This window comes from Pholis gunnellus (assembly GCF_910591455.1).
Source record: "Pholis gunnellus genome assembly, chromosome: 16".
Lineage (NCBI taxonomy): Eukaryota > Metazoa > Chordata > Actinopteri > Perciformes > Pholidae > Pholis > Pholis gunnellus.
In genome coordinates this window covers 546,472-678,915 of record NC_136543.1, presented here as the reverse complement: position 1 = coordinate 678,915, position 132,444 = coordinate 546,472, and the positions used below count along the sequence as shown (strand labels likewise).

General features: G+C 41.7%; 6 protein-coding genes across 8 annotated transcripts in view; 5 read left to right on the top strand and 1 right to left on the bottom strand.

Moving 5' to 3' along the window:
• Nucleotides 1–3,090: 3,090 nt before the first annotated feature.
• cUnh6orf136 (chromosome Un C6orf136 homolog) lies at nucleotides 3,091–13,884 on the bottom strand. Of its 2 annotated transcripts, none has more exons than XM_079175766.1 (7): nucleotides 13,854–13,884; nucleotides 11,760–11,967; nucleotides 9,027–9,671; nucleotides 6,017–6,105; nucleotides 5,716–5,916; nucleotides 5,523–5,592; nucleotides 3,091–4,898 (listed from the first exon to the last, which is right to left on the bottom strand). In XM_079175766.1, the coding sequence occupies exons 2-7, from the start codon at nucleotides 11,856–11,858 to the stop codon at nucleotides 4,755–4,757; spliced, it is 1,248 nt and encodes a 415-aa protein (XP_079031892.1). In that variant the 5' UTR covers nucleotides 11,859–11,967; nucleotides 13,854–13,884; the 3' UTR covers nucleotides 3,091–4,754. The 2 variants fall into 2 exon arrangements, with proteins under 2 accessions (XP_079031892.1, XP_079031891.1); XM_079175765.1 differs by having other exon boundaries at nucleotides 13,735–13,878.
• An 8,269-nt stretch (nucleotides 13,885–22,153) lies between these two features.
• On the top strand, nucleotides 22,154–46,153 carry meox2b (mesenchyme homeobox 2b; the record flags this gene model as incomplete). The annotated part of the gene is given in 5 exon segments (XM_079176201.1): nucleotides 22,154–22,289; nucleotides 22,292–22,606; nucleotides 36,100–36,149; nucleotides 36,153–36,272; nucleotides 45,926–46,153. Coding segments are annotated over 5 exon segments (849 nt in total).
• A 10,761-nt stretch (nucleotides 46,154–56,914) lies between these two features.
• Nucleotides 56,915–57,520, top strand: arl4ab (ADP-ribosylation factor-like 4ab; the record flags this gene model as incomplete). Its single annotated transcript, XM_079175871.1, has 1 exon — nucleotides 56,915–57,520. The coding sequence occupies one exon, from the start codon at nucleotides 56,915–56,917 to the stop codon at nucleotides 57,518–57,520; it is 606 nt and encodes a 201-aa protein (XP_079031997.1).
• Nucleotides 57,521–73,557: 16,037 nt separating this feature from the next.
• tmem106bb (transmembrane protein 106Bb) lies at nucleotides 73,558–82,149 on the top strand. The gene is made up of 8 exons (XM_079175498.1): nucleotides 73,558–73,581; nucleotides 74,864–75,067; nucleotides 75,276–75,339; nucleotides 76,278–76,437; nucleotides 77,366–77,506; nucleotides 77,582–77,631; nucleotides 79,727–79,780; nucleotides 79,874–82,149. The coding sequence occupies exons 2-8, from the start codon at nucleotides 74,872–74,874 to the stop codon at nucleotides 80,010–80,012; spliced, it is 804 nt and encodes a 267-aa protein (XP_079031624.1). The 5' UTR covers nucleotides 73,558–73,581; nucleotides 74,864–74,871; the 3' UTR covers nucleotides 80,013–82,149.
• Nucleotides 82,150–85,379: 3,230 nt separating this feature from the next.
• On the top strand, nucleotides 85,380–111,440 carry scin (scinderin). 2 transcript variants are annotated; one of them, XM_079175588.1, is made up of 16 exons: nucleotides 85,380–85,652; nucleotides 93,386–93,540; nucleotides 94,742–94,903; nucleotides 95,022–95,171; nucleotides 99,076–99,168; nucleotides 100,694–100,826; nucleotides 100,925–101,013; nucleotides 103,842–104,057; nucleotides 105,481–105,602; nucleotides 105,904–105,994; nucleotides 106,590–106,760; nucleotides 106,853–107,030; nucleotides 107,667–107,788; nucleotides 109,234–109,311; nucleotides 109,387–109,447; nucleotides 110,450–111,440. In XM_079175588.1, the coding sequence occupies exons 1-16, from the start codon at nucleotides 85,460–85,462 to the stop codon at nucleotides 110,611–110,613; spliced, it is 2,178 nt and encodes a 725-aa protein (XP_079031714.1). In that variant the 5' UTR covers nucleotides 85,380–85,459; the 3' UTR covers nucleotides 110,614–111,440. The 2 variants fall into 2 exon arrangements, with proteins under 2 accessions (XP_079031714.1, XP_079031715.1); XM_079175589.1 differs by lacking the exon at nucleotides 99,076–99,168.
• A 15,738-nt stretch (nucleotides 111,441–127,178) lies between these two features.
• Nucleotides 127,179–132,444, top strand: part of LOC306708797 (immunoglobulin superfamily DCC subclass member 3) — a gene marked incomplete at its 3' end in the record, with an annotated part of 19,391 nt that continues 14,125 nt past the window's right edge. Inside the window, exons 1-5 of the mRNA XM_079176736.1 lie at nucleotides 127,179–127,473; nucleotides 130,006–130,150; nucleotides 131,360–131,490; nucleotides 131,778–131,915; nucleotides 132,045–132,203. Coding sequence (XP_079032862.1) covers nucleotides 127,197–127,473; nucleotides 130,006–130,150; nucleotides 131,360–131,490; nucleotides 131,778–131,915; nucleotides 132,045–132,203 — 850 coding nt within the window. The 5' untranslated portion in view covers nucleotides 127,179–127,196. The remainder of the gene's footprint in view (nucleotides 127,474–130,005; nucleotides 130,151–131,359; nucleotides 131,491–131,777; nucleotides 131,916–132,044; nucleotides 132,204–132,444) is intronic.

Sequence of the window (132,444 nt, the reverse complement as noted above, 5' to 3'; positions counted from 1 at the left end):
TTTCTGAAAAGTGCATTCTATGACACTCTCTTTGCTAAACTGTCTCGCTGGAACCCCAATTGGGCCTTGCTCGTTTGTCTAATGTTAAGTAGAGCTTTTATCCAATCAGATTTCACCTCTGTGTTTCTAGGTAAGAAGAGAGGAAAAAAAGAACTGTACTGTTGTGTAATAACTCCAGAATTTGATTACAAAGTATCTAACAAATGGAAAATAAAGAAATCAGTGCGACATTGTTTCAGCACACGACTAGCTGTGTTGTTTAGCCGAGGCCTGCAGACTCACAAGTGAATCCCTTTGCAATTTAAGTGAATTGGGACGATATTGGTGATTGTCATAGTGTTCAACCAATCAGATCTTTAGTTTGACATGTTGGGCGTATTCTTTGACGTGCCAGAGCCTGCTAGCTGGCCTACAGCTACGTCAGCATTACGTGCAGCTCAGTTTCCAGGTGCAGCTCTGCAGTGAGGTGCAGCGTGTCCTGTGATTGGTCAATGGGCGAGCATGTGACTATTGGAAAACGAAACCTAAGCAGAGGCTTAGTCGGAGTAGTAAGAGTTCAAATTGAAAGAAATGGAAGAAATGATGACATCTTTTGCATTTTGCTTGGTGTAGATTTTTTTTTTTTTTTTACCTAGCTTTGTTTTTTTAACACTCAATGGCTGAAGGTGGAGGAGAAACGGATTTGTGAGTTGGGATTTAACTGGGATTAAACTCTTTGTCAACAAAGAAATGAGGAACAGCATTTGGTAAGTCAACTGTGTTTGTTTTTTTACATCTAATATCTGAATGGCCCTCGAGTGTGTAGCAGAATGCATTTTACTGCTGTTGTTTTCCCATTAAGCTAGTTAGCGTAGCCCACCAGAACACTTGCGGAGCCCTAGCTGTTTTTTTTTTGTTTTTTTGTTCCGGTTCAGAGGTCACACAGACCGTTGTCTCCTAGTGAGCGCAGAAAACATTATATTTCTTACAATTTAAGCTTCTGCATTTTCCAAATACACTCGTATTATTCAAACGTATTGTTCATTTTGTAAGCCTCGTACGAACAGTTTAATACAAATATGTATATTGTTATAGCCCTAGAAACGAATAATAATAACCATAGCTGTGGCGCCATCATGAGGTTATAAGATGGTATTTCAGTTGCAGGACAGCAGTGATGGCCCAGGTATAAAATGCACGGCCCGCAACTGACTTCTGAAAATGAAAGATTAATCTCTATAAACAGAAACAGGATCTTAATTCAACAATAAAAAGATTTGGTATTGGAAGCATTCTGGTTTCCATTTTTTAGTCATAGTAGTATTGACCAATCACGTTTAAGCAGGCTTTGGTTGAATGCAGGTCCGTGTTGACAGCAATGCCCAAAATGCAAACTGGGAACCCACTGTCTGACGATGATTGAGCTATTTATTGGTTTAAAATGAGCTTGTACACAATCCAGTCATACCTCTCGTCTCTCAACTCAAACTCTAGTCTCAAAATGCTGACCTGACTGTAAACAATGAGCATCGCAGAAATGGAAGTGTTGGTCTGAATATCCGCTGGCTACACCAGAACCCCAGAAATACAGCAGACGCTTAGCTTTGTAAGCAAGCCATTCAAAGTCGCTCCCTCTTCAGTGGTGGTTCAGTGAGCTAGGTTCTGTTTGTTGTTGGTGTTGGTAACCAAAAATCAGTAAATAAAACTTATATATATAAAAATAAAACTGTCATTTATATATAATATTGTTAATAAATATCTATTTATATATCAAGCGTTATTTTCTGATTGTTTCACAGCGGTTATGTTTTAAAGCACCAATAAATGCAGCCCAAACCTCTTCTGCCTGTGTGTGTGTGTGTGTGTGTGTGTGTGTGTGTGTGTGTGTGTGTGTGTGTGTGTGTGTGTGTGTGGCCCAGCACACACAGAGCTGCAGCTCCTCATGCATCAGACACAGAGAGAACAGAGGTGGTAGACGGACACGGAGAATGAACCTGGTAGCTACGTCCCAACCTTCCCTGTGCACTGCTTTTGGCCGGGGGTTAAACACCTATGCAGCACAAAGGCTCTTTGCTGATGCCAAGAAATGTCCCAAACAGAGCAAAATATGAAGACAAGGGAAAGTACAGGCCGAGGGCAGGGTCTCTGCAGATACATGTGGGTGTGGGTTATAAGAGAGGGATTATTTCTGTGCGAGTCTAAAAGTAAATTCAGGAAGAGGCTGCATGGTATACCTTTAAGCTGAAGCATGACAGTATTAAACTTGTTATAATGGAATGTGGATACATCAGAAAGCTATGTAGTATTATTATTAGTTTGAAAGTGTCTTAGCTAACAACACTAGCATGCTAACACATATCTAACATTAGCTTGCTAACAGCTAACTTGTCCCATTATCACTTTAACTATCAGTTGCACCACTATTAGACATATGGGGCTGCAATAATCCTTTGGCATGCTGAAATCTGATGTTTTTAGCTGCTAATGGCATTTTGTTAGCGTGTCAGCCCTTCCTTCCTTATTATGGTGCAGATTGTTTTTCCCCATTCGGTGGGCGTGGTTTTCAGAGAATGATGCGTGAAGGATCTATGAAGGATGTTTTGATGGTCGACAACATCTGCAATGTTGAGTGTTGTATCCAGGTTAAATATAGAAACTGTTTAGGTTTACATCCTCAATTGTCAAATTGTTGCCTCTGACAAAAATGTTCTGTAGGTTTTAAAAAGTCCAGGGGTCTCATTTATAAAACAGTGCGTAGAATCCACACTAGATGTTTGCGTACATGCAAAAACTATTCAGATCTATAAAACCATGCGTACGCCTGCCTCTGTGCAATTTCTTTTTATAAATCCCCAATCAACCCGTAAATGTGTGCCGCTGGTTCAGCCTTTCAAGCCCACATTCAACCATAAATGGTCGATGCAAAGCACCTTATGAATGTTGATGCATAAACATGAGCTGCTGATCAGTGGGTCTTTATGGTGAATCACGGAGACTACCGAGAGGAAGAACACTCGTTCACTTCCAATTCTTCCATTCAGCCCTCACAGTACCAGAGTATCTATCGTGCAGCGTAACATTTATCTTTACAGACTGATTGCTTCCAAAATGATCACAACAATCAGTGGTATCCACCACTCATTTTAAAAATAAAAAAGTTTGATAGGTGAACACAATTATTTTATTTACTTTTGTTTTATTATAGAATTATGATTAGGACTGATAATGTTGATATGGAGTGATCGTACGAGAGATGTCTCTGGCTTTATTTCCACACAATCCTTATGTGCAGGTGGTGAAGATGAAGATGAAGGTGTGTGACATCACCATTGTGACTCCTCTGCTCCAGAGAGCTCTGATACATCAGAGAGCTGTTTACAGTATGCTGAATGTGTCACTATGGGATAAACCATGAATCAATAAATAAAGTGTTCACTGCAGCTATTTTAATAACAGACAGCTCTGATGAAATATTAGGCAAACTTTGATTTGAGGTTTGAGTTTGTTTACATCTTTAACAATGGAACGTGCTTACAGTCATCTACACTAGTACAAGCACAAACAACTGCCGGCTTGACTGTTTATGATAAAGAGAATACATATATAAGTAACGTGTGATATGAAGTGAAATGAATGTGCGAGGCATCATTATACGTGTAATGATGCCTCGCACATTCATTTCTACAGTCTGGCTTCAGGTCACCACCTCACCTTCTGTGTCTCTAAACCAGGGGTCTCAAACTCAAGGCCCGAATCCGGCCCGCCACGTCTTTATGTGGCCCGCGAATCCGCCAGCAAAAAAAAAAAAATAAATAAAAATATCCCCATAGTCGAAATTATGAGATAAAAAGTCGAAGTTATGTGAAACTTAAACGGTGATAGAAGCAGCTCTTTGGCTGGTTACTCTACATTTAACATATAAATGTATTGTGAGTACATTGAAGACGACTTTAAACGTGGCTTTACAACACATGAAATACTTCACATGGATTGTGCAAACGCACCCTTGAAAGGATTTTAAGCTTTGAACAAAGTTATTGTAATAACTTGTGTTTGATATTTGTCTTTGCTATTTTCTTTAAAAGTTTGATCTTTGATAGAGTAATGTGGGTTTCTTAACCCTAAATTAAAAGGATTTAAGTTATAACAGAAATGTGCTTAAATATATGTTTACATTTATATAACTGCATGTACAATATTTTTACACTTGAATAAACAATAATCAAATGCAGAGACAGTTATTTACCAATATGTTAGGAGTAGTTACATTTACACAGTCTTACATTTACAACCGGCCCTTTGAGGACGACCGTGATGCTGATGTGGCCCAGAGTGAAGATGAGTTTGAGACCCCTGCTATAAACGCTTGCATGCATGGGTCCGTACAGGTGATCATGTTCTCTCGTCAAGTTGGTTTTGATAGATCACAACGTCGTACGGTTATAAATGAGAACCCTGGTTGTCAGTTTTAAACTTGTGCGTGTTTTCACAGCTGGCTGACTGGCAGAGATGACTGCGATGTACCTCCTAGATCCCAAAACCCAGTTCTATCTTCAGGTTAACCACATTCATCATTTCAAATACAAGTTCAATTAAAATGTGAAAAAGGCAAAGCAGTGCTAACTCTTGACTTTGTATTTAAATCAGGGGCAACACTGAGGTTTTAGGATAGAGAGCCTAACCCTCCACTTTAATGTGTTCCTATGTTGAGAATGTTGGGAGTCACATGGACCTTAAACACACTGGCCATTGTTCCTCTAATGGTGATCCTGGGGTCAGTTTCTGCTCTGTCGCAGAGAGGACAGGAGGAGGGGCAGCAGGTTGAGAGCAGGGCGAGGCTCCTGCACCCCCAGGGCCACCAGAGCCCCCGCCAGCAGAGAGGTCACTGTAGGCAGGACAGGGGGCTGATCCGGCATCACCTGCAACACAGAGCTCAGTCAAACCGGAAGCTCAGCTGTCCAGCGCATCTTCTGTTTGACCTCATCAAAATGAATAGCTTCATCGATAAAAGTGCTCTTCCCATGGACATTTGGAATATTATACGGTCATAAAAACAGAAGATGTTAACAGTTCAATGTAACTTTCTTTATCAAGAAAAATGTTATGAAGTATTCACTGATACGAGGGTCCCTTCATTTCATGACTAAAATGTAACACAACATAAAAGAAAAAAATATTGACAAGAAAAATGATGAAATCTGTTCATTATGCTGTGATGAGCAAAGACGAGACGTTGGCGGCTTCACTGTGCTCCAAAAAACGCTTTGCTCTCCGCTTGCTGTAGGACACACATGTAAGATAATGATGGTGCAGGCCAAGATACTTCTTATTGGATTGCAGGGGTCGTCTTTGCCTGCTAAAAGTGATGTCAGGCAGACTCTACTCTAGATCTCTACGAGGATCGTAGTTGTGTGCTGCTATAATAATGCTCTGAATCCCATATATTGAACCATTTAAAGACGCTTCATCCAACAATTGTTGAAACCTTCTGAAACAGTCAATATGTTGGGAGTCGCTGCTCAAAACATTACACACCTGCTTACCTTTTCAACTTTATGACAGTGAATGAGTCCATCCTGTCCAATGTAAAAAGTAGAGAATGCATCATATGACCTATAAAAGATGACATTTGGATCAAATTAGATTCTAAACCAATGTAACAAATAAAAGGTTAGATTTAACCTAGTAGCAGCTGCGTAACAACACCAGCTCCAGGCTGGATGCACTGTGTGTTACCTGTACAGGTGAGACTTGTCTTTGCGATAGAAGCGCAGCAGCAGAGAGGAGATAGGAAGGCCCCGGATCCTCCAGCGAGCCTTAATGGTCCCGTCCTCCATGTGCTTAGTGAGCTTCAGCACCTCCAGCCGAGCCTTGGCGTAGTAACACAGACACAGGAGGCGCCACAGGGAGAGGGTGAGCTGGTACACCGTACGGCCTCTGACCAACACACACAGCACAACACACACTGTTTGATCAGAGCATACCAGTGTCTGTAATCGGGTATCACCAGTTGCCAAAGCTGAATGAGCAGCAGTACCTGGTCTTGGTATTGATGAGCCCGTTGATGAATTCCATATCATTGGAGTACATGGTGTAATCATGGTTCTTCATAAAGAAACTTGGAAGCTGCAAAACAACATTGAGGTATAGATTTACAACGAGTTCCCACTTTGGTACTGCAAGTACAACTACAGTCTGAAGTAATCCCAAGAGCTGGATAATAAATTGTAACTGGCTAACTATAATGTGTTTTTTACAGAGAGGTATTCATTCGTCTCTTCTTATACTTTATCACGATCTGAAGTTATCCTGTGACTCAAACAGCATCGTCACAGCTGAGAAGCAGAAGCTTTTTACCCTCCGACACATAAAGAAGATAACTTTGGACTTTTCCCTTCTGTAGCTGTCCTAAGGATATACAGTGTAGTGCATCAACTAATGCAAAGTGGGCACACCGACTGCCTGGGCATCTCCAAAATAACTATTTTTTGTTCCATGCGACACACTAAAGGGCTGGGTATACGAGAATATAGATCCATGGGTGCAACGACAACTGAGCCAATCACAGTGGAGCATGACAACATAAGAACATCTCAAGAAGAAAAATGTAAATGCTTGCTGAAAAAGAAAGTTGAAAAGGAGCCAGTGATAGAACACTAAATACAGAACCCAGACCAAGACATAACCCGCCAACAGCTTGTGATTGAACATTTACAAATCATGTTTACACATTTATGATATTAAATAATAATCATTATAATATGTCACAGATAGGGATGCCCGTTACCCGGTTCTTAATGGAACCGACAAGACGGTAGTAAGACCCGGAGTATTGATAAGGTCCGGACTCAACGGTTCTGCCATCGGTACTTTAGAAGATACGGAGTGAGATGTCCTATCTGTGTCTTTACATGAGGGGCGGAGTCATGCGTTTCACTCACTCACACACACACACACACACACACACACACACACACACACACACACACACACACACACACACACACACACACACACACACAACATTTGAGAACTCTCAAATAACAATAAAACCCCCACAGTCAGCCGTCAGGGAATGGTAGTGATGTCATACGTGAGTGATGTCATACGGAGTCTGATCACAAGAACAGGATCATCACTGAGATCATTGTTTAGCTGTGAATGTGTTTGAAGGATTTGGAACCTTTAGTGGATGCTGTTTTTTTGTTTTTAAATATGAATAATAAAGCAATGTTGATTCTTTTTTAATGAATTGTCTTTTATTTTCTCACCAAATAATCAAAAAGAATCAAGAGTTTCGCTAAGAAACCGAACCGATAAACACTAGTATTGATAAAAGGGTATTGGTACCCATCCCTAGTCACAGGTTTATACTGCAGGGATTTAATGACACTATAAAGATACTGTAAATATCACCCATATCTATTCAGTTACGACCAACAATGCTGTTTTGATAACATTTAATATATTTTATGCCGATTCATGATGGTTGTAAGATGCTTAATTGAATGACTTTATTATATAACATTTTCAGCATTATTCCCTTAATGCTTCACACTATTTATTTTGTTCTTGTTGAAATCAACAGATTGGCTGAGGGGTGACTTCATTTCACAAGAGATGTGAACAGACTGATGCCTGTTCTCAGCGCAGCATCTAAGACAGTGATTCTCAACTGGTGGGGACCCGTTTTCAGCGGGCCTTCGCCTGAAAAAAAAATAACGAAATCCTGTGCTTTTATTTTGAAGGGGATTTTTTATGCAGCGGAGTTATTCACACTCCTTAACAGTATTTGGCGTTAATACCTTGTAATGCTAATAGACACAGACTACATGAGATATGGATTTTCTTACATTGACAGCATGAAGCCTTCAAAACTGGAGCAGCATTTGGAAACAAAACACCCTTCTCTCAAAGATAAACCTGTTGAGTACTTTTGAAGACGACTTCAAGACCTGAGGACATCACACAAGTGTCTCACTTACCTGCAGCCGTGGACGTGTTGGATCAATCCGCAGAGGATAAACTGAAAACTATACCTCTGTCAAATGACACTATATTCGAAATATAAGGGGCAGCGAAACGCAATGGATCCCCCCTCATATTTTGTGAACTTGGGACTTTACTGCGCGTTTGTTTGCAATCTATTCGAGCATCACAAACATCATTTATTCAATTCAAAGCTTCACACACCAAAGCTCTGCCTGTTTTACATTTATTGTCCACTTGGTGACGCAGTAGAGCAAATAAAGCACCATGAAGCTTCGGCCCATGAGTGAACCAATTGGATGGAAAGCTTCAATGCTTCATGAAGCTTCATCTCGCCATCACTAGCACCATCTTTTCATTAAATACATTTGAGAAGTTGAAAAGTTGGGTCGCGGCTTGTCATTAAGGGGTGATGGTGGGCCCCGCAGCCAGACCAGTTGAGAACCACTGGTCTAAGACACATTTCCACCAAAATATCAACAACAGGCTTTGCACCACCTCATTTTAATGTCTGCACCCCTTACAGCCATGTCATGTGCTCTGATCCCTGTCGGTACGGACTGGACCGGTCCACTATTCAGTGTACAGGAAGCGTTTAGAGTGACAGCATGTGGAGAAACATGAGCTTAAGCTCAGCTGTAGCTCCACATCACATTTTACAAAGTGCTCCGTTTATGGAGGAACTCCACTTTCTCCAAACTATGATGAAACGAAGTAAAGACTGCAACGACTTTCACATTAAAGTGATTCATTCAATCCTACAACAGTATTACGGACACTCTTAGTGAAAAAGAAATACTTGTAGAATGAAAAACACGAATTAATCTTTTATCCATATAATCTCAGACAACATTCATGCAATGCACTGCTCCCAACAGAAAAATATATATAAAAAGACAGAAAAAAGATTGTTATTGACGTTATTGAATTGATAAAACCCTTTAAATGACGACACCCGTTACGTTACAATAGAATACCATGGCTTTGTTAAGTGTACTTCATTGACTTCATGGTACAGGGTACTTTCATTGACTTCCAGACACAGTGTGCATTCTTACCTCTATCCTCAGTCTTTCATACATCACGGCCAGTCTCTCCTCTTCCTCACTACCTCCCTCAGTATGGTCCCCCTCTGCTCTCTCTGCATGGCTACACAGAGAGGTAGATGGCAGCAGAGGCAGCTTCACAGGCCCGTAGTCTAGTTCAATATCCTGCCTGGATTTCAGCCCGCTGCCCTCTGTGGCTGGGCAATGAAAACAATAAAACTGGGAGCCATACATGAAGGGTGCAGGACACCTCTCTGCTTCAAACAGGCTTCTGAAACAGCCATGTTCTCTCTTGAAGCTGTCAATGCTGATGTCATCCTCTCTGCTGCCTTCCACCGTGGTCAACAGGAAGGAGAACCCGTGGGGCTTGCGAGGCCCCAGCGTGAGGAGCTCTCCTAGTTTATTGTGAGCCGACAGAGGGATCTCCAGCAGCGTGTGGAGGCCGTCTGACTCGCCCTGACGCACAAGCACACACATGCTGAGAGACTCCCAGTCTTCCTCATAGAAACCTCCAGTTTGAGGCTGGCTAGCATGGTGGAACGGATGGGACAGGACCGACTGCTTCATGCTCTGATATCTCAGGCCGTTGGGGGGCACCAGGGCCCATGATGCACTGCTCAGGGGGCGGGTCTGATGGGTCCACTGCCAGTCGACTGCCTGAAGGAGCAATAAGTACATGGTAACATTGTACTTAACAGAACAACACTTGCTCACATAGTGTGTTGATACCTTTTATTACAATAATCTCACATTTGAAGAAATCAGAATCACATTTATTGGCCAAGTATGTGAACACGATGTACACAAAAATGTAGGTGTATATATAAATATATATAGAAAGCACCAATGACCGACAATAACAATACAATTAGGTCAAAACATCATATATCAATATATATATATATACACACACATATAGGTCAATGGTTCTGTAAATTGTAAACTATACAAATAGAGTAAATATTACAGTTGGCTATTAAATAGTCAGATTCAATATAGATAGATAGATAGATATACTTCAGTTCTCTCTGCATCCAGTACAGAGATTGTCCTGGACCTGGCTAAGCTATCTTAGCACAAAGACTGAAACTGGTCTACAAGTTACAAGGTTCCACAGTTCATTTATTGGCTTTGTATAATGTAGGCTCAAGAACCTGCTAAGTCAGACTAGCCAGTGGAGATTTCACCCTTAAATTCTGAAGGGAATTAGATTTGCCATTTGATGAAGCAGGTACAAACTTAGCCGATCTAACAAAGAAAAATGAGGATTCCCAAACTATGTCTTCTACTTTAGATTGTCACGGTAGACAGTCATTTGATACTGCTACAATTAATGTCACATTTACAAGCTTCTATGAAAATGTGTATACAGAGCTAAAAGCTGACTGCCCAGAGTTAATGGACACATTCTGCTCTTCTCTCTATTCACCCAGCCTGTCAGAAGATCTACTCTCAGTGTTCCTATACTAAAGGAAGAGATATGGCCTGCTACTAAAAGGGATGCTGTCTGGAAAATCTAGTAATTAAATGTGAATCTGACGCTCCTCACTGGTTTAACAAAGGTCAGAACTCATGTTACAATATGTGAGGGATTTTTAAAACAATTCAGCTTTCAGTCAATAGATGGGTCTGGGTGTTTCACTGAAGAACACATCTGACCGGGTTGAATGACCTTGGCTTACAGTTCATTTGATGGGTAAGTTACCATGTACCAATCCTCTTACTAATGTTTCCTGATCTTCCATTTTCTACACCTACGACGTAGGTACGACGTAGGGTTGTCCTCTTCCACCTCTCCATTTGCTCTCGCCATAGAAAACATTAACATACACTAACCATAGCAGACTAACTCTTCTACCCTTATTGAGATCACCAGCAAGTTCAGTCTCATCCGGGTAAAGAAATGCCTCTGGGCAGTATCAGGTCCCCAACAGGCTTTGTGTATGGGAATATATCAAACACCTGCTTTAGAGCACATGTACAAACCCATTACAGTAGAGCATGGCAGGCTGGAAGAAGATTACAGGGCAGATCTTGAATCCATTATGTGATGATAATAATCATTGCTTGCCAGGTTAAACAGGCTCTGGTGTCTGGATTTCGGCAACTGAACGCATTTCTAATTTGTGTGGTTTATTTGACGAACTCTTTTAGTCAATTAATCTAAAGACACAATCTTTAAAATCAGGATATTTTCTTACAGATATGAGATTATCTCGCAAGAAAGTTCTTCATACACAGAGAGGCAGCTTATCTTATTACAGGAGGGCAATTGTAGAAGCTTTTCCACAGTATGTTACTACAGGGACCCTTAAAGGAAACATGTGAAAAGAACTTACAAATGTAGATATCACAAATGACTAACAGGAGACTGCAAGAACCTCCCCTAACAATCTGTAAGAGAATAAAAGCTTTTCAATCCAAAATGTTAAACCAAGCTCATATATGCTCTTCTTCATTTGTTAGATACTGACTTTTCTCCTTTATGTCTCAAGTGTAAAATAGAGACGGACAGTCTCCCCCATAGCCTGTGGCAAATTAGCCATTAATCTAGAAGTAATCCAAAATGCATTCTGGCATGGTGCTATAAGCATAAGAGAAAGTTGTATAACATGATAACATTCCAAGCAAGAAAGTGCTTCTGAACTAGATAACAGACAACGTCCCAACTAAAACCCAGTGGCACATGATCATACCTAATCAAGTATGCAAATAAAGAGAGGATCTTAGAATGAAGCAGATTACCTGACTGAGACTCCAGCTCTGTTTTCCGATGGCTTGCCTTCTGCCATGGCTGCGGATACAACCCAACCAGAAGGCGACGCCCCCTCTGCTTACAGCCATTCACCACAGGGGCAGAGGCAACCCCAATTACCAGCTGACCATCACCCACAGCACTGAAGATAGCAAAGACACTCCCAACTACAGCAGCAGGCTCGCTACCTTTTCAAACCTGAGACCACAGAGGGAAGAGGGAAGAGCTTGTGAGTGCTTCAAAGTCTCCTCCCGACACGGTTAGCAGAGTGTTGAAACCAAGGGCTTCTGTTCAAATGCTACCAAACAAAGTATTTTTTATGTGCTGAAAATATTCACCAACAATCAAATTCATGGGTCTATTGACATAAATTGTGATGCTGGAATGATAATTCTAATCCTTTTCAGTCATTAATCAAGCAAAAACATCAAACAGCTGCTGGTCCAAACATCTCAGATGAGAGGATCTGTTTACCGGGCAGTCATTACATGTAGAGCTGCAAAGGTTAATCAATAGCTGATCACTTTGACATATGGTAAATTGTGACGGTCTTTTTTCACAAATTAATTATATATACACTAGCGTTCAAAAGTTTGGGGTCACTTAGAAATGTCCTTATTTCTCAAAGAAAAGCACTGTTTCTTTCAATGAAGATAACATTAAATTAATCAGAAATACACTCTATACATTGTTAATGTGGTTAATGACTATTCTAGGTGGAAACGTCTGGTTTTTAATGAAATATCTACATAGGTGTATAGAGGCCCATTTCCAGCAACTATCACTCCAGTGTTCTAATCGCCTTAGAAGACTAACTGATGATTAGAAAACCCTTGAAAACAGTTATGCTGGTGAGAGAAGCTATAAAACTGGCCTTCCTTTGAGCTAGTTGAGTATCTGGAGCATCACATTTGTGGGTTCGATTATACTCTCAACATGGACAGAAAAAGAGAACTTTCATGTGAAACTCGCCAGTCTATTCTTGTTCTTAGAAATGAAGCTATTCCATGCGAGAAATTGCGAAGAAACTGAAAATGTACACAAAATTGTCTGGGTGACCCCAAACTTTTGAACGGTTGTGTGTGTATGTATATGTGTATATATATATATATATATATATATATATATATATATATATATATATATATATAAATACGATTTTGACCTGGTTCTTCTAAGGTTTCCAGAGACTGTGCCAAGAGCACATGACCTGCAGCAGACCACACGTTTCTAATCAGAGACTCCATAGCACAGCCTGACTGAGCTGACATGAACAGACTGCAAAGGAAGTGTCTCCTTGTAATGTGCACAAGTGAAAATGAGTACACATAAGTAAATCTTCTTTGGGTCGATAACAGCTAAGTTACTTATGCAGACTGATTTGGTAAGTTGTGAAGGGCATGTCGTGTGGCAGACATTTGACAAAATAAACAATCTAAAATACCCATATAGTGAGCAATAACGAAAAGATACACTAAGGTTGCAGCACTACTATGTGTGACATGCAACAGATGACATTTCTAAATGTTCCCATTTCAACTGGTGCTGCTATTGTCTAGTCATGGTAACACTCGGAATGAATCAAGAATGACTTTTCGGTGACAGAAGAGGAGAAAACGTCAACGTTATTGGAACTTCTGTTTGATTCAATTGCACTAATAGGTGATAATGATTAGGCTGCGATTCATCATATTAGCTTGATCATTTTTGAAATGCCAATCAACATTTATGTGAAATTGGAAACAGCTGTATTTTAAATTGCTACTGATAACTATTTAGACAAATAGCTGGGACATGGGACTCAAGATATCTTCCCTTAAACGTTGACATTACCTTCAGTGCTGTTAGCTAGCGCTGGCTGCCTCACTTGACAGGTAATGATAGCTGCTAGCTTACAAGGCTAACTAGCTACCAGCTAGTAGCAAGCTATAACCACCGGCTTAACAAACGTCCCTTTAATGTTACCTTATAGATCCTAAATCCCGCTTGAGTCGGCCTAGATGCAATGGTTCTCCAGGTCACGGTTTGTACTGTAGATTAAGGCGAGTAACAAGCTGTTCTGCGTTTAACGCAAGCTCACTTACACAAATGTCATTCCAGCCCTGTGTGTCCTTGCCCGGCCAAACACGCCTCACGCAGCGCGTCGTAATGCTGCCTTCACTGCTATTGGAAATACGGGTACTATCCCAGTAAAGGATATGTCAATGATTTGCAACAACATTGAATTGGATGAATTCTTATTTTTGTGCAGTGTCATATTTAAGGATCGTAAAGCACAACAATTTCGCCCACTCAAACTGCTATTGAACAAATAAATAATAATAATACACTTTATTTACATACATAAAGCATCTTTCAAAACACTGTTACAAGGTGCCTTACAATAATAACACATAACATTTGCAACCCAAAGAGGATGAAATGAACAAGGAAAATACATAGGTACATAATCAATAATAGAGAGGCAAAGTCTGGTGTCCCCCATGGGACCATATTTTGGAAAAAATATTTACAGTACCTAGTCAACAGTGAGAGACAAATATATTTTTTTCACACGTTTGAAATGTGCTATGAATAACACTTATGTTATTTGTCAATTTAGAAGAGAATTTTGAAAGGTGCAGTTTTGTATAGATTTGTCGTAGTATCATTTAGCCAAATCCATGCACAAATGTAACGTTATCTTACCTGATGTGTTTCATCCAGCAACTCTTTTTATCAACCGCGAAGCAAAAGAACTTTCTTGACATGCAAAATTATCTTTTAAATTGACAAACATCATATGTATAATTCAAAAGAGATTAAATCATCTTTTTAATTGGCTAACATCATATATGTAAATACATGTCACAATTCAAACAGTGTCAAAAAGTTATTTGTGTCTTGCCATAGGCAAAACATTTTTACAAACTAAGGCTACATCCATACTAATACGTTTCTGTTTAAACCCGAGGTTTTAAAACGAAAACGATCTCTGTCCACACGGGCGTTTTAGAAATGATTTCCCTCCATACTAACACGTCTGAAAATGAATACCACATAATCATTCACGTACACTGCTCATGCTGGTGCAAACAGGAAGTTGATTGGTTGCTTAGTTACCTAACCCTAATACAACAGTATTATAGTACTCATAATAATAGGTCGGGCTTGATACTTAAGATCTTCCTCTATGATCTTCCTCTATATACTCAAACAGACACATTTTGTGGAGAAAAAGTTTTATTTTCCAAACTTAGTTTCAAGGCTGCAGATATTGCTCTATCTCACTCACATAAATCTCACACACATAAAATTAAAATTAAAATGAACACTTACAAATCAAAGTTTTACTAGATTATGGTTAAATACATTTAGTCAGCACACGTTTCTCACTCGTTTCCTCTGTTTCATTGTTGTCTGTTCTCACTCGTAGCTCTGCTGGTGGCTAAAGTCTCTGTAGCACTGGAGAGCCTTTATGCTTTCGTTCGTTTACAGTTTTTAGTGAACTTCACAATAATTGTGCTCAACAAAATAAGCAATAGTGAGAAAAGGAAAGTCCTACATTCTGTATCCATTGTCCTCCTCAAAGCCACAAACAATGACTTCAAACGTCCGCTCCGTAGGGCTGATAACGCTGCTGGACACACCGCTCAGATAACAGCTGCTTCCTCTGCATGTCGGCAGTAGTCGAAATATAAAACTCAGAATTTAACTGCACAACAGCTGCTAGTATAGACAACAAGGTCAGCAACGCTTGTAATCAGTTATCCATGTTGAATTAACCCGGTAGTCGATAGGTAATCAAGGCTGATGTTTGTTTTCTTCAGCAGTGTGACGAATCAGGGAAGGGCACACCGTGACTGCTAAGACCCAATCAAGTAGCCATTTGTGTACATCTGCAACATCGTTTTTAAAGGTCCCCGTTTCTGCCCCTCCACACTACAACGGAACCTCAGACTTCAAACTAACAAGGCATCAGTAGTGTTTTCAAACGCCTTCGTTTTTTAGGTTAGTAGTGTGGACGCTAGGCCTGAACGTAGCAAAACATATGCTTTTAAAACATGAATGTAGTAGTGTGGATGTAGCCTTAAGTCCCATGGTGGTCCATCAGTAAGGGCGGGACGTTGCCTCTCTATATCCCTAAATACTACATTAATATTATTTTCCACTTTCACTGGCTTTTGATGCATTTTTATTTTTGTGCAATATTATTAAAGAATCTCACCTGTTTTTTTATGTCTTCTAATAGCCTATTACCTTTGCTCTATAGAAATAAAGATCACATGATCACTTTGAGCAACAACCCACTTGAGGCCCACTTGCTCTGAGCTCATATGGTCATGCAACACTGGCTTGTGAGCACAGAAGTACACTTCTACAAAGATGCACACAAACGCACCCAAACACACCGCACATCTTCAAAACCCAAATTTCCTCGCTGTGGGACTAATAAAGGATTATCTTATTTTAATAGCCTTTATTGTAACTCATACAGAAATGTACTGCACCTAAGAGGTATATTCTGTTCTATAGATGTGCATGCATGTGTGTGTGAGTGGGTATGAAGGCAAATCACTGTCAACATCCGAGAGCGCAAGTGAGATTAAACAGCCACGCACGTATTTTACTTTGACGAGCGCTTTTACATCACTCCGCGCAGAATATCTCTGCTTGCGCAAGCAAAATTGCAGCCTGCGAGGAGAAAACCATGCTTTAAGTACGACTACTATCACTGTAGTAGTCGCACCTTTTAACTCTTTTACATACTGTTGGTTAGTTTAATCAGCAATGCATCATATTCTATAAGATCATCGTATGTTTTAGTGTCAGTACAATACAATATTTACCTCTGAGATGTAGTGCAATCTGAAAAACACCTCTATACCGCCACCTAGCGTCTGTGTCAGAGTGATATCCGGCCAATCTAAAGACGAGGATTGTAACCAATTCAATTTAGTTATACAATGGTGACTGGGTCCGTCCACTTAGTGTCAAAAAGAAAATCTACTCGCGAGTGAGCAGGTGAAAGACTCTCGTGAGCAGGTGAAAGTTTATTGAGCAGAAGAGCAGTGATAGTAGCTATGGGACGCCCCTCGCACTCAAAGCATGGCTTTCTCCTCGCAGGCTGCAATTTTGCTCGCGCTAGCAGAGATATTCTGCGCGGAGTAATGTAAAAGCGCTTGTCAAAGTAAAATACTTCACACGTGCTGAACACGCTCTAGGATTTTGACAGTGATTTGCCTTCATAGGTGTGTGAGTGAGTGTGTGTTAGAGAGAGATCAAGAGGAAGGGGGGAATTATTAGGGCCCGAGCACCGACAACGTCGGGTCCGCGAGGTCCCTATTGTATCTGTAGGAATTATTATTATACCCTATGATGAAAAACCGTTTAAGGGTATCTGACATGTCCCCAACCTCCCCATATTTGGCGAGCATATCAGGACTGCGGGAAATTTTGATATTTTATGGGTCCAATGCTTGAGCATACAAAATTACTCGCTAGCGCCACCTAGATAATGGAAAGGCAAGCCCCGACAGCCCGTATGTCCAAATTACTTAAGATTTTACAGACATGAGCAACTGAATGAGTTCTACAAAAAATCCTCTTGGGACCCTAAGCTCCGCCTACCAAAATTTTCCACCATTTTGAATTTTGTAAAAAGAAAAAACACTTCTCCTAGACCCTGGGTCTGATTGGTACCAAACTTGCTGTGAATCATTATTGGATATATATCATCAACATTTATGAAAAGTTTGTTGATATCTTATTGCATTACGAATATATGGACCAATGAATTTCATGAGGAATTGGCCTTCTACAGCAATATAACTTCAAAACCATGTGGCTTATCATCACAAAATCTTTAGCATATGTTCACATTGTGTCCTGTAACATACCCTCAAATTTGTATTCCATACAACCTCTAGGGGGCGATGCAGTAATACTCCCATTTCTTTGCATTTTGAGGCATTTTTCATTGTTTTCAGGCATTGTACTTTAACGAACTCCTCCCACAGAATTTATACAATCAACTTCAAATTTGGTCAAGATGATCTAAAGACATTAATGATGAAAAGTTACTGAAATGGTGTACTGACATTGAACGACCTTCGTTTTATGTGGCGCCCAGGTCAGGCACATTTCGTGCCGTTCGCCATGAAAGAGGAAGTTGTTGTAACTACAAGGTACTTTATTCAATCTGCCCCAAACTTGTTTTGCATGATGCTGGTCCAGGCCTGAACACATTTCCATGCCAACATTTTCACAAAGTCATAGCGCCACCTACTGGCACAAGGAAATGACAAGTTTTATACTTTGATGTACTTCGACTAGGAAGTTGCCCAGATCACTCTCAAATATGGGAAGGTAATTTGTAAGACAATGATGATGCTTCATCATGAATATTGTGAGTTGTCGTTAATCGCTGTTGCCGTGGCAACACGTCATTCGCCATGAAAAATGAAGCTTATTTTTCTGTGGCTTAGGATGCTCAACAAGCCTTGGAACTTTGCACAGGTGTCATAGGTGATGGAAATAAATATTTCATATGGCTTTTTGGCTTGACACTTTCAAATTGCCTCGATAGCGCCCCCTACAAATATTCAAAAACGCAGCCCCAGCGCTACGTTTGACCTACATGTATGCAATTTGGTAGGCACGTGTATCATATGAAGACTTAAAAAAAAATGTCCTGCGACCATGCTCTAAAATTAACGGAAAGTAGGCCATTTTGATTGTGTGAATTTTCCCATGCTTTCTAGTCGCTATACTTTAACAAACTCCTCCTAGGGACTTTGTCAGATCCACTTCAAATTTGGTCAGTATAATCTAAAGACTGTTGCAATTAAAAGTTACTAAAAGTTTTACGTTTGCTGGAATAGCGTAGCCGTGGCATGGCGGCCATTTTAAGTGATTCGCCGTTAAACAAGCTGATGTAACTCCACTGGACTTGCTCAAATCTGTCCCAAACTTGCCATACTTGATAATAGTCATGGCCTGAGGATGTCTATGAGCCAATTTCCACTTAAAGTCATAGTGCCACCTACTGGCAACAGGAAGACAGCGTTATGTGACACACTGAATTGGATTTACACGATGTGGTCTATACTTGATATAGAGCAACATGATGCATGTTTGCGCGTGTTCTCTAGCGCCACATAGTAGATACAGGAACTGGTGAAATATTTGCACGACATCATTTCCAGTGTCACACAGTCCAAGCATTAAAAATGCATCTACTGTAAGTCGTGGGCTTGCTGTCTGATGGTCGCAGATATTTATCTATATATCCCGCCAGTACCCCCGACGTGCGGGAGGATGCGAGGGCCCGTACATCGCTGCTTGCAGCTTTAATTATCATTATTTTTTGTTTAAAACCTATTAAACCCTAGCCCTATTTTTAGGCCTCTGCTCAAAAATGTCATACCCATACCAAAAAGACTGTAGTTCTGTAACTACAACGTCTATTTTAATAATTTTGATGTTCTAATAACAGAAACACTTGTGAGATTTGATCAGATGTGTAAATATCAGTGTATATGTTACTGGTTAATACTAAATGAAGATGGCACACATCTTCATTACAACATTTTCAAGTTCGCCTGAAAAAACTTTTATTAGTTAGTTATTTTGTTCTTGAAATGAGGCCATGGTTAGCCTAAAAACTCACCCAAATCATAGCAGTAGTCATGTCAGTAGTCTCAAAAATGTGGCTTTGATAAAGTGAAGCAGGCCAAAGTTATAGAGGTTTCAGTACGAAGGGTCACGCGAGGTCAAGCCAAATTCTCATTTTGGAACCAGCTGTTGCAGCTGTTCCATTGTACTTTTATATACTATATAACTATATATTTCACTTGTTTTATTACTAATAGTGTTCAATTTATCCTAATACAGCAGTTTGGTATCATTTTGAGAGCCAGAATCCTCTCTAAGGCTGTAAAACATGGATGATTCTCGTCTGAGCTCCAGTCTTCATGTGTGTGTTGGGAGCTCAGGAAGCCTATGATTGGTCAATTTTAGAAAATGACACCATTTTAGATGCGTCAGAGTCTTAGGAATGCGGTAGTGAAAGCCTGGTGTTGATTGACAGAGTCCTTAGCCAGTAAAAATCGAAAAAACGCCCCGCACCCCCTAAAATTCCATTCGCCAAAAGTCTGACCCCCTCCCTCCGGGTCCCACAAGTTAGGTTGACCCCCCCTTTCACCAGGAAACAGAGGAGAGAGACACAGGACATACTTAGGAGCAGTGTTTAGCCGGCAAATGGGGAATTATGCCGGTCTTTTTGTGATTCAACATAAAGGTAAGGTCCTGCTTGGAATTTTTTTTCGGTGAAGCAGTTTGTTGTTCTGTCGTTTGTTTGCTCACAGCTCTGTACTGGTTTCACGGAGAGAAATTCTGAAGATATCTCTGGATTCTGTGTCGAATTCTCATGCTCTGCGATGTATTGGTGGTCGGTGTTAGCTGTTAGCTTTTTTTAGAATATCGAAGCGGAGTGCATAGCTCGCCGACTCGTGGCGACAAATACGTGATATTGTGGTACATCTTCTAGTTGCTTATATTAGTTGCGTATAATTGTGTTTGGAGTGTGTAAAAAATGACTTACATGGTAGTATTGCCCAGATGTTGCTGTTTAATCTGGTATATAGCATGTGTGTAGCATTCTTTATATTCGTTTCTGAAAAGTGCATTCTATGACACTCTCTTTGCTAAACTGTCTTGCACTGAACCCCAAATGGGGCTCGCTCGGGTTTGAAAGGTTTAAAGCAAGACAAAAGGCAATACATTAACACAAGTGAGGAGTGAATACAGGCCGGACATTTAGTCAGTGAATGAGAGAACAGGATGATGTGGATATGTGTGTTTGTTTATGTGTACATGTTTGTATCTGAGCAACGGGAAAGCGAAAGGAAATAAATAAGTTTATAAAATAAATAAAATAAAACATCTATCATAATTTACATAACCATAACAACATCACTAATCATGTACACTTTATTTTTAAATACCACTAGCAACACCCAGCCATCCTGGGGGGGGGGGGGATTATGAGGTTACCTCGCACATACATATACAATGCCTCTCACATTCACTACTGAACCTCTTACACACACCCAAAAAGCTCTTACATATGCTCACATGCACAAACAAAAATCCCTCACCCACACACACAAAATGCTCAAAATAATTTCTACATGCGTTTCAGTAGTGTGTGTGAGATCCTTTTAGCCGTGTGGGTGAGAGGTTAAATCTTTTTTGATAAACGGAATCTCCTTTAGACAGAACAATTATCATTAGCAACCTGGTATCTGCTCTGTGGCATCGGTTGGCCTAAATCCAGCCTAAGGTGCTAATACAAAAGTTATGGATTTGATGTCATGCATTTGAACCTCTGTGGATTACCTCCTTTTCTTTTCTAAGACATTGAACCTTTTTAAATGTAAGAGACTGCAGCCTATGTCCTCGGCCCTGCCGATTGGAAAAGCTTTTCATTAATGGGGCTAGAAGGGGTGTTCAAGAAAGCACAACACCACGCCTCACAACCTCACCTGTCTACCACTGGAGCACTCAATCGGAGAACAGTGGATGTAGAAAAAAACAAAACATGAAATGATCTAAAAACATTGGCGTTGAACTTCAAAAAGCCAACTAATAGTATTTAATCACTGTCACTGTGCTTGCAATCATTTCACCAAAAACAAATATTTCAGAGAAAATCTTATTTAACTTTTGACTTACATCCAATCATCAACAGAAGAACAGACCATGAAAATATAGTTCCTAAGTTCAGACGCTCCACATCAAAAAAAAAAGAACAGCTGATGCAACTCGGTTCCTAGAAAAGTTTCACCAGGGTCAAATCCCAGCTCAGCTCCAAAATAAATTACCAACTTTTCCTGAGCCAGTGCTGTAGGAATGGTTCAGATTCATTGTGCATTGCATTTTGGAGGATGATCACATGCATGTGGTCAGCAGCAGAGAGCCAATGACCCAGCCTACTTCTCAGGTTACACCCCATATATAACACCCCCCCTCCCTCCTCCCTCTCCAGCACAACTTCCCTGGAAGCTCGCTCTCCTTCCACACTGGTCCTGGCGCTCTCCGCTGTAATCTAAGATCCCCCTCCGCCTTTCAATGTTTACCCACCATCTGCCTGTCAAACGTCTGCATGCTCAGGATTACCCGAGACCTTTTTATTCAAAGCTACCATCTCTGCCTTCCTTCAACTGTCTTTCTTTTGGAATCAGGGGGGTCTGGAGGTCTGACCTAAGAGGGGCAGGAGGGGAGAGCTGAGACTCAAGCTGCCCACATCTCTGCCTTCCTTCTCCTTTCTTCTAGCTTGTTGCTTTGGGAGTTTTGGTTCAATCTGACAGGTAGGAGTTGGGCTTTGAAGGACTACCACACCATGGATCACGCTTTAATTGGTTGTCTACGCAGCCCTCATGCCCCGGCCCAAGGCCTTCACCCCGCAGTCACCCACTCGCCAATAACCCTGCTCGGCCAGAGTGACCACATCTCCTACCTGGATCTACCCAGCTCCTCGACCCCTGCAGCTACTCTGGAGGAGAGGACAATGGAGTGTTCAGCAACACAGGCCACCTGCCTCAGCAGCAGCACCCACCTGGCTGGCCCCCCCCCCCCCAGATGCTCTCACCTAACAGTGTCTCCCTGCCACCACTCGAGGCCGCGGCAGCCCCGGAACAGTGCTCTGGGGGCCAGAACCTGTGTGGCTCCAACCCCAGTTTGGACAGCTGTGAACCCAAGGGTGCGTCGTGTGTAACTGGGGAATATGGCCGGCAAAGTCTGTCTTCAGAGGACCCAGACAGAGGGAGCAGTAAAGGCAAGAATGATAACTCAGGTAAGTTTCTCAAGAAACTGGACTTTTGTATAAAGCTCACAGTTTAATTTTCTCTGCCCTGCAAACACATTTATCTTTTCATAGAACCTGCTCCCATTAATGAAAGAAGTTTTCCAATTTTACAACCTTTGTATACGAAGCTCCAGACAGATTTTCTTTTAAATGTATTTTGCTTGTCTTATGATGGTTTTCTGTTGTTTACACTGCCAAAAATAATCCATCTTAAAAAGCTTTCTAGTGAGTCCTAAATCCTTATTTTGTTACCAAAAAAGAAAGAAACTGTTTAAAATCCAAATTAACTTTTATAGAACTTTTGGTTATATTTCTCAATTCATTTGAGTATATAAATGCAACCAACAGCATTAATCCTAAATCATGTTCCATCATAAACATCAGCTAAACTAAATATGCTTAATTATTTTACATTAATAAACATTAATAAACAAAAAGATCCAATGTTTAACATGAGCATATGCCTTAGGTAATACAATCATGAAGTATTTTCTTCATGTTTGAGTGAAAAATACAAATATTTATTCATTAAGAGCGTAAAATGTAGGGGAATTAATTTTGCGCATATGTCTTACCTGTTCAAAATGGATCTAATTTTTAGGCCTCTGCTCAAAAATTGCATACCCATACTAAAAAGAGTATATCTGTGCAACCACAAGGTCTATTTGAATAACTTGAGTGTTATAATAAAGGGAACACTTGTGAGATTTGTTCAGATGTGTAAATATCAGTATATATGTTACTGGTTAAGAGTAAATGAAGATGGGACACAGCACAATTAAAAAAATATGCTTGTAATGACAGAAAATATGATTTCACCCATAGAGCAAGAACAATCTGGGAAAAGCTCAGTGTTTATATTCAATAACTTGTCTAGTATAGAACTAAAAGGTGTCTCTAAGAGTTCATATTGACTTTTCCCTTTATTCTGAAACATCCAGATAACTATGACAATATACTACATACTGTCACAGACAAAATATTCCATTTATTACAACTTGGCGCTTACTTTTAGCATTTATTCTCTTAATAATAATAATAATAATAATAATAATAATAATAATAATAATAATAATAATAATAATAATAGGATTGTACTCATCAAGTTAATTGCTAAGATTTCACAACCAGAAAAATAAATAAACATAAATAGTATTGAAGGATTCAGCAAAACCTGAATTACATCCACTGACAATGTTTTTTTTCTCTTTCTAATATATCTGCACCCTCTGACTACAGATATAGTTAAATAATGATTTGGGTTATGGCAAATACAAATGTTTAAGGAGTGGTCAGGTTTTGGCAGCAAAAACATTCTGGTTTGTGAAAGATTATGACTACAGTTAAAAGAGAGAAAAACATTTATGGTACCTGGTAGAATGTTGATTTCTAGTAGTAGAGTTATAGAGTAATGTTTTGATGATTTTATCCCTGTTTTGTTTGTAGTTTGCGCATGTGCACAAGGAAACATGCAGATTCCTGCCAATGGTTTCCACTAATTGGTAGGTGGTGGTAACACACCAAGAAAATTAGCAATGTGTCAGAAAAAGGCACGACGATAGCCAAGTAGAAAACATGGATCTGAACAATGCAGGTTTCAATAAAAATAGCTTTGTAAATGTTTTCTGCAGTAAATTCTTTTACAACAGATTTTTTTGAGCTCAAGGATATAAATATTCCTTTTTTGTTAGATATGCTGAATGTTAAAAGACCTTTGTTTAGTATAGGAGTGAAGGAGTAAAAGTCCACCGGATACCTTTTAACTATCAGATTGTGACAGGACCTTTTTGCTTCCCTTAACAATCCAACATCACCACAAAGAAGTTTTTTATGAACATGCATTAATTTATTGATTCTTAGATTTGTTAAACTGGACAGTTCACAAAGATGAATTACAACAAAAGATAAAACAATTACACTAATGTCGCGTAATAATAATAAATCAGTCATTTTCTTCTCTTTGCCATAACCTTTGTGAGGAATTTAAGTTTTAGAGCATTCCTAGTGCTGGATATTATATGATACAGTGTGTTTACTTGTAAGAGTTTAGACCAAGAAGTAATCTCATCATAAGAGGTCATTTCATACTGTAAGAGGAAGGTGTGAGGAGTGTATTGGAAGTGGGGGTTTGGCGAATCAAACAAGGGAACTGGCCCCAAGAATGTCAGGAGGTGTCTGCCAGCGGGGGTTGGAACAAAGCTGGCTGACCTAGGTGAGAAGGACAGAACAATGGGTCATCGGCCCAGGAGGGGCTTATTGGAATCCAGCCAATCACTGAGCTGATCGATTGGCTGAGAAATGTGAAACTTGATACTTTTGAGAGACTCAGCAGGGACAAAGGATCTTCGAATTGCAGAAGATCCTCAGACCTCCTCCGCATCATGGGACAGACACACCATTCTGTCCTGTGGTGTGGACGGGGCCTCATATTTCATGGAATATTATGTTTGTTTTACTGTCGATAGTGTAATTCAGTTTGCATTTGTTTTGGCTTCTGTTAAGAATATTAAATACTTTTGATTTTAACCTGAACCATTTGATTCTGGCCCTGCTTGCTGATGGAACAAAGAGAGCAAGGGGGGGGGGGCTGCTTCTTCTCCTCTGTGCTCTTCTTCTCCTCTGTTTGAGAAACTTCAGCCTCAACAATTTGGTGATCCCGACGTGATAGTTAAGACTCTGAGAAGGCTGGGGAGGCGTGGATCGGTGGACACTTTCGAAGTGCGCACGACCTAAAGGTCAGCAGAGCCGTTTTAATAGAAATCTGCATAGGTAGACTAGGAAACTTAGGCGAAAGTGTCCCACGATTGATGTCTTCTGAATGCTGGACATGAGGAGGAACGCAAGCCGGTAAGGTGAATTTATTTGAAATTTGTGGTGACTGGAATACTGTATGAAGCACAGTTGCAAACTGAATACAAGTATTTGTGTGTGATATTTGACTACGCAGTGGTTTGTTTGTTGTCTTATTTTGTTTATTTTAAAACCAACCGGGTTTCGTACCTTCAAGAAGGGCTGCGTTCACGGCGCGTTAAACAGTGTTTTGATTTTCTTTAAAATCCGACCGGGTCGGTTTGTTCCGGGAACAAAGTGTTGGGTGACTCGAGTGGACCAGTAGCGGTGGCGGCCGTTATATTGTGATACCGTCCTCAGCTTGGAGAAACAACACTCTAAAAGTTGTTGAGAGGGGATAATTTTTCTTTAAAACCAACCGGGTTTGGTGCGTTCAAGGGGGACGTTGCGTTAAAAAAGTGTTTTGCAGTATGTATTTTGTGATAAATGTTGTAGTGTTGTTGAAAGTTGTGTTGTAAGAAAGGGTAACGTACGGTGTGAATGAATTGTTTGAAGCCGGGAGCTAAAGGCCTGCTCCGGTGCTTACTATAGATAGTTGGATAAACGAGGAGATTATAAAATAACCGGTGCATGTGGAGAAGTCAAAGCACGGTCTAGCAGAAATATAGTGTGTGAATTCGGCACGTTATTGAGTTCAAACTATGGTGCTTTGTGTAACGTTTTCGCCAGTTAGCCTAGCCTGTTTCGTTAGAAGACGAAGCGAGGTAGCTGCTAGCATTAGCTACAAGCTGTTTCCGGTCACATCCGGTTGAAAAACCATAGAAGAAGAAGAGAACTCTGCACAACTAGCGGTTTGGATGAGTAATTGCATGATGATTACAGAAAACTCCATTACCCAGAAAACCTAGAGATGAAATCTGTTTAGAACTGCAAAATAGTTAACTACAATACGCCACCCAGTAGATTGGTAGATCAATTACAAAAGTAAGTTTTTGATGACAAACTTATAATATTCATTGTTTTTGACTCTATAATCTTTTAACTTGCATAGTGACTTCAATTGTTGCTTAGTATCAATATAGCATTTTAGACTACCGTAGATAATTTTACATGTACTTGTTCGATTGGAAATTAGTTTCAATTCAATAATTTAACTTCAGATGGTACGTTTAGCTTTAATCCAATATTTTGACTTTCAGTTTTAATTCAATTTTATTCTACAATTGTTAACTTTGATTCATATTTTAACTTGCATAGTTGATTTAGACTTTGATTCCAGCAGTTGTAATTTTTTATTTTTTATTTTAATTCAGAATTTTAATTTTCATAATTTTTAATTTTACAATTTTTAATTGTAATGAAAAATAGAAAGATACTTAATTTTTCACTCAGTCAGGGCTACAGTCGGAATAGAGATTCGAGGGTAGACGGAGTAGAGAGTTTATTGAACGCTCCTAGCCTGCATAATGTTTACATCAACTTCGGCGAGAGGCTCATTTTATAGCCAAGTTTACCAAGATGACTGAGGAGTACCAAGGGGGGTGCTTAATTAATTTAAAGCCAGAAATCAGATTTCTTTGAGATACTGAAATTTGGAAAATTGACTCTGAAAAAATTGGTTTGTTTGTTTTGGGTTTTGTTCATTTTGGGGTTTTGTTTTGTTTTGGGTTTTGTTTTATTTTGTTTGTTTGTTTTTTTTGAGTCAAATTGGGATTTGAAAGTGCACAGAATTGGGACATAGAATATTTTTGGTAATATTCATAATAATGTTTTGATAATCAGACAAATTATTGGAAGGGAAGCAAATTGGGGTTCCTTGAAAAGGCAGTTTTTGCCTAGGAAATTGTGATCAACTTGGAGTGTGCTTGGAGCAGAGAAAAAGGTGAAGCAGATAGAAGTAAATTGATGTCCAAGAGGGAAAGAAAGAAATGTAAACCGTTAAAGCAGACTGGAAAGCAGAGGTGGAGAGAGACGAATGCAGTGGTGAGACAAACACACACACACAGAGAGAGAGACACCATGCTCGAAGCAGAACAAGCAGAAAGGGGGGGTCACACACACACAAAGGGTGAGTTAATTGGATTGTCATTTTTAATTTTAGCGCAACATTGTAGCCAACTACAGATAAGCGAAGATGTATTCTAACATTTACTGCTGAACTTTGGGTAGTTTTTGTTTTGTTTGTTTTTAGTCGAGGTACATGGTCGAGTGAATCCTGATCTGGGACTCCACTTCGCTGCCGTATGCTCCTCACCCACAAGCAACATGAAAGACACCACTCAACATGCCGAGGATGAAGAAGATGAACGAGACTCATTCAAGATCTACAGTGTCAGCCCTGACCGAAGACTTTCCGCCATCCATGAGCCTGGAAAACATCACACAGGAGAATTGTGTGACATGGACAGAGAAGTTTCAGCAGCACAGATGCAAGGATGCTCAGCTGATAAGGTATCAGGCCATGAGAGGAAGCTGAAAGGGGGGGCAGAGACTTGGAGACTTTGACACACACCAACTGAAGCCTTTGGGTGCCATAAAAGTGGCAGCTTGAACATCAAAGAAGAGGCTGCTCATCCTCCATGAACAAGGAGTGGGTGAAGGGATCGACAATCAGCAATCAGACTGGGGGGGTGCAGCAGGCAAGCGGAGTGGACCCCTAGTGATGGTGATGCACGAAATACAACACTGGGTGAGTTAACTTTAGATTCTTAGATGACAAACTTGTACATTTAATACACTCATTAGAAACTAGACAGACACCACTCATATCAGATGTATTCAAATGAAATTGAAGGATTTGGAAAGTTAAAACAAGTCACGTTAACTATTAAGGTATAGATGTTTAGAATGTCACATGCAGGCTGATTCACTTCACTGCACAGCACATATGTTACGTGAACTAGAGGAAGTATGACTTAGAGAAGTGGAAAGGTTATGTTATAATGAGTTTATTGGACAAAAGTACTGTTGCTGTCTCTGTTTCTCTGTCTCCCACACAATCTGAGTTGTAAAAGGGGAGATTCAACAAGTGTTCTTTTACGAGGCCCAGGAATGCTGTGATGTCTGACCGTCAGCAAGTCAGACTCAATACACTGACTTCAGATGCACAAAGGATCCTGATAAACAGTAATAAAGATGGAGAGATGCATAACAGTTTTGTTTCTTTGAACAGGAATTTCTGCAGCTGATGCCTGTAGAATTGTGCCTTAAGTATGCCTGCAGAAAATGTCCTTACTTGTGATATTCAATTATTATAAAATTGTGAATGAATAAGCCTAGACAATTGCCACATGATCGCTTCCATTGTTACGCTAAATTAGTTTACAGCAGAGATAGCGTGGCAAAGGGGGGGGTATGTAATGTCATTTTGGAATTTTGTCTGTAATTTTTGATTTTGTTGGTAAAGATAGATCCACATTTTGTATTTGGTAACGTCATGAAAAATCGCAACCATTGAATTAAATTAGGGCTAAAATCCAAGTCTTTTAACTCAGTCATAGGACTTTAGGAATATAGAAGATAGGACATGGAAGGAGATTGAATCTTATACTTTTATTTTGGTAACTGTACAGTGCAGGTTATAATCTTGATGTATCACTAAATTGACACGAGTGAAAAGCAAATTCACCACCGTTGGACGACGATGAAACACCTGGAACTATGTGGCCTTAGAGGCACAATGTGTTGTCTACTGTTTTTACCATGTAAATTGTAACACCTATTCTGCTTACACATCATGATGACAACTGTGTAAAGAATGATCCTTTTCCCTACACAGCTTGTACTTATTTTAGAAATGCTACACGAGAACTGTTAGAAATGCTTTTGAATGTATTAGCCTCAAGAATTGTTAATACAGATGTTCAAGCCGATTCCTGCAGAGATCAATCGACAATTAGTGAAGCAGATATACAGGGCAACCAGTTATGAGTAGATGATGCATTGATGGATACAACTGTTTAATATTCTCACTGTGAACAGTGAGAAAGGGGGGAATTGTGAGGAATTTAAGTTTTAGAGCATTCCTAGTGCTGGATATTATATGATACAGTGTGTTTACTTGTAAGAGTTTAGACCAAGAAGTAATCTCATCATAAGAGGTCATTTCATTGTCACGGGGCATGGTGGAGGACTCAAGCGCAGACCAGGCAGAGTAGTGTGAAAAGAGTAATTTTAATGAACAAAATAATCCAAAAACAGACCATACAGGAATCGGCAGGGGATCCACAGAGCAGACAAGAGACGAGGGAGGAAACTCCAGCAGGACAGGGAAGACAGACGGGAAAACCGGGAACAGGACAAGCCGAACGGGCGGATAGACAATACAAGAACCTGGCAACGAGTGACTGAGGGGCAGGAGCTTATGAAGAGGGAAGAACAGGTGAGAAGAGTTGTGCTGATGAGGGGGAAGTGCTTGATTACTGATCAGCGGCAGGTGAAGGGAATTAGGCTGAGGGAGTGACTGACAGGTAGAGTGAGGAGGGTAGACAAACACAGAACACAGAGGCAAAGCCTAATCGTGACAGTACCCCCCCCCAAGGGACGGATTCCAGACGTCCAAAAAAAAAAAACACACAAAAAAACAAACGCCTCCCAAGGGAGGGCGGTGGGGGCCCAGAGGAGGGTTAGCACTCCGCCGAGGCCGAGAGTCAGAGTCCAAAACCGGGTGGGTGGAGGGGGCCCGGAGGAGGGACAGGGCTCTAGAGGCCGGAAATCAGATGGGGGATAGGGCTCTGCAGGCTGGAAATCAGACGGGGAACAGGGCTCTAGGGGCCGGAAATCAGACGGGGGACAGGGCTCTAGAGGCCGGAAATCAGACGGGGGACAGGGCTCTAGAGGCCGGAAATCAGACAGGGGACAGGACTCTAGAGGCTGGATCTCGGGCGGTCGACCAGACTGCAGGACTTGCTTCCGAAGCGGGGGCTCCGGCGGACGGCCGGACTGCAGGACATGCTTCCGAAGCGGGGGCTCCGGCGGACGGCCGGACTGCAGGACTTGCTTCCGAAGCGGGGGCTCCGGCGGACGGCCGGGCTGGACAGGCTCGGACTGCAGGACTTTTTGCCGAAGCGGGGGCTCCGGCAGACGGCCGGGCAGGACAGGCTCGGGGAAGCCGGACTGGACGGGCTGAGGCTCGGGGGAGCCGGACTGGACGGGCTGAGGCTCGGGAGAGCCGGACTGGACGGGCTGAGGCTCGGGGGAGCCGGACTGGACGGGCTGAGGCTCGGGGGAGCCGGACTGGACGGGCAGAGGCTCGGGGGAGCCGGACTGGACGGGCAGAGGCTCGGGGGAGCCGGACTGGACGGGCAGAGGCTCGGGGGAGCCGGACTGGACGGGCAGAGGCTCGGGGGAGCCGGACTGGACGGGCAGAGGCTCCGACTGGAGCTCGGAAGAGCCGGACTGGAAACAGTGGGGCTCAGGGGAACCAGACTGGGAAGACTGGGGCTCAGGAGAGCCGGACTGGGAAGACTGGAGCTCAGGAGAGCCGGACTGGGAAGACTGGAGCTCAGGAGAGCCGGACTGGGAAGACTGGAGCTCAGGAGAGCCGGACTGGGAAGACTGGGGCTCAGGAGAGCCGGACTGGGAAGACTGGGGCTCCGGCTGGAGCTCGGGGGCTGGTGATCGTTGCTCCTCGGAGACGGCGGCGGCAGGGGCTGGTGATCGCTGCTCCTCGGAGACGGCGGCGGCAGGGGCTGGTGATCGCTGCTCCTCGGAGACGGCGGCGGCAGGGGCTGGTGATCGCTGCTCCTCGGAGACGGCGGCAGCTGAAGGTCGCTGCTCCTCGGCGGCGGCGGGAGCTGAAGGTCGCTGCTGCACGGAGGCGGCAGCGGCAGGCACAGGAGGTCGCTGCTGCACGGAGGCGGCAGGCACAGGAGGTCGCTGCTGCACGGAGGCAGCAGGCACAGGAGGTCGCTGCTGCACGGAGGTGGCAGCGGCAGGCACAGGAGGTCGCTGCGGCACGGAGGCGGCAGGCATCGCAGGTCGCTGCTGCACGGAGGCGGCAACGGCGGGCACAGGAGGTCGCTGCGGCACGGAGGCGGCAGCGGCAGGCACAGGAGGTCGCTGCTGCACGGAGGCGGCAGGTACAGGAGGTCGCTGCGGCACGGAGGCGGCAGGCACAGGAGGTCGCTGCTGCACGGAGGCGGCAGCGGCAGGCACAGGAGGTCGCTGCTGCACGGAGGCGGCAGCGGCAGGCACAGGAGGTCGCTGCGGCTCTGAGGCGGCGAGGCTCAACCAAATGGCAAAGCCTGCTAGGAATAGGCTCACCTCATCGGCGGCGACCGCGTGCGGGAGCGACTGCGTCGCTGAGGCGCCTGCGGCCGGGTTCGGGATAGGCTGCGGTGCCGAGGCGGCGGCGGTCAGGTCCAGGAGAGGCTGCGGCGCTGAGGCGGTGGCGGCGGCCGGGAACCGCTGCGGCGACGAGACGTCGGCGGCTGGGTCCGGGAGAGGCTGCGCTGCCGAGGCGACAGCAGGAGTCGGTCGGACCGTCGACAGGACAAGGGGAGCTGGAGTTGGTCGGACCGTAGACAGGACACGGGGAGCTGGAGTCGGTCGGACCGTAGACAGGACACGGGGAGCTGGAGTTAGCTGTGGCCTAGCGGGATCAGGGGATCGCTGCAGCCCAGCGGGAACGGGGGATCGCTGTGGCCTAGCGGGATCAGGGGATCGCTGCAGCCCAGCGGGAATGGGGGATTGCTGCGGCTTAGCGGGAACGGGGGATCGCTGCGGCTCAGCGGGAACGGGGGATCGCTGCGGCCCAGCGGGAACGGGGGATCGCTGCGGCCCAGCGGGAATGGAAGACTGACCCCTTCGCTGCCTCTGCCTCTTCTTTGGGGTAACAGAGCGGCTTAATTCCAGCTCGAGGCTAGCCTGCTGGGGGTTCAGCGGCCCTGCAGGTCCTCCTCTGGCCCAGCACATCTCCCGAAGTGGGTCCAACGGCAGCGGCCCCAAGGGAACGGGGAATTGCTGACCCTTCCTCTGCTTCCCTCGAGGGTTCACAGGGCAGTTCACCAGGTAACGGTTAGCCCCTTGAAGACTCGGAGGCCCTCCCAAGACCAGGCGGGTTCCCGCAAACTGTTCATGCCAATCAGGGGAAAAAAAGGGCTGAGGGAGTGACTGACAGGTAGAGTGAGGAGGGTAGACAAACACAGAACACAGAGGCAAAGCCTAATCGTGACATTCATACTGTAAGAGGAAGGTGTGAGGAGTGTATTGGAAGTGGGGGTTTGGCGAATCAAACAAGGGAACTGGCCCCAAGAATGTCAGGAGGTGTCTGCCAGCGGGGGTTGGAACAAAGCTGGCTGACCTAGGTGAGAAGGACAGAACAATGGGTCATCGGCCCAGGAGGGGCTTATTGGAATCCAGCCAATCACTGAGCTGATCGATTGGCTGAGAAATGTGAAACTTGATACTTTTGAGAGACTCAGCAGGGACAAAGGATCTTCGAATTGCAGAAGATCCTCAGACCTCCTCCGCATCATGGGACAGACACACCATTCTGTCCTGTGGTGTGGACGGGGCCTCATATTTCATGGAATATTATGTTTGTTTTACTGTCGATAGTGTAATTCAGTTTGCATTTGTTTTGGCTTCTGTTAAGAATATTAAATACTTTTGATTTTAACCTGAACCATTTGATTCTGGCCCTGCTTGCTGATGGAACAAAGAGAGCAAGGGGGGGGGGCTGCTTCTTCTCCTCTGTGCTCTTCTTCTCCTCTGTTTGAGAAACTTCAGCCTCAACACCTTCATTCCGCTGGGTACAAAGACAAGATTAGGGCAATCAGGGACTGAATTTAAGGTATTTTTAGAAATACATTTTATAACTTCAGTTCTTTTATACTCAGATTCTTTTTTGCCAGGAGGGAAGCTATCATTCCCCATATTGGTGAAGAACATGAAAGTAAAGTAGATTCACCCAAAAAACGACTGTACTTTGTGCCAGACACTAATTGTGTTTCTCACTGTGAGAAGTGAGCTTCTTTAGTTTCTTGACAGGGACAGTGTATAAATAAGTATCAAGCTGCAAGCCCTTGGTATAGATACTTTCAATTTGTACCCATGGTAAGTAAGGCTCAGGAGAGGCTTAGTACCTTAGGGTCGAGGCTTAGCCCTAAACTGAGCAGTCCAAAGGTTCCACTGTAAATTAGGTTCTTGTAACCCTCCTCTTTGATATGGCAAATAAAAGAGCAGCTTTGACACTCAGTTATTTCAAATACATTTGGTAAATAGCGGTGGTGGGCCATCGGGGCCAGCAAAGCCTTCTCTGCTGGCCTAAACAGAATCACAAAATTATAGCTATTTTATAATTCAATCATTTTCACAAATACACTACATGTATTCTAATTTTGTTTCCCATTAGCTTATTTTCTCATTGCACAGCTACTGTCTTCCTCAGTTGCTCTGCTTCCAGCGCTGCAGCGCTGCTTCCCGTGCAGCTTGTTTTAGAGCTTTTATCCAATCAGATTTCACCCATATGTCTCTAAGAAGAGAGGCCCGAGGCCCTCTGGTAGCCTTTGCAGTTTAAGTAAATGGGGACGATATTGTTGATTTTCATAGTCTTCAACCAATCAGATCTTTAGTTTGACATGTTGGGCGTATTCTTTGACGTGCCAGAGCTACCGAGGTAGTCTACAAGTACGTGCAGCTCAGCATTAACGTGCGGCGTGATTGGTCAGTGGACTAGCATCACTGTTGTCAAACTGAAGCAGCTAGCAGAAGTTAGTAGTAGTAAGAGTTCAAGTTGAAAAATATGTAAGAAGTTATGACATTGACATGACATTTTTAGCGTTTTGCTTGGTGTAGGTCTCATTTTTTTAACACTCAGTGGCTTTAGAAGGAGGAGAAACAGATTTCTCAAGACGGACATTTCGAGAAAAACTGGACATCGTAAGAAAGGGTCAGCCAACCCCACAGCTAGCAGCCCTGACCCAGCCAGGAAAAGGATTTGTACGAACGGTATTCCTGCTAACAGCATCAGAGAAGCGTTGCACATTTTGTGGCTAAGAATGCGTTTTATTTGCAACTGAGCGTCTTGGTGTTTGGAGCTACGCTAACCTGAGTTGGCTAACCAAGGCAGCAACACAACACCATAGCACGACAGAACACTTACAAGCTACAGTGCTTTTGAAAACCTTTGCTGAGACCTGAGTGGGTCTACAACTCAACGAACACGTTCGCAGGAGGACCTCTGGCTGGAACTGAACCGTACCGATGTTCTGTACAAGCGCATCATTTAACTCTTCATTAACAGAGAAAGGAGGATGGACTTTGTCTTTAAGTGAACAGCAGCTTTGGTAAGTGAAGTGCTTTTGTGTTTTTACATCTGCAGTAGCATTACTATTGTGTTCATTTGTCTATCGTGTTGTTTTTATGATATGGTTAATATTGTTCCCTCTGATGTGAATAATATTTGAATGGTGGTCTTTAGTGTGCGGTGGAATACGTTTTGTAGCTTCGCAGTGTTGCTGGATTGATTTGTCATGCTTTGTTGTCATATAAATATATGTGACTGGTTCTTGTGAGTTTGTTCTTGTCGTGTTAATTACATTGATTTTGACGATATCCATTGTCTGTTAATGACGAAGCATCTCGTCATGTATCTGTTTTATTTTACAAAGCAAGAATTATGGTCTGGAGAAATGGGGATTGTGTAGTGATTGCTTTAGCCCTGTCTGAATCAGTAGAGAACAGCTAAACGCTGCAGGGAGAGTTTGTAGCATGTGTACTGCTGTTGGGTTTACTGCTAAGCTAGTTTAGCATAGCCTCCGAGAACAAACGCGCCACACCAGGGTACAATGTTTTGTTTCCGGGGTCAGAGTGTCTCTTACGTGGTGGGTTGCCATGTTGAGCAAAGTCCACCGAAAACATTATATTTCCCACAATTTAAGCTTCTGCATTTTCCAAATGCACTAGTATTGTTCGGTTCGTAAGCCTCGTACCGAACGGTTTAATAGGAATACGTGTATTGTTACACCCCTAGAAACAAATAATAACTGTGGCATCATAATGAGGTTATTAGGAGGTGGTTCAACTGTAGTAGGACAGCACTGAAGGCCCAGGTATAAAATGCACGGCCCGCCACTGGTAAATAGTTGCTTCATTCTTCATCACAAAAAAGTAAGACAGGGTAAGAAATTAGCAGTCAGGCCAGGTTTGTTCAGGTGGTGAACAAAATGCCAGGTTAAAAACGTAAACTTATAAAGGTCAACAGTAAAATGATTTTAAAAAAACTGTCCATCGGAAATCCCAATCACAGTTTACAGACCCACTTCCTGCATCGTTTTTTACCAGCTATACTTGGCTGGGCACTCACAGTTGTAATAAACTGAAATGATCCTTTCACAATTATTTCCTCTAAAAAAATATTTAGAATGTTTTAATTTGTATTGTAGTTGTTAGAAATGAGAACATTAATCCCAAACAAAGAGTTTTACTTTTCACTCTTGATATAATTCAGCTGTCTGGTAGCGAACCCGCTGCTTGGGTTGAATACCACAGATCACAACACCAAGTTCTCAGCAGGAAAAGGTGATTGGCACTCTTAATCGTCTTGCTTTCATTGTATTTTTGTTTCAGATGGGCCCCTGCAGTTTGACAACCCCCTCCTCATTTTTTTCAATCCAGTTTTTGTTCTTCCTCTCCCTCTCTTTTGGAGACTAAGCTGTGGTTGGAAAATGTTCTGTTTTTCATTTCAGAGTCCCAAGACAGGAGCTTTAAGTCAGACATGACCAGCAAGCCCAGAAAGTAGCGCACAGCCTTCACCAAAGAACAGATCCGGGAACTGGAGTCCGAGTTTGCACACCACAACTATTTGACCAGACTGAGACGCTACGAAATAGCTGTCAACCTCGACCTCACGGAACGACAAGTACGGTACCTACTGAAACACTGTGAATCATTGTATGGGCAGAGAAGGAGAAAACAGGAGCAGCAATATTGTAGCCATCAAAACCTTACTAGCTAATGTACTCTATGTAAAAAAATATAATTAAAGAGGGACACAATACGCCATGATTTTTATTTATTGTCACTCGACAGGTATCACTTGAGTGATCTCAAGTCATAACATTGGAAAGTTATAAGATAGCTTTTTGAGATCCGACTGAAATGTCCAGGGAGGTCATAAATCACCACTGTCTCTTTGTCTTGAGAGCAAGGGTTTTGGTCTTCATAGATGACATATGTTATGTTGTTTAGTGGTGGAAACGGGAAAAGAAGTACTTTGATGGGTCAAATTAAATGATAAATATCAGTTTCATCTGTGTGTTCAGTAATACACAATTAACTTTGCCAAATCTGAAAGCTGTGCTTTGTACAAGTACTTTTGGTCTTTGCTTGCAGAAATAGAAAATATCCAGTATTTCTGTTTCAAGGTGTTTCTTAACCAACAATTTCTTTGCAAGGTGTGAACACTATCATCAGTCTACTACTGAAGAGCCTCGTGGATGTAATGTGATTACTTTCTTGCAAACAAGATGCAAGATACAGCCAGCTAGCAGTTTTTATCCAGACTTTGTGTCAAGCTAGGCTAAACATATCCTGGACATATCTCTGTACTGGACACGCAGGTATGGAGCTGATACCAATCTTCTCATCTGACTTTGGGTAAGACAACTGTTGACACTGTTGGACAGTTTGTTTAAATGCTCTGCACACCCACACAGGCGCTTGATGAAGATGGGGGTAGTTATACTGGGAATTATTTGTGGCATGAACTAATAAAAAGCATTAGGTGTAAGCTGTCCCGCCCTTAAACGTAATGGGAGAAGTCAATGAAGGGCACGTCCACACAGTCCTGTGGCTGGGCAGTTGTCAATGTTCTCTCGAGAAATGACTTCACATCGCATTTGTCAATTTATGCAATTATTATTTGAATACTGATTAATCCCATTTAAACATTTTGTAAAAGCCAAATTGGTGCATACAGACATTTCCTGATTAAGGTCCAAAATGAACAATCTTTATCATCCTTTAAGGAGCATTTCAAGCTGTGATTGAGGGTAGACGGCTAACGAAATAAGAAAGAATTCCTTCTAAAATAGCAAATGGTTCATTTATTTTTCTTTTTTTCCACTTAAACAAATGATAAAAAACATGTTTATTGCTGAGCTTTCAATGTCTTATTATGTGTAGTTTGGATAGGGCCAGGCAAGTTGTTTCCTCATGCTTCTAGTCTCTATGCTAAGCTATGCTAATTATGATCTTACTTAATCATTTATCAGTGTGGATTTCTAGCCATTTAAAAAAATGATAACAAATAAAAAAAGTATCTTGATCAATAATATGACACTAGTGTTATTGTAGGGCTCATATGTATTATCTTTAGATTACAGGACTGTCCTTATATTTCTGATACATTCAAAAAAGTCAAACATTTAATAATAATTGCTTTAATTTCCCACATTTTCAAATAAAACTTTGACATCCATCACTGTGGATGAAGACATTATCGATATAGCTTGCATTAAAAATCTGTACCCAACTCCACAGGAGAAAAAACCTCAATGTTTTGACATTAGCAAACGGTTGACATGTCATACTAATTCAGATATTAAATCTGACAGTTAAAATCTCACCTCCAGTTCTCGCTGAAGAATAGACCGTGTTCATCGCTTCTCCCCAGCCCTTTTCTCATTCAGACTTGTTTAGCTTTCTGTTTTTTTTTCTCACAGCAAAGCTTTTCTACAGCAAGTTGTAGCACCACGTCAGCCTCTGTTTAGTTTACATCTGCGCCCCCATGAGATCATGTGAGAGAGATCACGTGAGGTACGTTGCTCTCTCAGGCACGATAATCTTAATAACATTCTATAGTGTGTGATGTGCCATTCCTGTCAAATCTTGTAGTTTATGCATGTTTGAGGTTAGACACAATAATATCTGTGAAGATTCTTCTTATGTGTGTGATGCGAAAATTGGCAAAATCTGAAGTCTAATAGTGGCATAAAACAGACCAGTGAACAGTCCAATAAAGTAGTCCAGCATGCTCCAGATAAAAGCATGTACAAAATATCAGCAGATGAAGTTTTCCTATTTTGTGCAGCGTTCCAGATGACCAGTGGTGGGCGCTCTCCAGCGGGGCGAGGATGCCCGTCAGAAGGCAATGTTTGCCGGGCAGAGGGACTAAAGCATAAAAGTCTCATCCAAACCGTGAGGGGAGTCTCTTAGGAGGTTTATTCAAAACTCACCTGCAGTGATGAAAGGCTCATTCAGTGACACAGGAATGTCTCTGAAGCACTAACCAATATGGTTGTTAGTTATTCAGGTGTTGAACAAGCAGGGGTTTCCTCGGCCTTGTTACCTCTCTCCCACTCGGTCTGATGGAAGCTGTCAAGGGAGCTTCGAACTGTTGAGGTGAGGACTGTAATAAGCAGAGAAGAACAGGTAGCATGACAGCTTTCTATGATCAGAGTTGGTGTAGAAAAACCTGGTAGAGGCTGACTTAATACCTCTTACTTCCTCTTAGCGATAACATTTGTTATCGACATTTTTTATTGGTGGTTAAACAAACGGGGTCCACATCTGACGAAGCATGAATGTGGTTAAAGAAAGAAAACTCAATACTACTAAGATTAATACTAATAATCAGGTCCTGTTCTACTTCAGTTAACTCATCTTGAGTATTTCACTAATCGTACAGACATTCTAAGATGGTGGGAATCCTACCTTACCTTGGCTAGGTTGTCAACTGAAGATAGTCACAGAGCATATCAGACATGAGTAACGTCACCCACTGTGTGTGTGGGCATAGTCAACTGCAAAGTCTGATAAAAACGTATCCACTGCGTTTATAGTTTTGCGGGATAACCCCCACTTGTAGTCAAGTTGTATTGAGATTCCAATAGCAAATGTATGTGACAGTGAATATTGTGGACCCTGGGCATGATTGGAGACAAGGCACCTGACTCTTGAATGATTTTTCTCTGGAATTTTGTTTCTTATAGTTTTATGACATGACTGGGACGCGGTTGTCCCTGACAAATCCAATAGGGTTTTTGTGTGGTTTAATCTGGTTACGATGTACAAGTCTGCAGGTTTGCTCTTTCTGGCCTTTACTAGCCCTAATTCGGTACACAACCGGGGAGAGTTTGTCCGTGCTCACATGGGTACCTGACCAGCACGTGAGGAACTTGCAAGCAAGCCTCCCCATGGTTGGGCTGAGGTGTAGTACAACACTTTCATCATGGGAAGCATTTTAGTTGTAGTAGGATTTATGGCCTTCTGCACTCTTGTCCAGATGTTTGTAAGCGAAGGCGAAGAAACATTTGGTGTGTCATATATGCTTTTGCAATGCTTGGCAGGTAGAGCCAGCCGGGTGTAGTGGAAGGATCATTTGTCTGCCTTGTGTGACAAGTTGATTGCCACCCCCACAAAGTCACCTCACTAGTTGGCAGGCGCTGTCTTGTTGAATGTTACCTGAACGGTCACCAGCCCCAAGCTTTATGGGACACAGGCTCTCAGATATCGATCATTGATGAAAGATGGAAAACTGAATACTTACCAGATGTAAGACTGAGAGATGTTTCAGAAATTCTTGACACACCTGATGGATTAACATTGACTGCTGCAAATGGAATTGAAATGCCTTACCTGGGATGGGTTGAGACCACTTTCCGGCTAGCCTCTGAAACCGACCAAACAAAAGAACTGATCGTTCCCGTGCTTGTGATGAAAGGCTGTCACCTGTCCCATCCTATCATAGGTTTCAATGTTGTTGAACACATACTGGCAAAGACTGAGAAGACCAAACAGTACAGCGCTGTGAGGAAAGCTTTCCCAAGTCTCAAAAGAAATAAGGTGAGAGCTTTTATACAGGCTGTGAGTGTCGAGCAGATAGACGAGTATACAGTGAAAACAAAGAAAGAGATGGTTACAGTGCCAAAACACAGCAGTATTCAGATTGAGTGTCGTGTAGCTGTCCAGCCTTTCAAGCAAGACATGACCATGCTATTTCAGCCAGACCTGAACCCTGGGTGGCCAGATGGTCTTGAGTTCTACGACACACTAGTCAGAATCAGGAAAGGAGTGGTACCAGTCATCGTAATTGATGTCTCTAACCCAACTGACCACGACATTGTTTTGCTAGGGCGCACAGTAATTGGAACAGTACAAACCATTCTGACTGTGATGCCTGCCCAGACCTTTGAGAAAGTTACAACACCAGCTACAGTGAATCACACTAGCACCCAAACCTCCTGTAAAGCTAGTGAACAGTGGGATCCACCTGTAGATTTAGGTCATTTGGATGAAGGTCAGAGACAGGTAGTGAGACAGATGCTTAGAGAAGAGTGTCATTCCTTTTCAAGATCAGACAATGATATCGGCTGCATTGAAGGGTTGCAAATGACCATCTCTCTCAAAGACCCCGAACCAGTCAAACGCACGTACATATCAGTGCCAAAACCCCTGTACCAGGAGATGAAGGGTTACCTCCATGACCTAATAGCACAGGGTTGGGTGAGAAAGTCTCATTCTTCATACTCCTCACCTGTTGTGTGTGTTAGAAAAAAGGATGGCACCCTCCAGTTGTGTATAGACTATAGAGATCTGAACAGGAAGACACATCCCGACCGCCAGCCTATCCCTCGGGTCCAAGACATCATGGGCAGTTTAGGTGGTAATTCCTGGTTCTCCCTTTTAGACCAGGGAAAAGCTTATCACCAGGGATTTATCTCCGAAGAGAGCAGACCAGTGACAGCTTTTGTTACACCGTGGGGACTTTATGAGTGGATACGCATTCCTTTTGGCCTCATGAACGCCCCTGCTGCCTTCCAACGTTGTATGGAGGAATATTTGGAAGGGCTCCGGGATAACATCTGCATCCCTTATCTGGACGACACACTGGTTTTCAGTAAGACCTTTGAAAGCCATGTGGATGATGTGCGAAAAGTGCTGAAACGCCTCAGGGAGTATGGCATCAAACTCAAACCAAGTAAGTGTGATCTCTTAAAACCGGAGGTCCGTTATTTGGGAAGAATAGTGTCTGCAGAGGGCAGCAAAGTTGATCCAGCTGATTTTGAAGCAGTCAGGGCATTGAAAGACATCAGGCCGCAGAATGTGGGTCAGCTCAGAAAAATGCTTGGTCTACTCACCTACTACAGACAATACATCAAAGACTTCTCCAGGAAAGCAAGCTGTCTGTATGACCTCCTGAAAAAAAGACCCAGACGAGGTCCCTGACAAAACAACAAAATCAAAAACAAAGAACGTGAGTCATGTCGTGCCCTCTAAAAAGCCAATCACATGGACTGATCAGCACCAACTGGCACTTGAACAATTAATTGACTGTTTGCTCCACCCACCAGTGTTGGGCTTCCCTGATTTCACTCAGCCATTCGTTGTACACACAGATGCGTCACACCAAGGCTTGGGAGCAGTCCTGTATCAAAAACAAGATGGCAAGCTGAGAGTCATTGCCTATGGCTCCCGCTCATTAACAGCAGCTGAAAAGAACTATCACTACCATGCAGGAAAGTTAGAATTTCTAGCTTTAAAATGGGCAATCACTGACAAATTCCGTGATTATTTGTATTATGCTCCAACCTTCACTGTGTATAGTGATAACAACCCGCTCACATACGTCCTGTCCACTGCAAAACTGAACGCGACCACTTCCAGGTGGGTTGCAGAGTTGGCTGATTTCCACTTTACAATAAAGTACAGGCCAGGGAAAGAGAACAGTGACGCAGATGCTTTGTCAAGGATGCCACTGGATGCAGAGTCATTGATGAGAGAATGTTCTAAGGAGCTGCCACCCGACACCATCGCTGCCACGATCCAAGCAGTTGAGGTACAAGCAAAGTCTCCTGAAATGTTGTCATTTTCCGTTGCATCCATGTCGGTCTCAGTTGCAGATGAGTCCGCCACAGCACCAATCAGCCCCATTCCAAAAGAGCAGTTAAGAGATGCACAAAAATCAGATCCGTACATCAGTCCACTGCTAGACTACAAACTGTCAGGCTCCAGACCGCCAGTTAAACAGCTAAAGACATTCAGTCCAAAAACAAAATGTCTGTTCAGAGAATGGGACAAATTGACAATTGACAGTGAGGGTGTTTTGTACAGGACTACCACAGGTCGTAGGCAGTTGGTCCTACCAGACCAGTACAAAGGAAAGGTGCTAGAAGAGTTGCACAATAACATGGGACACCAAGGTGCAGATCGCACAGTATCTCTAGTACGAGACCGCTTCTTCTGGCCATATATGCAATCTGACATTGAACACTATGTGACTAAAGCTTGCACCTGTCTCAAGCAGAAAAAGCCATGCCATGAAATGAGAGCTCCCCTGACAAATATTGTGACAACACAGCCCTTTGAACTGGTATGTATTGATTTCCTACATCTCGACCGATGCAAAGGTGGATATGAGTACATCCTTGTGATTGTGGACCATTTCACACGTTTTGTTCAAGCATATGCCACCACGTCAAAGTCAGGAAAAACTGCTGCAAATCTCATCTTCAATGACTTTTCTCTGAAGTTTGGGTTCGCCTCTCGCATCCACCATGACCAAGGGAGAGAATTTGAAAATCAGTTGTTCACTCAGTTAAAACAACTCAGTGGCATGGCCGGGTCTAGGACAACACCCTATCACCCGATGGGAAATGGTAAAGTGGAGCGTATGAACAGGACTTTGTTGCAGATGCTTAAGACACTGACTGAAACACAGAAATTAAACTGGAAGGAGTCTCTTAACAAACTGCTGTATGCCTACAACTGTACCCGATGTGATGTGACAGGTTATTCACCATTCTACCTTCTGTTTGGGAGATCACCTAGGCTTCCAGTTGACTTGCTGTTTGGACTGTACACAGAGTCAGGTTCCAGTGACCAGCGTGACTATGTGGAGAGGTGGAAAAGAGGTATGGAGGAAGCATATGCCATTGCAAATGAGAATGCTCAAAAAGCTGCTGAAAGGAGTAAAAAGCATTATGACATAAAAGTTAGGAGTTCAGTGCTACAGCCTGGTGAGCGAGTTCTGATCAAAAACCTGACACCAAGAGGAGGACCAGGAAAACTCCGTGACTATTGGGAGGACACAGTTCACACGGTAGTGAGGCAAATGGGGTCTGACCTGCCGATTTATGAAGTAAGACCAGAAAGGGGTAAGGGACGCTCCAGGGTACATGCACAGAAATTTGCTCATGTCCTGTGACCACCTACCTTTTGAGACACAACCAGAAGTGACCAAAAATGACAAAAGCAACCAGAAAAGAAGACACCAGCCTGCATTACAGCTTCAAGAGGTTTCCACGTTGCCTGCCGAACCAGAGATGGAGCCTGAACATGGGCCCCCGTCAGTGGAACAGAGAGTTGGAGTGACAGTCCCTGTTGCCATGCCAGCACAGCCTCCTGATGGAGATCAGCTGGATGAGGCCAGCACGCCTGTTGACAACTTGCCTGATGAGGAGATAAACTTACCCGCTGGAAATCTGCCTGATAATCACTCTCCAGATACCTCTCCATCATCAAGTGCTGCTGCTGAACCTGTAGAGCCGGCCTACCAGCTGCCACAAAGAGAGAGACATCCGCCAAGACGCATCACCTATGATCAGCTTGGTACCCCTTCATGCTACAACATCCAGTCAACACCACAGCTGTTACCTTTCTACCCCGCACTAGGACGGGTCCCATGGTTGCCACCCTTACAGCCATACTACCTTCAGTCACCCTGTATGTATGTACTCTAGAAAAAGTGAGCCTACAGAAGAAACATTAGTTAGAACCATGGACTTCTAGTTGATTGTTCTTACAGACTGTTTTTGAGGACAATGTATGTACTGGTTATAATGGACAGTCAAAAGAAAAAAGAAAACTGTGAATATGGACTGTATTTGAGCTGTGACCCTTGACCTTTGTTCAAGCACCAGCTTACAGAAAAAGATCTTCAGTGTCAAGTTCATAAGAGACTGTTTAATGGAAAATGTTTGAGTTAATGTCGGGACGACATTTATTTTGTAGGAGAGAGTGTGACAAGTTGAAAAACATGCACTTTTATAAATTAAGGGAAATAGTAATTTCATGGTGTATTGTATTGAATGTGATTGATAGGACTCATGACACATGAATACGTGGTTGAAATAACATTGTGTTTTCTTGCATCGGTTGCTTTGTTCTGAATTGTACGAGTTGAGATACGTAGTGTTAAACTGTGATCTACAGTGTGGTCTTGATCTCGAGTCGGGAATCGATTGCTTTGGTCTCCGCCGAGTGGCGTTAGAAAAATACCAGCGATCTTTTTTTGCTCTGTGTTTTTGTTGTCGATGAACATTAAAAACTTTCTGCTGAGAAGCAAACTATATATCACTCTCGTGATTATTCATCCACCCCTTTTTCTGGGGGTGTAACACTTGCACCCGAGAGCCCCCCAATTGGGGGGGCCAAACCTTCAGTAGTAGTAGTTTTCAATTAATTTGGTGGGAGTAATTACAGATTCCCAAGAAGCCTTCTCTGGTGCCTTGATGTTTTAGATACCCTGAGGCTCCACAGTATCTGATCCCAAGTGGAGGCCCACAGAGTTGACCTTGGTCTTACACCATTGGCATGCTGTGTGGAGGCGACAGATTGACTGCCTAAAGGATGATTTCGGTGTTGTTATTGAGCTTAACGCGACCAACAGAGTCATCTTCAAGGCTTGAAAGATGGCATTGGTTTTTGTTGGTTTGTTAAATGCCACCTGTGCATCAGGGTGGTCAGAGAGCAATGGAGGGGGAATGTGCCTGAACTCTCTACTGACAAGCCAGGCCAATAATGTAGACAAGATTGGCTTGTGATACAGCTTACTTGTGGTACAGCAAATGGCAAAGGGCCAGTTCTACATCTCAAACGTCAGTGCCCTTGAAGTTGATACCATTTACTATCTGTGGGCAGTATTTATCTGTAGGGATGGGGGCATTCAACAAGCACAAAAACATCTCTCCTTGGTCCACAAGTTTATTTTGGAGGCCATGAGAGTGCTGGTGTGCCGGTGTTTGACTCTGGGACGTCAACAATTGTGGTTGTCCCTGGTTGGTTAGGTGGAACACATTGAACCAGGGTTTTGGTCTCAACAGTGTCAAGAACTTTAAGGAAAAAGTTTGCAGCTTGTTGAAAAGGAGTGCTTTGTGAACAAGCACATCTTTAAGCGCCCTCGATATAAACGTTTTTATTTATTTTTTTACCATTCCTCTGTTCAGGAGTGGGTGTATGGGTAGTATCAGTGAAAGAAACTGTTATTTCAGCTGAGAGTTGTCAAACTTTGTTTTTTTATATTTTTTTGGATGTTAAAAATGAAATGCACATGGAAGAAAGAGCCGGTTTATGTTTGTGAAAGCATGTTTTACAGGTTCTGTAAACCGGATTCCGAGCATTCTTAAAACAGCAAGCAACTATTTGTTTAGTACAAAAGGGATCTGACTGCTAGTTGTCCATTGAGTAAGTTGTGGAGTTCAGGAGAGACTTTGTCCTCTTCCTCCTGGGTTGCACTGTAGAGTATGAAGAAACCACCATTTGCATGTCTTATTGTTTTGTGTTTCCTCTCAGGTGAAGGTATGGTTCCAGAACAGAAGGATGAAGTGGAAGCGTGTGAAGGGAGGCCAGCAGGGGGCAGCAGCACGAGAGAAACAGCTGGTGAATGTAAAGAAAGGGATGTTACTGCCATCTGAGATTTCAGAGATCATTGGACTGAAGCACTCTGCCAGCTCGCAGAGGCTGGTGACCGAGGCTGACAGCGACGACAGCAACCAGAGCTCAGAGAATTCTAACTTATGATGTTCCATGGTGTTATTGGACTGGACTGAAATTAAGTAAACATTGGTGAGACATAAAAACTACATGCAAACAGCTTGCTGTGAGCAACGCCTCCTAACAAACTATAAAATGAGACTTAGAGAACATTCCAGAGATGCTTATCCTTGATGAAGGGCTTTTATTTTACAATGTCCAGAATTTGTTTCGGTCAAACTCTATTGTACTTCTAGTAGCAATCAACACAAACATGTTTATGTTGCATGTACAATAAACTGAAGATCAAAGAGTTTAACCACCATATACCCAAACTTCTCGAAAAATTGAAAAATAAGTAGCTGGTTAACATGTGTTAATCTTCTTGTTTTCCAATGGAGATTTCCAATGCAAATAAATGAGGAAAATCCAAATGTCTTGGTGGCGATTTCTTAACATGTATACATACCATTAGGTACAAACAACTGCCTGGAGCCCCAATCAGCTATAGATGTATCATGATGTACCCATCAATAACTTGGAACATAGTAATCTGTTCCAAATTATTACTCTGTTGGAACAGAGTAATCTGTTGCAAGATGTGCATCCCGGTTGTAGGATAATCACATGTTGTTCCATTTTCCAAAACTGCTCTTAAAACTCATATTTGAATCTGCTTTTAACCTGGAAAGTCAGTTATGTATGTTTCTTCTTTTCATGTTGTTCCTTTCTGTTATGTCATCCATTTTGTTATTATAATTGTTTTTATTGTTTCTGTTTTTGCCATGTAAAGTGTGTAGCAGAAGAGAAACATACAGAATAGCCCTTTTCCAACCTGACAGGAAAAGAAGATGGGGAAAGAGGCTATAAATTAGATGCACCTGTCACCTGGGGTAAGGGAAAACACCAATCAACTCACCAAAGCTGCATGGAGGAGAATAACAATGAGAGGAGTGAGAGTGGCTAATGAAGCTAGTGAAGTTATTATTCAGTTTCTGGACCTATTAAGCTCAAAATAAGAAAATATTGATGAAGACTAAACTGAATCGGAGCAGCAGGGATCCATGAACCGGCTGAAAACACGGAGCTTTCGTGGAGGACAAGGCCTTACTGGAGGGGTGGTGATCCCGGGAGCAGTTGGTGAACAAAGAATCGTGTGCCGCTACAGCTTGGACCAGTTTGAGGCTTCCTTAACTTCGGGGATTCATCAAGCTAAGTCCCTTTTAACTGAAACTCTCCAGGTTGCCAACCAACAAATCTGAGCTCATTTATTGCATGTGATGTGTACAGACAACAGAAATGTAACATTGACCATTTGTGATAGAATTATTTGTTGACAAACTATTTGGGTGTGGTGACTATGAGCAGCTTCCTGAAACCTTGTAGGCACAGTGAAGTTGACAGTTTTAGTCCTTTTGTGCCTTTTCAACAACCAAAACTTTGGTTTGTATCTCGCAAGCCGAACTATATAGCCGGCCACACAAAAGTATTAGGTGGATGAAATCCTCAGGATATAGTTTTAGCATATAACTAAAACCACACATTATTAATGTGTACAGAATAAACACTGTGTTGGTTTGTGAACTTTACAGGTGTATTGGTAAGTGTAACTTTGGGCAAAACAAGGCTAGCTGTTTACCCCTGCGTTCAGTCTAAGTTGACTACATCCAGACTTCAGCTCTATATTTAAACCAGACAAGGAAGAAAGCAAATAACAATTTCTTTAACTTATATTTCAGCCCTTGGCTGTGAAATTTGGTCATGAAGTTGCACCTTTCATTCATTTAAAGCAAAGGTGTAGAGATTCTATGGAGAATTGGTAATTACTGGAAAATTGTGTGACATACAGGGTATTTGTGTATGCAACTCACTTGTAGCTATGTAGTTATTTTAAATACATTATGCACTTTATTTTGTATCCTTACAGATATCCCCCTTCAATTGGTTTCTAAATGAAATAAATATAAGCTTTGGGCCTGCTGTGTTCTTCAGTTGGCCGCTGATAAAAAAATAAAAACAAAAATTGCTAAAATGGGTCACCAAATAAACATGGTGAGCTGTTATTATGACTGGGTGGCTCAACCAAATAAAGCATATGTTGGGGAAACACTGCTAATGTTACATTTATATTTAATAAATTGTTAAATGTGTCTTATAAAACAAACATTTTTGTTGGGCTATGTACTGAAACATTCTTCTCATTGAGTTAGTAGTTGTAGAGCAGCTAACAGGGCTTTAGTAGCTGTAAATGATTTTCTTCAAAGAATCTTTTTCTTGTGAACATTTTTTATATTAATAGTTATTTCAAATGATTTTTAACAGCTCAGTTATTTTTTACATGAAGATGTCTTTGTTTTCCTGGCACATAGTAACAACAACAAAATATCAGCTATTGGCCAAAAAGTTGTTTGAGACATGCATTTCTATCGGCCCAGAACTTCAGAATTGGTGCATCCCTCAAATTTTTATATAAGCTTATCTGGAGCCAGGTGACGTATGGAACCAGCTTTCGCCGTTTATTTGACACTTACGGTTAGTAGTACATTTTTACATAAAAAAAAAAAATGTACTGTATGTAGGAGCCATTTAGCTTGTCAATTTATATTTTTCTCTAAAGTGTGTAAATAGCTGTGTATATTTTTAGACCACAGCATTTAGACTATTAGATGGTAGTATGTACTAGTCTATGAGGTAACTGATCAGATGTTAGTCGGGTGTTAACAGGTTTACAGGTGAACAGAAAGATAGGTGACAGGAACACACGGCTCTTACGGTATGCAGACAATGGAATATTAAATAAAGTCTTATCAACAGCAAATCTGTTTAACAGCAAATAATCTGGATACGTTCATGTTCACTTCATCATGATGTTCTACTTCAGCTTGTTTTAAGTAGAGCTTTTATCCAAACAGATTTAGCCCCTATGGTTTCTCCAAGTAAAAAAATCTGCCTGGAGGCCTTCAGAATTACAAGTGAATCCCTTTGCAGTTTAAGTAATTGAGGACCAATCCGATTTTTAGTTTGACATGTTGGGCGTATTCTTCGAAATGTCAGCGCTTCTAGCTGTATGACATCATTAACTTGCGGCTTGATTGGTCAGTGGGCTAGCGTGACTGTTGTGAAGCAAGCAAGCAGAACTTTGTAGTAGTAAGAGTTAAAGTTTAAAGATATGTAAGACATTACATTTTTAGCGTTTTGGCATGTTTGGCGGTGACAATCCCAACATCTGCTGCCTCCGTCGAGTGGACATTTTCATCCCTCAAACGCATTAAAACGTATTCAAGAAATGCAACTGGGAAGGCTCGACTGTCATCACATGAATCGAGAAGGACTTCTTGCTGGAACTGAACCGATGTACTGTATAACCGTGGGATTAAACTCTTTGTAATCAAAGAAAGGAGGATGGACTTTGTCTTTAAATGGTGAACAGCAGCTTTGGTAAGTCAACTGCTTTAGTTTTTTTTACATCTGCAGTAGCGTGACTACTGTGTTAATTTTTCTATTGTGTTGTTTTCATGATATGGTTAATATTGTTCCCTCTGATGTGAATAATATTTGAATGGTGTCCTCGAGTGTGTGGCGGAATGCTTGTTTTAGCGCCGCGGGTTTGCTGGAATGTACAGAGGCCTGTTAAATCGTGTTATTTGGGTTTTATGTTATTCTACCTGCTTTGTTGTCATATAAACATATGTAACGGTCAGCATCCTGTCATGCTGGCGTCATAATGAGGTTATTAGGAGGTGGTTCAACTGTAGTAGGACAGCACTGAAGGCCCAGGTATAAAATGCATTGCTCGCCAGTGACATACATACATATATATTTGTATATATTAGGGGTGTAACGGTTCACAAAATTCTTGGTTCGGTTCAATACGATACAGTGGTGCCCCGGGTCGGTTCGGTACGTTTTCAATACAGCAAAAAAGCAGAAATGCCAAGTGCTCGCTGGTGAGACTCTCAAGGGGGCGTGTCTGAAAAACATGACGATTCATCTCCATTCAGTAGTGAGGTAATGTGTCGTTACAGTCAGGTAGCTTTGTGTCTGAAGAACATGGCTCTTCATCTCCAGTGAGGTAGCTTTGTGTAGCCCGTGTGTGGGATTGTGTTGCTTGCTGACCACCAGGATTTAAATCTGACCTGATTGCAGTGGCGGGCCGTGGATTTTATACCTGGGCCTTCAGTGCTGTTCTACACTTCTAATAACCTCATTATGACGTCACAGCTACGGGTTATTATTTGTTTCGTGTAAAAGCCGCATATTCTGGCAACATTTGACAAATGAAATGAAATGTTACATGAAGTTCAACACCTAGCATACAAAACACGAAATGCAGAGTGCAGATACATGAATACGAGCATGACGGGACGCTGCGTCATTAACGGACAATATAGTCCAAATCAATGTAACACAATGACAAACTCACAAGAGCAGTCGCATATATTCGTATGACAACAAAGCAACAAATCAATCCAGCAGACCTGCAGCGGATCCACACATTCCACCACACGAGCACGAGCCATTCAAATATTATTCATAAAAACGCCACGATAGACAAATGAACAGTAGTAACTGTAGAGGTAAACAAACTTCACTTACCAAATGCTGTCTATCCTCCTTTCTTTGTTGACAAAGAGTTTAATCCCAGTACATCAGTTCCAGTAAGAAGTCCTTCTCCATTCATCGATGCCAGTCGAGCCTCCCCAGTTGTATTTCGCCGGTCGTCGTCGGTCTTCCGCCGCCGGTCGGTTGTCCGTCTTCGACCGCCCTTCGGTGGTCGTCTTCAGCCGTGGACCGGCGAAGGGCGGGCCGCAGTTGTGGAGCTGTTTCCCTGCGAACGTGGTCGTTGAGTTGTAGATCCACTCGAGTCTCTCCAAAAGTACCGACGCTCAGTTAAAATGAAACACATTCACAGCCATAACATGTGCAACGCTTCTCCGACGCTGCATACAAATCCTTTTCCTGGCTGGGTCAGGGCTGCTAGCTGTGGGGTCGTTTCTTACTGTCCAGTTTGTTCAGAAATGTCCTTCTTGAGAAAAGCGTTCCCAGTAACTCCGCCACTAAATCCGTTTCTCCTCCTTCCGCCATTTCATATTAAAAAAACAAAGGCTGGGTCAGGGCTGCTAGCTGTGGGGTCGTTTCTTACTGTCCAGTTTGTTCAGAAATGTCCTTGAGAAAAGCGTTCCCAGTAACTCCGCCACTAAATCCGTTTCTCCTCCTTCCGCCATTTCATATTAAAAAAACAAAGCTAGGTAAAATGTCTTTCAAATATTTCCACTTGAACTCTGTCTGCTACAACCAAAGCTCTGCTAACAAGCATTATGTTTCGCGGGGACATAGTCACGTGCCCGCCCACTGACCAATCACAGCACACTCTGCACCTTGCGGCAGAGAGGCATCTGGACTCTGAGCTGCAGTAATGCTGACGTCACTGTAGGCCTGCACACCGCTCTGGTGCGTCCATGAATCCCAAACTAAAGATCTGATTGGTTGAAGGCTATGTCAATCAACAATATCGTCCCCATTCAACTTAAACTGCACATGGCAGCACTGGGTGAGTCTGCAGGCCTGGGCCTCTCTTCTTACCTAGAGACACAGAGGTGAAATCTGATTGGATAAACGCTCTACTTAAAACAAGCTGCACTGGAAGCAGGAAGACAGTAGCTATGCAATGAGAAAATAAGATAATGGGGAAAATATTTTTATAAATTATAATACATATAAGAAAAAATTAAATGTATTTAAGAAAAAATATTAAATTATAAAATAGCTATAACTTTGTGATTCTGTTTAGGCCAGTAGAGAAGGCTTTGCAGGCCCTGATGGCCAGCCACTGATAGATAATGTGACAATAGTCCATTTTAGGCATTTCACAGTTATGGAACTTTTTGAAACTTCTCTTCGGGGGTTCAAGAGATCCAATGCAAATTAGGTCAGCAGAATTTTACTTTACATAACCCAATCTGCCCCAAATTGGACATGCTGGATAAGAACCCAGGCCTGAAAGCATCTACAGACCCATATTTATTTATTGTTGTAGCGCCACCTACTGACATGAGGAAATTAACCTCATGTAATGTAATGTAATTATCTTATTTGCAGGAAATATACATGTTGTGATCTACAAATGGTACACAGCAACGTGATGCAAAATGAGCGTGCCCTCTAGCGCAATATTTTAGGCATAGGTAGTGGTATAAAATCTGCAGTATGTCATTTCCAGCATCACGCAGCCAACTTGTACTTGTGTCTGATGGTCACAGAAATGTAGAGCCACATCAACCAGCGCCCAGCCAGTACACCAGATGTGCACAGCTTGCAGCTTTAATAATTTGTCTCACTTCGAATTAATTGCATTTTCGAGGGGTAAAAGTTGCTCAATAGCGCCCCATACAAAATTGTACACAAAAGCCCCTGTGTTACCTTTCTCCTAGATGTAACAGTTGGAGACGTACAAAAAGGCTCTTGGAGGTATACCGTAAACTCAACAAGAACTCAATATGGAATTGAATAAACTGGTTTAGGGCATTTCTTGGCATTTCCAGGAACTGTAACAAACTCCTAGTAGAGATTTCACCAGATTGATTTCAAATTTGGTCAGTACCATCTTAAGACATTGGATTGGATTGGGATGCTAAATTGTTTGTGAAACTATGTTGCCGTGGTGTTGCGGCAAAGAAAACGCCTTTCGCCTCAAAATAGGAACTTGATGTTACATTGCCACGGCGACGCAGCAAATTTGATTGTTTTGACATGAAAGAATAAATTGTTCTAACTGGACTTCACATTATCAGATCTTTTTCCAGATGCTACACTACTGAAGACATCTAGTGTCATGTTGTACCACTTACTGGCCACAACATTTACAGTGGCCATAATTTGGCATACTGTTCTTTGCAAATTAACCAGATCACCCTCAAATGTAGTCGGTGTAGAGTTAAGATGTTAGTGATGCTCAATAATGAAGGTTTTAAGTTTTTTATGGAATGCGTTACTGTGGAGATGCAGTCACTTTAGCATACAATTTCCAATCTGCTCAAATGTCACATGCTGGATCAGAGTCCAGGCCCGAAGAAGCTACAGGTCTTGTATGACAAACAGTGATTTATTTATTGTAAAAAAAAATGTATTGACTCGTTCATTCTTTTATTTATTCCTCTCAATATTTCCACATTTATTTCCTCATTATTTTACAGATTTATTCCTTATTATGACACTCTTATGACTCCATATTCTATGGCAATAAAATGGCATTGAAATAAACAGTTTTCAAAGAAATGTTTGCTTCCCGCCGCAATTCAATCCGATTCTTTCTTCGGAGGTTGCCTCTGTTTGAGTGACAAAAACAGGTGACGTGTGTGTGCCCGTGAGCGCAGCAGGCATGGCATCACCTCAGATCAGTCAGCGTAAAGAAAGTGCATCAAGTCATCTGTTACGCAGACCGAGACAGGAAAACTCGCCACCATTCCTTCGCAATAAAAGTGTTAAATACATTTGGAAACCAGGATATCCAACACAAGAAAATGTGGGCAAATTACAAACTGGAGTGTAGTCAAATAGATTAGCAGATTTTATATAGAATATCTGACACCTGAGAAGTAAACTAAATCAAGCCTTTTCCAGAAGTCAAGCAATAGTTGTAACTAGAAAATGCATTTCCTTCTGAAAATGCGTTGGAATGCTGAAAGCTGAAATGAATTGCAAAAACATTGCTGAAAATAGATATCCAATTCAAAAAGAAAATTGCAAAAAGCTTAATAATTCAAAAAGTTTAAAGATTACAAATTGCTGAAAATACAGAAACGGGAGACTACCTGTCTGAAAAATGTTGTAGCCCGAAAGCATTTAAACTGCACTGCTGAAAACCCTTCTAGCTGAAATGTTTAACTATGGTGTCTGTAGCTGAAAGTATGAGGAAGAAGAAGGCTTTGAAAGTTGAAGAAGTTTCACAGGATTTGAAGATTTTCTCCATAAACATCCAATTAAAAAAAAATTGCAAAAAGTCATCGCACCCCTCTCCTGAAAGAGCTGAACATTTTGATAGTCGAACGGTTTCTGTAGCTCAAAAAAGGCAACAGTCCTCTCAAAATCAGAGAGAGAGAGAGAGAGAGATAGAGAGACTAACAATCCCTCCAAGTCATGTGCATAGAGAGACAGACAGAGAGAGAGTGAGACACAGACAGACAGAGGGAGAGAGTGACAGACTGAGAGATAACCGGACAGAGATAGACAGACACTCTGATCTCTCTAGCAATCCATCTCATTTGGAGATTGTCCTATGTTTTAACATTTACAGCTAAAGTAACTATTGTCCTGCTCTGCCAGGTCCTTCCTCGTCTCGCCCACTTGTGTCATGGTGTGTGTACATCTCACTGGAATCAGGAAACTTGTCAGAATACCCATATTTGATTGGCTGAGCTGCATCACGCATATCTCCAAGTCGCGTGTGTGTCTCAGTGCCTCTGTGTGTTTATTAACATCACTAATGAGCTCATAGAAACACCTGTGTGCTTGGGTGCACTGGTTGGTGATTGGAGCACCTGTGTGAGAGATTAGAGTGAACAGTGATTTTCAACAAAACTACCTGTCGAACATATGCCCTTTATACCAAAACCATGAGACTAATCAATAAAATATGGATACCGTGAGAAAGATAAGACTCTGCCGAACGCGCTGATGTGTTTTTTATGTTTGTGGTGTTAAAAATGTACAAATTTACAAAACTGGTACCGTCTGCTTTCTTTGAGAAATGAGTAGTCAGATTTAACATTGGTCTCTATGGAGCAGAAAGTTGTTTTTTCCTCTCAATTAAGTGATTTTCTGCCAAATGTGTAAATCTCTGGGATTCTACAATCACTTTTTAACGAGAAGAACAGGATTAGCTACTGTAAAATCTAAAAAATATATATGAAGAGTGAAAATTGTGGAGTCGAAGGCAAAAGACAAATATTTTTTTCACAAGAATCTGAAGCTGCTCTTCACTCTAGCGGTGACATCACGCACTCTAAGCTGCGCAATACACACCCATTATAAAGGCAGAAAAGGACTGAAAAAATCATAAAAGTTAAAATGGGACAGTTCAAAAAGTATAAAATATATCAAAAACAGCATTCCAACAATAAAGAGAAACAGGATAACAATAGGTATAATTGTTGGAATGCTTAACAGCATTCCAACAATTATACCTGATCTCTTTACAGTACAGTCTATGGTGTAAACCCTGACTATTTGGATGCTGTATCATTTTCAGCCTAATACTGTATGAGTATGAGAGGGTGAAGAGAACTTTTTGTCTTAAATTTGAAACAGTAATGTAACTTGGTATCCACTTTCCAAGCTTTCTCGTGGGCTTCCTCAGCGATTGAGTTTAATGACTTGACAAAAATCTGTCAAACTATGAATTGTTGTAAAAGCTCAAAACAACCGATTTTCTTTTTCAAAAGAAGACACTTGAAAAGGAGTTGCATAGTAGCTCATGAGGGCTTTATTTTGAAAAAGCGTAGCGGAAATGGTGTTGTTTAGTAGTGTGTCTGGCTTGGCGCCTCTAAGGAGTGAGAGGGAGTCCTCTCAGCAGAGCGGCTCAGTGGGGCTGTAGCTATGAGAGCACGCAGCACGAACACAGCACCAACACAGCGCCTCGGAACACACTTTGAGCTTCTGCTGGACGAACGGCAGCACTGGTGGAGAAGGTAAGTTTCCTCCAGTGATACTACGGATTGTGTAGAACACACCTTGATTACCGTGTCAAAACATTTAGCTCAACAGCTGAAAGAAATGATTTCCCCACATAAATACTGTTCTCTATTCCTCTGCGCTGTCATGTAACGTTACCGTACGTTTCATTAGCGTTACATGTAAATGTGCAGGCCTAGCTGTCAGCCACACTGGGCCCAATAAAGCCAATTTAACTTTAATGATTTCCAACACTTGTTGGCATCATAGCCTGAAGTCGAGCCTGCTCTGGTCTACCGTTACACGCCAGGTGCGCTTAAGAACCTGCAATGTATCTGCATTCAGCTATAGAGCTAGCTTTATCTTTTCTCATTTGATAAGAATAAAGATGTTCCCTGAATCATTAGTTACCGCGTACAAATCTACCTCACCGTCATTCAGCTGTTAACCAATTATGAAAGTCGTAATTTATTGCAGTTGAATGCGGACCAAATTTACCTGAACATGTTTGAGTTGCCAGAGGGTGGGTGTGTGGGTGGGTGTGTGTGTGTGTGTGTGTGTGTGTGTGTGTGTATTTGCAGCGAGGCAATATTAATTAACATATTTTTGAAATCCAAACCTTGTCCTTTCAGCATAGGAGAGAAGTAAGTATGTTGCCAAGCAACACGTTTTTGAAGCCTAGACTATATTTCAGTCTGATCTGAAACATGCTCCCGATCTGTCCCCATCACTGCACACTGGGTGAACCGTTACATCTGGGATTTTGGTCAAACTCAAAAGCCTTCATTCCGTTGTCTACTGATTGACGCTCTACTCAATACTGAATAGAAATTAGCGTATGAAATCCCTGCTGGCTGCTGTGGCGCTACATGTGCAAATGGAGTGCTATCCACCCTGCTGCTTTAGTTCTCATTCATCACTCAGCAGCAGTATACTGTGAGGCTGGGTACTCCATTGAGAGAGGGGATGTATTCACTTGTTGGGTCTTTCATAAAGCTATGAGGTGCTGGGTGTTTGTGTGCTTTCACTGCTCTGACTTATTATGCATGCTGTGTTGACCCCCCAGGCTCCTACTGAAGTCCCCTTGGAATAAAAGCAGCCTGTTAAACATTTGGTGAGGACTTCTCCTGCTCTACCAAGATGGGGAACGGATTATCAGATCATCACTCCCTCTTACCCTGCCTGCCGTCCTTCCAGGCTCTCCACATTGTCATTCTAGGACTGGACTGTGCAGGCAAGACCACTGTACTGTACCGCCTGCGTTTCAATGAGTTTGTAAACACTGTCCCAACTAAGGGCTTTAACACAGAGAAGATCAAGGTGTCACTTGGAGGTAGCCAACGGACAGCGTCCTTCCACTTCTGGGATGTAGGCGGTCAGGAGAAGCTGCGTCCTTTGTGGCGCTCTTACACACGATGTGCTGATGGCATCGTGTTCGTGGTGGACTCTGTGGATGCTGAGCGCATTGAGGAGGCCAAGACAGAGCTGCACAAGATCACACGGCTGACAGAGAACCAAGGGGTGCCGGTTCTGGTGGTGGCTAACAAACAGGACCTGAGGAACTCACTCAGTATGGCTGAGATGGAGAGCATGTTGGCTCTAGGTGAGCTCAGCCCCGCCACAGCCTGGCACCTTCTGCCTGCTTGTGCTATCATTGGTGAGGGACTGCAGGAAGGTCTGGAGAAGCTGCATGCCATGATCATGAAGAGGAGAAAGATGCTGCGGCAGCAGAAGAAGAAGAGATGATGTGCTAACAAAGGGAACTATAAAATGTGAGATGAATCTAAAGCTACATAAGAACTACTGTGAGCTGTGTCCAATCTGCTGGCCCACTGCGACCAGTCGTTTGGCTTCCCTTTGAAGTCTGATTGGCTGAGTTTGATCCTTGCAGTGTAACTGTTTGTTCAGGCTGGCCAGTGTTGGGCTCCCACAGAGGACAGTGGGGTTGATTTTGCCCTGTGGACTTTGGATGCCAACAATTCGTCAGCAACAGCCATTCATCAAGGAAGTCCAGTATTATGCTATTCAGCAGAAAGCTATGAAGTTTACACTGAACTCTCTGAAGTGGACAATGAGCTCTGACTTCTGTTCATGTTTCTTGTTCAAATGTGTCGCTACCAAAGCTTGTGTTGGAGACAATTGATAAACGCTGCATATGTCACTGTAGGGACAAGTATTTTGTATCCATGTTGCACAATGGGGGGGGTCAAAAAGAGTAATGTTCACTAAGAACAGGATGCACAATGACCCTGACATGTAAACACTGTTATCTGGTGTCATAGAACATGTCAATCCATTTCAAACATTACATCTGGTTGTCAATCCTTCTGAATGAGAAAGGGCAAGGGTGTCTTTGTAGAACCGTCACTTCACCAACAGGAAATCGAGAGCAGGATGTGAAGGACGGCCACTTCCTCCACTGACCGTAGCCTGAACAGAGCAGAACTCTGTGCCGGTCATGGCTGATCGTTCCTCTGTGCCATATTTGGATCTTTGTCGCAGTAAATAATGCACAACCTCTACTTGACTTGCGCCTCTGTAACTTGCATGCACAGAATGGAAAGTATCAGTCAGAATACAATGAAATAATCTTAAATTATTATTGTTTAGAATTGATTATGAATTAGGGGTACACCAATGAATCTGCCTGGGCGATTATATTTTTGCTGATATTTGCTCATTTTAGATATGTCAGTGTTAATGTGTTTCTCGGCTCTTGGGAAACAAAGAATGTCAGTATGGAAATGCCAAAGATATGATTGAGGTAACTTAGAGGAAACGTAAAATGTTAAATATAAAGTGAGTATCATCTATCTGATATGTAGACTAGATCTCAGATGCTTGTTCCCTGTGAGCTAACTAAATGGTTAGATAGCTGATTACGGTTGGTTAAGGGATGGTTGCGTGCTAGTACAGCTGGGTATGATTTCAAAATTGTATGTACTAGTGTCAAAGTCAATACTGTAATCAAAATGATCCTTTTACGTTACCTTGCCTGAAGGAGTACAAACATGGTGTACAAAAACCTTGTTCATTCCACAAAAGACACCAACATGCTCAAATATTAAAAGTCTAAATTCAAACAGCTGTTCAAGTAAACAAGATTACATATTGGACCAGACATTCATTACGTGACCGTTCTAGACTAGTGCTGCGGAGAGTTCAGTGTCACAAAAGCAGTGAGGACCAATGACAATGTTAGTGCTGGACTGTTTGGAGTTCATTTTAAACAGTTTTGATCACCCACAATGCACTTTGTACTTGTAAAGTTAGCTTAGTGAGCTAACACTACTTCAACATTCCTTAGCTAACTTGATTAGCTTTGGTAACAGGTATTTATATCTAGATCTATTAAACAACTCAGAAGATCGCACATTTAGTTTGAACACTAGGTGGGTGAAGATTACGTCAATACATAACTCTGAATCCAATTAGAATTTTGAGGTGTGTGCGTGTGGAAAACATGTCCATAGACCAGTGGTTCTCAAATGGGGGTACGTGAGATTAATTTTAATTGATTTAAAATTAGCATCCATTCAAAAATCCTTGAAAAATAGTTATTTAGTAAATATTCAATAAAATATAAGTGTAAGTTAATGAACTGAATTTTATATTCAGTAGGCTATTCAATTTCATTATTATTCAAACTCCCCCATTCCAGGATGGTTTGACCCAACCTGGTACACGCCACCTGTGAGGATGAGGACAGAGCTCCAGTCAAGTCGGTCATAGTGGGACATTTGACCAACTTGATTCAAGATTTTCATTCCTACTTTCCTGACATGGAGGAGAAATCTGCGATGCTGGATTGGGTGAGAAACCCATTTCTCTTGTCCGAAGTAAACGGAAGCGAGCTACCTCTCACTTATCAGGAACAACTCCTGGAAGTGTCATCTGACCGTGGCCTCCAGATGAAGTTTGCCACATCCACACTCACACAGTTTTGGGTGTGTGTGAAGCAGGAGCACCCTGACCTGGGACAGAACGCTTTAGAGCAGCTACTACCCTTTGCCTCCACATATTTATGTGAGGCCTCCTTCTCTGTAATGACTGATCAAAACAAAGCAAAGAAACAGACTGTGCCTGGAGAAGAGCTTGATCACAGTAGTTGCCTCCCTGCCACCAAGACTGACAAAGATCCTCAGTGAAGCACGAGCACAAGTTTCTCACTAAAATATAAATGCAAAAGCACTCAGTTCAATGCAACAATGCAATCTTCAGTGTTGACAGTTTAATAAATCAGACACTGATGGCACAGCGCTATGTATTATATCTTTTTTTCAACCAAAAATGCTTTGCACTGGTTAGGGGGTACTTGGCTGAAAAGAATATTTCACAGGGGGTACATCACTGAAAAAAGGTTGAGAACCACTGCCATAGGCTATGTAAAAACTGAAATCCAACAACTGGAGAAAGACGCAAGTAGAACTGCCATAATCAAGACGAAGACACAACCTTTTGCTTTTATGACATGTTGTAATTGTATGCCTTCTCCACCAATAGACAGATTCAACTTGAAATATAGATCCAAATGATGTGACTTGTCTTATATAATTAAATGAAATTGAGATGAACGTAAGAGTTGGCGATATATTAATATTGTGATATGAGACTAGATGTCGTCTTGACTTTGGATATCGTAATAATTTTCCAGGAGACTGTTCTAGCTGATCTGTTATTTGCCTTTCCCCACGTAGTCAAGTTCTGTCAGAGATAATGAAATACGTTGGCTCTCCAGCACGTTCAAAAACCTCAACCTCTGAAGAATTTCAAATGGGAAGATATCTATGCAAGTTTTTAATAAACTTGCATCTGTTGGAGCTGTGCATAAACCACACTCAGAGTGTAAGAAACTTGTATCACTTATGTATTAATATGTTTTCATCATTGTGCTTCCTGGCTGGATCAGTAACGGTGAAATACTGGATGGAAAAGTAGAAGTCCTCATTGACTGACTGTGAACACAGTTGGTCCACTGCCCTTCCTGCATCTGGAGCATCCTTCCTCTCCAGCAATATGGCTGCCTGCCCAGTGGCCATAAATAGTTTCCATTACACAAAGCTCACGCAAGGCTGGGTGGCATGCCAGGTTAAGCCTCTCCCTCTTCCCATGGCCCTTGGCTGGAGGATGACAGACATGCTTTCACACAGTGACGGAGGGGGACTTTAGGGGTCACTTGTTCCCAAACATACATATCAGCCCGCCTGACTTCCTGGCCTGGACTCAGAACCTGTGCAGTAATTAACAGTGGATTAGTGTGAGAGCAAGACACACATCTCTAGGTTCCAACAGGTATATTCTTTAATGCAAATGGTTCAGGAACACCGAAGGATGACGTCACTCTTTAACTGTTTTTTTATCCTTGGGTCCCCAGATCTCTAGTTACATTTAGAAGTTATTGTCCCCTCATGATCCAAAGCCTGGCACTTCAAAAATGTGAAAATGACCAGTTGTGTTACGGACATGAGGCACAAAAGTACATGCAAAATAGCAAAGACAGCTTTTCTTATATTTAGTCATCTTTTGACTGACACTGAATGTATTTTCATCTGAGCCCTCCTTTCAAGAGTAATGCTTGTCTGATGAATGTATCTGAAATAGATCTTAACTTGATTTGAAACTGATATATTGATCAGATTGCACATAAAATGAATAAAGATTACATATTTTAAGTAACAGTGAGCTGAGGATTCAGATTCCGTTGTTCAATAGAGAAATATATGATAGGTGCAATTTTAATGTGTAAATAGGGGAAATATGAAATACACATTTCAGATATGCTTTTGGCCACGTTTACTGTATAAGTGAAAACACATTTGATCAGATATCTGATTTATTTTTTTTTCTGTGTTTTCTTATGTAGCAAAATGGATCTTCAAACTGCATTTTGACGGAGAGTGACACAATGTCTGCTGCTCATCTCTGTCTCTGTCTCGTGAGGCTGGGGAAATCGGCGCACTGCCCACTCCGGGCCATCCTCTCCGGGCTTGGCTCCGGAGAGTGACTCTGGAGGGCTGGTCTGTCCGGCAGTGCAGACCATCCAGGCAGCTAGAGCGGGATCCACCATTGCCTGTTGTGAGGTGGTCAGGGTTCCAGTGTGTGAGGAAAGGAGGCTAGATCCCCTATCCTGTGCAGTTTGGTCGATTTCCTTTTTTTGTAATGGTAAGTAGATAGAGGGCTGTCTCATGCCTGGTAAAGTTTATGCAGCAGTCAGTTCTGTCTGCACAACGGTTTTGTTCCATCTCTTTGAACTAGGATAGAATTTAACAATTTTAAATGGCAGCAAAATATGACTTTAAAATGCACTTTTTTTTAGCCACAAGTCTAACAGTGGCATAAGCTTACTAGTTAGAAATGTCATTATATATGTGAATGTTTGATATTGAGGAGGAGCTTGTAAAATTGTGATAAGTGAGCCGTCTAATTACTACATAATGGCAGCTTCTTATTCTGTCTTTTTAGTTTAAGGGGTTGAGGCATTCAAATGTTTACAATTCAGCTGGCATACAATATTAGAAATTGAAGGAAAAGATCAAAAACAAAACCGAAATGTAGCAATACAAATGGCATAAAGCATCAATACTGACAGCTACTCTATCTACAAAAAAAAAGTAATAATAACCGGACACCCCCTGTCCCAGGGCCTGCCAGTTTTTATTTGTAATCCAACATTAAATCTATCCTAGAATGTACTAGTCAGTAAATACTTCAATAAAGGAATGTGGAGCAGGTCTGGACTCTTAAACCTTTCATTTTCTAGGAGTTTTTACAATAACTTCCCCTGCTCCTGACATTCAGATACAATATAGCCATAATATATTTGATTCAAATATATCAAGATAACAGGATCTTGCAGCTTTCCTCTCTACCAACTATACATTTGTCCTCGTGTATTTCAGTCACATTCAGTCCACTCTTTGATCTCTCACTTTGCTCCAGCTGAGGAAATGGAAATGAAAGCCCAACCATGCCCCTGAAGAGTGTGTATTCAGCAGGACAGATGGGAGTGTAGTGGGGTTTCATTGATGACTGTGTGAACTGCTATTCTGTTTCCCAGTCAGTGTGAGCTGTAGGGTGTAAACGGTACGGTCGTCAGAGTGTAGGACAGGATATGGTGATAAGGGTTGAGGAACCACTCCCTGCCGGCCTTGGTTTCCTGAGAATAGCCTGGCTGTCTGCTACTGCAACCCCACCCTCAACCTCTAAGCACTCACTAGGGAGATGCAGGACACTTTGAAACGGTCAACTGTCCTGTTTGAAACAAAGAGTCAACGTTAACTGATTGTGCCACGTCAGTTACAAGGTTATTGTATTGTCATTGTACAACAGGGTTCCACAAAAAAATTCAGATTGTAGTCCCATTTTGCTACACAACAAAACTATTATATATATGGATGGTGGAGGATAAATTAAGAAGTCTCACAGTCCAAGGAAAGAAGCCGTTCTGAAGCCTGGTCGTACAACAGCTGATACCTCTGTATATCTTTCCAGACAGCAGCGGGGTGAACAAGCTGGCTGGGTGTGTTTAGTCTTTTAACATCCTTTGGGCTCACAGTCTCACTGATGCTCAGTAGACGGTACCAGTAGTAGACGGTACCAGTGATGTTCTGGTCCGCTTTAATCCCCCCTGTAGAGCCTCCTGTCTTGGCCGTACACATCCCATGAGAGTTTTTTAATGTTTCACTCACGATGCTTTCTATTGCTCCTCTGTAAAAGTTTCTATAAGAAATACAGTCGTGTATGAGCTTCATTCACGTGGATGGAGATGTGTGATGACTGTTGATTGTGATGCTAAATCCCAGGTTAACACTGATGTAGACAGGAACCCAGTTTGTACCCCGGCTCCACTAGTCCATGTCGATGTGTCCTTGGGCAAGACACTTAACCCCAATTGACTCCTGTAGCTGTGCCTACGGTGTGTGAATGTAGTATGAATGTTAGTTAGTCCTGATGGGCAGGTGGTACCTTGCATGGAAGCTCCTGTCAGTGTATGAATGGGTGAATGATGACATGTAGTGTTACAGAGCTTTGAGTGGTCGGAAGACTAGAAAAGAACTATACAAGTACATCCATTACTATTTACTTTCAATATGAGTGATGGCTGAGTGGAGAGCAGTGGAGACAGTATCCTCTGTGGAGCTGGTGGCTTCGCATGTAAACTGGTGAGGGTCCAGGCTGGCTGGGATGTTGGCTTTGATGTGCTGGAGACCCAGTTTCTCAAAGCACTTCATCAGAATGGGGCTAAGTGTCATTTAGACCGGACACTGCAGACGTTTTCGGTACAGGAACGATGAAGCAGGTGTGAACTCTCTCCTGTGACAGAGAGATGATGAAAATATCAGTGACGACATCAGTTAGCTGGTTGGTACTGTTACCGTGTTGTCTCTCTGTTCTCTCTATCCCACCCCCAGTGTCCATTCAGGTGCCACCCTTGTTCCTACCTAGCAGCTGCAGCTTGTGAGTAAACGCGACTGGGCTCAATCACCTATTAATGCCATGGTGGTTAGGAGGCCGGGAGATCCACACAGACAACCCCGTGGGCCAAGTAGCAGCATTGAAGCCGTGTGTTGATCTCCTCTGTTCAAACGTGTATGCTACTGTTAGTAGTCTGACGTTTCCAGTTTCATTATTACTGCTGTTGGTTAGTGTCGCTTTCCTTTTAAGAAAGTTGTTTTCCATTGTTGCCTTTGGGAGCATCTTTTGGTTAATAAATCATTTTTTGTTTATTCATCCGTTGTCCACGATTCTTTTTCCCCCCCGAGTTATTTACTTTGTTACTTCCCTCATCCGCCTAGAACTACGGAGTACGTAACATATACGACCAGGGACGTTAGCAGAAACAGCAGCTTTACTCATATTCACTCTCATCAGGTGACTTTTTAGTACAGGGCTCACTAATAGGCGGATTGCGGTCCTAGTCCGGACCCAGACGCTGTTTTATCTGGACCTGGACCTATAACTGATAGATAATTGAGAATTACTACATTTTGACAGAGTGCTTCTATTTTAACCAACGCAGTCTTTACGGCACTCGTTCAGCGGTCCAGGAAGCACACCAACCAGCCATTGTAAACCACATCACGTGATTATACTCAGCCAATCAAATATGTGTATTCTGATAAACTTCCCGACTCGAGTGAGATTCACACACACTGGAGAGACAGAGTAGAGAATAATACGTGAATCAGAGAAGTTATTTCACATGACGTTCTCCAAAAAGAGGAGAGTGGACAGACTCTTATATGTTCATTCTTCCTACGGGCAGTTTAACACCAGTATGTCTCATATGTTCAGAGACTGGAGATAATAAAAAGCGGTAATGTGAAGAGACAAAGAACTACTCTTTTGAGCAAACGTACCCACTCACATCCGAAATTAGGCACAGACAAATAAACCTAAGAGCCCAATATGATGAGAATCCTAACACATGAATTCACTTCACAACAATGATGTTAACAGAGAGAATAGAGCTGAAACAAGTGGTTTAATAACCACAGAGAAAGTCCATGCTCACACATTTCTCTTTTTAGAAGATGACAAGAATATAATATCTTTCTGTTTTGATTGACATCACTTCACCCTGAATGAACAGAATTTAAAGCTGCAGGACAATTCAGTTCTATTCATTTTTCTAAAATGAAGTACTTTATTTTAATTAAGAAACATTTTTCAAAAGCTTTAATCCAGTCCCTATTTTACTTGAAACGAGAGAACATTTTATTATTAGATTATGTATTATTTATAATTTATCCAGTTCAATTTGAAAACTGACAAATATTGTATTTGATATTCTTTATTATGATATTTATTAATTGAACTTTCTTTATTTGATCTGACAGCCAGTTGTTGACTGCATACAGACGTTAATACAACTGTTGGCTACTTCAATATATATGGAACTAAATCATAGCACAAGTTATCTGGAGCTTTGATGAGGAAATTCTCTCTAAATGGACCTTGTTGGAAGCAAATGATGCTGGATGATTGTAAGAAGACCTAAAAAGTGATTATGTGAAAGTATTGAAGTGTCGTTAATTATTATTAAATAACTTAAACATTTGAGGTATAGTCTACCTTGATTCTCTCTCTCCGACACACAAACAACGCGGTGCTCCTCATCTTTGTAATTATCTTAGTGCTCAGTCCAAAAGTCTATTAAAAAATGTTTTTAAAGGTAAGCTAATTGTTTTAAAAATTCATAAAATGTTTTGTCAAACGAAATATTGTGCTTCAATCCATATTTCCAGATCTTTATGAAAGAACAAACGAGCCAGTACTGCCGCTGCCTCTTTATTACTACAAAGCAGAATCAGCATCAGTAGGGTAACACGTCAGCTACATTATGTTGCAAAGCTGAGGAAAGAAATAAATGACACATATTTGATATCTTTTTTCATTATAAATGCAGTGTAATACTATTGTGATTACTAGTCATTGAAATGCTATTACTTTTCAACATGATCACACCGAGGATCTATATTAATGCCATTTAGTTTTCCAATCTTCCCTTTTGTTAACAGACCCTGACACAGCAGAACACACAACCTGCAGCACCATCTACAGGTTAGCTGCAGCGTGCAAAATGACAGGAGGGGTGGAGCCTTTAGGCCTTAAAGCCATTAGAGTATGTTACAGTTAGAATGAAACAGAGGTTTTATTATGTGTTACAAGACAGCTTGTGCCCTTAGCTAACTGCAAGTTTAAGAAATGGTTTCTCATAAGTGACTACAATGTTACTTTCTATTTGCACATGAACTATTTCCAGTTTATTTTACTGTCATAAAGTAGACTTGTGCCCAAATGGTTTCCTTTTGACAGGATATCATCTGTGTTTTCTAAGGAATTATAGTAAACGGCATTCGAACATTTTGAAGAACATAAAAAAATACATATTGGCTGCTGAGATGCATTTGCAATAATTTTTTACATGTAGGGCAAAAACTAATAAGTCCAATAACTGATTTTAATTGAGCACCCATTCTCATACATTTTCTAACTCCTTACTAACTCTGACCAAAAGTCTAAAAATCCTAATTTGCAGTGTGATTGAGAAACAAGCAATAAATCTGAAAAGCCTAACAAGACTCCATGGAAAGCAATATTGATACTGGGTGGGTTATACTTTAAGTGAGCGAATTGTGCTCTAATTGAAGCAATTATCAATAGTGGGATATACAATTTTGCACTTTTTTGGCTAACAAGTTAAAATTTTAGAAATAATTTCAAAGGGGTCTTGTTGAAAGATCGTAGAAAAGTATGAAAGCATAAAAGTATAGCTATTATAACCTGTAACCTTTTTGAGTTCAAAGTATAACCAGCACAACATATAGCTTGTTTACACTTTTTATAACCATCAAAATATAACTTGTTTTATTTTATGATAGACGTGATTTAACATATAAACTGTCTAGAGTTAGACACTTTGTGTAATATAGTCACTTGAGCATTATATAGTGCTTCTGGTTCTAACAGGATCAAACCAGTTACATTCTGTGTCAGCTCTAGAGAGAGGAGGACTCATGTGTGAGTGATGCATGAAATAAGGGAGGTTACCAGCATCAGACCAGGATAAAAAGCAGCAGAAAAACTGTGAGATTTGGGCTTCTCCCCCAACTAGAGAATGGGAGAGACCCCTTACCCACTCTAAAGGGAACAGAAGACCCTTTAGGAGTCTTACCCCCTCAGAGATGGGTAAAAGAATACCCTTTTTCTGTCTTACCCACTTATAGGAGGACAGAAGACCCTTTTGCTCAGAGGACAGAATAAAAAGGAGAGATAGACCCCCAAAAAAGTAGGAATGTCAGAGAGCTGACTGAAAGCCTGCACTGACAGGAGAACAGCAGAGCAGAGAGAGGAAAAAGGGGGGCCCTTCTTTACCACATATCAAAATAAGTGAAAGCTGATAAAGAGGAGAACTTATTAAAATAGGAGTGTTAAAATTAGTTATTGTGACCCGACAGTGACTGTTTCATTGAAATTGTGTGAAAAACTGAAATAAAAACACAGCCTTACATTTTGTATGTGTCTGAAGCAAAACAAAGTATTCTGGTCCTTTAAAACAATTGAACCCTCTTCCCCTGTCTGTTAATGGTGCGATAAAATGTGACGACTGAAACATGCAGAGGAGCTTAAGGTGAGTACCCTGGGTGAAGACTTGGCAGTGTTAGTCATAAATGGTGAGAATGTTCACAATAGGCAATAGTAAAGTATAGACGATGTACATAACTATTACATGCTGGGTGTTAGGGTTACATCCCATTGAGAGCGCCTAGGGCAGCCGTAAAAGACTTTCAAAAAGACAATTCATTCCGAAATCCTCACGATTTAGCTACGGGGTGAGATAAAAGGCCGAAGGTATTGTTCCGACACCTCCAAGAGGAACGTATATCCTCGCAGGTGGGACAGCCGAGGGAGTTGCACCGTGTTCGGTGCGAAAGACTTCCCCAGAAATGGGGCAGGAGCCGCTGACGCTACAGTCTCAAAAATACTTTTTTTTAAAAATAAATAGAATCCAAATTAAAGCTGCAAGCAGCATTGATCAGGCCCTCGCAACTTCACGCACGTCGAGGGTACTGGCAGGACTCTGGTTGACGCGGCCATGCATTTCTGTGACCATCATACACTGCTAATTGTATTTGGACTTACATGAACGTTAACAGAACAGTAGTGTCATTTGCTTTTACTTAAACACCGTTTTCATTTGAAGCTCTTCTGTAACTTTAGATTGTAGTGTGAAGCATTCATTGTGACATTTAACCTGATTCTCATCTAGAAGCTCTGGACAGATCATTTGTACTAATGCCCACTCAAATGGTTTGAGAACCACTGTTATCTAACTTTTGCTCTCCAAGCTTTTTGGTTTGCACATATTTAGATCAGAGAAGTCTTTTTCTCATGGTGTGCCCACAAACCCTTTTAGTAAGTTCAGTGTTTGGGCCGCTGTAGTTATAGAATCCTGCTTACGTCCGTGGTATGACTATGAGTTAATATTGGCATGCAGAAGTCCTAAAATCATGACAGTAATCAAGCATTTCAAGTTTGGAACAGTTTTGACAAAGTACAGTTGAGTTCTTTCAACATCAAATAGCTGACTCATGTCCAGCAACGAAAGGTGCATTTGTCATCTGTTGAGCAACCTCAACCTTGTAAACATCATACATGCAATCCAAAAGTTAGTTTTGAATAATGGCTGAAGTGCCCTTAAAAAAGGGTTGAGCATCATAATGGTTCCTTAGTCTGGAGTCTCCCTCCCTCGTACTTAGTCTCAAATATGCATCTCAAAAAGCCAGGGTTTAACGAGCCAGCAGACTCGTCATGTCCATGCAAGGAAATTTCACCCGTTCCACAAGGTTTTATACATGTTATAATTCTGCCTAGAACATACCTGTTTTCTTCAATCTAACGGTAGTAATGTTCAATGCCAGGTCTGTATGCACCGCCATGTCTTTAAATGCACTTGCTGTCCAGAAGGTTTCCCCTCCGAAAATGAAGACATGCTGAGCGGACACTGACGAAGCAGCAGACAAAACCCATAAAGGTATGATGAACCTGCGACACAGGAAAATAAGAGATTAACTGAGTTCAGACAGACACGGAACATATTCAGCCAAACTAGTATAGTAGCTATAGTGTTAGGCAAACTGAACAATCTTGAGAAGACTGGAGTCTAGAGCCAGGGTAGATATACAGCAGGAGCTTGATGAGTGGATCGGTTTCAGGTGTGCAGGTTGATTGGCAGCAGGAGACAGATTGAGTGCCATGCCTAGACAGACACACACAAACACACACAAAAAGAGAGAGAGGACATACCGGGGACCATACAAGAAACAAAAGGAAGGGCAGGACCATGACAGAAGGTAGAGCGTTGACTTAGGAAACATATGAAGGCAAATCACTGTCAAAATCCGAGAGCGCAAATGAGATCCATGCGTGCGCGTATTTTACTTTGACGAGCGCTTTTATATCACTCCGCGAGCAAACGTCCATCTAGTGCGAGCAAAATTCACTCTCGCGCGAGCAAAAGTCGCTCGAGAAGCTTAAACCTGTTCGATCGCGAAACTTTATTCTGCTCGCTCTCGAGTCTTTTTTCTGCTCTTGAGTAGTTTTTCTTTTTGACAGTAAGTGGGCGGACCCAGTCTCCATTGTATCTCTACATCTAATTGGTTACAATGCTCGTCTTTGGATAAACCGGATATCACTGACGCAGACGTCAGGGGGAGATTTTCAGATTGCACTACAGGTTAGGGGCAAATAATGTACATTTTACTGCACGGGTACTTTTACTTTCTGCACTTAAAGTACATTTTGCTGATAATAACATACTTGACTAAGGTTTTGAATGCAGGTATTTTACTCGTAGTGGATTATTGTTCCATCAGTATGGTATTAGTACGTTTACTGCAGTGAGGATCTGAATACTTTTTCATCCACTAACTACTTGTCAGTGATTTAACAGTTAATATACAAACAGTGGTCCCTAATCTTGGCTCCAGATCTTTGAGCAGGTCCAGATTGTTGCTCATATTATATAGAACTACATTATATCTCTTCTGTAAACACAGTATGATTAAATATGATCATATCATGTTTTAATCAATTAAGATCAAAGAGTGTCTTTGAGCTGTTTGTCACAGTTTGACTATCAAACACATTGTCTGTAATAGAATGATGGAGTGAATTCAAAGCAAATGTAGTGGCGATGTAGTGGAGTAGTGTTTAGTGGCGGATTGATAACCACCTCTAACAGACCTGGCGTCTGTGTCAGTGATATCCGGTTTATCCAAAGACGAGCATTGTAACCAATTAGATATAGAGATACAATGGAGACTGGGTCCGCCCACTTACTGTCAAAAAGAAAAACTACTCGCGAGCGAGCAGAAAAAAGACTCGAGAGCGAGCAGAATAAAGACTCGAGAGCGAGCAGAATAAAGACTCGAGAGCGAGCAGAATAAAGTTTCGCGAGCGAGCAGGTTTAAGCTTCTCAAGCGACTTTTGCTCGCGGAGTGATCACTCGTCAAAGTAAAATACGTGCGCGGCTGTTTGATTTTCGCGCGCGCATGGCTCTCATTTGCGCTCTCGGATTTTGACAGTGATTTGCCTTCATAGAAACACATCTGCCAGCCAAACATAAACAGGAATTTCTTGTTATTGTTAATATTAATGAATATTTATTTGTAATACAGTAGGCTCATAACTAAAGTATCTCCAGAGACACAACAATCTCCCATTAGCAAGCACTTGGCAACAGTGGCAAACACACTTTTTACCGGAAAGAAACGTCGAGCAGAATCACACTCTTACCGTTAGTTCTTGGGAGGAAGTCTTTTTCGGCAGGGAAGAAATGACATGACGTATCAGATGCATTACAGGACTTTTAGGCAGATGGGGGGGGGGGGGGGGGGGGGGGGGGGGGTAATATGGAAAGCCGGAAGTGCCATCTTTATTTTATAAAGTTTATGTTACCAATCCATCAAGAGTAAAGCCAGACCAAAGCAATGCATCGATTAAAAGTGCCTGCCATTGTTAGGATGTGATCCGTGATGTCTTTGTGAATCGCACAGGATTCAGAGAAATAAATAGTAATTTGCCTGATAATATAATCACCTTGCCTTCCTTCCTTGTCTTTTAATCATTGTAGTGTACATATATCTATAGGGTTCTGTCCCTTCAAGAAGTGGGCTCTTATGCTATATAATTTAGTCCATTCAATGCCAGATGATTGAGAATTGTACAGTTCAGACTACCAATTAGTGATTTGCCTGAGAATATGACCACATTACCATGTCTTTCAAAATTACCTATATAAATCTTTTTTAAGAGGATGTAACTGCACATGACTGTCCCGGAAGAAGATACGTACTTGATGAAACTTATTGTCTTTGAAGGTATCTGATGAAAGCTTAGTGGTCCAACTGTTTCAATCCAGAAGTCAAGAACTGAGACAGACCTTTGGCTTGTTGTGGGTACATTTTATTTTCCAGTAATACAATATCTGTTCTGGAAATCTGACAGATTAATAGGCAGTTTAGAAATCTCAAAACACATCTCATCAAAATTCCAACCGTCGAACTTTCTGGAATACATATAAATATATTTTGTGCCGAATCAGCTTTTATCCTTTTCAACTTAATCATTCAAATTCAGTGTCTTTCAAACCACCATTGTCTTAAACATTACATAAGTATCCCATTGTTAATTTGAATTGCATTTGTATTAATGCCATATTAATTTCTGCCATATGTAATTTCTTATCCAGTGAATATTTATCTTCATCATTCAGTTTTTCTTTCAAATAGTTGTATTTATAGTAAATTAAATTAAATTTAAAAAGCCAACTTCTGTCCTGAGACATTTTCTGTCATTGCTCCGAAAACGGGCCGGTCCATTCTCCGAGTGGAGAAAGTACAAGTTGTTAAGTAGTGGCGTCATGTCTTCCGAAAAGACACATATGGGTGTGGGGTGGTCCTTCAATGACATAAATCACCCATTGAAATACAACATCTCTAGAGTAAGTACGCTATATGAAAAATGTGTTTAAAAGTACAACATATAAGCACACACCAGGCCTTAGCTTTGCACAAAATGGATGAATTTTAATGGACATGAGCTTGGCCTTGAGTTTGTAGTCCGTGATATCGTCCCAATTGGCAGGGACAGAAGACAAACCTGCCTGTATAAGCGGAGACACCAACCCCTGCACCAGACAAGCCATCAACATTTGTCCCTGTAGTGTAGAATCCTTTCTGTAAGACTGAAGTAAAGAAATAAGTACTACATTAAGATACAGTGTTTTCATCCATACAATGTCTCCTGGTCATATTAAAAAAAACTCAAATAAAAGGGAAAATGAGAGCATGCACTGCTGAAGTGGCAAAGACAGTCTCAACAGCCAAGTGGGTGAATTATGCAAAAATGCAGGAAATAAAATGGGTTTACTTTCCCATAATAAATGTGTTCTGATCATATCATATAAATGTTTAAACCTACAAATTACAATGCATTATATTTACTTGTAAACTTACCAACACAGTCCAGGGCCAATGTCTTACTCTCCTCTGGACCTTCAAATATGCTGTGGCTCTCAAGTTGTGTCATGAGGAGAGTATAAAGTCCCTTGTGGGACCCCCCTCATCTACGGCCCCTTCTCCAACTCCTTCAGCATTGACACAAATGACATTGATTTTTGAATCAGGGTCAAAACTAGTCCTCGAAAATGCTCTTAGATCACTGCCATATTATTCACCAAGAAAGCATTCATTTGATTAACCCTAATGTCTCGAAAAAACTCAATAAAAAGAACATGGGATAATAACATGAGCAATATTCAGAAGACATTGCAAATGTACAGGTGAGGCCGGCACGATTAGCCTACTGGTAGTAGAAGGTAGAAAGATTTTGCTGTGACATGGCCTTACTCTTTCTTTGTACACAGAGACATGCATCTTCTTTGGCTGCAGGAGAGGGTAAGGCCAACGTTTAAAAAACATATGCCAGTACACTGCAGTTTGTTAAATATAAACTATTTTGATTGATGCTGTTAAAATCAGACCTTGTGGTAGCAAGTAGGTGAGGTGTTTCCCCGTTTCTTCTTTCCTTTTAGACAAAAACGCAGCAGTTAAGTAGCCTAAATATTTTTTGTCTGTTATTGCTCCATATGGGATCTTAATAGACGTAATCATGATGTAATCGCACTTCTAAGCTTGAAACTGACTTTTCCCACGGTTGTGAATGTATCACATGCGCGCATGTCTGTTTTCAACAGGATAAACAAACTGCATGAACCAGCAGCAGCAGTAGGTCGCATTCAGGTAGTGTTAATTCTCTCTGACCTTATTTCAGTGAATTTACGTGTTATGACGGTGTTTCACATATTAACCTCTGATGGATAGAGTGTGTTATACATTAAAGTAGCTCGGTGAGTAAGCTATGGTAGCATTGGCCACGGCTAAGGTTTATTTTGGAATTTGTTAGCCGTAAGCCTTGGCAATTGTAGCTAGCTAACACGCTAACTGCTACTCTGGTGGGGTTTTCTTTAAAGGAGGCATTTTGACAGCTTAATTGTTCACTTCGGGTTATTGTATAATATTGTTAGCTACATCGAGATTGACAGTAACTTCTCCCCTGCCAACATATTACTGATGTTAACTGCCTTCGCTCTAACTTAAAGTGCACAGGCCTAAACGTTAGCACTATTAACGTTAGCGTAATCTTGCTAAGTAATGCCCTTACTATAGAACACCGTCTCAACCAGCAGATATTCTACCACCCATTATATAGCGTTATCACTTTAGAAGGTATGACTGACAGTTGACACGTCTGTTATATTATCTGAGCCTTTTGACAATCAGCTGTGAATTTACTAAAACACCAGGTTGAGTGTGACCACCCACCTCCCTATATTCATATTTGAATTGATCCCTTTTTAATGGAATTATTGGCCTATACATGGGCTACAGCCTGATAGACAAGCCTGCTAAGAGAGACAAATCTTCTCGCAAGATGTTATAGCAAAGTAAGAAATATGTGTTTATGAAAGCATGATTGTAACAAGATGAATGAGATATTATTTTTGAATCGAAGGCTGAAATCACAATGTATCTAATTACATGCATGTATATCTATATATCTGTACTGGGTTCTTTGTAATATAATCCTGCATGAATATCAAAACATATTTCTTAAATCATTGGATTGACAGGGCTGAGTGATCATTTTCTGACTGAGAAATAAGAATCAGTGTGTCCCCTATATGCAAGCAGCAGCAGAGACGATAACGTCCATCGCCCAAGCTGTTGTCTTCAGAGGTCTTATTTTATACGACCAACAGTAATAAATGTCTCTGAAAACCAGCAAAATGTACATTTGAGAAGCTGGAACCAAATACTTTTGTTGCTGATTCATTATCTATCGATCAACTAATTGATTAGTTGACTAATCGTAACACCTCTGCTCCCATATTACTGTTTACTCGTTTAACACTGCTTTCCATTGGTCCCATAGCTATAAGTCAATCATTGAACTCCGGTATGGATGGACTGTGAACAGACCCAGCTGACAGTGTGAATCACAGACTGTTCTTGTGTTTTCCAGGTGTGACTATGGGAAAGTCTTTTTCCCACCTCACTAAGCAGACGGGCCAGGATGACAGCCAGGAGAGCCTCACCTCTCCTCTGGAGGACTCTCAGACTGAGGACGGAAAGGGTGGAGACGTCTCCCAGTTTCCTTATGTGGAGTTCACAGGACGGGACAGTGTGACATGTCCCACATGTCAGGGCACCGGGAGGATCCCCAGAGGTAACACTACTGTGTACACAGTCAGGGTGGGGGTAGTCTAAATGTTAGTTAGCTGTCTGTCTTCCATAGTCATATGATTTTACAGTATCCAGTGATAATCCTTCAGTAAACCAGGGGGATGATGTACAAAAGGCTTTCATTGCACCACAGACTTAGTTTCCAAAACAGTTCAGCAGTGACTCATCATTGATTGTTGCCTGTGTTTCAGGACAAGAAAATCAACTTGTGGCATTGATTCCATACAGTGACCAAAGGCTGCGACCCAGGAGGACGTGAGTGCTGCTATCTGTGTGTGTTACACAGAGACACTGACTTGGTTAAATTACAACTTTACATCTTTCAGGATTTGCATGTGTATGAAAAGTTGAATTAAATACACACACATAGTTTAGCATCACACTCCAAAATGTGTTTAGGCTTAGTAACTTTTTTTAATATACAAAACATATACTGATTGGCTGGAGTGTGTGCATTGTTCTCAGATAACTGTCCAGCTCTCAAGTACGATATTATTATACTGCCATTCTAAATTCAGATGTCATTCAATAAACTACACGGATTAAAAAATTAGGAGAGGAAGAAAGGATTAATGGGAAACGAAACAACACATTTAAATTTCTTCTCAATATATGAATTGACAATGGGCAGTTTTTTGGGGGAGTCTGGTGCTTCTGACCAGGGTTTTTGTGCAGTTTATCACACCTGGCAACCTCACTGTGTCAACAAGACTTCAAGAAGCCGCTCACAGTCACTGCACCGGACGTATTCAACATGAAATAATTCAAGCATGTAACTGACACATTTACATTTATTCTATTGTATTAAAGAAACCAGATACGGTGTACTATTAGTGAGCTATAGAAGTGTTGAGAGGTGTATTTCTGAACTTACTAAGAACCAGGCTAGCTGTTCCCCTCTGCTTCCAGTCTTTATGCTAAGCTAGGCTATCTATGCCCTGACTCCAGCTCCATACTGAACACACAGACGAAAGATTCACAACCATCTTCTCATCTCACTCTTAAGAAAGAAGAATTTCACAAAATGTCCTTTAATGCTGAGCTTCTTAGCCACTACATTGTGAAGTAGTTTTTGATACAACCACATGACTCCTAATTAATCCACTTACTGTTTACCACTAGCCAAAACACACAACTACATTTTGTAGTTGTGTGTTTTAGTAATGAATCCCGTGATTGTCTTGTGTCCTCAGAAAGTTGTATGTGTCAGCGTCAGTGGTGGTCTGCCTGTTGCTGTCCAGTTTGGCTGTCTTCTTCCTCTTCCCTCGCTCCATCGATGTGTCCTACGTCGGAGTGAAATCTGTTTTTGTCAGCTACGACCAAGAGAAACGCAGCGTCTATCTCAACATCACGGTGAGCTTCATCTCAAGTCATCAAAAAGCACGAGTGTAAATCATGGGTAGTGGGGATCAACACAAACAGCAAATACAATAACGACAGAGAATTAGACATCCATCTGAAGTATCCATTGTTGAAAACCCTCCACACACAAGAGTGTCATTTCCAAAGTTCTCTTTGCTGTCCCCTTGTAGATAAAGGGTTAATAACTGAGTAAAGAGCTTTGGTTGTTTGGTTATAGGTGCAGATAGTTTCGTATGTCACAGGATAAACTGTGCATCTTTGAGCCCTGTCAGTTTGCTGAGGATCAGCATTCTTTATAATGAAACTATGGAGAAATGTCAGCTGGGGCCACAGATGCAGATAAGAAATAGCTAGTAATACAGAAACCATGTCTGTCATGTACAAATGTGCTTTAAATTGACTCGGTAGTTGCGAGAGATGTAAAACAGATTTTTTATTTTCATCATGATTTTGATGAATTATGATATTAATTTCAGGTTGTTTCATTCAGCACTAGTTTAGCTTTCAGATTGTTTGACATACTTCATCAAACATTAACAGAAATGATTGAACTTTATAGATTTAGGTAGTGCCGTTTGTGTAAAATTGTAATACAAGGTTCTTAACAATACAATAGAAATGCAACAATGCAATGAACATAACGCAGTAAAAAGATGAACATATATATGTGTCTTAAGATTTCTTGTAACGGTATTTACAGACAGGGATGCCCTCATCTCTTCTGGCAAGATTTAAGATTTTTTTACTTGAAGTTTAGCATTTTGAGCCAGATTTAAATTTGTTGCACAGCATCTCTCTCTGGACCATTGCTCTGGTCATTAAAGCCACGGCCATTTTATTTGTTCAGTTGCAAGAAATCACTGCTGGAAGTATAAAACGTATCTATACTAATAAACTCTCAATGTTGGTTCTCCTCCAGAACACTCTCAATATCACCAACAACAACTACTACTCAGTGGAGGTGGCCAACATCACAGCTCAGGTGCAGTTTGCCAAGACTGTGATCGGTAAATCTCGCATCAGCAACATGACTGCCATCAGTCCTCTGGACATGAAACAGGTACAGCTCAGTGTCTGTTCACCACTTCACCATTCCTCTGGATGGACACAACTCTCACTTCATTTCTGTTTGCAGATAGACTATATGGTCTCCACCACCATTGCAGATGAGATGAACTACATGTAGTAAGTACTGTTCCAAGGTTCATTTATCTGTCATTGTACAACACAGGGTTGCACAATGACATGTCAATTGTAGCCCCTTCACGTTACATAAACATAGAACATATACAAATATTTTAATTAGAATAAAATTAAAGGACATAAAATAAAACAATATATACAGTTAATACAAATCTAGCTGGAGAGCCTTTGGTTTATAGTGGGAATGAAGGTAGCCAGTAGACTGTTCTAGTCAGCTTTACTCCCCCGCTGTAGAGCCTCCTGTCCTGCCGTACACATCCCATGACGGCTTGTAATGTTTCACTCACGATGCTTTCTATTGCTCCTCTGGAAAAGTTAACAAGAACCTGGTCAGGTTTGTTGCCTGCTTAAGTTTCCTCAACAGATACTGTCATACAAAACCAGAGTATGCAGCACTGGTGATGTTTCCACACATGATTTGATCCAGCTATAAACATCTGTCAAACGCTTTATTAGGTTGAGCTGTTTACATGGATACAGAATGAAGATTTAAGATGTAGATAAGCTGTTACTTGATGCAGGGTGTGGAGCACACGTACTGTAGATGTGACAAGACTATGGCTGCATCTAATGATTATATGTATTCTTCTTTAATCTGTGAATTATTCATTTGATTAATAGTTAAAGTAAACATTAGTCAAATGTACGTCAGGCAGATTGATGTATTGGTGGTGTCACGGTGTGGTGCACACAGCCACAAGCAGAATACCGGTTTCTTCCTCAGCTACGACGGCAGCGGAGAGAGAGTTGTGTATGAGATGAGAGCGCTGTGTGGGCGTTGCTCCACCGTTAGAGGGGATCTGAATGGAATCACATACACAATGGAACATGCTAGCGCACATTCAACTGCAAGGCAGCCAGAACTGTGTGAAAATGTATTAACATTTTTTACTGTGTGAAATGGCCATGGCCGGGTTTTGGTGCACTTTACATGTTTGCATATTATATGGTTGGTATAAGAGTAGCCTAATGTGTGTGTGTGTGTAGAAAAGCAGACCGGGATAAATGATTACTGAAGTACTTGTCATGTACATTGGCATATAGCCACGGTGGAGCTAATCGTGAATCATTGAAATATTCCTTCAAATGAGAATGATACTAGTTTACCAAGGTCCCCTACAGCAGGAATGTGTTCTATGTAAATGTACTGAAGTTGCACCGCACCGTGACTTCTGTGTTCTGTTACACCGCTATTAGCTAATCTGTCAAAGATGTTTGCTATCATTTAGAAATAGTCTCCATTTCATGTTGGCCTTTTCCACTACAGGAACAGCCCATCATCTGGAGCGTGAACCTGTAAACCACATAAAGTCCAGGTTCCACTATTCTGTTTTTACAGATGCGAGTGGAAATGTGTGGGCTTTCCATCCCTAGTCCTGACTTGTTTACAAATCACTTGGTTCACGTTCTCTGGCTCTCCTTTTTCGTTGGGTTTGAAACCAAAGAATCGCCAATTAGGTACATTTGCATTCTTTTTGCTAACCTTTCCTGCTGCAGTTAGAGCTACATGGGAAATGAATAGGACTCTACCAAATAGTTGGAAGTGTCAATCTTAAGGTTTACATTAAAAATAGTATTATGAATAACTTCCATAAACATTATGTGCAATAGTCCAGCGGCTTCTAGCATCTCTTCCTCTTTGTCTGTCTAATTATCTCACTCCTCCCTCCAAAGTCCACACGTTATTGATAAGAGATCGATATGCTAGCATGTTGTTACATAGAGAAAGAGAGACTGACAATAGCGCAAAATTCATAAGGCATGGCAGAATAGAATATCCTTTACCACCACCATTATAGTTGCCGTGGCCAACCAGTATTGTGTTGAACAATTATCTCGTCATCCTGTCCAAGCCTAGTCCAACAGTCCACAACCCAGAGACAACCCGTTTACTGTCCTATAGGACGGAGACATTGTTCAACTGAGTGCTTGACTGATTGCAGTTTTTACTCCCCACATTGTGAACAAACCCTAGTTTACATTAACACACGTCACACATTCTGAGTCAGTATGTTACAGTACTCATGTGTTCATTGGTCCACGATGCATATTAACCAGCACCTGTTTTATTTTCCAGTGACTACTGCACTCTCCAAACCATCAAGGTCCACAACATTGTCGTCATGATGCAGTGAGTTGTGTTTTATTCTAGTATTCTAAACATGAGTTTACTGTGTGTGTGTGTGTGTGTGAGGCTTCACCTCGTCCCCTCCACTCTGTGCAGAGTGACCGTCACCACCACGTACTTTGGCCATGCGGAGCAGGTGTCTCAGGAGATGTACCAGTACGTGGACTGTGGAGGGAACACCACGTCTGTCAGAGGGATGACTCAGCCGTTTAGCGTCCCACATCCTGCTGAGTAACCTTCTCCTCCACCTGCAGTGTCACAATGCAGCAGTTATTTACTTCAATACAAATACTAGAACAAATCCACACTAAGACAAGAAAATGATGTTTCTTCTGGAAGCATTCAGCAAAGAGAAAACAATCTACAGTAGTAATATTAATTACTAACACTTGATCATTTTAAGATGCTAGACAATTACCTCACAATAACATGTATCTTATTGTCACCACATACAGTGTGTCTCAAAATATGATTTCCACGTCTCAAAATTGTAAGAAAACAATACAAGATGTGTATCTTACAGTTACAGGAGTACTGTCTCCTAGTTAGCAGATTCATACCTCATAATTATGAAAACCATAACTATAGTTACAAGATCAGTATCTAGTTATTACAAGAAAACGTTTTAATAATTGTGAAATACGGATCTCGATAAAGCTGCTCTTTCCTGCCTCACATGACGAAAATGTATTTCTTATTTGGTATTGGATTGGATTTTTTCCAACAGTGTTGAAGTTTTATCATCATTTTATTGTGACAACACTCATTAATAGATTCCACTCCATCATAATCTCTGATTTACGCAAGAGGAGGGAACAAAAAGGGTATTTGTTAAAATAATAAATGTAGATTTGAAAACTTGATGAAGGTATTTCACTACCTACCAAACCATTATGCACTTTATAAGTATATTTAAATAGCACACCCTATTAAGTACCCTAAAGCCTGTTCCTCCACCACCGTGTGTTAGGCTCTATGAAGAGGGATCAACAAAGAGTGGTGTTATTACATGGTAACAACATTCAGATACTGCAGTGTCTGATTCTGAAATAAGCTCATGTTTTACATAGTGTTCCTCTCTGACTGCTTTGAATTTGTATGATCTGCTGACTTACCTACTTAGTTGCCGGGTGCTCATAATTATAGTTTATACATTGCTTGTTGTTCATACTTGTTTTTGTCTTCAACTTTGTAATGATTTGAAAGAAGTGACATTCCATTTCAAAGCAAGAAGTGGAAATTCCTCTTGGCTTGCGAGCTTGGTCACTAAGCTTCTCGCTCCACCTTTCACAAGGATGAAGTTCAGAGTCACTTTCTGATGCGACAGGCCTGAACTCCTCCTTAGACAGAGAACAATATAGGTATACACGACATTAAAGCTGCACTGGGTGTGGAAAGAGCATGAAGGCCCCACTTGTTGGCAGTACAAGCAAACATATTAAACTGAGTGGAGTTGCTCTTTAATAAAAGGGTTTATCACTTTAGAGGGTCCTCGACCCATTTCTGTACTAACTCTGTTCTACTCATCTGTACCTTAGTCAAATGGCAAGCAAACAACTTGACTTAGAGAGTTACTAAACGTGTTGTTTTGATGGTTTCAGGTCCAAATGTTGACATTTAAGTCCACAGTAGTAGTAGTTGTCTATTTTAATCAAATTTCTGAATATTTATTTATTGTATTTAACACATTACAAACACTGCAGACCACCAAAGCCTTTTGGTTGATCAGTCATGAAGGGCCGTTTATTTTTTTTAAGGATTATTATTGGTAGTAGTTGTAATATCTTTCTTGAATAAAGCATTATATTCTGCCCTCTCTACCCTGCACATTTGGAGCATCCTGTGAATTAGAGTTAAGTTGATTTGCACATTATGCATACTTATCCCTCTACCTGTGCTGATTCCTAGAAATGGTGGTCTCCTCTTTGTACCTCACAGAAATATGACAAATGAATATTTTGTCCAACATTTCACGTAATTTATTTTTTCAATGTCACGCATATATATATTTTCATCTTTGACCAAAATGCATCCAGTTTTGTATCAAACCTATTTTAAATTTGAAAAACATCTTGGGTATCTAGAATTTTGCATGATTTATGTCCATTTCCTGTAAATACTTATATAATAATATCATTCCTGCAAACTTTGATGGTTGGGAAGCTACAGCTGTAACATTTGTATCGAGTGGGATTTAAAGAGAAGCACACTTTTTTTTATCCTAACATGCAGCTTTAACAGTCAATTCATTTCATTTCACTTTTGAAAAGCTATTTTAGACTCCTACCTCTAATGTCATTTCAATCATTTTTTTGGTCATTATTCATAGTTACTTTTTTTTGTGGGAGCATGAATAAAGTTTTGAAACATGATTGTGTTTTTTTTATGTATTTATATATGCAAAAGTATTAAAACTAGTGCTGGGCAACGAATACAATTTTTTATCGCGATTAATCTCATTGGTTTTTTTTGTGATTAATCTCATTGTTGTGCGCAAAGTTCAATAATGAATTCAAAAGTAGTGTATTATGCACTTTTATTTTAAAAGTACCGCTATATGAACAAAAGTACAATAACGTTTGGTTTGCAAACACTTTAAACAAATCAGATTCTTTTTAACAGCAGTATTCCCTTTACACAGTAGCAGTTAAAATAGTTATGATTCTGATAATTGATATTCAGCCGGTGTTCACAACTTTATTTTCATGTGTGTAATAGATGCAATTTGAAGTATATACCTTGAAAACTGCAAACCTATCTACGTCAGGTTTTTATGTTTGTTAAATTCTCAGTAGTGATAACTAAATGATATGATTATTATACATATTACAAACAAAACAACTTTAAACTCAAAGAAATGTTGGACAGACACATATTCAACGCTGATTACCGTAATATGTGTGGTATTTGTTATAAATGTACGTTGGTACATAGAGGGTGATAAGAAGCTGTACAATATGTTCAGAACTCTGCTGCTTGACTGCTCACCTCCACCCGCCGCTATGAGCACATCACCCCGGTCCTTCGTAACCTCCACTGGCTCCCGGTCAAATACAGAATAGACTTTAAAATATTACTCTCCACCTACAAAGCCCTAAACAAGCTGGCCCCTCCCTACCTTTCACACCTCCTCCCCGCCACGCCCCAACCCGTTACCTCAGGTCCGCCGTTGCAAATGCTCTTAAGACCATCAGGACCAAGCACCGGACCTGGGGTGACAGGGCCTTCTCAGCTGATGCACCCCACCTCTGGAATGCCCTCCCCATCCACATCCGTGAGGCTCCCTCCCTATCATCATTCAAACAAGCCCTCAAAACCCACCTCTTCAAACTCGCCTTCACCTGCTAACCCCTGCACCCTCCACTACATGACCCATTCCGCACAGCTTCTCCAGTTATCTTTTTTACCAAAATGTTTGTTTGTTGTGCTTGCTCCTCTGTCTTTCTTTTTTTTCTGTTTTCTTTGTTCTGTTTGTCTCTGCCCTATGTAAAGCGTCTTTGGGTATTTAGAAAAGCGCTATATAAAATTAAAGTATTATTATTATTACATGGAGGGACTTAGGACCCAGGGGAATGTAGGTAAAGCATGGGAACCTGGGAAGTTATGCTAAGGGTTGCAGTTAAGCGCAGTTTGTTCTCACGTGCACATATGTTTATTTAAAAACACGACAGCCTCCTGCCAGATGGAAGGGGCACGAACAGGTTGTGTCCAGGGTGAGAGGGGTCGACTACAATCTTTCTTGCTCGCTTCAGGGTCCTTGAAGCGAACAAGTCCTGGAGGGACGGCAGATTGCAGCCAATCACCCTCTCAGCAGAACGAATGATGCGTTGCAGCCTGCCCTTGTCCTTGGCTGTGGCTGCAGTGTACCAGACTGTGATGGAGGAGCAGAGGATGGACTCAATGATGGCTGTGTAGAAGTGCACCATCATTGTCTTTGGCAGGTTGAATTTCTTCAGCTGCCTCAGGAAGTACATCCTCTGCTGAGCCTTCTTGGTGATGGAGCTGATGTTCAGCTCCCACTTGAGGTCCTGGGTTATGATGGAGCCCAGGAAGCGGAAGGACTCCACAGCATCAAATGGGGAGTCACACAGGGTGATAGGGGCTGGTGGGGCTATGTTCTTCCTGAAATTCACAACCATCTCCACTGTCTTTAGAGCGTTTAGCACCAAATTGTTCAGACCGCACCAGGTCACCATATGGTCAGTCTCCCACCTGTAGGCGGATTCATCTCCACTAGAGATGAGTCCAATGAGGGTGGTGTCATCCGTAAACTTCAGCAGCTTGACGGACTGGTGACTGGAGCTGCAGCTGTTGGTGTACAGGGAGAAGAGCAGAAGAGAAAACATGCAGCCTTGAGGGGAACCGGTGCTGATGGTCCGAGAGGCTGAGACATGTGTTCCCAGCTTCACGTGCTGCTTCCTGTCAGACAGGAAGTCTGAGATCCACTTGCAGGTGGAGTCGGGCACGTGTAGCTGAGAGAGCTTGTCATGCAGCAGAGACAGGATGATGGTATTGAAGGCAGAGCTGAAGTCCACAAACAGGATCCTGGCGTAGGTTCCTGGGAGTCCAGATGCTGGAGGATGAAATGAAGGGCCAAGTTGACTGCATCGTCTACAGACCTGTTGGCTCTGTAGGCGAACTGCAGGGGGTCCAGGAGTGGGTCAGTGAGGGTTTTAAGGTGGGACAGGACAAGGCGCTCAAAGGACTTCATGACCACAGAGGTCAGGGCGACGGGCCTGTAGTCATTGAGTCCTGTGGTCCTTGGTTTTTTGGGGACGGGGATGATGGTGGAGGCCTTGAAGCCGGCTGGTACGTGGCATGTCTCCAGGGAGGTGTTGAAGATGTCTTTAAATTAAAATTTATTTTACACTATATATTTTTAATGAATTGATATTAGTTTGTAAAAATCTGTTTTCACTTTTTTGCAAATTCTTGTCAAAAAAGCCAAATTATACTGACCATGATTTCATGTATAAAAGCAACAAAAGGGGAAAACATCCAAGGAGGTGAATGCTTTTTATAGGCATTGTAACCATGATTTATGTAAACCTGTGAGGAGAGAATTTACAAAGAATCTGAGGAAGAAGCAAAGCTAGTAATATGCATTGATGGGAACATGAATTCATACAGAAGGATAGAGAGAAGAGGAGAAAGGAGCCCAGTGTATCCTAGGAAGTCCTCCTGAATTTTGGAATGTCTTGTCGGTAAAAAAAAAGACATTCCTTGAAGTATGTTTTATGTGGGAGATGAAAAACCTCGAGCAAATTAGTGCAAAGCAATTCCACTCATCATCCCCACTCCCCTTCTCTTGTATGCAAATCATATCACTTTTTATGAATGATTTTTATCTCAATATATTATAAAATAATAAACAATATATCCACTACTTGAATCGTTGTTTTTAGGTATGTATATGTCATTATTTTCTTTTCTTTCTTCTTCTGCCTTCATGTGTGCTGAAAGGCTCAATTCATTCGCGTGTATTTGAGGATGCTGATGTACGTTTACAGAGTGTGGACACACCCAGTGTGTGTGTCTTAAGAGCTTGAGGAAGCCGAAGCTGAAACACTGCTGCTACACACTCACTCAGTCAGTGCTCAGCAACAGAGCAGCAGTGTGTTCTTGCTCTCAGCCATCCCACCCTCATCCTCAGAGCCTAACATAGCAGCAGCAGCAGCAGACATGGTACTCCACCACAAAGAGTTCACCAATGCAGGCAAGACAACTGGCCTGCAGATTTGGAGGATCGAGAATCTGGAGCTGGTCCCTGTGCCAGAGAACTTGTGTGGGAACTTTTACACTGGAGATGCTTATGTGATTCTCTACACTGTCAACCAGAAGAACAGCTTTTTCTACCACTTGCACTACTGGCTGGGTAAGTGAATAAAGCCCTGGCCCTTCATAATTGGGTGAAATTCATGATTTTCCACTCATGCAAAAATAGGAAAATGATTGAATGTTAATTGGACTTAACATTTAGTCATAAGGCAGTCATGAGAGAGAAATGTTGTAGAAAAAGTCCTCCTGGGTAAGAGATATATATCACATCTCACTCTAAAGAAACACTCTGCAGCTTCCTCAGGCATGTAGTGAGGAAAGCAATACAGATTTATTATCTCCATGATCAGGCTAGGGTCAAACTTCAGTTTAAATATTGGTTTAATGAATTAAAAATGAAAGAGACACTGCATACTCAAATGAGTCTGTTGAGCTGTAAACTACATGGTATGACTGTACTGTGAAGACACACATTCACATTTCTTACCAAATTTAGAAAGAATCTGCATTTTATGGTTTAAAAAGGCTCAACACGTTTTAAATCATCCCTTGCATGCATGGCCGATTCTGACATAGAGTTGGAGTCAGAGGTAGAAGGCCTAACCCAATTGGAACGTTTGCTGGCATTGCCCCTGAAACATATTTTAACATTTTTCAAAATGATGCAGTGGGTGTAGTTACACTTGAACAGGTCAACTTTTCCAGTTTGACTACTCACTCAGCCAGTGAGTCTTGGCATGCAGTGACATAACAAGTATCCTACGAAGTGTTTTCCACATAGAAACATGAATGCACTGACTGTCTGTGTTACAACAGGTGCAGACCCAGTGCACTGTCACTGTCAGCGGTCAATAGCACCAACTTTTTATTGACTGATGCCTGGTGATTCTTCAGCCACAAAAGAATTCACTTGTTGTAGTAGAAGATTAACTTTAAAATCAACAATTGGTATATTTTTCTAATTTCTTCCTCTCCCCGTTAATTTGTGAAATAAGTGAATCATTGGTATGCCCCTTTATTGGACCATGAACAAATATTTTTGAAAATAAAATCTACCCAGGAAACTTCTGGTATAGAAGGATATGGAAATTCAACAATTCTCTTCTAAATGATAATTAATTCAATGACACTAATAAAACACTAGCAAAATAACTCCTCAATGGTTTAAATGGCTTAAACAATGATTAGGCTAAATTGGAATTCATTAATAAATATAAGGAACAAGAAATTGACTTGATGCACAAACTTGACCTTTTAGTAACAAAAGAAAATTAGCCTTTGGAAGAACTCAAATTAAGACATCCAGCCACAACTACATCAAATTTATTTAGGTCTAGCAAAAGAAGCATTCATTAGGTCACCAGACAAATCTCTGGAGGAAAGGGAAAAGATCACTAATTATTGTTTTGCTCTTGAGAAGGAAAAGGAGTTTTAAAAGGTAATCATTAACTGCTGTCGATATTTGATAGGACGTTAAAAATGTCCCAACTGGCAGAGGATACAACTCTTTCTATTTGGTTTAAGATTGAATGTGTGCAAATGTGACTTTTTGTCTCTCCATAATTGATTCTGTAATATATATATAAGAAATACAGTATACAATATAGAATACAATAAATACAATAAAAGTTCTTTGGAGACCTTTGGAGGTCTTTCTTTTCTTTTCATTTGACAAAGCAGGCACATTAACCAGCAGGGAGCTAATGCTAACTGTTCACAAGTGAGTGAAGTAGCATACAAGCAGCTTGTGCAATACTGGGAGAAACAGACAAAAGGGGCCAGAGAGAAACAATGACAAGGTGTTAACAATAAGGGACAGAAATGTTCCAGATGTGGCAGGGTGCATGCTAAAGAGGACAAATGTGCCGCATGCGATGCAGAATGCTATAAGTGTAAAAAGCGGGGACATTTTGCAGCGGTATGCCGTTCCCGCGTCGTCATTAAGGTCACTGCACCCTACGAGGGAGGAGACAGGAGACATGTTCATTTCCTGGGAGAAAATAGAGATGTGGACGACTCAAACAAGGCATGGACGGTAAAACTGCCACATGTGCAAGATATTTAAATACACTGAAACGCCTGAAAACTGGTGCAACCAAATTAGGCAGCCCAGGAGGTAGAGTGAACTGTAAGGGTTACAGCTACTACTGAGTGTAAAAAGCAAATGTTCAGGTTTGAAGTAAATGTGATAAAGGGGCCACATGGCAGCAACCTGCTGAGCCGTAATGCAGCAATCGCTATGGGCTTAGTCAAGCGAATAGAAGAGATCAAAAGCACAGAGCAGTTGAGTGATGCCAGCCCAGCAGATATAGGCAGGCTGAAGATAAAGCCAATCAAAATCAGACTGCAGGAGGACGCTGTACCTACAGTGTGACTACTGCAAGGTGTGTGTCGGTGCCTATGCTCTCTAAAGTAAAAAAAGAACTTGACCGCATGGTAGCCAGTGTGATAGAGCCAATCAAGGAGCCCATGGAGTGGTGTGCTCCGATGGTTGCTGTACCCAAGAAGAATAAAGACCAGCCAAGGATATGCGTTGATCTAAAATGCCTGAATAAGGCAGTGAAGAGAAAGAAGTTTATTCTGCCCACCATAGATGACATGCTACCTAAACTCACAGGCGCAAAAGTGTTTTCCCTTTTGGACGCAGCAAGTGGTTTCTGGCAGATACCACTAGACAGAGAGAGTGACAAACTTACTACCTTCATAACTCACTTTGGAAGGTATTTCTTTAATAGACTGCCATTTGGAATCACAAGTGCACCAGAAATCTTTCAACGTGAAATGACTGAGCTCTTGAAAGAAGAAGAAGGCCTGGCGATTTACATGGACGACATCCTTATTTATTCAGACTCTAAAGAAGTCCATGAGGTGAGGCGCCAAAAGACTCTGGACGCACTGGAGAAAGCTGCCATGACAAATATATCCTGTGTCAGTGACGACTCAACTACCTTGGACATTGCATTGATGAGCATGGCATTCGGCCAAATGAGGCTAAATTGGAGGCCATCACTCAGCTTGAGCCACCAAACAATGTCACTAATCTGAGAAGGATCCTGGGGATGATACACTATTTAGGCAGGTACCTGCCAAACCTGTCTGAGGTCACCAAATCCCTCAACTACTCAAAAACGACGTGACATGGGCATGGAGGGCAATGCACGAGGAGGCCTTTAAGAAGGTAAAACAACTCATCGCTGAGTCACCTGTATTAGCATTCTACGATGTAAGTAAGCCCACTACTAGCATCAGTGCAGATGCTAGTAGTTATGGCTTAGGTGGAGTTCTGCTTCAGAAACATGATGAACAGTAGCGTTTTGTTCCAGAGCACTCACTGATGCTGATAGCAGATACACTGTCTAGACATCCCCAGGCTACTGTCACACAGGAAATCGCAGAGCTGACCAGTGAAATAGAAGCCTAGGAGATAGCATTCCACGAGTCATGGCCCATTTCACCCACCAAACCCGACCCGGTCAAACAACAGACCCTACAGGATGCAGAACTGCAGATGGTTCAACACTACGTGATGTCGGGATGCTGTTAAGGTGTCTGACAAGGTAAAAGCCTATTACACTTCCAGACATCACCTCACAGTTTCAGACGGACTGGTGTCGTATAATGATAGAATGATAGAATAGTAGTGCCACGGATGATGAGGCCTGAGATATTACAGCACATACATGATGCCATCAAGACATAGTGAAGTGCCGGGAGCTGGCTAGGTGGAGTATGTGGTGGCCTGGAGTAAGCAAGCACATCCAGGACGCTGTCAGCACATGTAAGGACTGTCAGGAGTCCAAGCCGACGCAGAAAAGAGAACCTCCGATCACTAGCCCAGACTATTTTTCACGATATATAGAAATAGCGTACCTCAGCGACATGTCAGGCGAAACCACGAGAGCTAAGCTGAAGAACATCTTTGCTAGATGGGGGTGCCCAAATGAACTCCTCACAAACAATGGCCCCACATTTTCAGGCAGAGCTTTCATGCAGTTCTCTAAGGAGTATAGTTTCAGACATATCACTTCCAGCCCTCACTACCCTCAAGCAAACGGTGGGGCAGAGAGAGCTGTGCAGACAGCCAAACGGATCCTGAAACAAACTGACCGTTTCTTAGCCCTCTTGGTTTACAGAGCGACCCTGCTTCAAAACACGGGCGTGAGCCCAGCTCAGCTCATGCTTGGCAGGCAAATCCATACTACAGTTCCTACACTGGAGGCTAATCTACAACCTGGATGGCCAGACCTCCACAAAGTGAGACGGAACGATGAGAGGATGAAACAGAGCTACAGGCGGGCCTACAATGACAAGAATAACGTCAGAACTCTACCAGACCTTCAGCCTGGAACCAGCGTTGCTATGAAGCTGGATGATGAGAGAGGCTGGACAAAGTCTGCTTCGGTCCTTAAGCAAGGTGACACACCGAAGTCATACTTAGTCCAGACGGATAAAGGAGTACTGCGCAGGAACCATCTGAGACCTCTCCACAGCCCTCCAGAGACTTTCCAGGAGGGAAGGGACAGATGTATAGTGAACGATGGAGAGTTGAGCTCACCTGGTTCCGATGCAGATGCACCTCCTGTTACATCTGTGACACAGACTGCAACATGCACCACCTCCAGCGGCAGAGTTATGAAACCACCAGACCGATACGGAGAGTATGTTCAGTAGTTAGAACATAGCCTGCATCAAGTGGCAGAATAATCCACTGCAGCTATGTTGGTGACTGGTAGTCCATCACCATAGTCCAGGACTGGTTCATGTTAAAAGACTGTTTCATTAATAAAACTGTTAAGTGCCAGTGTAAGTACCACAAGAAGTTTAAATCCTAAAGAGATTTTGAAAGTAAATGTATGTTACGATGAAACTGTGTTAGTTAATAGAGCATTTGTTTTAAGTTTTACTATGAACAGTTAGTCATGCAGAAGACGTTGACAGACAATATTATGCCTTTGCAGCATGTCTTAACAGACTCAAAGAAAGGGTGATGTATTGGATACTATTTTATTGAAGTGCAGAGCGGAGTGATCAGGTGTGTGTGATATCAGGCGAGGACGTGTATATAGTCTGCAGTCCGCACCTGGATTCGTAAGAATCCAGTCAGTCTCAGTAGTCGGTGTTATGCTAAGGTTGAGCTAATAAAGTTAGCCAAAGATACAACGACCTCTTATACTCATTTTACACATAACACTACAGGCGATTGTTATATTTATAGCCTTTATGAGACTGTACTCTGGAGTGGAAACCGCAGGCTGTACGAACATGTTTAATGCTATTGAGCCCCGTGACACTACTCATTCACGAGCCCATTTCACCAGACCATAATTCCTGCTTTGTTAAAGAAAACAAAAGCCCAAACAGAGAATCAAATGTAAAAAAACATTTAACAACATTTAACAAACAAATACAAATATTTTAAAATCAAGGAAATTTCTCTGGCATTAAAAAAGGTGCTGAACCGTGGCACCACTGTGTTGTATTGAACCGAACCGTGAATTTTGTGAATCGTTACACCCCGAATTATGTAATATAATATAAGGAGACACCTAAAGAAGCAAGGGTCAGTAAATAAAAAATGTAAATATGTTTGACAAACAATTATTCAATCTTGTGAATATAATACAAAGAGATGGGAGAAATGTAAATGATGTGGACAGTTGTTCATCAACAGTTAAATTTATCCAAAACGTTAGGTCAGTTAGTATTAACATCTGTTTATATTGTGTATTTTTTTGTTTTTTTAAACAATGACTTAAGTCAGAGACATTGTTTGGTAATTATGGGTTAACATTGGTTAACCCATAATTTCTTTTTAAAAAACACATAAGTTCAAATTATTCAATATCTATTTTGGTGTATTATGTCCATGGCACCCTTGTTCTAACTGGCCGTGAGCGACCCAGCACTGCGTAGCTCAATGCAAAGTTTTTGTTACACGCTCTGTTTCTATTTATTCCGGACGCTCGCTTTGAAAGCACTGCAATGGACAAGGAACAGCTGATTGGTTACATTACAATGAGAAGGTATCTTAACGATGGCTCTTCATTTCACCAGAAAATTCAAGAGGTGGCAGGAGGGAGAATGCCATGGAGCTGCTATGTTGACATAGCTGGCCCTCAGCCCATGCTTTTAGTACATGTCCGTGCATGTGAGCGGCCTCATGGTTAGCTCACAGCCGCTGAGAGCCAATCAAAATGCTCCCTATCTCAGATCTTTAAATGTGTCTATCCACACTGACTGTGAGATCCCCCCCCACGGAATCTGGATCGAAAGCTGTTTAACTCATTGCCTATGCCTATACAAGCAAAATATGGCTTTCAAATGCATACATTGTCCTCTTGATGAGTACACACATTATACACACAGTACTGTAGAACGTAGAATGCGTTGCATCTGAGGTTTTGATCAGTGACCGTACTTCCTTCCTGAAACTCTCTCCATTTCCTCTGAGAGTAGAAAGTCAATACGACTAAGATGTTTTCTTCTTCTTGCCTTCTAACTGAGAACCCATCGACATTAATAATTTACTGTTATACATGCAAATGGACACCTCACATATCCTTCCTGTCACTGTGTGTAAAGATGAAGCACTTTTCATCCATCATGCAGTTTGAGTAAATGCAGAGCGACTGTGAGGAACGTTTTGCTGGCCCTGCTGTCAGACACTAACACTCATAGGCTGTATTCCAATCATCAGTCAGAAAGGATGAGAGCCCAACAACCAATTTGACATCATACTGTTGTTCATTTATTCGTGCATTGTCACCTTGGACTGTTTTTGTGTGATGAAACTTCAAATAAATAATGTAAATTTCACACAAAGAATAATTGAGTTTTTGAAATGATAAGTGTCTTTCAAGCTGAAATGAATCAGCCAAAACTAAATAATTGGTTTACAAATGTTGCATTTATCTATCACCTGTAACACATCACATGCTTTTGTTTGAGGCTTTTTGAGTTATTCATTTAAGAAAGATAGTTTTATCCACAGATATTTTCTTCTGTAGTTTTCTTTCACTTTCCATTGTGGACTGGAAGCAACACTTTCTGTGCTGATTCTTAAAACAGACACGAGGGAGCAAGTGGACCATAGGGGTGATATTAAGAAAGATATTAAGAAGAACCTTGTGCAAAAGCAAGCATTTTGGCAAATGCTGCCATCATTAGCATGTAGCTGGTTAGTTTGACAGCTTCTCATTGTGCTGACAGGGGAAATGGCAGAACCAGTTTGTGAGTCTTTAAGGCAAGCCTCAAGTCCTTGAAGGTTGATGCCAGGTTCCTGACTGTTAACCATGAAATGACATGCTGGCATTTGAGCATTTTCCATTCCAAATTGTGACCCCCTTAAGACCTTAAACTGACATTCAAGAAGTGTTGAAATGTAAGGCCTGTCTGGTGTCGTCTTTATCTATTTCCTCCTGTTCTGCAATTTTCCCAGGTTAACACTTGTCTGCTGGTTTTGCTTTCAGATTGCAAGACTAGGTAAACCACAGACAACTTTAAGGAGCCTGTGCATTTGTTGTTGTCTTTGCAGCACACACTTAGCTCCAAGTCTGACTTATTTTTTTGATAATTTAACAAAATATAGAGCTTCCAGGAAATTGAAATTCAAGAAAAATGACTCAGAGCCTACAGTATGCTGTAGCTTTTTTACCAAAACCACAATCTTTTCCTAAACCTAAACAAGTGTTTTGTTAACACTACAGGGGCTTACAGGCACACTGATAGCTCCATTCGGAGGAAATCACACCAAAAATAACTTTAAAAAAATTCTTAACCAAGTATTTGTGTTAGAAATTGATGCATTTTGCCTGTGCTTGTTCTTTAAAGGAAAGGAGTGCAGCCAGGATGAGAGTACCGCTGCCGCCATCTTTACTGTGCAACTGGACGACTACCTGGGCGGAAAGCCGGTCCAGTACCGAGAACTGCAAGGGGTCGAGACAACAGCCTTCGCCAGCTACTTCAAGGGAGGGATCACTTACAAAGTATGGATCATTTTCATTACTGGTCTGAAAATGCAATCAAGTGACTTGTGCTGGACATCTTGTACAGTTGTGACTTTACTCTGAAATATAGTAACTGTTATATTTGCTTATACTGGCCTTTTACTAATGAACACTTCAGTAGCAGCCCCTAGAGGTGGCAAAGTCCTTTACTCTACACAATACAGACGCGTTGAACAGATTGAACACCATCGAGATGATTTGATACTCTTTAAACTCGCCTGAAAGTGTAAATGTTGATGTGAGGAAAGGCCATGGGGCTAACATGACATTCACATTGACATTTTTTGACTAAGGTTGGCACTATCGGGGAAAGATGATTGAAATTATGAATTAAATCTGCCCATTACATTTTCATATTTCTAATGTTAGGTAGATATTTTTAATCATCGTCCAGAGGTCACAGCATATTTCTTTTCACGCAAGTGCAGACTTCCGTTAGCTGTAGTCTTTGCGATGTGTTCAAGTGCAACTTTTTGGCCAAGAGATTAGATTTAAACTATTATTGACAATTTTTGTATATTGCTAAGTTTGCTGTCTATCTGTCTGTCTGTGTATCTATCTAGGTACATCAGTGTTGGTCGGTCTGCCATTTAGTCACTAATAGATTGTCAAGAAATTTGATTAATTACCGAGGATAAATCCTGATGACTAGTAAGTCAGATGGATATATAATATAATAAGATGGAAAGTTTAGATTTTGGAGTGAAATTTCTCAACAGCTGTTGGATGAGTTGCCATGAAATTTGATGCTCCTCTTAGGCCACGTCCACACGACTCCATTTCCACTTGAAAACGCATATGTTTTGCTACATTTACACTCAGTGTCTGCGTTTTCGAGCACTGAAAACGGAAGAGTTTGAAAACACTCCCGAGGACGGATACGTTTGAAAACGCCGGGGTTGCGTATTCGTGGTGGACAGCCGAAGAAGGATACGTTTGGAAACGATGACGCCAACACCCGTGTTCGCTACTTGATGAATGTTATCTTTATAAACATTAAATATTATCTTAGCTATCTTGAGCTCAATGGTAAAAGAATATTGACTGTATATTGACCCATAAACCTGTTTGCAGGATTATACTTGGCTCCAGGGAACAGTGACTAATGGGACAGAAGAATAAGTAAGTCTAAAGTAAACAGAGAAATGGAAGACGGTTGACAGAGTTCTCTGCCCCACAGACAGGAGGCGTGGCCTCAGGTTTCCACCATGTGGTCACCAATGACCTTTCAGCAAAAAGACTCCTACACATAAAGGGCAGACGCGTCGTCAGGGCCACCCAGGTCCCTCTCAGCTGGACCAGCTTCAACAGTGGAGACTGCTTCATCGTTGACCTCGGAGATGTAAGGACACAGGATTTTCTTGCTGTGTGTTTGCAGTTGAAAGGTGAAGCAAACTGGAGAGACAAGATTGTATGTTGACAGTGGTTCCCTGTCTGTCTGTGTGTTCACCAATCTGTAGAAGATCTATCAGTGGTGTGGATCCAAGTGTAACAAGTTTGAGCGACTGAAGGCGGCACAAGTGGCCAGAGGTATCCGTGACAACGAAAGAAATGCCCGTGCCGAACTGATGGTTGTAGAAGAAGGAAGTGAACTGTCCGAGTTAACTGATGTGAGTCTCAGCTTTTTTTGTCATCAATTTCACTTCTTTTTCACAGACATGTCCCATGATTCTGTCGGAAAAGGAAAAACTATTGATTCCAGCCATAATCATAATAAATAGTAAATGATATTGGGTGTGAAACATAGACTGTATAAAACATAGGCATAGTCCCCCATGACGTCCCCCATGGGTTTCTGAAGAGCCAAAATGAAGCTCAAAGAGGCCGGTGTCGACACAGCCTGACCCCTAGCTAATCCATCAATAGGCAAAGAATAGGAGTGTGGATGAAGCTGAGTTGGGCTGAATAAAGCCTGGTTGCTGAAACACGCCCAACTAGGTTGAAGCTACCAAGCTAGCTAAGTCTAACAAGCTAGGCTGTTGCTGACCGGCTAATCTTATCCCTGTGGTCTTGTTGCTCCCGGTATTCAAATAAAACAATTGTAACAAGACTCCTTCATTCAATCAATCAATTTATTTGTTGCATGAAATCATTCAAGGTAATGTTACAAAGTTGCAATCCCGCCAGCTCCTTCAATTTGTGCATTAGGGTTAATGTTATTCACCATAAAGCAAACACCTCATTTTTTCTTGCCGAAATGGTAAATGGGTGTACTTGTATAGTTCTTTTCTAGTCTTTCCGACCACTCAAAGCTTTAACACTGCATGCCATCATTCACCCATTCACACACATTCATACACTGATGACGGGGCTACCATGCAAGGTGCCACCTGCCCATCAGGACTAACTGACACCGTAGGCACAGCTATAGGAGCAATCTGGGGTTAAGAGCCTTGCCCAAGGACACATCGACATGGACTATCGGAGCTGGGGATCGAACCGCCGATTCTCTGATTGAAGGACGACCTGCTCTAATACTGAGCCACAGTCCCCGAAGCCCTCTGTTCTGTCAGATCGCAAAATAAAGAAAAAGAGTAGTGTTAAAACGGCATTCTGGTATTCCAGGTTTAGCCAAGTTTCATGGACACAGTTCCTGATATCTCAGTGAAAAGTGATGCCGGAGGTATAGAGGTCACCCAGGAGCAGCTCCATCATCCAGCACATTGGCCAGCAGGATGTTTACACAGCAAGTCTTATTTGTCTGACATTTGCATGAAAGATTCTCCATAACACAAACATGTTAAGTTTAGTGACTTGATTTAGCCGAGCTAGCAGACAGCTAGTGGCTGTGACGGCAGCCACCTGTCCCTCAAAGCAGCCATTCCTGCTTTAATAACTTTAAGCCTTATTAGAATTTAAAAGTAAATAGATTATATGAAATGACCTCAACTTGTGATGAAAGAGTCTGGAAGACGTTTAAACCAGGGAGTATAAAGTATAAAATAAATACACAAAATTATACATCATATTTTTTGTCGTTTTCATGGTAACGTGATATGTTGCAGCAAAGTACTGTCCTATTCCTATTCACACCATCTCAAGCCCTCACAGCCTCTCACACTCACACACTCACCAGGTGACGTCAGCGAGTCCTTGAGGGTTCAGGGTTTGAGGCTTTAGGGGGGACATTGGGACTGGGCCCAAAACCATGTAAAGTTGTGCTTTTTAACATGGAGATTCACTCTCTTTTAGAGCCTGCCTCAAGTGGCCATTCGATGAGCTGCATTTTTTTACCCTTCCGCATTGGCTTCATTTTTCAGCCTCAGAGACTGTGCTGCCCTTGATATAGCTGCTGTATGTAAAACTCTGAATACGGTTGTCTCTTCCCCACAGATCTATTTACGGTGCAAGGAAACTAAAACAAGACATCTAAAAAGCATATTCAACAGTGCTTGTTTTTAACACATACAGATATACACAATACAAATATACCAACTCAACCTTTAGTATGAATTAAATCCTATTCGTTTTACTGTTACATCTTTCATGTATTTATTGTATATTTTATCTCAAATATATTATGTGGCATGGTAATTTAACTTGTTCATCTGTTTATTGTAATTATTGTTATGTGAAGTTCCAATGGCCTCTAGGAACAGTGTCGTCATTAGCAATAGTAACTTAGTAGATTTTTTGCATTAAAGTTCACAGAATGTAACGTCTGAAAAAATAATAATAAAACGGCATTAGATGTATGCAGATATCGCTGGGTTAACTCAGATATACTAAAGCAGCAGCTCCCAGAGCTCACTTACTTCCTGAATAGTGGTCACACATACGTTACTTACATCATGTGATTCTTAAAGTGACCACAACGAAATACAGAAACACTTACAAATATTTCATATTTACTTAGTTCTAACGATACAGAGGTTGCCGCTTGCCGCTCAAGGCCAATTTACTAACTTTTTAAATAAATTATGTTAAATCAAGTTTCACAGGCTTTTGCAAACTCCATTCAAGTGAATGTGATGTTCAGATGGTTCATGCCTGTGAGTACAGAGCTGTAGTCAGGATGATGTTAGCCTATGAAAGCAAATCACTGTCAAAATCCGAGAGAGCAAATGAGATCCACGTGCGTGCGTATTTTACTTTGATGAGCGCTTTTACATCACTCCGCGAGCAAAATTCACTCTCGCGCAGCAAAAGTCGCTCTCGAGTCTTTTTTCTGCTCTCGAGTAGTTTTTCTTTTTGACAGTAAGTGGGCGGACCCAGTCTCCATTGTATCTCTACATCTAATTGGTTACAATGCTCGTCTTTGGATAAACCGGATATCACTGACGCAGACGTCAGGGGGAGATTTTCAGATTGCACTACAGGTTAGGGGCAAATAATGTACATTTTACTGTACGGGTACTTTTACTTTCTGCACTTAAAGTACATTTTGCTGATAATAACATACTTGACTAAGGTTTTGAATGCAGGTATTTTACTCGTAGTGGATTATTGTTCCATCAGTATGGTATTAGTACGTTTACTGCAGTGAGGATCTGAATACTTTTTCATCCACTAACTACTTGTCAGTGATTTAACAGTTAATATAGAAACAGTGGTCCCTAATCTTGGCTCCAGATCTTTGAGCAGCTCCAAATTGTTGCTCATATTATATAGAACTACATTATATCTCTTCTGTAAACACAGTATGATTAAATATGATCATATCATGTTTTAATCAATTAAGATCAAAGAGTGTCTTTGAGCTGTTTGTCACAGTTTGACTATCAAACACACATTGTCTGTAATAGAATGATGGAGTGAATTTAAACCAATCTGAGCAACTTTACTTTAACACATTTTTAATTATTGTATTTAACAACGCTATTAACATAATTTGTATTTCATCGGCCTCTACATGAGGTGTATGGACTAAAACAAAAAAGCTACAGTGGGTTAATCGGAGAGTATTAGAGGTGTTGGTAAGTGTAGATTTCTACTTTGGACAGAGAAAGGATGGCTGTTTCTTCCCACTTACAGAATTTATGCTAAACTAGGCTAACCAAATCCTGACTAAAGCTTTGTATCTAAGAGACATTGGAGTGGTAGCTGTGGTGGAAATTATTCTTATTTATTTCCCTGTGAGAAATAAACGTGATAAAGCTCTCAAATGTCTTTAAGTATTTTATTGAACAGACACTTAGAATATTCAGCTGAATGGATAGAGCTCTTTTCCTACAGATGGTCCGGAGGTCTAATCACAAGTCTAAGTAGTATATATGCTTCACACCAACTGCACATTAATTTGATATCACGCTATCACTTGTCAATGAGCTTCCCCATCCGTACATCCTGTCTGATCAGTACTGTGTATGTGGAACTTTCTACAGAGATGGGAAAGAAGCGCGATGACTCACTCATTAGCTAATTCCATCATCAGCTCCAGAAAAATGTTTTACTCCTTAAAAAATTGACGATGGAAGTAGCAGTAACGACTGAGTCATCATTCTTGCTGTATCGGGAAGAAAGAAATTGTATAGAAAATGATATACTTGTCATATCATTTTATCACACTAACAGGTCCTTGGAGTCAAACCAGAACTATCAGAGGGAGATGGTGATGATGATACAGAGGCAGACGTGTTCAACAGGAAAATAGCCAAACTATACATGGTACAGTATTCACTCATACAAAATACCAGAAGTTCAATTCAACTCCTGTCTTACTAAAGATCAAAATTTAACAGGCACAAGAGAATCTGAACATTAATTGAACACAGAACATTTTTGGAAGGATTGGCCGGTTGGCTGACTTAGCAGGAAGTGATAAGAACATAAATACCCAAATTACCGGTATACTTGTCATGGAATATTATCCATTCTTTGAATCACATCAAATGAGACACTGAGAAATCTTATCTCATGCAGTTTATCAAGTGGGGTGCTGCTCTGTGACATGGATATACATTATTTTCAATTATCTAAATCTGCATAATTTCATACAATAAAGAGTTTTGTTGAAAATAGGACTTGGCTGCGGCTTGGGTTGGATTCAAACCTTCGACCCTTTGCTGCGCGTCATCCCCATCTCTCTCCCCCATTTTCTATAATTCTCCAGCTGGTCTAATACAGGCAATAAATATTAGTATTCTTATATATTTAAGAAAAAAAAGGGAAAAGGTCTCTCTGCTAACAAGGTTATTATATCTTTTGAATAAACTGTCTGTGAGAAAGCTCGTTAGATTGGTCGCAAACAGGACTATTAGTTACATTACATTACAGTCATTTAGCAGACACTTTTATCCAAAGCGACTTACAATAAGTGTATTCAACATCGGTATTCAAGAGAACTACTAGCCACCAGAAGTCATAAGTACATCTCCTTTTGTTCACCCAGTTTATTTAAAAGATATATTTGTACCATTGACTGTTGTCTCATAGTTCAATCCATTCCTTTTTGTGGAGCTCTGGATGGTGAAACACATCTAATAAGCTACCATAACTTTCACAAAAGTTAAACTTGATGTAAAAACTTGAACAGATTTGCTTCCACCAATGAAGTCTATTCATTGGAATTAAATGATTATGCGGCAAAATGGTGCCGTTTATATGCTGGTGTGACCAGGCCTAAAGGCATAATAGTTCTTAAAGTTACTACAGGGAGCTTTCATTTTGTGTTCCTTTTGGATGAAAGTCCCATTCCTTTGTCTCAAAATCAATGAGTTTTCGGTTAGATGCCTGAAATAAGGTCTGTGGTTAAAACAAGCTTAAGAGATTGTAACGTTTTTGTCTATAACATAAAATACGTCACCTCTCGTGAATTTTGAATCTAAACTTCATCACGCTGACTAGTCCGATAGTCCGATCCTGTAGTAGTTTAATTATAGCCTAATGTTAGCTTTTTACTTCTGCCGATTGCATTTCAGCTCCAAAAATTATAAGAGTGGTGTTATTTTATGAAGATTATCTTGCTGAACAAAAAGTGTAAGTATCATATACTTGTGTTTGTCACAGAGCTTATTTTCTGCTGTAATTCAAAAGCCAATGGAAAAATCCCATTGGCTTTTTGTCGAGGGAACCCGTGTGATGGTAACTTAGAAAGTTGGCCTAAAAAATATGTCATGCCTGCAGCACTCTAAAGTTTCCATTCTCTCTTTGTAATATGGGCTAGGTGATTTATGAATTTGTGTGTTACCAGGTTTCTGATGCGTCAGGGTCCATGAAAGTGACTGTTGTCAAGGAGGAAAACCCATTCCTCCAGAGTGACCTGCTCTCAGACGAATGCTTCATTCTGGATCATGGCAGAAACAAGATGATATTTGTATGGAAAGGTATTCAGATGTTTTAGCGTCTGCTTTGAATGGTGTATTGTCTTTGTGACTGTGCATAAGGATTTCAACATCAATCGCATCGCATTTATCTCCAACAGGGCAAAAGGCTAACCCCAGTGAAAGAAAGGAAGCCATGAAAACAGCTGAGGGCTTCATCAAACAGATGGGCTACCCTGCAAACACACAGGTTTACTTTCATTTTCACTTTTCTATTGTTTGTTTGTTTTATTTGAAAGAAATGCTTTATTACAGTGTAGCGTCCAAATCAGAATGTAAACCTTAAGTTGACGCGTGTTTCTGGTCCTATAAGCACAAAGCTCACACCGATACCGCTCGTAGTTGAAAGCAATACGTGTTTTTATTGATCCAATTTCCTTCCATATGTGTTAGTGAAACAACTTCCTTTATTCTTAAAAGTATCCCGATTACCTCGCACACTTTAAGGATCCACAGGTTAATCCACATAGCACATTCCATCTGACACGGTCGGAAAACTGGGCAGCTCCATTCTGCTTCAGATACTACCAAACCAACCGTCACTAACTGTCGCCACTCCACATACTACTAACCAACCGTCACCAACTGTCGCCACTCCACATACTACGAACCAACCGTCACTAACTGTCGCCACTCCACATACTACTAACCAACCGTCACCAACTGTCGCCACTCCACATACTACTAACCACCCGTCACTAACTGTCGCCACTCCACATACTACTAACCACCCGTCACTAACTGTCGCCACTCCACATACTACGAACCAACCGTCACTAACTGTCGCCACTCCACATACTACTAACCACCCGTCACTAACTGTCGCCACTCCACATACTACTAACCAACCGTCACCAACTGTCGCCACTCCACATACTACCAAACCACCCGTCACTAACTGTCGCCACTCCACATACTACTAACCAACCGTCACTAACTGTCACCACTCCACATACTACTAACCAACTGTCACCAACTGTCGCCACTCCACATACTACTAACCAACTGTCACCAACTGTCGCCACTCCACATACTACGAACCAACCGTCACTAACTGTCGCCACTCCACATACTACTAACCAACTGTCACCAACTGTCGCCACTCCACATACTACTAACCAACTGTCACCAACTGTCGCCACTCCACATACTACTAACCAACTGTCACCAACTGTCGCCACTCCACATACTACGAACCAACCGTCACCAACTGTCGCCACTCCACATACTACTAACCACCCGTCACTAACTGTCGCCACTCCACATACTACTAACCAACCGTCACCAACTGTCGCCACTCCACATACTACTAACCACCCGTCACCAACTGTCGCCACTCCACATACTACTAACCACCCGTCACCAACTGTCGCCACTCCACATACTACTAACCAACCGTCACCAACTGTCGCCACTCCACATACTACTAACCACCCGTCACCAACTGTCGCCACTCCACATACTACAAACCAACCGTCACTAACTGTCGCCACTCCACATACTACTAACCAACCGTCACCAACTGTCGCCACTCCACATACTACTAACCACCCGTCACTAACTGTCGCCACTCCACATACTACTAACCACCCGTCACCAACTGTCGCCACTCCACATACTACTAACCAACTGTCACCAACTGTCGCCACTCCACATACTACTAACCAACTGTCACCAACTGTCGCCACTCCACATACTACGAACCAACCGTCACTAACTGTCGCCACTCCACATACTACTAACCAACTGTCACCAACTGTCGCCACTCCACATACTACTAACCAACTGTCACCAACTGTCGCCACTCCACATACTACTAACCAACTGTCACCAACTGTCGCCACTCCACATACTACGAACCAACCGTCACCAACTGTCGCCACTCCACATACTACTAACCACCCGTCACTAACTGTCGCCACTCCACATACTACTAACCAACCGTCACCAACTGTCGCCACTCCACATACTACTAACCACCCGTCACCAACTGTCGCCACTCCACATACTACTAACCACCCGTCACCAACTGTCGCCACTCCACATACTACTAACCAACCGTCACCAACTGTCGCCACTCCACATACTACTAACCACCCGTCACCAACTGTCGCCACTCCACATACTACAAACCAACCGTCACTAACTGTCGCCACTCCACATACTACTAACCAACCGTCACCAACTGTCGCCACTCCACATACTACTAACCACCCGTCACTAACTGTCGCCACTCCACATACTACTAACCACCCGTCACCAACTGTCGCCACTCCACATACTACTAACCACCCGTCACTAACTGTCGCCACTCCACATACTACTAACCACCCGTCACCAACTGTCGTCACTCCACATACTACTAACCAACCGTCACCAACTGTCGCCACTCCACATACTACTAACCAACCGTCACTAACTGTCGCCACTCCACATACTACTAACCACCCGTCACTAACTGTCGCCACTCCACATACTACTAACCAACCGTCACTAACTGTCACCACTCCACATACTACTAACCACCCGTCACCAACTGTCGTCACTCCACATACTACTAACCAACCGTCACCAACTGTCGCCACTCCACATACTACTAACCAACCGTCACTAACTGTCGCCACTCCACATACTACGAACCAACCGTCACTAACTGTCACCACTCCACATACTACTAACCAACCGTCACTAACTGTCGCTAAGTGTCCTTGAAGTGACGGCAGTCTGACACTTACGTATATTTCTTACTATAACAAATTATAACAACATCCTTGTAACATTCAATGTAGAAACAGATGTGATTAAAGTTAAACATGTAAATACAAGTAAATATGTAATAGCAAATAGAATATGGCTCTTACATACAGGTTCTGGGGATTAAACCTGAAAAGTCTTTTCAATATTTTTGATGTTGTTGATTATGATTTAATTCTTTCAGTGAGCAAAAATACTTGACTGTAACAAAAGCTGTTGTGAAAAGTATGTAATGATTGAGTGTTGCAACTGATAATCCTGCAGATCCAGGTGCTACCAGAGGAAGGAGAGACTCCCATGTTCAAGCAGTTCTTTCTGGGCTGGAAGGACAGGGACCAGAGTGAGGGTTTTGGGAAGGTATTTGTCACAGAGAGAATTGCGAGGATCCAGCAGAGGGAGTTTGATGTCTCCAAACTCCATGAGTCCCATCACATGGCCGCCCAGTACAACATGGTGGATGATGGGAGTGGACAGACACAGGTGACTAAATATACAAGAAGTTAACTTTTAAAACTATGCCATGGTGCAATGTTGAAGAAAAAGCTGAGTAGCCTTGACTTCCAGTCATGAATTGCTGAAGTCTCTTTGGGGCACAAAGTATGCATTTCCCTCTACCTCTTTCATCAAACTAGTTGTCCATTATGGGGTTACAGAACCCACGTTACTGGGTACCAAGAGGGGAGAACTGGGATTTCTCCTATGAGCAAATGCGGAGCCATTGGAGGTTCTTGACACAAGTTAAAACAGAGGTTACCTCGATGAGACTCCAGTTTTGAGTCCAAACACCATCATGCCTATATCACAAAGTAATAAGATCATGTACAATATATTGATCTGGTGTTGCAGTGATGAAGTCAATGGGAGAAATCTGAAACTGAACACTAATACAAAACTGTTATTGGTGTAAATTTTGTTTTTGGAGTTGGTGGAGACCAAACCATAGAAGGAGAGTAGAAATACATGAATTAATCAGATGGATACAAACAGGACTCCAATGGCATGAAAATGTTGCTCTTTGCCTTCTTGATGTTGGCTGATATCAGACAGAATTGTCAACAAGTTAAACTCTGTTTCCATCTTCAGTCTGATATTGCCTCCATTAATCAATTTCCTTGGGGGTTGGGGGTTTCGATATTTGCTAACATTATGACTAGAGACCGTATCCATCAGAATCGAACAGCATTTTAAGTCGACAGGCGATGTATTATTCAGCAGCCCAAACACCAAAGAGAGGCCACTGAGTGAAGGAGTGAGAGATGTCGGGGTCTCCCTTATAGACCCGCCGTCTATTCTGGGAGGATTTGTGTAAATGTTTTACATTACTTTTCGGGTGGAAGATTCACAGAGTGTTGTAAAGACGTGGCAGTCAGAGCATTATGTTACAGTTACAGACACAAATGAGGAAGAGGAGAGAAAAGAAGAGAAGAAGGACCGTGAAACGGCATCAAAGACACCACAGAAAAGCTGTTTCCCAGCCTCAATAGCAGCATAAATGTTGTATGTACCGGTCTTCAATGTTGTTATTACTGACAACGGCTTTAGTCCCGCTTGACATAATTGGCTACTCATTAGTCCCCCGCTGCGCTTATTTGTCGACTACTTTTTAATCGAGAAACCGCAGTTTCATGTCACGAGGCAAACGAATCAGTCGACTCGAATCTGATGAAGTGGGCGGATGCAGAGCTCTGGACCCAGGCAATATGCTGGATGTGCCAACAGGCAACGGTTTGCTAACACATTAGCCAAAAAGAGCTTTCTACGGTGTATGTCAGATTTGATGTTTAGACCTTGATCTGCTGTTCCAAAATGACCACAAAAGCAATAATATGTTGCCAGAATTCTCTCTTTGACACTATCCTTACATGTGGCTCTTAAAGTAGTGAATATTGTTTCCATCTTTTAGATCTGGAGGGTGGAGAGCAGTGGCAGAGTTCCTGTCGACCCAAAGGGCTACGGTCAGTTCTACGGGGGGGACAGTTACATCATCCTGTACAGCTATGGGAAGAGGCAGATCATCTACACCTGGTATGACACCGTTCACTGAGCTGGTTTTTCATACGCAAAAAAGAGTGTCACTTCCTCTGTAATATGGTCTGATGCTCTGCACCAAGCTTCCTGATATATGTCGATCATATCTGTGGTTTATTAGCGCTCTGTAGAGCTAAGGGGAACTGCAGGGTTGATGATTCTCTGTTGTTTTGTCACTAAGACGACTCTAACATCACAATTATTTGCTTGACTCATTGTTGATGTAAAATATAAAAATATAATTAAGTTTGGCTTAAAGGTTTACTCAGTATTGTCACATGTCTCTTCTGGCCTGTAGGCAAGGAGCCAGATGCTCTTTGGATGAGCTAACAGCTTCGGCCTTCTTGACCGTAGAACTGGATCGTTCACTGGGAGGGCATGCAGTTCAGGTACAGCCAGTGTGAAACGGAATAAAACGCATGTGCAATGGATGCCTGAAATAGCTCATGAATCTGTCTCTCTGCCTAATTAAGTCAAATGTGGTTTGCAATGATTTGTCACACTAAACAGTAATCCAGTAAACTACATGCTTAGTGAATTTCTTAGTTTATCACAAACAAACAGTTTTGGCTGCAGCTCGGTTCATATGTTAATTAGCAGACTTCAGAAGTGCTTGTAGGTGGATTTGTACAGAGCCAGGTTAGCTAGTTCAGGTTAGCTAGTTCCCCCTATTTCCAGTCTTTATGCTAAGGTAAGCTAACTGTTTCCCTGGCTGTAGCTTCAAAACGAATACGCATATTTCCTAAAAGGTCAAACTATTCTTTCAACAAAAACAGCACACAATACAATAACACTGCTCAGAGTTAAAAAACAAACAAAAACCAAGACTTAGAGGCAGTGTACTGTAGGATTAAAGCAGCAGAAAGATAAAGGTTTTGGCATCAATTTTCTTTGGAATTGCCTACAGATTGTGTGTGTGTGTGTGTGTGTGTGTGTGTGTGTGTGTGTGTGTGTGTGTGTGTGTGTGTGTGTGCGTGTCATCAGGTCAGAGTGTGCCAGGATAAAGAGCCCCCACATCTGCTGAGCCTCTTCAAATCCAAACCCCTCATTGTATATAAGAGTGGTACGTCCCGCCTCAGAGGCCAGACCCCCCCACCTCCAACCCGACTCTTTCAAGTACGACGGAACCTGGGCACCATCACCAGAATCGCTGAGGTGAGCATTTTCTTGCTGCATGGCAGTAGATATTTATAATGGGCATTTCGTCCGTTTTCAGGTAAAAGTGTTGGATGTCTCATATGTTTCAGGTTGATGCTAGGGCATCCAGTCTGAACTCTAATGATGCCTTCCTGCTGAAGATGGCTGATGGCCGGGGCTATCTGTGGATGGGCAAAGGGGCCAGTGAAGAAGAGCAAAAAGGAGCAGACTACATGAGTAAAGAGCTGAACTGCAGCAGCAAACACGTCATGGAGGAAAATGAACCAGGTCATCACCTACATTTCACTACAATGCATAAAACACAAATACCTTCTGCTGACGGGGGAGTTTGGATGATGATGAAATTCAAACAAACAACATGAGTGACAGCTGTGACTCAAAGCCAGTAAAACTGGTCCTAAAATAGACCTGTGAACTCGATTTGCATGGCTAGCAGTGTATGACTGCAGCAGGATGTAATGATTTAACACAGGATGTGTCAGACAGCTGGACTAGTCCTGCCTGCCTATTTGCACTTATACGCATAATTGGGCTATTTATTTTAGAATGATTTATACTATAGGCAAACAACCTTCCATATTTTGCAAAAATCTGAAAAATACCTCTGTCAACAAGAACATAAGCAGGAACAAGCATGAGAAGAATGTGTGCTATGTAAAGTCAGATGGCAGCCGTGTATTTACTGTAAAAAAAAAAAAAAAAGAAACGTCGTGGAGCTGATTCGGGGCCTGCGTGATGCAACAGAGCAGAGAGCCAGCAGCTACGGATCTGGTACGGCACCCACCATCAAAGCGACCACACCCTTAACTATGCTTAACTTTAAGCCTTGATATCATTTCAACAGGGGAGTTTATTAAAGATTCATCAAATGTCATTCAAATGTCAGTGTGTTTTGTGTTGCAGATGATTTCTGGGCAGCATTAGGGGGGAAGACAGAGTACCAGACCTCAGAAAGACTAGACAGTGAGACCATCACTCACCCTCCTCGTCTGTTTGGATGTTCAAACAAAACCGGCAGGTTCATAGTAAGTATTTCACCTCCGCGGCGGTACTGGTCGTGAAAGTTTTGGTTGATTAGACAACGATTCTTTCTTTAAATACACACAAACTTGAATCCAACATATTGTAGCGAATGGATAAATGGAGGCAGAAGATGTTATCTTTCAGTCAGAAATGCACACATTCAGCGACACACAGGAGCTCTCTCAAGCTGGGCACCGGTTCACTCACAGCACGAGACTAGCCTGGACCTGTCCCTCCAAGCCTCCTGCACACAAAGAGGAGGACCCGCCCCTATCGCTGCTGTGCCAATCACGAGGCCGCATGTTACACGCTGGCTCTGTCAGGTTCCCCGTGATTAACCGAGAGCCTATTCAGTCCCCAGCTGACTAAGATCCCAGACACAAGAACGCATGCTGCAATATTATTTGAAAAGATGATACCGTTGTAAAAAACAAACAAAAACAACGACATTTACTTCACCCAGGAATCCTTGTGCAATCATTCCAAGATATTCCTGCTAAAACACTGCAGCTCCTATCCACAACAGCCAACTACTGAGGCCAGTGTATTATTATGCCAAGTGTTTGGACATCGTTATGAGCGAAAATGAATCTTTTTGTAACTCGACCAAAAACCATGAATCTGTCCATTATTGTAATAGTTCAGTATAATATGCAAGATAACAGGTGTGTGTATGCATGGCAGTGGCACTAATAGGCCATCACTCATTTCCATTTCCACATTTATGTTTAAAATAAAAACATCAATTTGAATAGCTTGTATGCATGATTATCATGCAATTGACAGACAATGATGATATTGGCATTGGTATCAGCTGAAGGTATGTTTCTAAATGTCAGTGGCACGGCCCCCCTACTCACTGTACCTTCACATGTTTAAAATAACAACATGAGTATATGAACCTGTGTATTATTTGAATAGCTTAGTATTGAATGCACAATAAAGAGGTATGTTTATACATGGCACTAGGCCCCGTTTAATATAAAACACAATGTTATATAATATATATAGTCGGGGGTCCCTGCTCCATCTCTCTATCAGTTTGGGGGTCCTTGGTCTGAAAAACGTTGAAGACCCCTGGCCTCCGTCATCACCTCTTTCTGATGTCATGGGATTAAGTGAAAAGTACATGTAATGGGTGCTTTGTGTTGCTACGTTCTTTTGTGTATACAAGGGCGTGATAGAACAAGAACATTTGATAAACTACAGTATGCTGAGTCAGCCCTTCTTTCCTCTCGCCCTCATCTAAATGATGCTTCTTTAAAGCCTCGATTGAAAGAGCATGCACTATTCCATGACCTGCTTTAATCCCAGGTGATAATCATTATGTTTTGAAACAACAGTTACCTGTTGGTTCCTCGTGTGATCAGTAGAATCTGTGAGAAACATTGCAGTGAGAATGGGATGTTGTGGAGCAGTATTCTAAGCAGTGCCATCATGTGTGCAGATTGAGGAGGTTCCAGGAGAGTTCACACAGGATGACCTGGCTGAAGATGACGTGATGCTGCTGGATGTGTGGGACCAGGTATTGTACACAGCTGTAGCAAAGGTTAGGTCATCTCTGGACAAACTCCACAGTCACTCTAATGCTCTGTTGCAGGTGTTTATGTGGATCGGAAAGGATGCCAACGAGGTGGAGAGGACTGAATCCATTAAATCTGGTGAGCTTTTGGATTTTTGACTCATCTCCATGTGTTGCTGTCTTAGCTGTGTTGCTGCACCAGCTGTTGAACTCGATGCGCCCAACTCCTAATAATCATATAACAGCAGCAAATTTACATAGCAATTTTGGTTTGCAGACTGGAAATTCTGTAAAAACGTGCCTTACATTTGGATAGAAACTTGATTATTGACTGGAAGCACTTGAAGATGTTATAAACGTCATTTTAGGAGAGAGACGCTGAAAACTAATGAACCAACATGCTGCCTGCGCTAAGGTTTAATATACTGTATTACAGTCAGCTGTCAGTTACAAGGGGTACATCCCAAGTCTCTTAATTGTCATTTCCTCGTTCCTCTCTCCTTGCATGGTTTCCTCCTTGCATCCCTGGGGGAGGGACTAAGACGCAAGGAAAGAACCCAAGCGAGGGAAACGGGGATGCAATTAAGAGACTTGGGATGTACCCATGGTTTGTAAGCCTGATCTGTAGGACTGAGTCTGAGCTGAGTCCCTGCAGGGTCCACAAAACACGTATCGCTCTCTCATCCATTCATCAGGGGTGACTGTGGCTCAGTGCTACAGCAGGGTCGTCCTTCATTCAAAGGATCGGCAGTTCGATCCCCGTCTACGCTAGTCCATGTCCATGTGTCCTTGAGCAAGAAACGTAACCCCAAATGTCTCCTGTAGCTGTGCCGAAGGTGTGTGAATGTAGTATGAATGTTAGTTAGTCCTGATGAGCAGGTGGTACCTTGCATGGAAGCCCTGTCATCAGTGTATGAATGGGTGTGAATGGGTTAGTGATGACGTGTAGTGTTAAAGCTTTGAGTGGTCGGAACACTCACTTACCACAAAATGTGTCTTCGTTGAATTTCACATGTATAAAACAATAACCTCTTACTGCCACATGAGGTTACTACTAACATGGGACACTAACTTATTGGCAACACCACCCAGATGTAGCTGTTTGCTTCCCCTTAACAGTGACTCTTCGTCTCCCCTGCAGCCAAACGCTACATAGAGACTGACCCGAGTGGCCGGGACAAGCAGACTCCTGTGGTGGTGGTGAAACAAGGCCATGAACCTCCCATCTTCTCAGGCTGGTTCCTGGCCTGGGACCCCTCCCACTGGGACTCTGTCACCAGGAGCATGAAGTCCATGCGTCTTTAGATTCAGAATATACACCCACGACAAGTCAAACAGGTTCCTTTACATAACCAGTGTGATCAAATAAAGATATTCAGTTGTTTTCTGTGACATTTTTTATTGAAAATTGTGTTAGTACTGTTATTTTATCACATGCAGGCACAACTTTCACATTGACATAATGACCCCCCTTATTTTCAGTCTCTGAAGTTTTGGGAAGGTTGGGAATCTCTGGTCTTTGATTTGTTGCTGGAAATACTGTAGCTACTTCGGAATAATTCTTATAAAATGATTTTATTTGACATGTTGCTTGTATCCAAACTTACTTTTAAAAGTTAAGTGCTATAAGACTTGAGATTGATGTTGATCTTCTAATCTCACTGTTGGTAAGAAAGGGAATAAGTGTATTTCCCATGTCAGCATGTCAGGCAATCATTTCTGGAGAACATTTTCTGTGTTGATGGCACTCAGATACTAAGTACAGATACATTAAATGAGCTAGTAGAATCCACTGGAAAGACTTTTACCTCTCATCTCTATTTGAGATTCAAAAGCACTTAATAAATGGTATATAACTCACTTTAATGTATCTGTTCGAAAGTATTTCAAGTGATTATGAATTGATATTATGAATTGACGTATCAGTTATTAATTATATAGATTCAGTGCATCTTCTAAAAGGATGAATAATTCGGACTACTGCAACAATTAATATGACACATGTTGGATAAGATTGCATCAGTTCAATTAATTATCTTAAGGATATAATCTAGATGTTTCACAACTTCTGAAGCATCCTTCATTTCATTTTGAGCTGGTAAAATGATGTTCAAAGTAAACTGCATTAGAAATTAGACTTTGTGATTGTTTAGAAAATATTATATTAATAATATATCAATAATATATTCAATAATGTCTAAATAAAAAACATTGCATAAGAAATTTCACTCTTACAGTCACACAAAGACTCAAAAACTGCTTTTGTGAATCTCTGAGTCCACGTTTAAAGCAGAAAGCTGAAGAAGACGCATCAGTAATCAAAATGTGTAATGTAACGTGTGATCTAATTTGACATTTTTTATACTTTCACTTTGCCAAACTTACAAATCTTTTCAACATTTACAGAGTTCAACGTCTCATACAGAATGTTTTCACGGATTGAGAAAGGGTGACGTACCAGCACAGGTTTGGATAATATTTCTGAGCATCATGTTCAAACCTTCTTGACCCTATTTGAGCCCATAGATGTTATTTCAGAATCATACTTCAGCCATTAGATGTTCATATCAAACTACTGGCAACATTGGGATTCAATAATTCTTGTTTTGGTATAACGTCACAGGTGTTACTATTACAGTACCGGGTCCACTGGAGGATTTAGAGCATTAAGAAAGTCTCCTGCAGGCTGTAAGCAGGCTGGTCATGGTCAACTACCACAGACTGTATGTTAGTCAACTATCAACTACACACTGACTGAAATTCTCATCCCAGTGTCATTACCTGTTCCTGCCACATGAGGTCACTGTGTGACATGTGAGAATGATTATGGGAACCAACACTCGATGTTGCAGCTATGTGATGTGATGAGACCTTGATCAAACAAAAAGTAGTTCATATGTTTTATGAGAAACTAGTTGTTTTGGTCCTTAGATATGATTGGAATCATTTAGATTCTTGATTCTTTGTAATTGTTCGTTCATTTCTTTTCTTTTTATCAATCAGTTTGTATTAAAAAATACATTTAAATGTATATAGTGTTTAGTGTATTCATTTGACAAGAATACAGGAATAGTTTAACACATTGGGAAATACACTTCGGCTACATCCACACTACTACGTTTTCCTTTTCAAACAATCTCCGTCAGACTAACACGCCTGAAAACACATATCTCATGACCATTCACGTACACTAGGCATGAGGATAACATTGTAAACAGGAAGTATTGTCTACTCTGTGGATGGTTGCTTAGTTACAGAAAATACAATGGATCTCTGCCGTAAAACATTGAATTGCACCTTCCGGATTGCGAATGAGCGAGTCCATGGCCAAATCCCAATCTCCCCCCTTACGGACTCACGGACTTTGAGGAGCGCTCCCGCGAAGTCCGTGAGGGTTTAGGTCTGTCCCGCTGTCAAATCATCCAGTGTTTGAGGATCTCTGGCAGACATTTTGAGCCCTTTATGAACCCTTTCCGTAAGTCAGCATAGAATGCTGACCTAGCCTAAGTGAATTACCCACAAATCATTGCAATGTGACGTTAAACACGAGGTAACCAGGGGACACACGGAGACGTAAACAAAAAGGTAAACAAAGAGGACGGCTCAGTGTGTTCAGTCTGGAGTATTACATTTACACAGAAACATTAAGGGTTAAAGATGGAACAAACAATAAACATGAAATCAGAGAATATGTATTCATTTATTCATCACATATTTGATTTTGTCATTGAAGCTGTTTTGACAAAAACGAGTAAATAGATTAAATAAAATTACTTCTCATCTTGTGAGGAAAGAGCCTGGAAGACGTTTAAATCAGGGAGTACAAAGTACAAAATAAATACACACAAGTACATTATATTATTTGTCGTTTTCATGATAAACGTGATATGTTGCAGCAAAGTACTGTACCGTTCCTATTTACACCATCTCAAGCCCTCACAGTCTCTCACACTCAACCACTCACCAGGTGACGTCAGTGAGTCCTTGAGGGTTCACGGTTTGAGGGTTCAGGGTTTGAGGGTTCAGGGGGGACATTGGGATTTGGCCTGTGATTGGGCCACTGACTGGAGTTTAATACCGGGTGATGACCAGTGACGTGCGGTGAGGTTCGTGGCTGGTGGGGCTGGTGGGGCACACTGCCTTCAGTGAGGCAGAGGTACTGTTTGCTCCCCTCTGTGCTTTTTCACTGCGGTTTCTGTCAGATCAGCAAGATTAAATATGTTCTATACGTACGTGAAATATCTGACCTATTCTATGGAAAGAAAGGACATAATACAAGTCTCAACAAATATTACAGTGGTGACAAACAATGAGAAAGCAAAAGGCACACGCTCAACCCAGTTTGTTAGGGATTGTGCAATCTGAGGTGAGGCACAGCTCTTCGCTGCCTCACCTCGCAGGTCTCCTCTGTTTGAACAGGACATGAGCAAATTCAGCGATTTTGACTACAAAAATGCTTAAAATGATTGAAATCATACAGAAATTACATTTATAGCACATATCAGTAGAGAAATATTATTTATTTTATTTTATCATTATTTGTTTTGGTGATGTCAGGTGAGGCTCTGCCTCCCCTGACCGCACGTCCCTGAAGACAGATCACAGATAAAACTCAAGCTTTATTTTTGATTAGTTTTGATTCACCATCTGGTTTAAATATATGTTCATTGTAGACTGAACAACAAAAGGACCACAAACAACTTTCTTCATTTATTAGAAAGATTTGTCTTTTCATGATTTCCCTCAATAACTTTTATTATGGAAACAATTAAAGTGAGAGAGAGCTGAGAGACACTTTTTATGTATATATATATAGAGAGCTGGAGAGACTAAACACTTTTTACATCATTTATCATCATTTTATTCAGTCTGCTGTGATCAGCTGATCACAGCTGTGATCAGCGGCCGCCGACATCAGAAACAGACGTCGCTTCAAGTGACACAACTGAGGAAAGGACGTCTCATGTCTCTTAAAACATATTTCCTTGTTTCCTCTCTCCTCGCATGGTTTCCTCCATGCATCCCTGGTGGGAGGGACTAAGACACAAGGAAAGGACCCAAGTGAGGGAAACAGGGATGTAATTAAGAGACGTTGGATGTACCCCAAGTATATCGGGGTCTTGTTCACCAGTGAAGGTAAAATCAAGCGTCTGCAGTGCTGTGGGCATTGTGCCGGACTGTTGTGCTGAAGAGGGAGCTTAGCCGGAAGGCTCGGAGTATACACTGCTCCTTCGTGTCGAAAGAGGCCAGCTGAGGTGGTTCAGGTATCTGATCAGTATGCCTCCTAGACACCTTCCTTTAGAGGTTTTGCAGGCACATCCAACTGGTAAGAGGCCCCGGGGTAGATCCAGAGCACGCTGGAAAGATTATGTATCTTGTCTGGACTGGAAATGCGTCTGGGTTCCCTAGGAAGAGCTGGAAAGCGTTGCTAGCGAAAGGAACGTCTGGAAATACCCTTCTAAGCCCGCTGCCCCTAAGACCCGGGGTTCTAAAATGCCAGAGTAGTGTGGATGCTAGGCGTAAAACGTAGCAAAAGTGATGCATTTTAAAACGAAAAGTAATTAGTGTTGATTTGACCTAATTTGCTTTCATTCCAAGAATGAAATGAGAAGACCAAAAATGCCTTTTGTGTTGCAGTTCAAGTCCACACAGGCCCTTGCAGTCATGCTATTTAACTTCAGAAAGGACCTTTACTGGTTGGTGAATGTTTTGTCAAATGTTTTTTCTTTGTGATTTAATACCAGTTTCTACCAGGTTAGTTTGTTTGCATACTCTTCAGTTCTATGAATAAGGTGATGTATTTGTTGGTATTTTGTTCAGGATGAAGCACAAGATGGGACAGTCTCACATGCGTAGGCTACATACTGGACTTTGCGCCCGAATCACAGCTGCACTCACTTAAGCTGGTGCACAAGACCACTTGTACGAACTCTAATTCTGACCTTGGATCTGACATGGGGGTTAACCAGTCTCTTGCTTAGGTGCACACTTGAGGTAGAGAATGTGTAAAGGAAGCTTGATGCCCCAATGAAATATTCAGCCAAGAAAATGAATGCCATTTTACTCCAAGCACAAATAGAAATTATTTTCACTCGGATGGTAAAAGCACACAATGGGACATTGCTGACAAAAAATAAGGGGAAGGTTATGTGGACTCTGTGTTAAAAAAGATGATAAGTTTGTTCCAATTATCAGAAATTATTATTTATGAATGATGATTTCAATGAAAACCAAAAGCCAAACCTTTAATGTAACTAAACAATACATTAGAACAAATATATACAGTGGGTACAGAAAGTATTCAGACCCCTTTACATTGTTCACTCTTTGTTTCATTGCAGCCATTTGCTAAAATCAAAAAAGTTCATTTTATTTCTTATTAATGTACACTCAGCACCCCATCAGAAAAAAGCAGAAATGTAGAACATTTTCGCAAATTTATTAAAAAAGAAAAACTGAAATATCACATGGTCATAAGTATTCAGACCCTTTGCTGTGACACTCATATTTAACTCACATGCTGTCCATTTCTTTTGATCCTCCTTGAGATGGTTCTACTCCTTCATTGGAGTCCAGCTGTGTTTAATTAAACTGATTGGACTTGATTAGGAAAGGCACACACCTGTCTATATAAGACCTTACAGCTCACAGTGCATGTCAGAGCAAATGAGAATCATGAGGTCGAAGGAACTGCCCAAGGAGCTCAGAGACAGAATTGTGGCAAGGCACAGATCTGGCCAAGGTTACAAAAGAATTTCTGCAGCACTCAAGGTTCCTAAGAGCACAGTGGCCTCCATAATCCTTAAATGGAAGAAGTTTGGGACGACCAGAACTCTTCCTAGACCTGGCCGTCCAGCCAAACTGAGCAATCGTGGGAGAAGAGCCTTGGTGAGAGAGGTAAAGAAGAACCCAAAGATCACTGTGGCTGAGCTCCAGAGATGCAGTAGGGAGATGGGAGAAAGTTCCACAAAGTCAACTATCACTGCAGCCCTCCACCAGTCGGGGCTTTATGGCAGAGTGGCCCGACGGAAGCCTCTCCTCAGTGCAAGACATATGAAAGCCTGCATAGAGTTTGCCAAAAAACACATGAAGGACTCCCAGACTATGAGAAATAAGATTCTCTGGTCTGATGAGACCAAGATTGAACTTTTTGGCGTTAATTCTAAGCGGTATGTGTGGAGAAAACCAGGCACTGCTCATCACCTGCCCAATACAATCCCAACAGTAGAACATGGTGGTGGCAGCATCCTGCTATGGGGGTGTTTTTCAGCTGCAGGGACAGGACGACTGGTTGCAATTGAAGGAAAGATGAATGCGGCCATGTACAGAGATATCCTGGAAGAAAACCTCTTCCAGAGTGCTCTGGACCTCAGACTGGGCCGAAGGTTCACCTTCCAACAAGACAATGACCCTAAGCACACAGCTAAAATAACAAAGGAGTGGCTGCGGAACAACTCTGTGACCATTCTTGACTGGCCCAGCCAGAGCCCTGACCTGAACCCAATTGAGCATCTCTGAAGAGACCTGAAAATGGCTGTCCACCAACGTTCACCATCCAACCTGACGGAACTGGAGAGGATCTGCAAGGAAGAATGGCAGAGGATCCCCAAATCCAGGTGTGAAAAACTTGTTGCATCATTCCCAAGAAGACTCATGGCTGTACTAGCTCAAAAGGGTGCTTCTACTCAATACTGAGCAAAGGGTCTGAATACTTATGACCATGTGATATTTCAGTTTTTCTTTTTTAATAGATTTGCAAAAATGTCTACATTTCTGTTTTTGTCTGTCAAGATGGGGTGCTGAGTGTACATTAATGAGAAATAAAATGAACTTTTTTGATTTTAGCAAATGGCTGCAATGAAACAAAGAGTTACAATTTTAAAGGGGTCTGAATACTTTCCGTACCCACTGTAGGCCTACTACAAAATGCAGGGCTTTGTTATTCATATGTCAGTTTCTGTGATTGGTCGAGTTTCTTTCAATCATGAATTCAAGTTTGATTCTGAATGCGTGGATCGTAACGTCAAGCTGGACACGCCTTCATTTACGTCTTCTCCACCTCAAGTGCGCACCTCGGAAGAGACTGAGGATGGACGCCTACAACAACATCAATAATGTGTGGCTTCAGAGCAGAGAGCTGCTGCACGCCTCTGAAATGTGCTGGTGGAATCACATGTATTGTCTAGAGTGGCAGCAATCGGTCCAGCAGGCGCTCGTGGTGGAATCCAGGCGCAAAGAAATTGTCTTACGTGTCACTATGTGGTGCATTGCAGGTCTGAATCGGGCCCATTTAGAGGAAATCATACTTTCATTGAGTGGCCCATATGTGTCTCAGAAATAAAGAAGCATACACCAATGGTCCTTGTTAGTGCAGAGAAAGTTATCCAGCCTCACAAGTTAAGTTCAGCATCTCAAAGAGGATCCCATCATTTTTGCAGAGCTGTCACGCCCCTCGGTGTCTGATAGTAACGCAAAAAGCACACTTTAGCAGTAGTGCCGAGATCCTCCTTGTGGCACTGGCACCCCAGTGGCAGGTCTGTGGCAGGTGTCGGAACTGTGGCACCTCAGTGACTACTCAGTGGCGCTTCAGCGGCAAGTGTCAGTCAGGTGCCACAACTGTGGCAGGCGAGCGGCACTGTTCGGCACCTGAGCGGCACTCGTTCGGCAGCTGCCGAGCTGAGTGGGTGCAGTGGGCGGAGCCACATTTCCTGAGAACACCCATTGTTGTTACGACAGGTCAGCTGCCATAAATCAGTTTTATAATTTCAGTTGAGTCACGGAGCCACCCGTTCTCTGTATACATCCTGAGAGTAACCACGTTGTACTTTTGTTTCTTATTCATTTTATTTAAGTATGATTTTGCTGGTTTTGCAACAAAAGGGAACATAATACACTCTTTCCAAATTATTACTTTTATAGTCATTTACAACAATCGGCTAAAATAATGAATTTGTTTTATTATCATTTAAAAGTATATATATAAAAATGAAAACCCATAAAATCTCCAATCCAAAAATACATGTCTGAAAATATCTTTACTCTTCCTCTGCTTATGTGTCAGTAGGTAGCAAGCTGCCAGTGCCAATAGTTGTCACAGGAGTGCCGCCAGCAGTCAGAGGGGTGTCGGAGGGTGCCTGAGGGTGCCGCAGCTGATTTATGGCAGCTGACCTGTCGTAACAACAATGGGTGTTCTCAGGAAATGTGGCTCCGCCCACTCTGCCCGCTCAGCTCGGCAGCTGCCGAACGAGTGCCGCTCAGGTGCCGAACAGTGCCGCTCGCCTGCCACAGTTGTGGCACCTGACTGACACTTGCCGCTGAAGTGCCACTGAGTAGTCACTGAGGTGCCACAGTTCCGACACCTGCCACAGACCTGCCACTGGGGTGCCAGTGCCACAAGGAGGATCTCACTGTCTCTCCACTTTAGCGTCGCACCGGGCTTTCAAGTAATTACATTATAAACCCATCTGTGTCATCATTAGACACTCAGAGAAAATGACCGATTCTCACTCCCAGCTCGTCAAATACCACCGCTGTGTCAGTGCCCCTCGGCATCGGAGATCGACCAATGGCCCCCTTCAGCAACTGTATGTGACGCACCAGGCTTTCACTTAGCTCCAATGTAACCCTCCCACAGCATTCATGGACATTAAGAGCTTGTGACTTGACATAAAGTGCATGGGATTCTGCTTTGGGTAGGTGGGGGATGGGCCAAACTAACACTGGACTTTCGACCACGAAACTGCTGCTCGTGGTCCGTATGTAATAAAAGTAAACGTTGACTTATTTTGTCAGTTGTTAGTCACATGCCTCATAAGTATCGTTAGTACCGCGAGTCACGTGATTGCCTAAACATTTGAGTTGTTGGTCATTCCGTGGGACCGTGAATCGCTAGTCAGTGAGGTTAACGTCACGATCGTCTCCTAAACCTAACCTACTATGCATGTAATGAGCGTATACTGACAGACCGTCCGGAGGGGTATCTAGTGTATCGCGGGTCATGATTAAGTGGTGCTATCTTAGGAGTTGTGAGTGAGAATGTGTTGGAGAAAATGCTGTGGCGGTGTAATGACGTGTTAACATGGCCAAAATACCCTACAAGTGCGGGTGGGTCAAACAAACACAGGACAACCAGGAGACCGGTGATAGGTTGGCAGTTTTCAAGGTGTATATTTCAAATTGCATCCATCTATGAAAATAAAGTTGTGAACATCTGAGCTGAATATCTATTATCAGAATCATTATAACTGTATTTTAACTGCTACTGTGTAAAGGGAATACTGCTGTTAAAAATAACCTGATTTGTTTAAAGTGTTTGCAAACCAAATGTTATTGCACTTTTGTTCATATAGCAGTACTTTTAAAATAAAAGTGCGCAATACACTACTATTACTTTTTTTGTAAAAACATATATTATTAAATAGGTGCACAATATGACTTGGGATTTATTCTGAAAGGGTTAAAAGGTCATTTTTATTTAATTTTTACTTTAAATCTGAAACTCTGAAAACTGAAGCATTTTAACCTGATAGTGGTTGTTTTATTTTTGTAGTTGAGCTAAAACAATAGCAAACTATCACACTGAAAATGTTTTCCAATAAAAGGAGCATTGACTCAGATTCACTCCTTTGCTTAGCTGGGAGCCTTGTGTCCAGCTCTGGACACATCAGGCCCATCAGGCAGGGGGCAGGGCGGGATGGCCAGCAGCTCTCTGTTTAAATGAATATCAATCATGCCTCCCAGGCTCAGCCATCACCGCGGGGCTGCGATTGGTTCATAGCAGACCAACCTGGAGCGGCCGGTGAAAGCTGCTGTATCAGTGTCCATTCACTGACAACAACGAGGCTGAATAACTAATGAGCTCTGTCCAAGCTGAAGTGTGGTCCTCTCTATTCTCAGAGTAGCTTTTAACATGACCAGTAGCCTTCCGTGGCCCAAACGCTGGACCAGGGAACCTAAAGAATAGCAATGCTTTCATGAAAAACAATAACAATTGTAGCTTTAGCACCAAAGAAGATACGCAGTACGAGGATAGAGACATCTTTCCATTTGGATTACTTTTTTTATTTGTCTGATTTTTTTAAGGGGTTCTAAGGGGAAGAAGCTTTGACATCAAGAAGTTTGGAGTGAGGAAAACCAAAAATGAAAGCAAGACTCTTTCTCACCTGCCTGGCAACTTTCTACTGCTTGAGTAAGTACAGTCTAGCTTTTACATTTGACATAGAGTTCGGGATCAGAACTAGAGGGAACTTTGCCAAGTCCAGAGAGAGGATGCTGCTGCTCTTCCATCTGTTCTGTTGCTGCTTTGACTTTGACTTTCAGTAAACTGGAATTCAAATCTTTTGCACCTACGGTATTAATAAATTCCATAATCATCCTCATAAAAGTTTCCTTTTTGAAGATCCTATTGTTTCTCATTGAATCAGTAAGTTTAACAAGATCTGTGTTCCAACAGCATTGTTATATCGTTTCTGAAATTGCTGTAAATTGGAGAAACAAGCTTCTGCTCTGTCCTCATCTAATTCAGGTATTATTAATAAGGACTGAATGATAAGTTCCACTCTGTTCAGATGACTGGAAGCTTTTGTCAATATGTATATGACAATATGCAAATTAACTGACCATTGTGTCACTTTCTTACCAATAAAACAGTGTGGCCTATTGAATGGAAATACATTTGGGGGGTGAGGTATCCTCTAAATAACTCCTACAAATATGAATATATACTGGTCAATACATTTCATTATCAATCTTGAATGATCAGTAAAAGGTTCAAATTGAAGGCCATCAAAACACTGTTTGACTAAGCAAGAAAGTTCATTCTACAGTTAAGATTCCATTTTTAACTGTTCAACTTGATCTAATTGTTTGTAACAGGGTTTCATTTTGTGAAGTGATACAGAAAAGACTATTTCTGTATGCAGAATTCATTTCTGTACCCAGTTATTCATATTTCATATGAATACATACATACATACATTTCAAACATTTAAAGAGCATTTCAGTAAGAATGGAAAGCCTGACGGCCAGGTATTCTACATTGTTTTAAGGCACAATTATCACATAACAAACATGTAAAATAACCCAGGAGGTTGTAGATGGGAAAAAATGTTTTATTTAAGCAAAACCGAGCAGCTTTGCATGAGAAGGGGAGCAGTGCAGACGGTGTCCTTAGCTCAGACCACAGTAAGGGGTTAGAGTTGGTGACCTCTGACCTTTGGGAGGGGGTATGACTCTGGGTCGTCCCGGTCAACAGAGCAGTCTGTGTGGGGGGTGCACAGACACAATAGGCCCCCTCAAGTCCTCAGTCTTCAGTGAGCTGACCTTCACACCCTCATCTCCATAACACTGTGCTCAGATTGAGACCTTATTAAAAATATGTGTGTGGAAGGTAATCCCCCTCCAGCTGCCCATGACCATGTCCCCGACAACCCTCCCCTGTCAGGGCTCCTCACTCAGACTCACACACACAGTGAACACGATGGAGAAGGCCTGCAAAACACCCCTTGGTTTAATCCACAGCAAGTACACAAAGGGCCTGTGGTGGCCGGCGTGTGACAGAAAAGAAGCGAACATCTCAATCCGTGGAGAGTTTAGGCTAATGCTAACAGGATTTGAGCCATGTAAAGATGCAGTTATGAGGCTGATGGGACCTCCTGTGGGCCCTCATCCAATTTTGACCTGACTATATAAGGCGTTAACAAGCACACACTGCTTTGAGAATTTTAACGCAATGCAACTTGTATTAGTCCATTACACTTCTTTTATTAATGTTTTTTTTCATTACAGTTGATGTGTGAATCTTCAATGCTTTATGTTTAAACCCAGGGTGGACCTTAACCTTCTTGTCCAGTGCCACAGAGTAGTTGACAGTAGAACCATGACTGGGCAGCTTCTGATTCACCAGTAGTGGTAGTAACTGGTTAAACTGCTGGTTAGGGTTATTGACTTTATAACTGTGTAAACTTTACATAGTAAAGCTGTAATTTATTTTGATTTAAAAAAAAAAATCATTCATATAAGACCCTATACCTTATATTTCTCTTCTGGTGCAACTATTATTGTCCCATTAGATCACAGTTTCATTTGTCTAATAGTGCTTCCCATAATCTTGCATTAGCAGCTCTCCTGCACAGTGATGAGTCTCTGGGAGTCCTTCAGCTTGTGTTTTGTTAGGTGTCCTGCCAGGCTTTTGCTTTTAATGAGATTTCCCTAAAAAGAGTTTCTCTGTGAGTTGACACCTCACTGATTCAAACTGCAGGACAAACAAAGAGGCCTCCTCTCCATCACATTAGAGATTATTGCTTATTGATCTGCCTGGCTGGTGGAGACCATGGTCTTGGCCAGGCTTTTTAAATCTGCACTGACCATTAGAAATCAACCCCCAAATGCAGATGGGACGTCCTGGCCCAGGAGCCCAAGGCCAATATCAGTTTATGCATCGGTAAGCATGTTATCAGTCAATCAAAAGTTTGCCAATCGTGGATTTTTGTTAAAAAGGTGAAAAAAGGGTTTTTCTAGAAAGCAGGTTATATTTCTCAAAAAAACTAAAGTAGTATTGTTTTGGTACTTTAACTCGGGTATTGTATCTCCACAAATTTATATATTTAAAAAAACTGATGTTGGAAGACCAATATTGACCACACTGAGCTTAATTTAGTTGGTAAATGAAGAAATTACTTTTTACAGTACGAGCAGCCTAAAACTTTACCTGTTATCTGTTTAAATCGCACTTTGAGTCATGAACACATTCATTCCTCAGATACACTCAGAAACATTGAACTTGACATACGACACCCAGCAAATGACCATCAGTTGACTTAAACAAAAGACCTTTGGAGACCTCCTACAGCTAAAAGAACTCGCCGTCTCCGAGCAAGGAGCGTTTTACTCCCATGAGGAGGACAAAGGAGGAAGCCCCAGGCCATGGGTGTCAAGCCTGCCCAGCCATCCCATCTTCCAGCTCAGACTTTCAACTACACATTTATTGTTTAAACTGCTTCCTCCTCTGATACGGATATAATAGAAGAAGAGGTCAGGGGCTGGAAGAATAACAAAGGGGACTATTAGAACTGATTTGTTAATATTTAAATCAGTTATCAAACATTTGCTCAAATATGATGTCGGCAGATGTTTGCCTTAAATCCATAGAATATGAAGCTCCAACCCTAACCCTAAGTTTTAAAGTTTCAACCTTATTCAAACCTAATATTTCTCAGTTTCCTTTTTCTTGTCATTCCTGGCTCAAACCCATACAGCCCTCCAAAGTTACCTTTTAAACTGATTTGAAATAAACTGATTTGTATATGATGCTCAGGACCCCTCTCTCTTTCTCTGTGTATTTGTTATGGGGGGTAGAAGGAAATCTGTGAACTTCAGGGGCCTCAGTCCCCCTAAACAATAGCAGTAGAGGGCTTGGGAGAGTAGCTCAGGCTGGACACAAGCTAGCCCACCCGCCCAACCTCATCTATACATCCATCCTACTCACCTCTGACTGTCTCATGACCCCTGAGGGGCTTGGGGTTACAAGCACAGGGTGCTAGGGAGGGGGTTGTCCAGCAACCCCCTCCCTTCAAAAAATCTCATTATAGTCCGTGCCTGATATTGAAAATAGTCCAATCTCTAATGCTATGCACTTAATCACACCTCAAGTGGGCCCAGCTTGTTGTCATGGAGTACATTTAACTCCTCCAGTCTGGAGTTGTCTTAAAGCTTGTTGTCTAATGTCCTTTAGTCCTGACACACTATTACCATCCTTCATCCATCTTGATGTACAGAGTCTCACTGGATTTGAGGCTTCAAACTGAAAACAAGACTAGGGATTGATCCCATGTCAATGCCAATGTGTCAAGGCACAAATCTCAGAGGTAATCTCAACACTGTTATTGAGTTACAGTTTTTTTGATACACCTGTACAATCTAATGCAATCCCATACAATCACCCTTCAATGTTTATGAAGATGGTCCCACATAGTTTTTGTTGAATCGATGGTCATGTCTGAAGCTGTACTTTGAGGTGGTGTTGTATTGGACTGCATTGTACTGAACGATGTTCCTATTTTTTTCACCCAAGCCTAAAAATAATCAACGAGTTGAATTAACACCTCTAGTTTTCACTTCTGAGATAATATCTAAACAAAATAACAATATGTTCTGTTTAAGCAACCAGTCTTTAGAAGTCATCCTGCCGTGTGTTCTTAATCGTGCGCTGGCTATGTAGACACTGTAATGTTTAGGCTTGGGGAATAACGGGATACAAGGAACGGCATTATGAAATGACAGTACGAACAATGGTAACTGTTTTCAGTTAGAGCGACATGAAAAAAATCTAAGAACAATACTGCCATGCTCATTACAAAATTTAGCAAAATTTGTTTTTGAGATAATCCAAAAGTAACAAAAAGTAATCAAGTTATGTCACTTTGATATTGTGATACTTTGATTAGGTTACTGACTACATTTGAACCGGTAATTAGTAATAGATTTTTAAAATTACCATTTACACACTTGTAACGTTGATAATCAAGAGTAATCCAGGAACAGAAATAAGATGTTAATCTGCATTAGTGTTTTGTGAACCAATACCCTCAAAGATTCCGATGACAAAACCTTGTTTATGTAAATATTACTTACCATAAGCCTGGCCTTTTAGGCCTCACAGTTTGCAACACCATGTGTTTGATAACTGTGGCCACAGAATGGGATGCAGGTCCCCCTTGGGAGCCCTGAATTTCATTACCAGGCCAAAGGGATGGGAAGCTCAAGGGGGGTTGTAGGGTTCTAACAGCCCAGATCCACTCTCAGCTGGCTGCATCTGCTGGGTGGGAGATCTCTCCTCAGAAGGAGGGCAGATGCTCATGTCTTGATGGGACACATTAGTGAAGCCAATCACACAGATCATGAAGAGAGGAAAAGCTCTGCTGTATGTTCATTTGATCAACAACCTTGTCAACATGAGTCATCAACCTTCTCACATCCAGAAGAACTACAGCCGAACAATGTAATGTCTAAGAGGCGAACTTTGTGGTATTTGTATACAACACCATGATACCTCTGTCTATACCATTTATCAGGTTTGGCCAACAGAAAGCAGTTCGGCTAAATATAGCTGCTGTGGAGGATATTTTATCCATGTTAACTCTGATTTATTGCATTTGCATGTGCGGATGTAAGACAAGGTGGGGAGTAGTGAATTGTCAAAGGGTCATATTTTCTCTTACTCTGGCGTTTAGGAGGTCTCTGTCCATGCAGACACTTTGGGTTTTATTTGTCCAGGTTTTAAAATATCTGTCTCCGAAATGTCTGCCTCCACCCCAGTGCAATGGAGGTGATTCGTTTTTTTTTAATCTGTGGTGCTCACAACATTGAAAAATGACTTTTGAAAAATTCAACAATAACATCTGATTCCAGAGTTGTTGTCCCTGTTTTGTGGGTTATGTCGACCAACCAGGTCTCTGGAAAGACATGTTACTAATGACATTTATATCAAATATTTCAATGCTGTGAGCACAACAAACCAAATTACATTGTATTGATGTTGAGGCAAAAATCACAGAGAGATATTTATATATACTGCATTTCAAAACCCTGTGGTATCTGCATTGGTAATTACCACTGAAGGCAATTGAGAAAATGTGTTTTTTGGGGGTAAAAATACAAACCAATGGAAATAGAAATACTAGAAACATAATACTACATAATGAGTGTACTGCTAATGATCTTAGCGAGCAGCATCAGCTGGCCTGCAGAGTGGAAATTAACTTCACCTGCAACAGAAATGTACAAAATGACTTAAGCCAATCCAAACTGAAGTTCAGCTGCAAACCGCTGTGTGTGGGATGTGATGCTTGACGGCGGCTGGACAACAATAAATGTTGTGCAGCTCACAGCTCAGTTGACCGAAAGGGTATACTTGATTGAACAGATGCAAGACTCCACAGTGACATTGATAAGGCATTGTGCAGGTTCAAGTGCAACTGCCATTGTTACTGCCTTGCAGCTTCGGAAAGCGGCTACTGCAAGGGTTCAAGGTTCTTTGCATATGAGGACATTAACACCAAAAAAGACTGAAAGAAAATGGGGAAGACTGGGAGTGTCACCAAGGTCACGCAGGGGAGGGGACAAGGGTGAGGAAGAGAGCCCTGGTGGCATGGGAAAGTCACCTCAGAGATGGATCTGAAAGGACGGGAGGGGACGGGAGGGGTGGAGGGGATGCATAAGAAGGGGCAGATGGTGCCTTTGGCTGCATGGTGGCTGATGGGAGTTTTTAGAGAGGTTACTGTGGGTTAGGCACAAATAAGCATAGTCACAACACTATTGTCACAATTGGCCCCTTCCTTCAATGGAGGGTCTCCTAACTTGACCCCAGCATCCATTGCCAGTGTTCTCCTCCTCAGCTGGGTATTGTTGTTGCCCTCTCTGGCTGGATGGCTCGCTGGCATCCAGCCTCCAGCCTTCATTGTGGCTGGCCTTCACTTAAAGCGTTATAGGCCACTAAACCAAATGCGCCATCAATCAAATTAGGTGGTTTCTGGTGTTGAGTGTGGTTGTTCCGGCAATTCTGGTAGGGTACTCGGTGACTTGGTGTCCAACAGAGCCAGATGTATTTGCAACAAACAGCCAATGTACTGTATAAGTGTAGACCCCAGCTATTGCCACAAGCCTGGAGTCAGTGTGTCAGTATTTCTAATACCACACCGTCCTTAGGTCCATTTTGGATCAGAACTCTGGTCAACAAACATACATTTATTCATGTCCATTGACTGAGGCTGGATATACAACAAGTTATCATTTCAAGTAAGCAGATAGTCATAGAGCCTTTCTCTGTCTGATAACCTGTCCTTCTCTTTCACCCATCTGCAGGTGGTTGTTTGGCCTCGGAGCTGTCTTTCATGCTGGAGCCAAGTGATGTGATCGCGGTGAGGGAACGCCCGCTCATGTTGGATTGTCGGGTGCAGGGTGAAGAGCCGATCATGGTCACGTGGCGTAAAAACGGGGTGCCTTTACCCACCAGTCCGCGGGTTCAGGTACTGGCAAATGGCACGCTGTTCATCCAGAGCTTCCAGAAACGCAGAGAGGGGAGTGACGCAGATATGGGCGAGTACGACTGCGCAGCCCAAAATCGCTATGGCATGCTGGTCAGCCGCAAGGCCAAAGTCTTTTTGGCATGTAAGTGTTTGATAGTGCAACACAGCACATTACTGTTACGTTCTATATAATTGTTATGTCATACAATTACATGCACTTTAAAACAGTATACTTATTACAAGGGAACAGGAAGACGGGAAGAAATAATGTCACTGGTTATCTTATTCCCTGATGAGCAAATGAGACATTTGAGAGGAAAAGAGGAAGTGATTGGCATTCAACAACGATACGTTATCAGTTCCTACAGCTACATCAATGAGATATGGAAATCATAATTATGAGATTCTCATCTCATAATTACAGAAACAATCTAATAATCTCGATAGTGATATTGTAATTATGAGATCCTTTGTGTAATTAGGAGATGGTACATCATCAATTTCCTTCCATTCATCATCAATATCAAAACATACTAGTTCACTGTAAGTATGGGTCAGGATTTTAGAAATACTGAGATCATGAGTCCCCAACACCCCACCAAACACCATTATTGTTCAAACAGTTATACTATTTGCATTCTACATTGTTAATTATTCAGTTAACTATCCAATTATATTTTCTGTAAATCTTAATTTGTTGTTGGGAAATCCTGAGTGTATTGCTTGATTGATTATTGACCAATAAATAGTCAAATGAAATATAACCTAGAAATACTGGAATCTGCCAATAACACACCCACCATGTGTTTGTTTTTAATTGTAGAATGTAAATTCCAAAGGACATGACCTCTGTGTCCTCAAAGCTAGTTGTGGCTCTTGTTGTAATAGTTTACTTAATTATATAAGACAAGCAGTTATGGCTGGTAAGATGAAGTAGCACATTTTTGGTTAGACTGCACATTTTCAAGAGCACTAAGCTTTATTATTATTATTTTTTATAACCTGATTTTGGCCCCATCCAGAAATGTTTATCGCAGCATTTTGATTTTTCAAATCACATATCACAGCTAGCTATAAGAAGGAAAAGCTTCTTCGTACATCCTTTTCTGGTTTGTATGATATTATCATATCCTGTAGGAACGAAGTTCCAAGTTGTTACCTTAAACTTTTTTTTTGTTACGATGAAGATTGTACTAAGAAAATCTAAACTGAATTTGATCAAAAGTCATTTCCTCAGCCATTTTAATGTCCATATCCCTGCTCTATCCACAGGCCATAAACCTGCACAGGGAGCAGAGGATATCACCACATGTTGCCCTTTCTCTGTCAAACATCCCACAGTCTTTGTTATAAATGATACTTCACACGGTGAACACCTCTGCATCATACTTGGCAACCCAAGCCCCCCTCGGATCTTTTGATCCTTTGTTTGGAACAGGCGCCTTACAAAGCCTTCGCCAAAACATACCGGCTTCTCATTATGGAAAACCTGCAAATTACTCTGCTCAGCACATGTAGGAGTGTACAGTAACGCACATGTGATGAACACACCCATACACACACACACACACACACACACACACACACCTGCACTACTCGTACAACCTTCTCCTCCCCACCTCCTTCAGTCAGACCAATAAAACAAGTTATTTATAGTTAATCCAGGAGAATTATAGCCACCTCGAGGTGGTCTTACTTCAATGCAATGCGGTATACACCCATATTGATTATGGCCACGAGGTCATTAGGAATCCTGTGTGTGTGTGTGTGTGCGTGTGCGTGGGTGTGTGCGTGTGCGCGTGCGTGTGTGTGTGTGCATGTGTGTATAAATCCTGGAAGTGATCAAATGCTTAAGGTTATTCCAAACCTTAAGTAGGAATTACGCCACATTGAGCCTTCGGTAATACAGGACATGGCAAAACTGTGGTTGTATATGTCATGACTTACAGTAAAAAAGGCTACACATAATGCTGATGCTAATCCAACCCCAAACTCTGCACTATGCAAGCCTCTAATTTACTGAGCCACTTGGTCACATGGAGGAGAGAAAAATATTGATGTGAAAATCTGTGTGCAGAGATTGCTCAATGGATTAGTAAACTTATTTTACAGTTTTGACTATTTGAAAATGTTCTGAAACAGCATGGCATGCTACACCATCCCAGTGGGTTATAGCAATAGCAGATTGTAAATGAAAGGCTGATGGGAAATCTATTTCCATGTTCGTTCTCTTCAGCAAACTTGGAAATACCAGGAGGGAGAAGTGGCTTTCAGTTTGAAAATCTGACAGAAGAAGAGAGCAGATAAAGAAAAAGAGATAGAAGCTATAATCATCTCCACCAATATGCTCCAGAAACACTGGATCTTATACTTCTCATAATGTAACCTATAGTATCTTTTTGTTAGACCTTCCCTGTCCAGTAAACTCCCACCTCTACAAAAACTCATCCACTCACTCAACCACAGTTCATCATTATGATGTCATCAGGGTTATCTTCTCAGACTTGACAAAGCTCCTCCAGAGACACAGTAGACATTATAGCCTACTAGAAACATTAAGCAGTGGCAGCCTCGACTGGTAAACCGATCATCATGTCATGTCATGCAATGTTTCAAAATAACATCCATATTCAGTGTCTGATTTAGGCTGATCTTTGTGTGGCTTGCTCCTCAGCTCTTCCAAAGTTCCACACCCACCCTCTGTCCATGTCCGTGGATGAGGGAGGCGTAGCTCGCTTCCAGTGTCAAATCAACGGAGTACCTGAGGCCAACATCACCTGGGAGAGAGACAGAGTACCACTCAACACCACCGACAACAGGTAACACCACACTACTACTGTACAAATTCAACTGTCAACATGTATCAAACACTACAATATGTGACAGCTACAAATATCTATATCCTTCTAACTATTATCAGATTCTGCCCCACCTATTGTCTCCATTTTGGGAAGTTAAGGCTTATGCTGCATTCAAATAGAATCAGGCAGATATCATTTTAGTGAATGAGAGCAGGACGGTAAAAATAGGCCAGCAGAGAATACCGGCAGCGGTACCGGTAGACACAATTGCCGTCCAAAGTTAAATTATTTGATTTTTTTGTTGTCCTCAGCAACATCATTAATTACAACTGGATGTGCCTTAGCTCCCTCACACCAGAGCGAGTTATTTCAGTTTGCAATAGAATGTTATCAGACGGTTGCATCTTATAACTTCATGCATTACTAGAATAATTACATAAAATGGTAGACTCAAAGTTATTTTATTTAATATATTCTATTTGTCCATCACATGTCTTCATGTGTCATTCATTTTGCCGTCCTGCCATTCCGACTGTTAGCAGCATTTTAGCATCACAATATCCCTAAAAACTTGAAACCACCGCTGCAGTGTAATCCAGATCTCCACTGTGCAGCTGTATGTATGTTCCAAAGACTAGAGAAACTGCACATTAAAGGTTATTTATATTCCAAATACAAGCCTGTTGTTCAGTGGTCCTCTGCTTTAAACTATGCTGTTTTGGATGCGTCAGGAACAACAGTTTCCAATTATCATATGCAATAGTGTCTTTTCAAATTAATCTTCCAACGGAGGTTAACTTAGTTTTTAGGTTTACATATACAACAAAACTACTTGGTTAGGCTTGGTCTGGGTTAAATTAAGTATTTTTCTTACGCATAATAACTAGCTTTGTTGTGTAAAAAGGTACGTAAGTTACATAATAAACTACTGTTAAATAAGTCGATGCTGATTTGGCTTCACATGGATGGACATGAACAGCAGGGTGAAGAGTCCAGTGTCTGTTTGAGCCGTCCACAACCTTTCCCACCCTCAAGATTTTCTTGCTGTTTATACTACATCAGTGGCTCAGATGTCTAATACTGACGCTTGTGTGCTACTTTGGGGTGTTACTTTTCATTACAAGATAGATTAAACATATTTCAATGGCGTCATGTATGGGACATATACTGTATACAAATGTCTTAAACATGTTTTTACCTGCACACTTACCTCTCCTCCCTGTCCAGATACACTCTCCTGCCAATGGGTATTCTCCAGGTGACAGGCGTGAGGCAGGTGGATGCAGGGGTTTTCCGCTGTGTCGCCACCAACCCTGCCAACACTCGCTTCAGCCACGAGGCCTTGCTCAACATCACTGGTAGGTGGACACACATGTAGCATATAATATACATGGAGTTAAAGAACAAGGGTTAGTTATTCTATTCTCTCTGGCTCTAGCTACGTTATTCATTCCTGCATGTATTAACAGGATATATGGAATGTGTGGATGTACCTGTAGAGGTAATTGTCATCATCGTATCTCAGATTGTTTTGCCAAATTAAGATGTTCCCGTATATCAGTCCTCGACTGAAACAGAAATTGCTTTTATCCCAAAATGGAGGCTTTTACAACTAATCACTTTTTCTTTTCCGTCATCCTCTCAGGTGGAGCTCCCAGAACCTACAAGGAGCCATTCATCTTGTCAGGACCCCAGAATCTGACCATCACCATCCATCAGACAGCCATCTTGGAGTGCATCGCCACAGGAAACCCAAGGCCCATTGTTTCCTGGAGCAGGCTAGGTACCACTGGAAATTTCTGATGGACTGTCAATGTACTTGATTGGAGGAGAATTAATGATCTGCAATTTTATTAAGCATGTTTTAATTTGTGTTTCACAAACCATCTCTGAATGTCTCTGTGTTCATCAGACGGACGCTCCATTGGAGTGGAGGGTATCCAGGTTCTGGGGACCGGGAACCTGATGATCTCAGATGTTTCCCTGCAGCACTCTGGTGTGTATGTGTGTGCTGCCAATCGGCCCGGCACCAGAATGAGACGTACCGCACTCGGACGACTTGTTGTACAAGGTGAGGCCATGCAGAGACATACTGCTCAAGTGTTAACTCTCCTAGAGCTCCTCACTGGCCATCCGTACTGACCATTGATTCTGTATTGACTAACTATTTGGAGATACTCTTCTTTGCTACCATATGTACATCAGGTGAGAAGATGATTAGAAGTTATCGTTTCTCTGTGTCCAGTACAGACAGGGCCATAACCAGCATTTCAAAAATACAATCTCCCTGTTTATTGTCTGTAAATTTCAAA

Excerpts from the sequence above, each read along its gene's own strand:
- tmem106bb (XM_079175498.1), top strand. The coding sequence starts at position 74,872 with ATGGGAAAGTCTTTTTCCCACCTCACTAAGCAGACGGGCCAGGATGAC. Across the intron at positions 77,507-77,581 it reads GTCCTCTGGACATGAAACAG|ATAGACTATATGGTCTCCAC; the intron begins GTACAGCTCAGT and ends TTCTGTTTGCAG. Across the intron at positions 77,632-79,726 it reads GATGAGATGAACTACATGTA|TGACTACTGCACTCTCCAAA; the intron begins GTAAGTACTGTT and ends TTTATTTTCCAG.
- cUnh6orf136 (XM_079175766.1), bottom strand. The coding sequence starts at position 11,858 with ATGGCTGTAAGCAGAGGGGGCGTCGCCTTCTGGTTGGGTTGTATCCGC. Across the intron at positions 5,593-5,715 it reads GACAAGTCTCACCTGTACAG|GTCATATGATGCATTCTCTA; the intron begins GTAACACACAGT and ends CATCTTTTATAG. Across the intron at positions 4,899-5,522 it reads ACTGTCATAAAGTTGAAAAG|GTGATGCCGGATCAGCCCCC; the intron begins GTAAGCAGGTGT and ends TCTGTGTTGCAG.
- scin (XM_079175588.1), top strand. The coding sequence starts at position 85,460 with ATGGTACTCCACCACAAAGAGTTCACCAATGCAGGCAAGACAACTGGC. Across the intron at positions 95,172-99,075 it reads AACTGTCCGAGTTAACTGAT|GTCCTTGGAGTCAAACCAGA; the intron begins GTGAGTCTCAGC and ends TCACACTAACAG. Across the intron at positions 99,169-100,693 it reads AAATAGCCAAACTATACATG|GTTTCTGATGCGTCAGGGTC; the intron begins GTACAGTATTCA and ends GTGTGTTACCAG.